A 144,179-nucleotide genomic window follows, 5' to 3' on the forward strand; every position below is an offset into this window, starting at 1 on the left:
GTCGTCTTTGTGGTCTAAAGGGAAGAGGTGCAACCCAGCTATTAGTCCCGTCTTTCTCCATACTCCTTTCCATAACTTCTAAGAAGAGCCTATCCTCAATGGACATTGCTACCTGGTTGTCTTCCTTTGTTCTCCTGAACACTGTGCTTCCTAAGTCGCTTTGGTCGTTGTCATAGGTATTGCTGTCACAGAGGGGACTTAGGAAGGTAAGAGGTACAGGGTTGTTGTGTGGTAGTTCATTTATGAGGATGTGATTTTGACAGGGTTGGAAAAGAGAAGGACGACCATTCTTGAGGGTACTAGTAAGCAGGTTATTAACAGATGCAGGTTGGTGTGTACCTCCTAGGCAAACATCACCTATAATGACCCACCTGAGATCCAGTTTTTGGGCATATGGGGCATTTTTAGGACCATTGATCAGTTTTCTTACTTTGTGGGCTTGCAAGATATCCCTCCCTAGCCTGATCATCAAGTTCTGGTATGAGATGTGCTATGTGATTCAAGTGAGTCTGGTGAGCTGCTGCGTCTGGTGTGGGAATCTCTGATCTGTTGTCTGGCATCTGGTTGCACTCTATTATGGTCGGTAAAGGTAGGCATGTCTTACCATCCATAGATTCAATTTGTAGGCCGTCAGCTCTTCTCCCCGCCGTTTTCACTGTACCTGCACAAGTCCTAAGGACTAAGGACTGCTGGGGCCTTTAAAGTTTAGAATGTCAAAAAACATAGATCTAGCTAGTGACTTGTTACTCTGATCATCCAAGATGACGTAGAGCTTAACTGCTTTGTCTCTGTGTCCTTTTGGATAAACTCTCACAAGACAGATTTTAGAGCAAGATCTGCCACCTGTACTTCCTTTGCAAACTTCAGTACACTGTGAAGTGATTGCTATGGCGTCTGTACTAGAGTCTTTGGTCTCCCCGCCTTGCTCCTTGTCCCTATGAACAGGTGGGAAAGTTGTTGGAGTAGGCCTTGGGTGTAGAGCTGTGTTGTGCTCTGTGCTGTCACATTCTGTACATTTGACACTGACCTTACAGTCCTTGGCGAAATGTGTGGATGAAGAGCAGCACTTGTAACAGATGTTGTTCTCTTTGAGGAAAGCTTTGTGATCTTGGATGGTCTTTTTCCTGAAGGCTCTGCATTCAAGAAGAGGATGTGGCATCTTATGTAGAGGGCAGAACTTAGTAGGGTCGCTGTCTTGATCCTCTGGCTTAGACTCTGTAAATCTGTGGGAAGAAATGTTAGTTTTGTGCACTGCTACTGGAGCTCTGAGTTGTTTAGGGCCAGAAGAAGTGGTATAAGATACTGGAAAAATGAAGCTGTGGGGTCATCTTTCATTCCTGCTTGTCTGTCTACAAAGTCCACAAACTCACTTAAGGGTGGAAAAGGCACATTGTGTTTTCGTTTGTAGTTACAGCCATGAGTAATCCATCTTTCGTGTAACTCATAAGGAAGTTTTTGTGCTAAGGAGTTAATACCTCTAGCAGAGTCAAGATACGAAAGGCCAGGTAAGTACCCTTCTGCTTTAGCCACTTATAACTCCATACACAGGTCACTGAATTCTCTGAGTCTTTGGTAACCTCTGCTAGGTACTTTTGGAAAGTCTTCTATCCTTTTAAACAGTGTACTTTCTATAGCTTCTGGTAAGCCATAACCCTCTATCCAGTCTGTTCCAGATGTTTGTAAGGCCTATCTCAGGGTGGTTTATATTAATGTCTCTGATCCTTTTGGCATGTTCAGCAGAATCATTGCCAAGCCACTTTATGAGGAGTTCTATCTGTTCCCTGCAGGATAGATCGAGACCTTGAATGACACTCTGAAAAGCGGATCGCAATGCCCTGTAGTGTTGAGGACGATCACTAAATTTGACAAGTCCTTGGGTAACTAACTCTCTTTTGGCCAGGAACTTGGCAAAGTCTACAGCAGCCTGATTGCCATTAGGGTAGGCTGCTGGTGTATTGTGGTGCGGTGTAAAGGCATACCTGATAAAAGTCTCTTCTTCAGGCGCGCTGGGTTCAAACTTGCATAAGGTAGGCAGTTCGTACCGACTTGTTGCATACACCTTTGGAGTGAAGACTGGTGTTTGATGTTTGTATGAAGGCTGGGTACCTTGTGGAGTAGAAGGTTTGGTTGGAACTGGAAAGTCTGGAACTCTGCCAGATTTTTCTTGCTTGTAGCACTGGGGTCCCAGGTCGTCTTGTTGCTGCTCTATTTGATGTGGCTCACTGACGCTATATTTAATTTCTTGTTGTGGGATGCTGCTTGGATCCTCGTGCTGGTAGACATAATCTGGCATGCGTTGTGAAGAATCTTGTTGGTCCTCTTCTAGACCCAGTATGCTGCTGCCTACTCTTGGCTCATCGTAGACGGCTGCTTCTAAAGCTTCTACTTCTGCAATGGCGGCGGCAGCGTCTCTTTCTACTGCTAGCTTCTCCATGTTAGCTTCTAAGAAAGCTTGCTGCAATTTCAGAGATGCTTCTTGCTGGGCTAGCTCTTCTTCCAGGCGTATTCTTTCCTTCTCTCTCTCTTGTTCCAAGCGTACTCTTTCCTTCTCTCTCTCTTGTTCCTGTCTCATCTTTTCTGCATCAAGGCGGCCCTTTTCTTTTTTCATCTGCAACTCTAGGTCTGCGAATGTAGCCCTGGCTTTTGCTGCTTCAGCTTTTGAACGGGCGATAGCTGCTGCATTTGTGACAGATGACTTAGATAAGCTTGCTCGTGAACGTGTTTTGTAAGAAGATGTTCCACTGTGAGACATGGCTGCGGGGAAGAAGCTGTCTTGCTGTATAGAGACCGTTCTAATGTTGTTGCTGCTTGACAGAGCACGTCTCTGTGTAGCGTGGCTACTTGCTTCACCTGCCGCAGGCCTGTATCTTTAAGGCTTCTGACTGTATGGGTACTGCGTAGCCCTGGGCTGTACAGACTTCCGAAGTCAGCTTATCTTCCCTTCAGAGGTCAGCTTAAAAATTTCACTGTTCTGTCTCAAGGAGCAGATAGCTAAACCATCTTATCCCAATAACTGTAGATACCATATTTGTTTGATCTCAGTTTTATTAGAACAAGCCAGGTGAAACTACAAAATAACAGAAATAGACCTCGATAAGTGTAATATTGCATAAAATACAGCATACCTTGCATAAACAAACGATATACAGTACAAGATGGAATAGTAAAAACTTACTTTTTAAGTTCTCTAAGGGGTGATGGCGATAGATAGAGAAATACATGTGTTGTTTCCTGAATGTCTTCTCACAAAATGGTGGCTGTTTCACTTCCTGTGAAGATTCTACCCATAATTCCCTGCTTGCTGACAACTTCCTTATTTACACATACAAAACAACAATAAAACAGAACTGCAGCAATACCAAAAAGGAACGCTAGATGAAGCTTGCACACCACATATGATTGTCTTAAGTAAATTACACATTTTGCATGTAAATTTAACAACACAGGTACAAAAAACCAGTATAAAACATCTGCAAGACATCTGGTGGACAGAACACATGTACAAAAACAAAACTCAAATAATCAATAATTAGTTAAACAATAATCAAATAAACATATATTTAACAGGAAAATCTAAAAGTCTGGACCGCTATATCATTCAGTGTTTACCACCTTAGTATATTAGGAATCAAATATTGAAAAAATATATAGTCAAGGCCCTTGGCTATAATAGCTTAGCCATCTATAAGCGAGCACCAGCCCTATATATAAAGTATGTGTATGTAGCAAGGTCCCAGGCCTCCTTCAGTCTAATGAGAACCTCCAGGGCCAGAGATAGCTGACATCCCTCTGTATATATATATGGTGGGTTGTGAGGCATGGTGGGTGTAATGCAAGTTAGATTCATTGGGCGTCAGACACTTCTTGAATGCAAAGAGATTTTATTTCTCTTAAACAGAACTTTGAGAGAGAGAGTTAGGGCCAGGACACCCTTAAGCAGTTGCAATTTTAATTGGTACACTCCGAGACTTCTACCGGAAGACAGCAATGCAGGGAAAAGCATCCAGCAAGACGCCACGTCTGCATGTGTAGGAATGCTGTCTCCTTTGGCAAGTGTCTTCAATAGTTTCTAACACAAAGTGTAACAGTTCCTTCACTTCAACTACAATCACTTCTTGTAGTTCTTCAACCCACTGAGCTCCCAGTCTCTCTCACCAGAATAGATGATTCATTGCCACTGAATACCTTGAGTTCCTCCAATCTTCACTGTAGTATCTTCCTCAAGCATCACCCCCGCTTCTCTGCTGGGTCCTTAGCTTGGCACTACAGATACCTCTCAAGCTTCACCCCACTGGCCTGCTCGGTCCCTGACTTGACACACAAGGCTGCTCTGCAAGCGTCACCTCTGCTGGCTGGGTCCCTGGCTTGATACCCGGCTGAAGTTTCCTGAAGTATCTGGGTCTCCCAAGGACCTTACAATCCAGCATGTACAACCCCAAAGCCAGCCTTCCCCTCTATATGGAATGAGGGGTGGTCAGCAGGGTGATGGGCGGGTCCTCTTTCTAATGGCAAAAAATGGCGCCAAGTTTTCAAAAAAGTGGGCCATATAATGGGCGCCTCCCACACTACATCCTGACCAATGACCAATCAATCAGGGGTCACCACTGAGACAGCGCGGACAGGATGAGAGAAGGAGGGCGAGGGACGCACACTGACATTGTCTGTCTCCAAAGTCAGACGTGACGCCGTGTCTCCCAACAGCCAAAATGGCCGCCAAACCGGAAGTGTGCTCCACCGTTGTGCGCATATCCGGAACAGGGGAGCCACATGGTGGAACGCATAATCAATGCTCAGTGCGTCCAACAGTGCACGCACAGGATCCGGGGCCAAACATCATTACCGCCCCCCCCCCCCGTGCATCCAAAACGGACAGGTCTGGCAGCTGGCCGTCAAAAAGTAAAACGGAAAACAAACAACAAAAAAGGGACCAAATAGCAGCCATTCCTCATCTAGCCAATCTAAAAGCCATCGCAAAAGAGAAACCATGCAAACAAATACTACCTATCACAAGACAGGAATAGGGGGAAACACAATCCCAATGTATAATCCTCTCTCCCTGTTGTCCTTAATCATAAGGGAGAGGGAGAGTTCATGATACAGTATATTGTGAACTAGCCAAAAGAAAACCTAATCCCAACAGTCCAAAGAATAAAAGGGGGGAGAAGGGGGAACCCTCCCATCTCCACTTTCAGGGGCGTACAATCTCTTATCATGTATCCTATCATATAGTGCTCATTGGAGAACAATATCTATACGTCCAATATATGCCGATTAGTAAAAATGAATTTATATGTTTCTATGTTCAACCAATAAAAATTTTGTGAAAAAAAAAAAAAAAGAATTTACTCAATAAGAAACGGGGCATAGCTGACAAAGCCATTTAAACCAGGAGGGTAGTTAGCTCTTAATGTGAAAATCCAGTGGGATTCGGAACGCAGGATAAGGTTATCAAAATCTCCCCTTCGAGGATTAGGGCGTATTCTGTCAATGGCTAAAAAATGGATGGTATCCAAGTCACCGGAACTACATTCATTCACATGCCTTGCAATGGGATTTTCTAGAACACCATCCCTAATATCACCTATGTGTTCCTTAATCCGCTACCAAAAAATGCGTTCAGTTTTGCCCACATAAAAGACATCACAGCCTCCTGTAAGTAAATAGACTAAACCGACATTAGTCGTAATGGCTACATCGATATGTAGCTCTCGGACGTGTCCCATATTGGTCATATCTATGATGCCTGTCAAAGTGGCTCTCTGTGAGAGCATCTCTAAGCGAGTGCACCCTTTAAACGTGATGTGTGGGCCAGGGTCCACAAAGTGTTTAATGGTAGTGTCCTGAGTGAGCAAATTCCAATGTTCACGCAGGAGAGCAAAGATAAGAGGGGGCACATGTAGTGCCCATAGCCACCCCTTCCACCTGGAGGTAGTTGGAGCCATCAAACAGAAATGCATTGTGCATCAGGGCCGGTCCTACCATGGGACCCAGTGGGCCCATGGTCCCAGGCGGCATTTTAAGAGGGGCGGCAGCCATCCCAGCTGTCTCCCGAGATCTGCCTGTGGGACTGCTGGGAAAGGCTGCATCTAATGAGTGTGCAGTCCGTGCTGCCTGTGATACAGTTTCACACTGAGCCAATATTGACGCTTGCCAGAGCCCTCTGTGTGAGACTGACATGTAATTTAACTGAATGCAGAGAGAGACCAGCTGTCAAAATTGAGCGTTGATGTCGGGGGTGGGTGGGACTCAGCAGCTATCAAACACCAGCCAATGGGATAGGGTCTGGGCATGCCGTTATGTGTATGTGGCCCCTGCCCCTTTTTTTAAGCAGCCCAATCATTGGCTGGTGTTAGCTGCTGGGTCACGCCCACCCTGTGTCCCATCCAACCCGACATCACCGCTGAATTTTGACAGCCGGTCTCTCTCTGCACTGCCTATGCTGACACTGAACTCCATGTTAGACCAGGCAGTCAGGGCAGACAGGGCAGAGGCTTGGGCGCTGCAATCTTGAACAGGGAGAGGAAGCACAGAAACACACTTGTTACAGTGTTTCTGACAGTCTAGATGCGGAATCCGGGCAGAGATGTAGAGAGGAGGGCAGACAGACCAGTGTCAGTCTGTTAGTTCACAGTCCCGTATGAATGTGCTTTGTTTTGTTGAGTAATGGTGTAATCAGACTCCTTGAGGCTGAAAACATCTGCGAGCCTCTGAAGCAATCAAAGGACAATGTCATACCTTCTAATCGGCTGCAGTTCCTGACCATCTGATTACACAAAACGAGGGGAGTGGGGAGAGAGGGGGGGCTGCTTCTAGTTCACAGGGTCTGCCCAGCCCCTTGTACCTGGCTGAAGTGCACTGATATGGTTTCTGGCTTTAGTAAAGGAAGGCTGTGAGAGCAGGAGCTCCTTCTACATTTTCTAGTTCTTTTTATTATGTCCCTATGCCCACCATGGTCCCTAATGGAAGGTCTGTACTGAGATGGGGCTGGAAGGGTGGTTTGTGCTGAGGGGATCTTAGGACTGTGGGGGGAGAACTGTACTGAGTGGGGATTTGGGGGGCAATAAGGCCTTGGAGGGGGGGTTTGTACTGAAAGGAAGGGGTTTGGTTGTCAGTGTTCTCATGCGGTACAATTTTGGAGCCCATTCCTTTTGAATGGGCTTTAATTCACACCAGAACACAAAAAAATGAATGCATGCACTACTTTTTGGTGGTGTTTTTGCAATCTGCTTTACAGGTGGCGTTAACAATACAATGGCACCCACAGAAGATCACAAAGGTAGTGCTTTCCAGCAGCATCAAAAATGCTCACAGAAGAATAAATACAATTCTAAAAAAATTTAAAAATTACATTTTAAAATATAATTAACAAAAAATGAAGGCCCTGTTCACATGTGCTTTGCTATCTGAAGAACTGTCAGCATTTGGATTTCTCTTCAGAGAGCTTTTAACAGGTGGTGAGGAGGCATATTAACCCCACACTAGCACGCTGCAATCATGCTCCAGCCACATAAACAAACCACTGAATCACATTGTACAGGTCACAGTACCCTTGTGAATGAGCCCCAATACCTCATTCACACATAAAGCTTTATTTCTCAATACACTTTCTTAGCTTTTATATATAGTAGGAATTCTGTTGTGTTTATGTCAGGTAGACTGTACTGGGCCCCTGTGATTTCTAACAACAGCCCTGACTATGACAGGGTCACACACAGTTTCACTAAGGTTCAATATCGGTTCAGTGTGAAACTCCCTCTCCTCTGTCAGTGCCAATCAGTGCCACCTGTCAGTGCCAGTGTTTCCAATCAGTGCCACCTGCCAGTGCCAAACAGTGTTTCCAATCAGTACCACCTGTCAGTGCCAACCAGTGCCGCCTAATATCAGTGCCAACCAATGACACCTATCGGTGCCAATCAGTGTTTCCAATCAGTGCCACCTTCCAGTACCAATCAGTGCCGCCAATCAGTGCCACCTATCAGTGCCCATAAGTGCTACCAATCAGTGCTGCCAATCAGTGTCCATCAGCGCTGCCAAGCAGTGCCACTAAATGCTGCCAATCAGTACCATTAATGCTGCCAATCAGGGCCCATCAGTGCCGCCTATCAGTGCCAATCATTGCTGACTGTCAGTACCAATCATTGCTGCCTGTCAGTGCTGCCAATAAGTGCCAATCTGCCAAACTGAGTGCAGGGATTGGGCGATGAACTCAGCAGCCAGGCACATTGTCCATGGGGGCCCGGCCTGGTGGGGCACAACTGAAATCTGTGGATGTTGATTAATTCCACATGCCAATCTTTAGTATAAATAGGTAAACAGCACACTATTATTTACAATAAACTACTGGAGGTAAAATTAAAAAAGTGTCAGTAAAAGGCCTGTCACTAAGCACTGTTATGTTTTCCTACACCACAAAAAAAACTGCAGTGCTAACCTACTGATCAATAACTTAACAATAATGGTGGAATCCGCTAATGTATGGAAATCTCAATAGGCTTCAATATTACAACAATACCGGTCTCTGATACGCAGCTTCACATATATTACACATCAAACTGAAAATAAGTCATACTGTATTAACCACTTGACCACTGGGCACAAACCCCCTTCCTAACCAGACAAATTTTCAGCTTTCTTTGCTCTCACATTTTGAATGACAATTACTCAGTCATACAACACTGTACCCATATGAAATTTTTGTCCTTTTTTCACACAGAGCTTTCTTTTGGTGGTATTTAATCACCGTTGGGTTTTTTTAATTTTTTGCGATATTAAAGAAAAAAGACTGACAATTCTGTAAAAAAAAAAAAAATTTTTCTTTGTTTCTGTTATAAAATTTAGCAAATTAGTAATTTTTCTTCATAAATTTTGGCCAAAATTTATACTGCTACATATCTTTGGTAAAAATAAGTACAAATTGGTGTATATTATTTGGTCTTTGTGAAAGTTATAGAGTCCACAATCTATGGTGCCAATATCTGAAAATTGATCACACCTGAAGTACTAACAGCCTATCTAATTTCTTGAGACCCTAACATGCCAGAAAAGTACAAATACCCCCCAAATGACCCCTTTTTGGAAAGAAGACATTCCAAGGTATTTAGAAAGATGCATGGTGAGTTTTTTGAAGTTGTCATTTTTTCCCACAATTCTTTGCAAAATCAAGATTTTTTTTTTTTTCACAAAATTGTCATATTAGCAGGTTATATCTCACACACAGCATATGCATACCACAAATTACACTCCAAAACACATTCTGCTATTACTCCCGAGTATGGCGATACCATATGTTTGAGACTTTTACACAGCGTGGCCACATACAGAGGCCCAACATGCAGGGAGCACCTTCAGGCGTTCTGGAGCACCCAGGCCAATTCTGACATTTCTCTCCTACATGTAAAAATCATAATTTATTTGCTAAAAAATTACATAGAACCCCAAAACATTATATGTATATATATATATATATATATATATATATATACATATATATATATATTTTAGCAAAGACCTTAGAGAATACAATGGCGGTTATTGCAACTTTTTATCTCGCACGGTATTTGTGCAGCAAATCGAACGTGTTTTTTTTTTTTTTAAAAACAGTTTTATGCTTTAAAAAAAACAAAACAGTAAAGTTAGCCCAATGTTTTTGCATAATGTGAATGATGAAGTTACACCGAGTAAATAGATACCTAACATGTCACCCTTCAAAATTGCACACGCTCGTAGAATGGAGCCAAACTTCGCTACTTAACCACCACAGCCCCGGAAGGATTTACCCCCTTCCTGACCAGAGCACTTTTTACAATTTGGCACTACGTCGCTTTAACTGCTAATTGTGCGGTCATGCAATGCTGTACCCAAACTAAATTTGCATCCTTTTTATTTGATCACCTCTGCGGTTTTTATTTTTTGCGCTATAAACGGAAAAAAATGAAAATTTTGAAAAAAAAATTAAATTTTCAACATTTTGTTCTAAAAAAAATCCAATAAACCCAGTTTTAGTCATACATGTAGGCCAAAATGTATTCGGCCACATGTCTTTGGTAAAAAAAGTTTCAATAATCATATATTTATTGGTTTGCGCAAAAGTTATAGCGTCTACAAACTAGGGTACATTTTCTGGAATTTACACAACTTTTAGTTTATGACTGCCTATCTCATTTCTTGAGGTGCTAAAATGGCAGGGCACTACAACCCCCCCAAATGACCCCATTTTGGAAAGTAAACACCCCAAGGAAATTGCTGAGAGGCATGTTGAGCCCATTGAATGTTAAATGTTTTTGCCCCAAGTGATTGAATAATAATAAAAAAAAAAAAATTACAAAAAGTTGTCACTAAATGATATATTGCTCACACGTGCCATGGGCATATGTGGAATTACACCCCAAAATACATTCAGCTGCTTCTCCTGAGTACGGGGATACAACATGTGTGGGACTTTTTGGGAGCCTAGCCGCATACGGGCCCCGAAAACCAATCACCGCCTTCAGGATTTCTAAGGGCGTAAATTTTTGATTCACTCCTCACTACCTATCACAGTTTTGAAGGCCATAAAATGCCCAGATGGCACAACCCCCCCCCCCCCAAATGACCCCATTTTGGAAAGTAGACTCCCCAAGCAATTTGCTGAGAGGCATGTTGAGTCCATGGAATATTTTATATTTTGCCACAAGTTGCGGGAACGTGACAAACTTTTTTTTTTTTTTTGCACAAAGTTGTCACTAAATGATATATTACTCAAACATGCCATGGGCATATGTGGAATTACACCCCAAAATACATTCTGCAGTTTCTCCTGAGTACGGGGATACCACATGTGTGGGACTTTTTGGGAGTATGCTGCATAAGGGGCCTAGGGTTGCCACATCATCCCTTTAATCCAGAACACATTAATTACACAGGTTCTGAGGCTGATTTAATGCAGATAAGGCACCAAGTGAGTTTAATTACCACCTTAATCAGCCACAGAACCTGTGTAATTAATGTGTGTCCTGGATTAAAGGGATGATGTGGCAACCCTAATGGGGCCCCGAAAACCAATCACCGCCTTCAGGATTTCTAAGGGCGTAAATTGTTTATTTCACTCCTCACTACCTATCACAGTTTTGAAGGCCATAAAATGCCAAGAGGGCATCACCCCCCCCCCCCCCAAATGACCCCATTTTGGAAAGTAGACACCCCATGCAATTTGCTGAGAGGCATGTTGAGTCCATGGAATATTTTATATTTTGCCACAAGTTACGGGAAAGTGACAAACTTTTTTTTTTTTGCACAAAGTTGTCACTACATGATACATTGCTCAAACATGCCATGGGCATATGTGGAATTACATCCCAAAATGCATTCTGCTGCTTCTACAGAGTACGAGGATACCACATGTGTGGGACTTTTTGGGAGCCTAGCTGCATACGGGGCCCCGAAAACCAATCACCGCCTTCAGGATTTCTAACAGCGTACATTTTTGATTTCACTCCTCACTACCTATCACAGTTTTTCCATCGTAAACCATAAAGCTACATGTATAGCCTGTGGCCCTGTCACAGAGCTTATACATCTTGACTCCTTATCTGGCACGCTTGCTGGGAAGGTACTGTTTGAATGACAAGCGGCCAGAAAACTTAATCAGGGACTCATCAACGCAGACAACTTGATGGGGAATAAACAAGTCTGCAAAACGTTGGTTGAAGTGGTTTACGAGGGGCCAAATTTTGTAGAGCTGATTGTATCCAGAGTCTCCACGAGGACGACAGAGTTCATTGTCATTGAAGTGCATGAACCGCAAGATCTGCTCGTATCGTGCCCTGGTCATGGAGGCAGAGAACAAGGGCATATGGTGAATTGGGTCAGTGGACCAATATGACCGCAACTCACTCTTTTCAGTTATGCCCCTGTTGAGGGAAAGGCCCAGAAAGAGCTTAAATTTGAAAACCGCAATTGGTCTCCAATCTCTGGCAAGGGAGGACTGGGGAATAGTGGCGATGTGTTGACCAGCGTACAAATTGCTTTGGTCCACAATAGATCTATAGAGATCTTCGATGAAAAACAGCGAATAAAAATCAAGTGACGTAAAATCAACTGTTTCCACCTGAATGCCGGGTTGGCCAGTGGTGGGTTCCCAATTAGGATTGGTGAATGCAGCAGGAAGGGCACTATGGGCACAATGGGCCTGTGTTTGTCTTCTTGGTGGCAGCGGGATAGAGATCTTCGGTGAAAAACAGCGAATAAAAATCAAGTGACGTAAAATCAACTGTTTCCACCTGAATGCCGGGTTGGCCAGTGGTGGGTTCCCAATTAGGATTGGCGAATGCAGCAGGAAGGACACTATGGGCACAACGGGCCTGTGTTTGTCTTCTTGGTGGCAGTGGGACACTACTTGTGCTTGTCACCTCACCAGCTTGAACTGCACTTATGGAACTCGCCACGTCACCACGTAATACTGCAGTGCTGGATTGACTAAGACCAGGGTGTACTAGGCCACTGGTGCTTGCCAGGTCACCAGAAGGAATAGCGGCGCTTCTACTGCTCTGCTCCATACGAGGGACCTGCGGTTCTTGCACATCAACGACAGAAGAAGAAGTTCGGGGTCTGGTACGCCTGACCTTGGCAGGAACCACAACTCCGTTGCTATCTGTTATGGAGCCACTGTCCTCTACAGGATCGTATTCTGAGCCTGAATCTGACAGATGAGTGACTTCCTCTTCACTATCTGTCATGCTCAGAAACGTGTAAGCCTCTTCACTAGTTTACCTTCGATTTGCCATTTTGGGGTCTAAATTTAGTGGTACACTAGTGAGACTTACAGGTAAAAAAGCTCCTAAATGTTAGCGACTGTATCAAAACGCTACTAAAAAAACTGTTAGCGATCGCAGGGATCAGGCCTGACTCTGCAAATGCTGCAGTTATGTGTGTTTAGTGTTTTGTAAGTGACAGTGATCAATTGATCGATACTGCACTTGGGTGGGATGGGCTGGGCGGAGGGGCAAAACGCAAGTGCTAGCAGGAATCTGGGCTGATCCCGCTAACACTGCCTTTTTGGAACCCTAAACTGCTGGGGACGCTAGTATAGATCAGATCAGATATTGATCCGTTCAGATACTATACCACTAAGGGAGGTGTACGCTGCGTGCGTGGGTGTTAGCGGTACTGGCACTAACCTGACCCTGCCTGGGGCGACGCAGACCCTATCTGACCCTAAAACCTAACTTATATCACCCGCCGGGTGATCAGAGGGTAGTAAGCGGCGGGTGCCCTGACACTATAAAAAATAAACTAACTAACCAGCGTCACCCGTAACAGTTATACGGTGATCGCTGGTGAAAGGGTTAACTAGGGGGCAATCAGGGGGTTAAAACCTTTACTAGGTAGTATATGGGGGTCCCTGACGCTATAAAACTCTGACGGCGTAAATACTTACCTTCCTAACTAGCGTCACCTGTGACACTAATACAGCAATCAGAAAAACAATCGCTTAGTGACACTAGCGACGGGGGGTAATCACGGGGTTAAACTTTTATTAGGGGGGTTAGGGGGGTACCCTAGACCTAAAGGGGCCTACCACTAACTGCCCTACCACTTATAACTGTCACAAATGACACCAATGCAGTAATCAGTAAAAAAAAACAAAAAAAACTGCTATTAGTGTCATTGTGACAGGGGGTGCAGGGGGGTGATCGGGGGTGATTGGGGGGTAAAAAGTGTGCCTAGAGTGTTCTACTGTACGTGTAGTGTTGGTGCACTTACTTGGATGTCTTCTCTCCTCGATGCCAGAACGAAAAGACCAACACGAGGAGAGATGACATCACTTCCTCTGCCACTGTTTACATTACAGCAGCAGAGGAAGATTTTCATTCGTTGGGAGCGATCGCGAGGGGGTGACCACAAATGAGTGGCCTCCCCCTCAGCATGGATCGCTCCCCTAATGATGCCGACCGCCTCGGCGACGGGGGGGGCACGATGTGCCCTCCGCCCGCGGGAGGCAAATCATGTATCAGATACGTGATTTTGCTTGCCTGTGCCATTTTGCCACAGTATATCTGCGTTAGGCGGTCGGCAAGTGGTTAAAGATCCCCATAGGCAATGCTATAAAATTTTTTACTGGTTACATGTTTTGAGTTACAGAGGAGGTCTAGGGCCAAGATTATTGCTCTCGCTCTAACATTCGCAGTGATACCTCACATGTGTGGTTTGAACACCATTTTCATATGTGGGCGGGACTTACATATGCGTTCACTTCTGCATGCGAGCACACAGGGACAGGGGTGCTTTAAATTTTTTTTTTTTTATTGTTCATTTTACTTTATTTATTTTAGTTTGACACTTTTTTCCAAAAAATTAATTTTTTGATCACTTTTATTCCTTTTACAATGAATGTAAACATCCCTTGTAATAGGAATATTGCATGTCAGGTCCTCTTTACAGTGAGATATGGGGTCAATAAGACCCCACATCTCACCTCTAGGCTGGGAAGCCTGAAATAAAAAATAAAAAAAAACGATCCTGGCTTTGATCATAGCGGTGAGTTGTTAGAAACACCAGAGAGCCGTGGGAGGGGGGATGTCCCCTCTCGCCTCCCGTAAGAGTGATCAAGCAGTGCAATAGCCGCTATGATCATACTTATGGTGTAGAGAATCGCCGGCTGAAAAAGCTGATATCTGAATGATGCCTGTAGCTGCAGGCATCATTCAGATATCCCCACACAAAGTCAAGGACGTCATATGACGGCGGGCAGGAAATGGTTAAAAAGCTTTTTTTTTTTTAACACAAAGTTGTCAATTTATACAATATTTCTAACACATAGCATGTACATACCAAAAATGACACCCCAAAATAGATCCTCCTACTCCTCCTGAGTATGGCGATACCACATGTGTGAGTCTTCCACAGCCTGGCCACATACAGAGGCCGAGTACAGCCGAGTATGGCTGAGCATGGCAGAGCATGGCCGAGCATGGCCAAGTATGGTTTAGCGTGGCTGAGCATGGCTGAGTATGGCTGAGTATGGCAGGGTATTTCAGGGTATTGCCGAGTATGACTGGTATGGCTGGGTATGGCAGAGTATGGCTGGGTATCACCAAGTATTGCAGAGTATGGCTGGGAATTGCAGAGTATGGCTGGGTATTGCAGAGTATGGCTGGGTATTGCAGAGTATGGCTGGGTATGGCTGGGTATTGCAGAGTATGGCTGGGTATTGCAGAGTATGGCTGGGTATGTCTGGGTATGGCTGGGTATTGCAGAGTGTGGCTGGGTATTGCAGAGTATGGCTGGGTATTGCAGAGTATCGCTGGGCATTGCAGAGTATGGCTGGGTATTGCAGAGTATGGCAGGGTATTGCGGGGTATTGCAAAGTATTGCAGGGTATTGCAGAGTATTTCAGGGTATTGCAGAATATTGCGGGATATTGCAGGGTATTGCAGAGTATTGCGGGGTATTGCAGAGTATTGCGGGGTATTGCAGAGTATTGCAGGGTATTGCAGGGTATTGCGGAGTATTGTGGGGTATTGCAGAGTATTGCAGGGCATTGCAGAGTATTGCAGGGTATTGCAGGGCATTGCAGAGCATTGCAGAGTATTGCAGAGTATTGCAGAGTATTACAGAGTATGGAGGGATGGCTGAGCATGGATAGCTGGATGTGACTGCAATTGTCACAGAGCAGCACTGTGGGCACTACAGATCTAGCCCACAGTGCTGCTGCCACCTGATCTCTCCCCCTCTCCTCTCACACTGTACCGATCGGTACACAGAGGGGAGAGAGGAACCGGTTTGTTAACAAGTGATCGTTCCGTCATTTGACGGAGCGATCACATGGTAAATGGCCGCGATCATTACCTTGATCCGTGATGACGCGCCGGTCACGGATGTTCTCGGGTGTGCACCCCAGGGGGCGCGCGAGAGTGGGATTCTGGGAGGACGTCACTGTACGCCCTCCCAGAGTTATGCAACTGCCCTGTAGCCGTCATTCGGCTATGGGCTGGTTGTTAAGTGGTTAAATTAAACTTAGCAGGGATGGTGGAAAACCCTCCTATAGATATTGGATTAAAAAAAAAAATGTCTTCATCAGTTTAGGCCAATATGTATTCTGCTACATATAATCGCAATATGGCATTATTAATCTGATTTTCTGATAAATTTAATGTTAGTTATAATATAAAATAATGAATGTGGGGGCCTTTTGGAGGGTGTGATTTTTTTTTTGGGGTGGGGGGGCAGCATTTCATTCTTGGGCCCAGGCAGCACAATGTCTTGGGCCGGCCCTGTTGTGCGTCGGGATAAACTGCAAAAGTACTGTAAACTGCAAAACTGCAATACGAACATGTTGTAATTATGATAATCATTACTTATTTTATCCAGGAATTGTTTAACTACCTTGAGCCCTAATTGATGCGGTATGCTGGAATAAAGGGCTTACACATCAATCGATACTAGTAGTGTGCCTATCTCAACAATTATACAATAATTCAAATCCTTAATGACTTCAAAATATTAGTATTTTAAATATTAGTATATTAGTTTCAGGGCAAAAATTGAGTCCCAGTCTTAGTAGTGAGAGTTCCTCGGATATGAAGTAATGGATTGTCAAATTAATTATCTCAAATGTATTGTCACCTATTGATCTGGTCTGGTCACGTACACATCCATTTTCTCCTCTATTGTGTTTGTCTGTAAAAGTTTGTCGGTAGAGGTTGGTTCTAAAAAATCGTCATCTGTATATTGAGGGGGAGGTGGTGGTGGGCCCCTGGCACCCTGTACTTCCTTTTTTCTAACTGAACCATCACTTCTATTTGCACTCATGTGTTTGTGAGCCTTTCAATATATCCTTCACCAAAGGGTGGGTCTTTACATTTCGTAGGAAGGGGAATGCAATTGTATTCACCACGAGACTCACCACCACCAGATCTACCCCGATTTCCTCGTGTGCGACGACTGGATCTAGTCCCTCTTACATCGGATTGTCCCTGTAACGAAAATGCTGAGGAGACAGATGAGTAATCAGAGAAATCGCTTTCAGAGTCTACATCAGTTCTTTGTATAAAAGTTCCACCACGTCAAACATTTTGCCATCTGTACACTCGACCCATCTGAAAGGCTATCTGTTCCTTAGTGAATTTTTTGTCCTTAATTGTTATGATCTGATGGTTATATCTTTCTAGGTTGTCTTTCAACTTACCATTTTCCCTCTTGTAGGTAGGAGATTCAGAATATCCGCCTAGTTTGTTTAAAATAGTTTGGACTTCCCTATCTATTCTGATGACTTCTTCCTCATAGAGATCATGCTTGAGGTTTTGCTCCCATTTCTCTTTAAGGTCCTGTGAGAGATTTTAAATTGTAGGAAAAATCTGAACATTTAATCCTAAGGGTATAACTTTGACCTCAACATATTGACAAAAGGATGAGACATGCCAGTAAACCCTGGACTTTTGTTCTAACAGTTGTTTGAGTTTTGCAATCCACAAGGAAAGGTTACATAGGCACTTTCGTGGAGTTCATCAGTAATGCCTGGGATCAGGCAAGATCAAGAACTCTCCTTGGACATTCACCGTAGTGACAAAAAGGCTGATGTCTATGTTGGGTTAAAATCATTTGAGTTAGCCCATCAGACATATGCAAAACAGGTAACAGTGGAGCCCTCAAACCCTGGCTACTAGGCCATATTCAACGGTAACAATTTATTCATGAAATACTTAAGGCGGCAGTATCTTAGCGACTCCGCCAACAGCAATAATACTTCCCCTTAAAGTTAGGAAGATGAACAGTACAACGGGGATAATTTTGCTACCCAGTACAGCTCAACAACTTCATGCAACAATCACTCTATTTGTCTCGTACATCTTCCTCTCCCTCTTTGCTTACCAGTCTCAGGCACCGCCGGGCTGAACACAAGATCGTCCACTTTCCTTGTTATGAGATGAACGAACATACTGGGCCAGAAGAGTGAGAACTGTAGGACTGCAATCCTCAGTCACAGTAACCCCCGGGAGTAGTTGAGGCAGGCACTTGAATTTCCTTCCTGCGTCCAACAAGAGTATCTGTGAGGGGTTACAGTGTTGTGGCACCGCCACCACCACCACAAAAGGCCCACTTTTTCTGTCCCTGTTTAACAGGGGCATGTATTTAAAATTTTTGATATAATATTTCAACGTAGGGCACATTCCTGCTCCCCAACAAGAGTAACTGTGAGGACTTACAGTGTTCTGGCACCACCAAAACCATAGGCCTAATTTTTCTAACCCTGTTTAACAGGGGCATGTAATTACAATTCTTGATATAATATTTCTACGCAGGGCCCGTTCCTGCGCCCAACAAGAGTAACTGTGAGGGCTTACAGTGGCACCACTAAAACCAAAGGCCCAATTTTTCTGACCCTGTTTAACAGGGGCATGTAATTACAATTTTTGATATAATATTTCACAGCAGGGCCCATTCCTGCACCCAACAAGAGTATCTGTGAAGGGTTACAGTGTTGTGGCACCACCACCACACAAAAGGCCCAATTTTTCTACCCCTGTTTAACAGGGGCATGTATTTAAAATTTTTGATATAATATTTCAAGGCAGGGCCTGTTCCTTTGCCCAACAAGAGTAACTGTGAGGGCTTACAGTGTTCTGGCACCACCAAAACCAAAGGCCCAATTTTTCTAACCCTGTTTAACAGGGGCATGTAATTACAATTTTTGATATAATATTTCACAGCAGGGCCCCTTCCTGCGCCCAACAAGAGTAACTGTGAGGGCTGTGAAGACCCAATTTTTCTAACCCTGTGTAAGGTAACCCGGACCTTCACCTCACCGCTAAAAGGCCAGTGCAGATGCCTGCTCATGCTCGTACACACTGCACTCGTGCTAATTTTCATAAGCAAAGGGCCAACATAATGCCCGCAATGCCAGTTCATCATGCATGGGCATGTGCGCACATCTGTGCGTGAACGCGCGTGCGCGTGCACACACCAATTAGCACTTGGTGCCCAGTGGCCTATTTAAACTGCTCTGTCACTGCAAACAAGTGCTGGATGATCTACAGCTCCTTCCTGACCCACCAAGACCTGATCTACAGTTCCTGTTTGTTCGTGTATCACCCGGCTCGCCTTTGTACTTCGCCTCTGCTCACTCCATTACTCTGTTACCTGGTATCCTGACTTTGGCTTGTTTATTGGACTTGATCTGCCTTCTGACTTGGTACCACGTTGCCCAGCTGTTACCCGACCTTGGCCTGCCTTCTGGACTTTCTTTGCCTGCTGATTCGGTACCCTGCTGCCTGGTTGTTGCTGACTACTGCTCTTCTTCTGGTTCCACTCTGTCCATGCTCTGGTGCCAAGCTACCTGGCACTCGTGCCACTCCTTGCCTTTACACTTTCTGTTCCCACCTTCAGTAGTGTAGGCGGGAGGAGCAAGGGAGGCCTCCATCACATTCCAGTCTCCACCAGGTACGTGATACCCTGTTTAACAGGGGCATGTAATTCAATTTTTTTATATAATATTTCAACATAGGGCCCGTTCCTGCACCCAACAAGAGTAACTGTGTGGGCTAACACTGTTCTGGCACCACTAAAACCAAAAGCCCAATTTTTCTAATCCTGTTTAACAGGGGCATGCAATTACAATTTTTATACTAATTAGGAAAACCGCTATAGGGAACCTGAATGAAAGAACAAGATAGTAGCTGCACCAATAAAACACCATTATCCGTGTAAAATATTCCAATAATTTCTAAAAGGTGCGCTTACAGTCTGTATGCACAAGTGATGTCATTAAGTGAAAAAATGTGTATGAATAAATTAAACTTGCATGAAACAAAATTTAAACAAATAAATAAAAAATAAAAAATTAATATATTGAAATATATATATGAAGTGTACACTATCGTGCCAAAACACACATGTGAAAAACTCAAATATCAATAATGGTCACAATGGTTAAACATCAATCAAGACAAGGTGTGACACTGATGAAAATATCTGTTAATAATAAAATAATCCAAAGGTAGTGAGCATAGTCCATAAAATAAAAACAGCAAGAAAAAGTTCATGAAAATAGGGAAACACATCCACTTTCCATCAGACCGTAATCCATGTGATTCAGGAAAGAAGAGAAGGATAAATAGATGTGACTTAAAATTGAAGTGAATCCAAGAAAAAGTGATAAAGGTGGACCCTTACCCTCGATGGTGGACCCCCCTATTAGCGAGGTCTTGCGAGCAAGCAGATTTAGCCCTCTGCAGGGAACGTATGATGATAGCGTCCACAGCAGCTGACACATCCAGCGTCTCCAATCTGGTCTGATCCAAGTGGTGTGCCTGGAGGGGGGAGAAGCGCCCACTGTTAGCAATATGTAATTGCTGGTGTTATTTGGGGTACCCCCACAGAGGGATATGTGGTTTCTACTTATGGCAAATACTCCCACACATGACTCCAGGCTTTTAGCTCATCTGTGAACCAGTAGCAATCTTACAATTTTTTATATAATATTTCACAGCAGGGCCCGTTTCTGCGGCCAACAACAGTATCTGTGAGGGGTTACAGTGTTGTCGCACCTCCACCACCCAAGGCCCAATTTTTCTGCCCCTGTTTAACAGGGGCATGTAATTAAAATTTTTGATAAAATATTTCAGTGCAGGACCCGTTCCTGCGCCCAACAAGAGTAACTGTGAGGGCTTACAGTGTTCTAGCACCACCAAAACCAAAGGCCCAATTTTTAATAACCCTTTTTAACAGTGGCATGTGATTCCAATTTTTTATATAATGTTTCAACGCAAGGCCTGTTCCTGCACCCAACAAGAGTAACTGTTAGGGCTTAGATTGTTCTGGCACCACCAAAACCAAAGGCCCAATTTTTCTAACCCTGTTTAACAGGGGCATGTAATTAAAATTTTTGATATAATATTTCAAAGCAGGGCCCGTTCCTGCGCCCAACAGGAGTAACTGTGAGGGGTTACAGTGTTCTGGCACCACCAACATCTAAGGCTCAATTTTTCTGCAGAGTATATAGGGCAGGCCGTATAGTATATATACTGCCATTTTTTTTTAATCTTGGTGAGGGGTTCCCCTTAATAACCATACCAGACCTGAAGGGCCTGGTATGGATTTTGATGGGGACACCCACGCCATTTTTTTTTGTATTTTTGGCGCGTTTTTTCAATGATTTTTACCTATATTGATGGAATTTGACAATACATTACAGCCGGGGGCAGTTTTTAATTACATTTTTTCCTTTAGAAATGTCATTTTGCTGTGGTACTGTTATAAACATGGGAAAGATGCGCTACTTTACAGGCAGACTGTCAGAAACCATGAACTCAGGCCGAGACAGAAGTACAGTTAAATCACACTTGTTGAATAATAAAGGTAAAAAGAACAAACGTAGTCAAAACATAGCCAAAATTCAGTAACCGGAATGGATAGTCAGCCAAGCCAGAAGTCAGGGACCAATGTAGTGGAACAGCAAGCAGGATCTTGAGCCAGAAGGGATGTCAACAAAGCAAGTCTTTAACAGGATTGCAGGAGTATCTGTGATGTTGACCAAGGTGAAGGCAGAGCTCCTCTGGACTGGACGGCTTAAGTAGGCAGGACTGCTGAGCAGGATATCATCAACAGCTGAGTAACTGTGGAGAGATAGGAGCTGGCAATTAGCCGACAGCTGAGCGGTCAGCTCAGGGAAGGAAGGGCTGAGCCCAGTCCTGACACAGACTAAGAAGACCCCCCAGGCACGATATTTAAAGTTTCACTTTAAGCATTATTAACTACTTAAGGACCAAGCCTCTTTCTGAGATTTGTTGTTTACAAGTTAAAAACAGTTTTTTTGCTAGAAAATGACTTAGAACCCCCAAACATTATACATTTTTTTTTCTATCACCCTAGAGAATAAAATGGTGGTCGTTGCAATACTTTCTGTCACACCGTATTTGCGCAGCGATCTTACAAGCACACTTTTTTTGGAAAAAATACACTTTTTTGAATTAAAAAATAAGACATCAGTAAACTTAGCCCAATTTTTTTTATATTGTGAAGATGTTACACTGAGTAAATTGAGTACCCAACATGTTACGCTTCAAAATTGCGCTCGCTCATGGAATGGCGACAAACTTTTACCCTTAAAAATCTCCATAGGCAAGGTTTAAAAAATTCTACAGGTTGCATGTTTTAAGTTACAAAGGAGGTCTAGGGCTAGAATTATTGCTCTCGCTCTACCAATCGCGGCAATACCTCACATATGTGGTTTGAACACAGTTTTCATATGTGGATTTGTTTTTGTTAAAAATTGCATTTGTCCTAAAATCCAAATTAATTAAGGTCGAATCTGTCATTGAAGGCTTATGGTGTCTGTCGAATGTTCAAAGAAGATTTGACGGAGCAGCTAAACTCTACGTGTACATTTACGGTCAAATTTTCCGCCTACAAGCTAGCTGTAGTAGAATTCTAATGTTGTATGACTAGTAATAATTATATTTATTAATTATTTTACTAGTCAACCGACATTAGAATTTTTCTATAGCCTATGGGCGGATGCATTTGACTGGAAATGTACGATTGCAGTGTCGTACAGTTTAGCTGCTCTGTCGAATCGTCTTAGGACTTTCGCAAAAAAACAGAAGAACACTGCGCTAAGCTAGCACATAGAGCAGTTACATACAATGTGACAAACAACAATAAATAATGTAGATATAAATGTAGCGCATAAACGTGGTAAATATTCTTCACAAGACACCTCTATGGTGAGAACCAAGTGTGGTAAATACCAAAGCAAAAAGAAGTGAGGGTGAAGGTAAAGTCCATCTGAATGAACTTGAAACACAAAAATGTCTCTAAACAAACGTGTAAAGTGAAAAATTCCTGGCTGTGAAAGTGTTTGTGATATAAACTGAAGACTGGGTTGGTCAACACAAGGACTTTCAACAGACACCATAAGCCAAAGATTCGACGTCTGTATGTTTTTCTTTGCTTTGTTGAATCTTCGTTGTTGATGTTGAATGGTCTACTCTACACCAACAGTCAGCCAACTTTCACATTCGTTTCTCAATCTCCAAGTGCAATGGCGGGCATCCGACGTTGTGTCAGATATTGGTATGGCATTATAATATAGAATCTATAATAATAAATCCCCCCCCCCCCCCCATTAACACGGGCAGCCTCTGAGGCTATCACAACACTAGCAACACTAGCAAGTTCACAACACTAACAAAATAGCAGCAGATTATTATGAAAAAGTTAAGTTGAACTGTAGCATGCTTCACAATGGTTCTGCTGCTGTGCTTATGCTTAATTGCTTAACAGCTAAGATTGACTGTCTTCTGAAATGATTCAGTGTGTGTGTCTCTCTCTGCTAGCAAATCGTAAGTGAAAGTAAGTTGGCTGTACATGTGTACTTAGTTCTAGCTATTTTACTGCCCCTCCTGTCTACTGCACGTCTATGCATTATACTTTTCCCCCTGCTGCCCAGGCCCCCCGTGTGCCCCCACCCCACAGTACTGCTGGCTTCACTCTTCTCCTTCCTGCTGGCAGCTACAAGCACACAATAGGAATTTTCAAGATTGTGGTCCAGTAAACATGTCATATTTACCAGCCCCTTCCTTTCCGGAATGAACACAATGAGTGATCCGTACTGATCACTCACTGCGTTCATTCATAACTGAAGCATTGGCTTTATGAGGCCCCATGTCAGGTTGTCTCTATGGGGCCCCTTGGTTTCTAACAGCAGCCCTGCCCAGCTGTATCTGCTATTTCTGCATATTGTGTGTGTGCTCTGGATGCTGTGTCTATCCTCTTTGTGAGATTTGTTCGATTGCTGTGACTGTGTGCTGTGTCTGTGTGTGACCTGACCTAATGTGCTTTTTTGACATGTTTTCAAATGTGTGCTGAAACATGTGCTTCCTGTGTGTGTGTGTGGTTTCAGTGTATGTTTATGTGAGTACCTGTTTAGTTATGCATGTATGTACTGAATGCTTGTTTTTGTGCTCATTTTGCCTTTTTTTCTGCTGTGATTGCATGTCTGACTACTTTAACTGAATGTTTGTCTAACTGCATGCGTGTCTGCTCTCACTGTGTGCGTCTGCGTCTGCTCTCACTACACATATGTCTGCTCCTATTGCCTGTGTGTCTGCTCTCACTGTGTGTGTGTGTCTGCTCCTTCTGATTGTATCTGCTCACACTGCATGCTTGTCCACTTTCAGTACATGTCTGTCTGTTCTCACTGCCTGTGTGTCTGCTGTATGTGTTTAGGCTTTAAATGAATGTGTGTTCGCTATTACTGTGCATGTCTCTCCTGACTGCATATGTGTAATTTGGATGTGTGTCCGTTCTGATTGTGTCTATTTCTGGTCTGGCTGTGTACAATATGTCTGATCTGTGTTTAAGTCCTTACTGCAAGTTTATGTGCTGTGACATCATGCACGAAAACCACTGTGGACAGCAAGGATGTGTTGCAGTCCCACAAAATGGCCATGATGATGTCATGTGATGTAAATGGGTGTGGTTAGATGTTTTGGGGCATAGCCTTTTGTCAGCAGTGGTTCTGATCCATGTGATATATACACACAGTCTGCTTCTTCTGCTGGCTCTTCTTGGTGTTTTCCTGGTTTAGTTCCTGGTTCCAAGAACCTTACACATCCACCCGAAGGGGCTGAACACCTAGAAGGTTGCCACCTGCTGGAGACTTCCTGGTTCCCTGCTGCGCATGCGCGAGTCGCACTGCGCAGTCCGAATGGTCCCTGCTGTCTCTGGGACCTGTGTGTCTCCCAGCAGACAGCGCAGGAGGACGGGAAGAGGCGTAGACTACTGTGGGAGTCTATGCCCAGAAGTGGGTGCAAATACCTGTCTTATACAGGTATCTGCACCCCCCTCCCCCCTGAAAGGTGCCAAATGTGCACCAGAAGGGGGGAGGGTTCCGAAAAGCGAAAGTTCCATTTTTGTGTGGAACTCTGCTTTAACCAGCTGCCTACCTTGGGCGTCTTACAAACGTCCATAAAACCCCCTCCTCTGTACACAGGATGTGTCTTGTACACCTTGCACTATCTTATCTTTTCTTATCTCCTGCTCAGCTACTGTGCACAGCCCATGAAATCCTATGACTGGGAGCTAGTCTGAAGTCTTCCTTACTGAATCATCACTTTGACAAACAATCTCAGTGAAAATTCAGTGTAACATTTTAAGCCAAAACAACCGCAAACAAGTAGCATAGTATTATTATTATTATTATTATTATTATTATTATTATTATTATTATACAGGATTTATATAGAGCCAACAATTTGCACAAGGCTTAACAAAATGAAGGCAGACATTACAGTTACATTACGTACAATTTGGTACAAGAGGAATCAGAGGACCCTGCTCGCTAGAGCTTACAATCTAGTAGCTATCTTATCTCCTGCATTCCCTGCCAGATAGATTTGTGAGTGAGAGAGCCTCAGCTGACAGAGGAAAGTTTTTATTGTGTGCACAGGGAGTTTACTCTTACTAATACTAATTAGTAAAAGTAAACTCAATTAACCAGGACATGCTCTTTTTTAAACTTTAACCCCTTCCATTTCAGTCTGTATAATTACTATTTAACAGTTCCATCTTTTGTTCCATGTTTCTATTTTAAATTATTTTCTGGAAACACTTTTTTATAAAGCACATATATACACTAGAAAAGGTACAATTTCTGGGGAAATTGTGAAAGTGTTCTTGCCTCTACAACTGGAGTGGGCGGAGTAACTGGGTGGGGTGGAGTGGCTTGAGTAACTGTGAAAAGTGTTAAAAAGCTTAATATTTTAAAAAGTATAAATAGTAGTAAAAAAGTTCCATCATTAGCTGAAAGAGCTGAACATTTTTTTCAAAAATAATTTTTTTTTCGAAATTATTTTTTTTTTTAAAGTAATTTTTTTTTTCAAAAATAATTTTTTTTTTCAAAAATATTTATTTTTTTTTCAAAAATATATATATTTTTTTTTCAAAAATATTTTTTTTTTTTTCATGGGGCGGTCATAATGTTTCAGCTGATCATGGGGTTGTCAGCTTTTGTCACCTCCAGCTCTAGTTTTGAACATTTCACCATTCATTCCTATGGGACCAATTTCACCGCAAAAACGACGATATTTCGTGAACCATTCGGCGAAACGTTCCACAAAGTAATAGCACACCAATTAAATGACATTGAGGCCGGATTCACACTGGTATTTTTCAGCTTTTCACAAAGTTCCACAAGGTAATAATAACATTTCGCAATGCATTCCTATGGGACCAATATTGCCGCAAAAAACTACGATATTTCGTGGACCATTCGGCGAAATATTCCACAAAGTAATAACACACCAATCGGGAACAATCCACACGTTTCGGTATATTACTTGTCTCTGTAGTGTAAAAACTGTGGGAGGAGTCTACAAGCATTATCAAGTCTAGCAGATGAAGTCACATGCATTTGGGGTGTCTCAGCATCTTGTGTTTACAACCACTGTTTCCTAGCAACGCTCATGCCCTGTTTATGCTTCCCAAATACTACTTCATCAAAACTGCCCCATCAGAATTACCCCATCAAAACTGCCCCATCATATTCCTCTATTATAAATCAGTACATGGTGTGTCTGTCCCCTCCCCCGGGCTCTGTAATCAGAGCTGAGATGCTCCAGCCACCTCCCCCCCTGTGTATAACAGAAGCTTTGGTAACCATGGCAACAAAACAAACACAGTACACGTTGATTAATGGCTAAAATTTCCTGAAATGACCTCTAAACAAATGGCCGTATTTTAAAAACTATACATCCTACAGCGAAGATCTTTATATTGTGAGAATCACAAGACCCAGACCTAGATTTTGATACATAGTATGTCTCTGAAATATTAAAATTGAAGGCACGGTCGCAGTTTAGATATTGCCCTTCAAATTTGGAGGGGGCTAGAGTGTAGTTTCAATGAATGTCAATGGACGGCGTGAGTTGCAAACAAATGGTCATATTGTGAAAACTATCAGGACTATGGCTTAGCCGTGGACATGTTTAGTGGCAGCAGGGATAGCTGAACGTTTTGATATAAGATTTGTGTAGGTGGGCTTGAAAATGAGGGAGTGGCGGCAGTTTAGAAATCATGTTCTGATTTTCCAGCTTTTGTCATCTCCCACTCTAGTTTCCCCATTCATTCCTATGGGACCAATTTCGCCGCAAAAACGACGATATTTCGTGAACCATTCGGCGAAACGTTCCACAAAGTAATAGCACACCATTCGGGAACAATCCGCACGTTTCGGTATATTACTTGTCTATGTAGTGTAAAAACTGTGGAAGGAGTTAGGGTGGTAAATTTGGCTATAATAATAAGAATAATATATATGTGAGATAACAGTAAGTGGTCTTGCTATGCAAGAACACTTAATTATTATCCTTTAAGGATTTACTGTTAAAAATACATGGTTTAGGGTATATCTGTTTTATTTTAAACTTCACCCCCTTCTGAGGTCTAAGGCATCCACAGTATATGCCACTGTGTAGCAATTTAGGGTTTATCTCGTGCTTGTTGTTGATTACGAAGAGATCCCATCATATACCATATATGTTGCTGACACCAGTACCTGTACAGGCACTGGTGTCAGCAACATATGCTTGTTTTATTCCAATTGAATGTGAGTACCTTTCCACATGTTTGTGCAATAAATAGTTTGCTACAGTATTACGCTATTGGGCTCCCTCTCTCTTTTTATGATGTTTGGTATATGATGGGATCTCTTCGTAATCAACGAGAAGGACGAGATAAACCCTAAATTGCTACACAGTGGCATATACTGTGGATGCCTTAGACCCCAGGATGGGGAGAAGTATCTGGTGAGTGCAGCCATAATAGGAGCACGAATAAGGCACGCATGGTTTGATCACCCATTGGGAAGTGAATTATTATTATTATTATTATACAGGATTTATATAGCGCCAACAATTTGCGCAGCGCTTTACAACATGGGGCAGACAGTACAATTACAATACAAATCAATACAGGAGGGATCAGAGGGCCCTGCTCGTTAGAGCTTACAATCTAGAAGGGAGGGTCAAGACAAAAGGTAATAACTGTGGGGGATGAGCTGATGGAAAAAAAAAATGAAAGTACAGTTGTTAGGTGTGGGTAGGATAGGCTTCTCTGAAGAGAAGGGTTTTCAGGGATCTACTGAAAGCTAATAAAGTAGGAGATAAGCGGACAGATTGAGGTAAGGAGTTCCATAGGATTGGAGAGGCTTTGGAAAAGGCCTGGAGGCGAGCATGGGAGGAGGTGACAAGGGAGCTAGAGAGCAGGAGGTCTTGAGAGGAACGAAGAGAGCAAGTAGGTTGGTATTTAGAGACCAAGCTAGTGATGTAGCTGGGGGCAAAATTGTGGATGCCTTTGTACGTAGTTGTTAGAATTTTGAATTTAATTCTTTGGCCGAGCGGAAGCCAGTGGAGGGATTGACAGAGAGGAGTGGCAGACACAGAGCGATTGGTAAGGTGGATGAGTCTGGCAGCGGCATTCATAATGGATTGAAGAGGTGATAGACTATGTAGCGGTAAGCCAATGAGAAGGGAGTTGCAGTAGTCAAGGCGAGAGATGACCAGCGAGTGAATTAAGAGCTTTGTTGTGTCATTGGTTAGAAAGGGGCGTATTTTTGAGATGTTGCGGAGGTTGAGGCGGCAGGATTTGGACAGTGATTGGATGTGTTGCTTGAAGGAGAGTTCAGAGTCTAGGACTACACCTAGAACCTTGGCATGTGGGGATGGGCTTATAGTTGTGCCATCGATTTTGACAGAGAGATCAGGGGAAGAGGCATAGGGGGAAGGAAAAATTAGAAGTTCGGTTTTGGCTAGATTGAGTTTAAGGAAGTGGTGAGACATCCAGACTGATATATCTGAGAGTAAATTACTGATATGTGAGGAGACAGAGGGAGTGAGCTGAGGGGTAGAGAAATAGATTTGGGTGTCATCAGCGTAGAGGTGGTATTGGAAGCCATGGGAGGCTATCAGTTGACCCAGGAAGGCAGTGTAGATTGAAAATAGTAGAGGTCCAAGAACAGAACCCTGAGGGACCCCAACAGAGAAAGGAAGAGGAGAGGAGGAAGTAGAGTTATAAGAAACGCTAAAGGTGCGGTTGGATAAGTAGGAAGAGAACCAGCGAAGTGTACAGTCACGGAGACCAAAGGCGTGTTGTTTGTGAGGAGGAGAGGGTGGTCAACCATATCAAAGGCAGCAGAGAGGTCCAGGAGTAGGAGTACAGAATAGTGTCGATTGGTTTTGGCCGTTAGTAGATCGTTTGTTAGTTTTAGGAGAGCAGTTTCTGTGGAGTGTTGAGGACGAAATCTAGACTGAAGGGGATCGAGAAGGCCATTATCAGCGAGGTGGACGCTCAGTCGGTTGTAGACCAGACGTTCGAGGAGTTTGGATAAGAAGGGGAGCAAGGAGATGGGGCATAGGTTGTTAAGATTGGATGGGTCCAGTGAGGACTTTTTAAGTATGGGTCTGACAAGTGCATGTTTTAGAGAGTTAGGGAAGATGCCAGAAGAGAGGGAGAGATTGAAGATGTGGGTTAGAGAGTGTAGTATAGGGCCAGAGGGTGAACGTAGCATTTGTGAGGGAACAGGATCCAGAGGGCAGGTGGTAAGGTGGACATTAGCAAGTAGTTTAGCAACTTCATCTGTAGCGGTGGGGTTGAAAGAGGGAAATAATGATTGTGCCTGTGGGCATGAAGTGTAAAGCGTGGAGGGTGTCGGCACAGTAGAGATCTCAACGCGAATAGTATCAATCTTCTGTTTGAAGTGATTGGCGATCTCCTGTGCAGTGAGTGAGTTGGCGGGTGGAGGCGGTGGAGGACGAAGTAGAGAGTTGAAGGTGGAGAAGAGTTGACGGGGACAGGATGATAAGTTGCTAATGAGAGTGGTAAAATAGGCCTGCTTGGCAGAGAGGAGGCTGGAGTTGTATTTTTGGAGGGCAGATTTATATTGGTAGAAATCTCTCTGGGACTTAGTCTTACGCCACAGGCGCTCCAGAGCACAACTACGTTTTTTCAGACTTCTAGTATTATCTGTTTGCCAAGGTTGAAGGGGTCTGGGCTTGATTCTGTGTGTAGTGAGGGGGGCAAGTGAGTTCAGTGAGGCTAGAAGTGAAGCGTTGTACACAGAAGTGGCTAGGTTGGTGCAGGATAGGGGTGAGATTTTGTTGTAGAGGTTGTTGATAGCAGAGTAGAGAAGAGAAGGGTTGAGATGACGTAGGTTTCTGCGGGTAATTAATGAATTAGATCAAAAATGGATTTCCTTACTGGCACAAGAGCACTTTATTGATTTTAAATGCCTTTGGACTATTGGTTTTTATTAATTAATATTGGTATAAGATTAACAGTTGGTTTTTCACTGGGACAATTAGCACTTTTTTGATCTTATATAATTTTGCACTATTGTGATAGATTAGCTATTATTGGTAATTTGGAAGTTTACATGCTGGGGGATTTATTCAGCTTTATATAAGTTTTTCACATAACTATTTGCTTCAGACTGTTTTTTACTCTTTATTTTTATTATTTTTTATTTTATTTTATGTTGACAAACAGAGAATGGTGAATTGTGTTCACAGTATATAACAGGGATATGCAATTAGCGGACTTCCAGCTGTTGCAGAACTACAAGTCCCATGAAGCATAGCAAGACTCAAGCATGACACCCAGAGGCAGAGGCATGATGGGACTTGTAGTTTTGCAACAGCTGAAGGTCCGCTAATTGCATATCCCTGGTATATAAAGTATCTAAACATACATAAACGCCACTTTTTTAGTTCATGGATTTGTATTATATACACTTAGATTTTTTATTTAACATATCAGAATCATCATATCGGTTTGATTTATTTATAGTGTATATATTTTTCACAATCACGTTTACAGGACAAATTGGGATATCAAGCTGTTTTTAAGCAGGCACTTTTGTTTACCCTTAATTGGGGTTTAACTAACAGCACTTACCAGCAGGTACTTAGTAGAGTAGCATCATTTGTATTCTTTTTTTCTCTCGCTGACTTATTCCACTAATTGGTAGTGGCAGTGGTTTTATTAGCATCTCTTTTGAAATTAATCCTCCAAACAAAAACACCTGATATTAGAACAGCGCCATATCTACTTTGGTTTCTTTTATGTTTTAATAAATGCTACACTTAGGTAGTGGCACTTTTCTCTTCTTTTTGTTTTTGCACATCTGGAAAGGCACCATTAACACTGAGCCCTGGTTTACACTGACTGCGGGAATGAAATTGTGCAAGTTCAGCTGAACCCGCACAATTTCATTCCCGCATGTCAGTCCCGATTTCGGGGGGAGCGATTTCAGAGACGACTAAGGCTATTGCCAAAACGCGTCAGCTTTATTGTTTTATTGTCACTCTGATGTACCAATAAACGTCACTTCAAGGATTACAGTTTTGCCGGCTCTCCTTGTTACTGTTGCGATTTCAGAGACATCTGTGCAGGTTTCTGCACAGATGTCAATGGAAATTGCACCCTGAAATCGCCAAAAGTAGTACAGAAACTACTTTTGGGAATCGGTGTGTAATAGAAATTTGTAAGTTCTGTATATAATTGTATTGTATTTTGTATGTATTGCACATTGCCCTCACTGTGCACACAGCACTAATAATGTTTTCAGTAAATGTTCACATTCTTTTGAGTCCTGATTAGAATTAGTCTGCCTATGTAACGCCCCTTGTTACCATAAACGTACAACTGTAATATTAATGTGATACCTACGTAATCATGTGCATAAAAACCTTCAATTGCATAATAATAATAATAAAGCAGAACAGTAATTTGGAAAGATGCTGAGCGTATCTTTTGTGTCTGTTCCCTACTCCAGTAGATATTATTAATTTGGAACCACTAATCAATATTAGGATAGGAGTTGCCTATCATCAATTTACTCGAGTCAGCATGGCGAGCTTTGCCTTAGGAGGGGATTCCAGGTGACCCTGAGTATCCGAAACAAGGAGCTTGAGACGATCCGGGAATTTCTGATAATCAGCCGGCTGAGGTAAGCCTTTTGCTTACATTTGAGTTATCAAACCTCCTTGATGGGTAAGGCATTTTCGGGACAAAGGGTACCTATTTTACTCCCCTTAATCAAACTGTATTGATTGGTGGTTATATGTTATGTTGTCCCTGTCTATTGTCCATTGGAGTGTTATAGATAAGAAAGGGAAGAATAGTGCTGTTCACAGGTATATGTAGTAAATCTGCTAGATAAAGTAGTTTAGAGGCAAGAGGGTATAGGCACACGTAGAGAAGAGAGAAGACTGGCCAGTCATTATCGGCATTGAATTAAGTAAGGGAATGAAGGGTAAAAGACCCTCAAAAATGCCCAGCGCAAGCAAAGTCATATTTTGTCTTTTGTACGTTTTCCATTTTATGTAAAATTGTCTGTGTTTACATATGCTGATAAGTCAGCATGCCCACAATTCAGCTAGAAGGCCATTCTGGTCACAGGAGTGTACAGCCAGTACTCTGTAAATATGTCTTATCAATCATTTGTTTTTCACAATGAAAAGTCATTTGGTAATGAAAAAAGTTGCTCAGCTATTATTTTCTCTACAATGGAGTTTTTTTGCCTCTTTGGCAAAAAAGTGTGTGGAGGTTCCAGGTTAAAGGTTATAGCAGGTATGGTTAGTGATCAAAATATTGATCAAAAGAGGGGAGACTGTAATGGAAATTTGTAAGTTCTGTATATAATTGTATTGTATTTTGTATGTATTGCACATTGCCCTCACTGTGCACACAGCACTAATAATGTTTTCAGTAAATGTTTACATTCTTTTGAGTCCTGATTAGAATTAGTCTGCCTATGTAATGCCCCTTGTTACCATAACCGTACAATTGTAATATTAATGTGATACCTACGTAATCATGTGCATAAAAACCTTCAATTGCGTCATAATAAAGCAGAACAGTAATTTGGAAAGATGCTGAGCATATCTTTTGTGTCTGTTCCCTACTGCAGTAGTTATTATTAATTTGGAACCACTAATCAATATGAGGATAGGAGTTGCCTATCATCAATTTAACCGAGTCAGGTGCGACGCCGCAAATGTGGCGTCGCACCAATTCGGACACTGCCTCTGCCAGCAATTGCCACTGATTTGGCATGCAATTTGACATGTCAAATCGCATGCCAAATCTCATCAATGTGAACCAGGGCTGTAAGATAGAGCAGAATATGCCCCCATCCAGATGATAGCGTTTTCAACCGCATACTGCATTTATGAGGACAACATTCCTCACCCAAATCTTCAACAACTGGTCTCCTCAGTTCCCAGACATTTATAGAGTGTTGTTAAAAGAAGAGGGGATGGTACACCAATGCTAAACATGACCCTGTCCTAACTTTTTTGAGGCATGTTGCTGCCATCAATTTAAAAAAGAACTTATTTTTTTTATTAAAATGGTACATTTTCTCAGTTCAAACATTTATTATGTTTTCTATTTTCTATTGTGAATAAAATATGGGTTTATGAGATTGGCAAATCACTGCATTCTGTTTATATATAGATTTTACACAGCTGGGTACACACTGGGTACAGTACTTATTATTCTTTTGTGTCCTTTTGTTTCTAGATCTACACTCATGGCCAAGTTCATCTATAAAGTAGGTTTTGCTTCCTTATTGCTGCTTTGTGGTTTTTGGTTCCTCTTTCTGGATCTACATTGGAATACCACTAATTTTGACACCAAATTACAGAGTGGTTATAAGGTTATCATACCCAGGCAATATAAGGTTCACACAGCAAGGAATACAACTGAGAGGACTACAGATTTACTCGATACAAATATTACAGAGAAATTGACAACTGTGAAGAGTACTACTTGGGTACCACCTGTTTTTGACATTCTTAAAAATAAGAATGAGAGGTTAATGGGAATGAAGTCTGGGTCCAAGTTTTGGCCTAAAGAGATGACATCCAAGGACCTTGTATTGAGATTGAAGCATGTGAGGAAGAATTACCAAAATATGAACAAGTATAAAGTTAAATTCAAAGGACAGATTAAGCAGAATAACAGTGCAGCAGAAATCCTATGCCATCTTAAGAACAGGGTAAATATGTCACTGCTTATGGCCTCTGATTTCCCTCCTACTGCCACTCCCTGGAGCCAATACTTGCCTAAGAAGAGTATTCAAGAAGAAGTTGGAAAGCTTGAGCGTTGTGCTGTCGTAATATCAGCAGGATCTATGAAATTCTCAAGACTCGGGCAGGAGATTGGTGAGCTATGCCAAGGCGCAGTATTTTTCAGCTTTCTGAAACAAGAAAGTATTCTGGCTTTAAAAAAACAGCAAAGCAGGCATGCCATAAATACTTTGATCTCAAATTTTTTTTGACTATATAGGAACAAATACAACACTCCAAAAAGCAAAATAAAAATGATACTACCAAATAAACAAACTATATTAGTATTAGAGTGGTATTCAAATAATATAGTTGTATTGCCATAGCATGTTTTCAAAGTTATAAAATGAAAACAAATATTTATTAGGTTGCTGAGTAGAACATCGTTACCTCTTATACTGTTTACGAATAACCAACACAAACATTTATGTCCAAAACACTTTTTACCTTTGTTAAAGTGGATCTCCAGCCTGTCCAGCATCATTTTCTTTTTTTTTTTTAGCCCAGTGTAAAGTTTTTTTGCGAGTTGTAACCTTTTAAGATATCTACGAACAAGCCACACTATGGAGTCCTACAAGGTTCAAAAACACTTAAACCTGTAATTAGATGGGGGAGCTATTCCACTATTGAACACCAAAAACTACTCAAAAATACAAAATGGATAATGCTTAACTCCTGTCTATATATGTGAATATGGAAACTAAAAAATTCTAGTACTTACTTACACTGAGCAAAATTATAAACACAACACTTTTGTGTTTGCCCCTATATATCATGAGCTGAAGGCAAATATCTACGACTTTTTCTATGTACACAAAAGGCCTATTTCTCTCAAATATTGTTCACATATCTGTCTAAATCTGTGTTAGTAAGCACTTTTCCTTTACCAAGATAATCCATCCTCCTCACAGGTGTGGCATATCAAGATGCTGATTAGACAGCATGATTATTGCACAGGTGTGCCTTAGGCTGGCCACAATAAAATGTGCAGTTTTATCACACAGCGCAACGCCACAGATGTCGCAAGTTTTGAGGGAGCGTGCAATTGGCATGCTGACTGCAGGAATGTCCACCAGAGCTGTTGCCCTTGAATGTTCATTTCTCTACCATAAGCCGTCTCCAAAGGCGTTTCAGAGAATTTGGCAGTACATCCAACCGGCTTCACAACCGCAGACCATGTGTAACCACACCAGCCCAGGACCTCCACATCCAGCATCTTCACCTCCAAGATCGTCTGAGACCAGCCACCCAGACAGCTGCTGCAACAATCGGTTTGCATAACCAAAGAATTTCTGCACAAACTGTCAGAAACCGTCTCAGGGAAGCTCATCTGCATGCTCGTCGTCCTCACCTGACTACAGTTCTACGTCGTAACCGACTTGAGTGGGCAAATGCTTACATTCGATAGCGTCTGACACTTTGGAGAGATGTTCTCTTCACGGATGAATCTCGGTGTTCACTGTATAGAGCAGATGGCAGACAGCGTGTATGGCGTTGTGTGGGTGAGCAGTTTGCTGAAGTCAAAGTTGTGGATCGAGTGGCCCATGGTGGAGATGGGGTTATGGTATGGGCAGGCGTATACTATGGACAACGAATGCAGGTGCATTTTAGTGATGGCATTTTGAATGCACAGAGATACCGTGACGAGATTCTGAGGCCCATTGTTGTGCCATTCATCCATGACTATTACCTTATGTTGCAGCACGATAATGCACGGCCGCATGTTGCAAGGATCTGTACACAATTCCTGGAAGCTGAAAATATCCCAGTTCTTGCATGGCCAGCATACTCACTGGATATGTCACCCATTGAGCATGTTTGGGATGCTCTGGATCAGCATATAAAGTGCGTTCCAGTTCCTGCCAATATCCAGGAACTTTGCACATCCATTGAAGAGGAATGGACCTAAATTCCACAGGCCACAATCAACAACCTGATCAACTCTATGTGAAGGAGATGTGCTGCACTGTGTGAGGCAAATGGTGGTCACACCAGATTAGACATGTGCACACTGAAATATTTCGTTTCGGAATTTCGTTTTCGTCCGAAAAATAAATTTATTTAGTTACTCCCGAAATTAGTTTTTATTTATTTCGTTTTTCGTTAAAAATTGCATTTGTCCGAAAATCCAAATTAAGGTTGAATCTGTCATTGAAGGCTTATGGTGTCTGTCGAATGCTCAAAGAAGATTCGACGGAGCAGCTAAACTGTACAACGCCGTATAGTTTACCTGCTCTGTCGAATCTTCTTAGAACTTTCAACAGACACCATAAGCCAAAGTACGTGTGTACTTAGTTCTAGCTATTTTACTGCGCCTCCTCTTAGATTACAATCAGCCAATAACATTCATCATCATCATTATTTTTATCTATCTTTTCTCCCCTACGTCTAATCTTTTCTCCCCTACGTCGAATCTTTCCTCTCTATGTCGAATCTTTTCTCTCTATGTAGAATAATCTTGGACTAATAGAGCTAAGGTTAGGCACATTCGACCACAGGTTTGATGGACACAGATTGTTATTGTCATCATCATGTCGAATCTCCTATCTCCTAACGATAACGAAAATACCTGAAATTCGGACGAAAATGCATTTGGACGAAAACGAATGCACATGTCTATACCAGATACTGACTGGTTTTTAGACCCCCCAATACAGTAAAACTGCACATTTTAGAGTGGCCTTTTATTGTGGCCAGCCTAGTCTGTGCAATAATCATGCTGTCTAATCAGCATCTTGATATGCCACACCTGTGAGGTGGATGGATTATCTTGGCAAATGAGAAGTGCTCACTAACACAGATTTAGACAGATTTGAGAACAATATTTGAGAGAAATAGGCCTTTTGTGTACATAGAAAAAGTTGTAGATCTTTGCGTTCAGCTCATGATAAATAGGGGCAAACACAAAAGTGTTGCGCTTGTAATTTTGCTCAGTGTATAAATCCTGAAATCATGACATCCCCGCAACGGAGGGGAATAGGATAGAAAAGGAAAGAGATGAACATGGGCGCGGAATTACATCCATTCAACATACAAAAATGGACCCTTATTGCAAAATTATAAAATACACATGTATCACAAGATACATTTTGATGTGACAATGAGACTTCTAAATTCTAAGGGCCTGTTAAACCAACATTAATGTCATCACATATCATTTAAATTATAATGGGTGTCCACCCATCTGGCATATATTGATTGTATTGAAATCCGGCGATCAAATAGCTACAGTATAGATTGTGATCACCCACATAATGTAGTGAAAAACTAGTTTCCATGATGAGTTCATTCATAATATATATACAGTGTCACAGTGAATTGTGCTTAGCAATCAAGCCTTCCCACAGGCTTCGATATAGAAAAAATTCAGATGGGATTGCTGCACAAAATATCTTTTATTGGAAAAAATTATCAAAAAGACATCAACATGACTTATATTCAGGCAAACATGATATATATCGTTTCGGGCTATTGTTTATCACGCCCTTCCTCAGAGAATCATGCCTATACAATAATCATGTTTAGCCAAAGGCATAGTCACTGATGCAGTGCTAAACACAATGGGTCTGCCCGGAGCATTAATGGGATCTTTATGTATCTTAGGGAGCGCATGCATGATCGATGTTCCGAAACTAAAAATTTGAAACTGATACAGTATGTCCTTGTTCAACAAAATGTCTAGATAAGGGAAGTTTAACCAGTTTGTCTCTAATTGAATATATGAAACAAGGACATACTGTATCACAACTAAGATTCATGGTGATAGACGGTATTTCTGAAAATAGACGTGGGGGTGATAGAGAATTGGCTCTAATACCGCGTACACACAGTCGGACTTTTCGACCGGACTTGTCCGACGGATGCCGACGGACCAAATCCGGAGGACAATCCGATCGTGTGTGGGCTTCACCGGACCTTCAGTGGACTTTTCCAGTTGCAAATCTGACGGACTTTAGATTTGGGACATGCATCAAATCTTTACGTCGTAACTCCGCCGGACCCAGAAATCCGCTCGTCTGTATGCTAGTCCAACGGACAAAAACCCATGCTAGGGCAGCTATTGGCTACTGGCTATCAACTTCCTTATTTTAGTCCGGTGTATGTCATCACGTATGAATCCGTTGGACTTTGGTGTGATCGTGTGTAGGCAAGTCCGGTCGTTAGAAAATCTGTTGAAAGTCCGTCGAAAGTCTGTCGAAAGTCTGTCGGACGGGCTGTCGGACTTTTGTAGCTGAAAAGTCCAACCGTGTGTTCGCGGCATAAGGAAGAGAGAAGGGCTGAATTCTGATTCGATCTGTACTTATCTTCTTTGAACTTTTAATGATTTCATGAATTATTACGTCTAATGAACTATTGTATTTCTCAGATGGTCTATCATACTTGTAGTGATTTATATTTAGTATTGTTCACACTGCTTACTTATTTGTGTGTTATTGGTCGCACATGGGATTTTATGCATATTGCATGCATGGGATTGCATAGGCATACTGATGCACGCGGATGATTTTACAAGAGGTGGGTGGTTATTTTGTTGTGTTTATTTTCATTTTTATCTATTTTTGTTTTGCATAATTTTAACAGGTGTGAGAATTACTTGCGTCTCAGTATGTGACCTATTGATTCCAAGATCATAGTAAATTCTAGCTTGATGACACACATGAATACTTTAATTAATTGATTGATTGGTTCCAGATAAATCGCTTGTTCACTCTGAATGATTGTTAGTGAACTATATATCTTACTATGTTCATGAATATTGTATAGGCATGATTCTCTGAGAAAGGGCGTGATCTACAATAGCCCGAAACGTTATATATCATGTTTGCCTGAATATAAGCATGTCGTGTTGATGCCTTTTTGATAATTTTTTCCAATAAAAGATATTTTGTGCAGCAATCCCATCTGAATTTTATATATATATATATCTAGCGCCACCCCCAAAGGAGCCACTGGTTAAATTTTGGGTTCTCTGTTCTGCGCCTCAACTTCAAGAACATCCTCAGCCCCCTGGTTTACCTGGTTGAATAAAATTACTGCAAGCACAATTTACAACACAAGTGAGAAATACCTTTCGCCTGGCTGTGGGATGTGGCAATAAATACACACACACACACACACACCTGTTTAGTAATAAATACGCTTAATCTATTGATTGATTATTATAGTGTAAGTAACAGTTAAACCAAATTGAACACACTCAGCAGGCAGGTTAGCAATAAACAATGCATATAAACTTTAAATGCAACAAGGGTACTTATAAATCCACACTAGGTTTTGAGTGCACTCAAACTAATAGACAAAGGTATAGTACCCCTTTAAACTGGCCAGCAGATAGAGCTTCAAGGTAGTTACAACTAGGGGTAGTCCTTAGTCCTAAGTTTCGTTGGAGCCAGTTGGCGCATGTTGTGGCCGTCAGTAAGGCCTGCAGGCAGTATTAGAGCTATGGTGTCACTGGTTAAGTAGCTCCCAGTGAATTTATTCCCTAGCAGTCATAACAAGTATTGGCCGCAAGGCCCACTCACCAGTCCTGGTAACACTGATTTGGTTGCCATTCCAATCAGGCGTCAACTCGCTTAGGTTGCTTAGGGTGACTCTGGAAGGCAGCACGGCAGAGACAGCATCCCGGGAGTGGCTCTATCTCTCCACGATCCGGTCCCAGAACTGCTTCCCCACACTGTAGTAGCTTCCAATCGCACCTCCACACTGGCCCAGATAACTAGCTGGAGACCTAGGAGATTCCACAAATGGCTGTGGATTTCTGCCAACTCAGGCTGTCTTTCTCTGGCTGACAATCTTGGGCACAGTTGTTCTCTCCTCGCTGTCTCTGCACTGTCATGTCAGAGCCTTTTCTTTTCCTGGGCTCCTAGACTCCCTCTCTTCCTCTGACAACACCTTAGCCTACTCAGCTCTCCCTGAAACTCCCCTTTTTCCCAGTGTCCTCTCTGTCGGAGCTTTCTGGAAGAACAAGTCAGTATCTCCCTATCTCCATCTTATGCCCAAAAGGAAAAGTTGCATAACAATATTCTTTCATTGGTCCATGACAACATGCCTGCTACACACTTCCCCCACCAAAGAACCTTTGGTCCCCAAAGGAATGACAGAGTCCATCAACATATAATGTCCACAACCTGTTACATGCTTTCAAGATACAACGGAAGGCAAAAACAGGTTAGTACATGTAAGAAAACAAGCAATTGATATGCACGTATGAACCTGGCAAGGGAGCCTCCCACCATTTGTCAGAGGTGAGATTGTCTTTACCACAAGTCACCGATATTGGGATGGCCCACCTAAATGTGCCAGGGTGTGAGTTGGAGTCACCCTCCACTAAACTTACAGTGGGAAGGGTCAGGGTGTTGTGAGTTCTTTGAGAGGTATAGATAGCTTCCTCAGAACTTTCGCCTAGAGTATCGTAAGTCAGTCTTTTTGGCGGGTGAAGATCTTCCTTACCTGTCAGTGATTTGCTCTGTGGTATGCACATGGCACCAGCACTGCAGTCAGTGGCACATAGAGTGTAATAATGCCGCTGCAGCAAGTGTAATAGATCATTAGGCATTGTGAAGATATGAAATATGAGCCATATCTTTCTATGTATCCAGAGTTCCTCTTCAACATGAATTTGTATTTCTTATATTTCTTATTGTTTTTCTCTAAAATGTTTCTGAATTCTTTTGGTATTGCAACACATGTGGCTGTCTTGGTTGGCCTCCAGTTGACATTAAATGTTCTGCCAATGACATGACACAATTCTCGGAAAAGATGTTGATATGGAAAAATGTTCATACAGAAAGTCCCTGTCTAAAAGTCAAATTAAATCCTTTTAAATAATTATTTTTCCCTTTTAGTCAAAATAACTCAAGATGACCCAGAAAGCCAGCCAAAAGTTATGTTGAAATCTTTAGTGAAATGCGTACTTGTGATGTGTAACTTTGGGCTTTTGCCCTACATAGACTCTAATGTTATGATTTTCTATAAAAAGCTGTATCAACTTCTATTCTGTATCACATCCGCTGTATGTACAGTGCATATTCTGAAGTAAAGATACATGAGACTAATGCATCTCTATTGGCGTTGATGTCCTTTATTTCAAGGCTCTACTTAACATTTGGTGACCCCGATTCGTGTCTTCTTGTCTGCATCTCCACCACCGGCACTCCACCCGCACCAGGACGGATAGCAGCAAGGAGGCCTCAGGTGAGAAAACTTTTATTTTCTCATATTAAATACTGTCTTTTCTGTGCGGTGTTGAGGTGCCAGGTGGGGAGTGCAGCCACAGAAGGTAAACATGTTTCCTATTTGATTTTGCCTGCATTCTGTCTCTGCATGATTACTGAGAATGTTAAAGGTACCTATTACGATTTAAAGCATGCTAAAGAATGATCATTTTAAGCGCTTGCCTTTTTTCCTTGTCTCCAGAAATGACAATGTATATATATATTTTGTGAAGGGATGTATAAATGCAGGTACCACAATTTCTAAAGAGTGAATAGAAGTTGGTGGTGTTGAATTTTTTGTATGTATGTTTTTTTTGAACGTTTGTGGTCCTAAGGCGGATAGGTTTGCCTTCAGCGGATAGCCACAAATGGGTGAATGACCTGCTGTATGTTCTCTGGAGTAGGGAGTCTAGATAGGGACTAGCCTATTGCCACTCAGAAAGGAGACGTCCTTCTGAGAGTAGAACGAGTGAGATATCTCAGCTTATGTACTGGGCTGCTGGTACACAGCCATAACGATAAACGATGGAGCTCTCGGTCCCGGAGTTCCAAATTATTGTCATTTCTGAAGAGATTAATGAGAAATTGTGATAAATATGGGAAATTTGCTTGAAAAAAATGTTTTGCCTGTCATGAATACATTTGGGTTAACAAAAGATAGGGCAAAAAAGTTATTAAAAATAGCAAAAGCAACAGAGCTAAGTATTGCCAAATTACAACCAAGTGCTCCTATCATCAGAATGATGGTGAGTGGAGACCCAGATGCCCTGAAACATCATGTGAAATGGTGTAAACTAACGGAGTATAAGAAAAACCCATCTAAATGGTGGCCGCCAGAGGGTCCCCTTAATACACCTACAATTGATGCATTGTTTAACCTGCTTTTTAAAATGTCTGATTGTGGGGAGATTGAATGTTTAGCAGCCTGGGAAGAAGTATCCAGGAAGGATGTAAAACCGCCCCCCTATAAAATGTGCTCAGAGAAAGCTGCTTTACATGTAGGAGATGAGGATTAGATGCCCAATGCATGGGCTTCCCCTTATGACTCAATAAGAAGGGAATTGTCAGGAGCGTCTGCACCTATGATACAGCAAGTGGAAACTACAGGAGGGTTGGAGTCAGCTAGTGACGATATATGAGAGGCATCTGGTTATCAACAGGCCAATCCAAGTATTATGACAGAAACCCTACAGCGTAGACACATAGGTAAACTTGTTTCTAAACAGTATGCCCCACATTACCGTAGAGAGGAACCATTCTATGATGTGGATGGTACAATGACGTTTGAAAAAGATGGGGAACTGTGGCAGTACACTCCAGCAAGAGCAGATGCCTTGGCAAGATTTAATAAATTAAGTAAATCTGATACTAGTACTCCTCCAGCAGGGGGATCTAGGGATCATGCCTCACCTGTGTTAACTAGGCAACAGGTGAAACGGTTGGGATTACTACCTCAGCGTACCCCAGAAGATAGACAGAGGACAAAAGAATATTTTAGATCCCAATTAGAACCATTTGGACAAATGCCCTTGAGAGAGGTAGCTTTGCCAGGGGAGGAAGATGCCCAGGGGAATTATACAGCAAGGATAGGAAAAGTTTATGTCCCTTGGAAACCCAATGAAATTAGGGAAATTGTTGCTGATCTGCCCAACTTAGAGAAATGTCCAAAAAAATGGTATAAAAAGTTGATGTGGATAGAGAAAATGCAACAAGCTACATATATTGATATGTGGATCTTGATTGATTGTGCTGTGCCAGAAAAGTATGTGGATGTATGGAATGTATTTGCAAGATATGCGAGCATTGATGGATGTTGTTCAGAAGAAAGGTGAGGATGTGTTAGATTACTGGAATAGATTTAAAGATGCTATTCAAAAGCATATGGATTGGATCCCAGTAGATGAAACTGCTTTGTCTAAGACAGGGTCTGGTTGACAGTTTCATGGGAGGATTGTTACAGGAAGTTAGAGAATGGAGAAAGAAGCTATCGCTAGAACTAATGAATATTGAATTTTACAGAATCTGAGAGATTAATAAGGATAGAGATAAAAATAAACAATAATGAATGTATAACAAGTTCCCGTACCGGGAAAAGCAGCACTGCATATGGAAAGTATTGAGGTATAGGTCTTGGCTGTTCAAATTGGAAGGGAAAGACAAGCTAAGTCTAGCAGAACTAAGATGTATGTTAGAAATGCCCCAAGAGTGGGGGCTCGAGTTCAGCAGATAGTGGAGTGTGGTGATTTGATTAATGAAAATTTCATTCCTTCCCTGAGCTTGCTGTCTTGAATTTGGGACAAAATACAGAACCAATGATTGATGTGTCAGTTAATGGTTTATCTATCCTGTGTTTAATAGATAGAGGCGATTCAAAGAGTTAAATATATGTGATGCCGATTTTTCCACTTCGAATCAGCAGGTAATTTTGGTCGGGGTAAGTAATGATATAATGACTGCCAAAGTCACTGAGCCTCTATAGGTAAGAATGGGAGGTCAGTGTCATAAATGTTCTTTTGTTTTATCGCCATACTCCCCTGGCAGTCTGCTAGATGGAGGTATACTAATAAATATAGGAGTAAATATAGTTTTAACCACTGAAGGAATGGGAGTAAAACATACTTGAAGTAAAGGGAGACTTTAGATTTGCTCCTTATGCCAGCAATTTATTAACCCCAAGCAGAAGGGGCTATTATAAATATTTATAGTGACTCAGCCTATGCTGTAGGCATAGTGCATAGTTTTGCACAACTCTGGCAAGAGAGGGGTGATTTGACAGCAGCAGGAACTCCTATACAGCATAAAGACTTAATTATCAGATTATTGGCAGCAGTCCAGCTGCCTCTTAAAGTTGCAGTAATTAAATGTAATTAAATGTAAAGCACATACCAGAGCAGATGATAGTATATCACTTGGGAATGCTTTGGCTGATAGGTATCCAACATTCCTGCTCACAGATCTTCAGGTGGATCTGGACATTCTATCAGCCCTGCAGGCAAGCTCGCCTCATACATCCTGTTGGACCACAAAGGGAGCTGTTTGTGGGGCAGATGGTCTATGGAGATTAAAAAAACAGACTGGTTGCTCCTCCGACATGGCCCTGGGATATGGTGGTAGCCAGAGATTGGTGGGCTCCAGGTTTTCCTGCATATGCTGCTAAAAAGGTTACTGAATGTTCTATATGTCAAATGCATAACATTGGAAAGTCAGTAGTACCAACAAAAAAGAAATTCCCCTGGTGGTGGACTTTAAAGGCACATGTAAAAAAACGTATAGGGAGTATGTAAAGTATATATAACAAATTTTATTGATTAGAAAACATAGTAAAAACATCAAACAGAAAAATATCAAAAAAAAAATTCTTAGTAGGGAATGTGAATCATGTACTAGTACACAGATATGATGTTAGTACCAATATTTTTGCACCCGACGCGTTTCGGAGTTACTTGACCTCCTTCCTCGGGGGTGGATATCGGTTTACAAACAGTTCTATATTGGAGACAATGTATTAACAACAAATAATAAGCAAATAAGTCTATATATCCATAAAGGTATACATACAGGCTATATTCTTCCATTCAATTCCTATTTACATTGACACTGTGTAAGTTGACTTGGCAACATTGGAAAGTCAGTGCCCACTCCCATGAGGCATATTCCACATACTGAGGAGCCATTTCAAATTGTGCAAATTGACTTCTCGGATATGCTCCCTTGTGGTCGATTTAAGTATTTTTTGGTTTGCATTGATCAATTTTCGAACTGGCCAGAGGCATGGCCCACGTCCAAAAATGATGCCAGAACTGTGGTAAAATGTCTTGACGAGGGAATTGATCCCAAGGTTTGGTATGGGGTCAATAATTTCCTCAGATAGAGGTACACATTTTGATAACAAACTCAAGGCAGAAGTAGTAAATATTTTGGGTATGAAACAGCAATTGCATACTCCTTACAGGCCTCAGGCTAGTGGGATGGTGGAACACGGCAATCAAACCCTGAAGAAGTATTTAGCCAAAATAACTGCTAATGGACAAAGCACATGGGTGGAAGCGTTACCTATAGCCTTGGCGACCATTAGGACTATCCCTAAGGAGAAACATGGACTGTCACTTTTTGACATATTGTTTGGGCGACCGCCTAAAAGACTACATTCATCTCTTGTGCAGCCAGAGACAGTGACTTTAATAAATGGTCAAGATTCCATGATAGAATATGTTCGCAAATTGGCAAATGTGTTTTCTGATACTTTTTCCAGAGCTAAAGCAGGACAACCTGTGGATACGAGTGAAGGAACTCACGGACTAAAGTCAGGAGATTGGGTGTATATCAAGAATCACACACTCCGGACTACTTTGTCCTCTAAGTGGAAAGGACCATTTCAGGTCATTCTTGTGTCTCCTACTGCAGTGAAGCTGAAAGACTATAAGTATTGGGTGCATGGTTCACACTGTAAGAAGTCTGTGGTTCCAAAAGAGAATATAAGCCGGTCTGCTGCTGGCAAGAATTGTTCTGTACCTTTACCTTCCAGGTCTCCTCCACTGACTCGTGCTTAAGCAAGAAGACTGCAGAATGAATCTCCTAGGGCCTAAAATGAATGTGAAGCTCTGGAGTGTTATCCTCTGCGGTGGAGCAGTGGTATGGATTACAGTCATGGCATATGAATGGACATACAAGAAAGAAAAGGGTAAGATACAAGACACTTTTCTTTTTAATGCTACTGTAATGGAAGAGATGTCACAACTTGAACAGAGCCTTTCCATAACTCTTTTGTATCTATGCACCTGCAAGCCACCAAGAAACTGAATATCACTAATTGCTGGATATGCACACATGCACCTATTTCTCATAAAACTAACTGAAATAGAGGACAGTGCACACTTTGGTAAAGTCAGTAGAACAATGATTGACAGAGCTATTTCACTTCTACTGTTCACAAATGCTCCATTGAGAAAACCAGCAGTCTGCATTAACTTTACTCGAACCTATACACCTGAGTTACTTTCCCAGGGTTACCAGAGTACTACCCGAACTCCATTGCATGGATAATGTCGATATCAGGTACTGGTTTGATGGTAAGGATACTGTGTGGAGTACTGACAGATATCAGGAATCAACATGACTACACACATCGTCAACATTCCCGGCAGAACAATATGAAGCTATTGATGTGCCTGCAAGGATATAATTTCAATAAAGCTTGTGCTGCCCCACCAGGTTATTACTTCATATGTGGAAAGAAAGCATATACTTGGGTTCCTTTGAATTCTAAGGGGGTTTGTTACTTTGGTAGAGTCATACCTGCTACTTGGTATATGGAGGATAATGACTTTCAAGAAACACAGCTCCACAAAATACCTATACACTTTCTTAAAAAAGACTTTGTGCGTCTTAGCAAAAGAGACCTCACTGGTCAGTCAGTTCCAGGAGAAGATGAACCCCCAGGACAAGAAGAAGAAGACTCTGAAGTTAATGTAAAAAAATGACAATTATCCTGATAGGCCCACATCTTATCCTAAGTCGAATGATAACTTTACAAATATTGAATCACATGATAGAGAGATTAAACTATTGTTTTCTATTCCTTGGGTAAATAGATGTTGTATTAAAAAGGCTTTCAGTTTCAACATTGATTTGGCAGACCTGATGGATAACATTACTGCCTTGTATGATAGAAACTTTATAGCTCTTGCTACGGAATTAAAGATGATCAAAAAAAAAGGTTTTGCAGCACCAGCTGGTGCTGGATTATCTCATGGCCAGTCAAGGAGGAATATGCACCATAGTGGGAACTACTTGTTGTAACTACATTGGAAATGATACTAAGCCTGAAGATGCCATCATTTCGCATGTAGAAAAGGTACAACAAATGAAGGTTAAATTAAGGTATCGTAAGTCAGTCTTTTTGGCGGGTGAAGATCTTCCTTGCCTGTCAGTGATTTTCTCTGTGGTATAAACTCTGGTGCCTCAGGCCTGAGGGTTCCAGTCAGGGGAGTAGATAAGGGGGGAGGGTCAGGGGTGTTCAAACCCCCCCCAGGGCCAAAATGAAATGCATGGTGTCCCTGCTCTGCAGCCGCACATGGCACCAGCACTGCAGTCAGTGGCACACAGAGTGTAATAATGCCGCTGCAGCAAGTGTAATAGATCATTAGGCATACCCACACGCATGTTGTGGTACACCTCCAGGCCGGTCTATCGAGCTCAGGCTGAAGGCTGACAGATGTATCACCTGGTAGCACAGCGGGAGTCAGCAATGCGTGTAGTCCTGCCCACTGCACACCATGTATTCTCTTTGGCTTTCAGTGCCACTCCCACCTTGGGCTTGGGAGAGAAGCTTTGCCTGGGCTCTGGAGTGCAGAGTGCTTGTAAAGTGCTGTGTAGCCGCTGGCCCCCCACATGGATGAACTGCTGCTGTTCTGTCCAGGTATGTCCCTCCTTCTCTTCTGGCCCCGTCTCAGAGAGTCTCAGAGAGTGTCCTCAGACTTACCACTGCTCAGACTGCTGTGCTGCTGCTGACATCCTGCTGTTCATACTAGGTAATCGTGAGTCAGTGAGAGACTGTCTGTGATTCTGTGTGGCAACTGGCAAAGTATGTGATTGAGGCTGGCTGGGCTAAATTTTGCATTGCTTGTGTTACTGACAGTTGACTGAGGCTAAGCTGAGTTTTCTATTGCTTGTGTTACTGACAGTCCAGCTTGGCACTGGCAAGCTTGTTGTGGTGCTCACCGGCTTACTGATTCAACAGTTGACACCACAACATGTCTGCCAATGCCAGAGCCCAGCTGGACTTTCTTCTGCCCTCAGTGGCATGCCTTGGCCCTGTTTTACCCCTGGTTCATACATATGTGGTACAGGAAACGCTGTGATCCCTGTGCGTTTCCCGCACCGCATTGCAATTACACTGTGTTTTTGATCTGCTGCAGGTGTCACTTCAAAGTTAACAACTCCCCAAAAGAAGGTAAGAAATGCAGTGTTTGTCTGAACCAGATCTCATGGTTGGTTTTCAAAAAAAGGTGCCTACACTTTCTTGGTGCGATGTGGTGCGATTCAGCCCATTCAAAATGGGCTCAAATCACACCACACAGAATCGCATTTGAATTGCACAGGAATGTGGTGTAGTTCCTGTGCGATTTACATGCAAACTATTGTGCGAAACCAGGCTTACATTGTTGATTGTGGCGCAATCAAGGCCCATTCAGTTTGAATGGGCTCAAATCGCACCAAAGTCATGCATGCACCAATTTTGGAACCGCACTGCAACCGGTTTGGATGGTCGTTTTGTGAATGCGATCTGGTGCAGGCAAACACACTGTGTTTTGCAACCTTTGTTTGGGGTGTCGTAAGATAGCACTGACACCCACTGCAGATTGCAAGGGGCTGCAATTTGAACGAAGTGCATGAAACGTGCGTGGGTTAAGGGTTTCCCGCATTGTAGTGTACCTCTGCGTATCTCCTAAGCAGTAGTGTGTTTTTTTCCTCTGCCAGTGTAGAAAGGTGTGCAATTACACACCTCACACCCGCTTAGATGTGAACCTAGCCTAAAGAAAAGTCAGTGTATTCAAGGCTGGTAATTTTTCAGTTGATTGTTTTTTTTTCTTTCTTTTATTCTGTGATTGATTGAAAATTAAGCTAATGTGAACATAGTGATTATTCCGCCTTCCACAAGATGGTGCCCTTTGTACCTGCCCAGTGAGACTGGCTATTACAATGCACCATCCTGTGGTAGGCAGTGCATTCCCCTTTTTTTTTAAATCTGTAAAAGTTAAAGTCAGTGAGTGCTCTGTCTGACACAACATGCTGCACTTTGCACCATAATAGCCAACCTTACTGAGGGGGTGCAAAGGGCACCATCTCCTTGTAGGCAGACAGCACACTCACTTTGCTCCTATTCAGTTTGGACACTAATACTGTACAATAGCCAACAGCGTTCATAAAAACTGGAAGAAGGAAAAAACTAAAATCAGGTTTGATTTTCTAAAGGACCTGATAAAATAAGGATAAGGATGCGATTGCTTACTAGGGGCAACACATATAGTTTTTTCTTTTTCCAGTCTTTATAATTTTGGCACAATTTATTTTGTTTAAAAAGACTTTTACTTAGTACCTGCTGCTGAACACCCCCAAAATAAAAATTTATGTACGGCCCTGGTTCCAGTATCCATTTCTCTAGAAGGAAGAGTGACAGTTTCTGATAGCATAGACTGCCACAGCCTGTCCATGCCCAGTTCTTCATCCTCACTGGCCTCTTCATCTGTGTTTAGTGGCACAAACTGAGACCTGGTTATTGGACATGATCTCTGAGTAGTTTGAGTAGGCTGTGGATCTGGTTGTTGAGGCATACAAACTGGTTCTGATAAAGGTAGCAGATGATTCCGGTGCCTGGTCTTTAGCAGGCATGTGCTACCTTCTGGGCGAATCTGGTATACTGGCAATCCTGGTAACTGCTTACAGATGATGTAGGGCTGCAACTTCCAGCGATCAGCCAGTTTGTGCTACCCAGGGATGCACAAGTTTCTCAGTAACACTCTGTCGCCAGGCTGCAAATTGTGTACTCTCACCTTCAAGTCGAAATTTTGCTTGTTTCGCTGCCCCCAGGTGTCTGAGGCAGCCTGGGCTTTCTCATATGCTGTTTTCAGACTCATCCTCAGGCGTTCCACATACCCTCTATGGGACACCATTGAGGTATGATTTAAAGAGGTGTCGAATGTTAAGTCAACTGGCAGTCAAGCTTCCCTTCTGAACATCTGCCTGTGCGGTGAATAACCTGTGGCATCATTTTCAGTGCCATTATAGGCGTGTATGATAGCTGCAATGTGCCTGCTCCAATGTTGCTTCTTTTCAACCGTAAGAGTCTCAAGCATGTCCAGGAAGGTGCGATTAAATCGCTCTGGCTGGGTATCCCCTTGAGGGTGGTAGGGAGTGGTTCTTGACTTCTGAACATCTAACAGGCCTAACAATCTTTTAATGAGTCTACTCTCAAAGTCTCCCCCCTGATCAGAGTGAATAAGCTGAGGTAGGCTGTAGTGGACAAAGAACTTCTCTACCAGTATTTTGGCCACCGTAGGTGCTTGTTGGTCTTTAGTTGGGAATGCCTGGGCATAATGGGTGAAGTGGTCGGTCACCAACAGAACATTTCCCTCTCCACTCGAGTTAGGCTTCAGACACAGAAAATCAATACATACTAACTCCAGTGGTCCTTGACTTTGAAGCTGGCCCATTGGGGCAGCTCTGTGGGGCAAAGTCTTCCTCTGTATACACCATATGCTAGCGTAACAGTATCCCTCAACTTCAGGCCGCATACAGCCAATAGAACTGGTCTCACACCAGTTTAAATGTCCTCTGAGACCCTAGGTGGCCATGATTATCATGTAAGGCAGTCAGCACAGTTTCCTTATGCTTTCTCTGTAAGAATAAAAAGCCAAACATATACAGCGCTGGTAAAAAATATGTGACCACACCATAAATAAACTGTATATAAAGTGCTTAGTGCGATATTGCTACAAATAAATCCATAAATAACATAGGTAGTGGATATTGATATACAGTGAGTGCAATACACAAATCAGCTGCTGCTTGCCAATATAACACATATATAAAGTGCAAATTACAAAAAATATGCAATCGGTGCTACCCAATTGCTGAAAAAAGGTGAGAGGTATATTGTGTACTAACAAAGTTACAATAATAAATGCTGATAAATAGTCCTAAATAAATACCATCAGCTGGGCTGCTACACAGAATTCTTAACAACAGCCTCACTGGAAAGCAAACCGCAGCTCTTCACCCTGTGCTGTCAGTCAATCCCCATGGATGTTATAAAGTGATGCCTCTGATGTAGATATAGATATGAAATGGCTGATGTTCGTAATAAATAGATAATATACTTGCAGATGTTGACCCAAAAAACAAAGAGAGAAGCAATATGGTGAAGTATTGCGGAGCTAGAAAGGTCACTTGCGCATCACAGCGCTACTCACAGAATCCTCGGTTGCAATCAGGCATGTCAGAAAACTTCCGCGATCGCCGCTTACAGCGTGCGTTCCACGGAAACAGGAATAACCGTCACTGGTTAGACGTGAGCCGGATGTTTCGTTGACGCGTTTCGCCCCTCCCCCAGGGCGTCATCAAAGGACTAGTCCTTTGATGACGCCCTGAAGAATATATGTGAGCGGGTTGTTATCGGTCTTGACTACAACGTCTGCAATCGTACAAGTAGTCTTTCAACTTGTCCACCACTGCCCACTTCAGAGCCAAGAATTCCAAATTGAGAGTAGAGTAGTTCTTCTCAGCAGGTGTAAGACTTCAGCTCACATAAGCAACAGGCCGCGGGAGTGCATCCTGCTCCTGATACAGTACCCCGCCTAGCCCGTCTCGACTGGCATCAACATGCAGTTCATACAGCTTAGTTGGATCAGCATAAGCCAGAACAGGAACAGTCGCTAGACTCCACTTCAACTGTCGAAAGGCTTGCTCACACTGGTTGGTCCACTGGTCTTGGATTGACTCCCAAAGCTCCCTGGGCCCTCCAGGTTGTCTAACTGGCTTTGTTGGGTTGGGATCCTCGTCAACATCCTCATTCTTCAATAATTCATTAAGGGGCTGAGCTACTTTAGCAAATCCTTTGACGAACCTTCTATAGTATTAGCAAAATCCCAGGAACGACCTAAGCTCAGTTACATTGGTAGGCCTTGGCCAAGAGGTGACAGCTTCCAACTTTTGGAGGTCAGTAGCTATTCCTTCAGTGGAGACAACATGGCCGAGGTAATTAACTGAAGGCTGGTAAAACTGACATTTCTCTAACTTTCTCCAAACGCCCTTCATGTTCTTCAAGAGTTTTGCCGAAGATGATGATATCGTCCAGGTATACCAGCACTTTGATCAGGTTCATGTCTCCTACTGTCTTCCCCATCAGTCTCTGCAATGTTGTCATCAATCTTGCGACAGGGCCTGGGAATTCCGCCACTGTGGGGGGGCCCAGCGGGGTTGCTTTTCACAGGACCCTGAGCGGAGAGCGTGTCTCTCATCTACCAGTTTTATTTCTCTCTCCGATGCATGGGATGACAGAGGACACACAGCTGATCTCTCCCCCTTCTCCCCCCTCCCATCTCCTGTGTACTTTGTGGGAAATGTAAGCTCGTTAGCTTCACACTTGACTGCCCGCAGAGCACAAAGGAGAGGGGAAGGGGGAGAAGGGGGAGAGATCAACTGTGTGTCCTCTGTCATCCCGTGCGTCGGAGAGGGAAATAAAACTGTCAATGCCGGTGTCTCTGCGCTGCTGTTACATGAGAGACAAGCTCTCCACTCAGAGCCGTGCTGTCCTGAGAAGGCAGAGGACTTTGATGGGCACTGATAGACACCGATGGACACTGATAGAGGACACTGATGGGCACTGATAAAGGACACTGATGGGCACTGATGGACACTGATAGAGGACACTGATGGGCACTGATAGAGGACACTGATGGGCACTGATAGAGGACACTGATGGGCACTGATAGAGGACACTGATGGGCACTGATAGACACCGATGGACACTGCTAGAGGGCACTGATGGACACTGATAGAGGACTCTGATGGGCACTGATAGAGGGCACTGATGAACACTGATAGAGGACTCTGATGGGCACTGATAGAGGGCACTGATGGACACTGATTGTGGACTCTGATGGGCACTGATGGACACTGATAGAGGACTCTGATGGACACTGATAGAGGACTCTGATGGGCACTGATGGACGCTGATAGAGGACTCTGATGGACACTGATAGAGGACTCTGATGGGCACTGATAGACACCGATGGACACTGATAGAGGACTCTGATGGACACTGATAGAGGACTCTGATGGGCACTGATAGACACCGATGGACACTGATAGAGGACACTGATGGGCACTGATGGACACTGATAGTGTACTCTGATGGGCACTAATAGAGGGCACTGATGGACACTGATAGAGAACTCTGATGGGCACTGATAGAGGGCACTGATGGACACTGATAGAGGACTCTGATGGACTCTGATGGGCACTGATGGACACTGATAGAGGACTCTGATGGACACTGATAGAGGACTCTGATGGGCATTGATAGGGGGCACTGATAGGATTTACTGATAAGCACTGAAGGGGAGGCACTGATAGGGCACACCGATGGGAGGCAGTGATAGGGGACACCGATGGGAGGCAGTGATAGGGGTCACCGATGGGAGGCACTGATAGGATTTACTGATGGGCACTGATAGGAGGCACTGATAGGGGGCACTGAGAAGGCACTAGGGGGCACTGATAGGATTTACTGATGAGCACTGATAGGAGGCACCAATGGGATTTACTGATGAGCACTGAAGGAAGGCACTGATAGGGGGCACTGAGGAGGCACTAGGGGACACTGATAGGGGGCACTAAGAAGGCACTGATATGAGGCACTGATGAGCACTGAAGGGGGGCACTGATAGGCTGCACTGATAGGAGGCATTGATGGGCATTGATGAGCACTGATAGGCAGAACTCATAGGCTGCATAGATGGGCACTGAGGAACACTGATAGGCAGAACTAAGGCAGTATTGATGGGCAGCATTGAAGAGTACCGATAGGTGGCACGGATGGACGCTGCAATAATGAGCGCTGATAGGTGGTGCTGATAGGCAGATTTGATGGGCACTAATAGGCGACATTAATGAGCACTGATAGGGAACACTTGTAGGCGACATTGATGGGCACTGATAGGCGGCATTGATGGGCACTGATACATGGCACTGATGATTGGGGCACTGATTATCAGTGTAAACCATTTATTGACATTCTTGACAGTTAATGGCAGTCCTTTCCTAACACAGACACAGCGTGGGAGGAAAGGGCTGCGGATAACCGGCAAGTTTGTTAACATATGATCAGCGGATATCACATGGTAAAGGGCCACTGTGATTGCGCTGGCTGCACGTCCCAGGGGGCATGCGGGAAGCATATTTTTGGAAGGATATCCATGAACACCCTCCCAAAATTGGAAGCCCGGAGCTCGGATGGAAGGGGGGGCCCATCATGGTTTCTTGCACCGGGGCCCTGAAGGTTCTAGTTACGCCTCTGATAGGGATCATCAATTCTAGGCCTATGGAGCCATAGTTGTCACAGGGGCAGGTAGCTGGACACAAACAGAGCTTGACCGGTTTAACTGGTTGTCCTGGCTGCTTCAGAGGCTGCTACTGAAGCAGCTAGGACACCCCGCGAAACCGGTCAACAAGTTTGCACAACGTATAGTCTTTGCCTTTATTCAATTGAACTAACACTGGAATGTGGAACTTTGATCCAATAACTGGGTTGTTACAAAATAATATGTACAATGAAATATATAATATGCTAAATCTTTGAAGAGCCGATATGATGTGGAGATCGTGTGTTAATGGGCTGCTATATATCATATTCTATACAAGTTCCTGCGAGGGAAGGACAATATTCTAATGTGAGAGTCTTGCTTTCATATATTCTATGACCTCCTCTGGACCAGGAACCACTTTTTATTGCCATTGATATACACCCATGTGAGGGAGGTGAAGAGTTATAAATCCCTGGGGGACATTTTCTTATATTTGTCAATTATCTCCTCACGGGTGTTCAAATAATTGTCTTTACGCCCCGAACTTGATTTCCCGGCTCGTTTGACCATATCATCCATAAGGTTGCACTGTGTACACCTTTTAGAATATGATTGATTTATTTCTCTTGCTTTCAAGTCCAATATGACTTTTTGTGGATAAAGATTATTCTTGTAAAACAAGGACTATATACAGTGTGTGTATGTATGCGTATATATATTTATTATGAATGAACGTATCAAGAAAACTGTTTTTTTCTCTACATTATGTGGGTGATCACAATCCTATAGCTATTTGATCAGTGGTTTTCAATACAATCAATATATGTCAGATGGGTGGCCGCCCATTACAATTTAAATGATATGTGATTACATTAATGTTGGTTTAACAGGCCTTTAGAATTTAGAATTCTTATTGTGACATCAAAAAGCCCAACAATAGAAGCAGGTTAGCTGGCATAAGCTTTAATGTGTCTTGTGATATATGTATATTTTATAATTTTGCAATAAATATAGATTTTTGTATGTTGAATGGGAGAACCTCTCCATTGTGGGAATGTCATGGTTTCAGGATTTATAAGAAAGCATTAGAATTTTTTAGTATCCTTATTCACATATACAGGCAGGGGTTGAGCATTATCCATGTTATATTTTTGAGTAGTTTTTGGTAACCTTTTAAGATACTCACCAGTTCAGTGGATCCAGTGTTGTGCTGCAGAATCCTCTTCTGCCTCCGCTCGGTCCAGTTCTGCCATCTTAAGTGACATAATCGAGAGGCCTGCTGGCTCTTTCGGGTTAAGGTGCTAGGCCCGCCTTCTTTCTTAATGAAGGACTATGCCTCCTGGCATAAGTGACATGCATATACCAGGAGGCACAATGGGCATAATGCAAATCAGTTGCCTAGGTGAATGATATGCATTGGGGGGCGGGCCCAAAGTCCCCCCCCCCCCCAAAAAAAAAAGTAAAAAAAAAAAAAAAAGTGCTCTGCATGAAGAGGAGAGGAAGGAGGGGTGTAGAGGAGGCAAGTTGTGTTGGAGGCTGAAGATTTTCTTTAACGCATTGCTGTACCATTCATTTTCAATGGCATCCCAACACACTAATGCCACATAGCTTGGATGCACATGTGTTGTGGTCTGCACTACGGGAAAAATGCTGCCTGTCCTTTATTTAGTCAATTCTTATTGACGCATAACACAAAGGCAAATATGTTATGTGTGAATAGGCCCTTAAGGGGAAAGATTATAACAAAACATTAAAAGCATTTAATAGCTAAATATTACATTTAGTAATACAGCTCTATACAGTAATAAACTTCAGTTGTTAATAAATGAAGCATAAAAGGGTTTGGACCATAAAATTAAGGACAAAGATTACTTAGCCTAAAAAAATGATAGTAATCTTAACTCAATAACGCAAATAAAAATAATATAGCATGTACAATTGCTACATAAAGCCATATTGTAGTTTAATATTAATATAAATTACCATTTTTTTCCAGAGTCCATGTACACTGGTCTTAAAAAAAGTCAGTTCTTTTGGCAGAAAAAAAGACTCATATAGAACGTTTTTGTACAGGCATTTAGGAGCATTTAGCGCTTTTTCTCTGCCAGAAAACTCCTCCCAAAAATGCAATCCAGAAGAGTTTTTTGCTCTAAACTCTAACCTTAAAATATGCCTCTAAACTTCCTAATGTGCATGGACACACAGGATAAGATTGAGCTGCTTCTACAGGCAGAACTCAAAACTCCTGTAGAAGCAGCAATTTTTTTAAGCCCAGTGTGCATATACCTTCAACCTGCAGCACTGTAATTTTCTGAAAAAGTCAATGCAATATTTCAGCCTTGAGGTGTTCGGTTTACATTTTGTGTACACAAAATGTAATTTCCTGCTTGTGTGATTGGCTTACTGATTTTCCCAGAAGTCTGCATTAAGATACAAGTCAGATTTTGGTTATTCTCTGCAACAAAAAAAAATTGTTTTGGTGAGATCACTTCTAAAGGGATGTCCCCATTGTAACATTAGAACACTGTAAGTGCACCAGCAAATTATTATTGAAAAGGTTGTTCTTTCATGAACTGATTAAAGTGGTGTAAATTGATCTGTAATTGACATCAGTGAGAGAAAAAAAATCCAAACCCGCATGCTCAGATAGGTCTAGTATGGAATTTGAGGGGAAATTGTGTCTTTCCTTTTTTTGCTTTGTGTTTTTTTTTTTAAGTGGAATTTATCCCAAAATCTTTACCAGACCTAATAACCCTGGTAAGATTTTTTTTTTTTTCATGAATCAATGGTTATTATAGGCTCATGCCAGCTCCCTACCATCCAGGAGCACTGAACTTTGCAGTCTCATTGGGCAGTGATAGTAATACCACTGATAAATGTTTCACTTTACGCTGCAGCTGGAGATTCTCTTGGCCAAACACCCGTTTGTTCAGCCGTCCACACAGGAATCTCCATAGACTACACAGTGCAGAGGTCTCCCTTATGTAATTTCCTCTTCTGGTCAAATGTTCTTAGCATTGTTCTTAGTGTTTATAGTATATGTATTACTACTATGTCATAAATAAATACATAAGCCCATATCAACAGTCCCCTATACAAGTGAGATAGCTGAAGAAGGCAAAAAAGATTTTGGTTCAGGTAGAGCAAGGTTCCCTCACCTAGTTTTCGCTGCTGTTTGGGACCTTACTAGTTCAATAATATTCTAATACCACCAATGAAAGTACTTGTGTCACCAGCCAGAGAGGTCTTTATATGTCCAATATAGGGTGCATGATATAGTATTTCTTTGCCTTTCACCCCCTAGTAATTTATTTGTAATATGTGTTCTTCTTAATAAAGATGCACTGTGATCCAGAACAGCAGTGAAGATGAGTATGGTACCTTACCTCTCTCCACCCAGAACAGACAATTCAGTTTTTTCTGGTTGCTATTTAAATGTCTAATATAGAGCTGTTACATAGATGTACTAATCTTGTTTTTTGTGGTGTGTGTAGATTCCCATGATGCTGTTCTAAGATTCAACAAAGCTCCCACAAATGGATTTGAGATTGATGTTGGATCAAAAACTACAATTCGTCTGATAAATTCACAGGTAGATAGAAGAAAAAAACCTTTATTAACATTTGAACATTTTTATCTGTCAAGGCAGGTACCTTCCTATTGATAGAGATGGATTATGTAATGTACATGCCCACTTACAAAGAAATGAAGGATCTATAATTTCTAACATAGGTGTATTTTAAATGATATAGAGACATAATATAAACCAAGAATCCAGAAAAAACACATAAAAACACATGCTATAAATTAAGTTGCAGTTCAGTGAGTAAAATAAGTATTCAATCCCCAAGCAAAACATGACTTAGTACTTCGTGGAGAAACCCTTGTTGGCAAGCACAGAGGTTAGACGTTTCTTCTAGATGATGACCAGGTTTGCACACATCTCAGGAGGGATTTTGGTCCACTCTTCTTTAAAGATCTTTTCTAAATCCTTAAGGTTTCTTGGCTGTCGCTTGGCAACTCAAAGTTTCAGCTCCCTCCATACATTTTCTATAGGATTAGGCTAGGCCACTCCATGACCTTAATGTGCTTCTTTTTGAGCCACTCCTTTGTTGCCTTGGCAGTATGTTTTGAGTTATTGTCATGCTGGAAGACCCAGCCACTATCCACGGGGTCACTAGTGGACCAAAATCCCTCCTGAGATGTGTGCAAACCTGACTAACTACAAGAAATGTCTTACCTCTGTACTTGCCGATCAAGGGGTTAATATGGCGCACAATGGAGGTAGCCGAGTACATATAACTAAAAATGGTGGGGGGAAGGGGGTGGGTTGGGAGTTCCTGAGAGGGGGAACTTGGTGGTGGTAGTTAATGTTTCACAACAAGTTCAGGTATTAGTCCATGTAAGGATAAAATGATGCTGAATAAATGGAAGGCAGCCAGTCTATAAAAGCTAGAAGAAGCTCTGGAACAACAAAAAAAAAAGAAGGACGGCGCCCTCTAAGTGCAGCATGTATGTTAAAAATATTTATTACAATAGATAAAAACACTCACAATTGAGTTGCTAAAAACCAGCATGTAAAGTAGTTTCATCCACGTGCTCTCGGGGGATGTGGGTGTCACGGGCCAGTGGGGGGGTTCCTGGGATGTAAGTCCTGTGACCTGGGTCCTGGTAGCTGTTCCAGTGGTGCCGAGGGTTCTCAGAGCCTCCGGGTGGCCAGGATGTCGGTCATGGATCCTCCGTGGAGCGCCGTGCTGACCTGCGTCTTCACTTCCGGGAGCGGGGTGAGGCGGGTGGTGCTTCGCGTTTGGAGCATGCGTGCTCCTTCATCAGGCTCTGAGGACCCTCGGCACCACTGGAACAGCTACCAGGACCCAGGTCACAGGACTCACATCCCAGGAACCCCCCCACTGGCCCGTGACACCCACATCCCCCGAGAGCACGCGGATGAAACTACTTTACATGCTGTTTTTTAGCAACTCAAACGTGAGTGTTTTTATCTATTGTAATAAATATTTTTAACATACATGCTGCACTTAGAGGGCGCCGTCCTTCTTTCTTTTTTATTATTCCTCTGTACTTGCCAACAAGGGTTTTTCCACCAAGTACTAAGTCATGTTTTGCTTGGGGATCAAATATTTATTTTATTTACTGCAACTCAATTTATAACATTTGTATCATGTGTTTTTTCATGCATTTTTGATTGATATTCTGTCTCTATCATTTAAAATACAGCTATGATAAAAACTATAGACCGTTTATTTCTTGCAAGTGGGTGAACTTACAAAATCTGCAGGGGATCAAATAATTACTTTCCACACTGTATATATATATATATATATATATATATATATATATATATATATATACATATATATATATATATACAGTATCTCACAAAAGTGAGTATACCCCTCACACTTTTGTAAATATTTTATTCTATCTTTTCTTGTGACAACACTGAAGAAATTACACTTTGCTACAATGTAAAGTAGTGAGTGTACAGCTTGTATAACAGTGTAAATTTGCTGTCCCCTCAAAATAACTCAACACACAGCCATTAATGTCTAAACCGCTGGCAACAAAAGTCAGTACACCCCTAAGTGAAAATGTCCAAATTGGGCCCAATTAGCCATTTTCCCTCCCCGGCGTCATGTGACTCGTTAGTGTTACAAGGGCTCAGGTGTGAATGGGGAGCAGGTGTGTTAAATTTGGTGTTATCGCTCTCACTCTCTCATACTGGTCACTGGAAGTTCAACATGGCACCTCATAGCCAAGAACTCTCTGAGGATCTGAAAAAAAGAATTGTTGCTCTACATAAAGATGGCATAGGATATAAGAAGATTGCCAAAACCTTGAAACTGAGCTGCAGCATGGTGGCCAAGACCATACAGTGGTTTAACAGGACAGGTTCCACTCAGAACAGGCCTCGTCATGGTCGACCAAAGAAGTAGAGTGCACGTGCTCAGGGTCATATCCTGGGAAATAGATGTATGAGTGCTGCCAGCATTGCTGCAGAGGTTGAAGGGGTGGGGGGTCAGCCTGTCAGTGCCTCTTTAGAAGCCTCTTCTAGAGATGATGCACAAGAAAGCCCGCAAACAGTTTGCTGAAGACAAGCAGACTAAGGACATGGATTACTAGAACCATGTCCTGTGGTCTGAAGAGACCAAGATAAACTTATTTGGTTCAGATGGTGTCAAGCGTGTGTGGCGGCAAAGAGGTGAAGAGTACAAAGACAAGTGTGTCTTGCCTACAGTCAAGCATGGTGGTGGGAGTGTCATGGTCTGGGGCTGCATGAGTGCTGCCGGCACTGAAGTTCATTGAGGGAACCATGAATGCCAACATGTACTGTGACATACTGAAGCAGAGCATGATCCCCTCCCTTTAGAGACTGGGCCGCAGGGCAGTATTCCAACATGATAACGACACCAAACACACCTCCAGGACGACCATTGCCTTGCTAAAGAAGCTGAGGATAAAGTTGATGGACTGGCCAAGCATGTTTCCAGACTTAAACCCTATTGAGCATCTGTGGGGCATCCTCAAAACGGAAGGTGGAGGAGTGCAAGATCTCTAACATCCACCAGCTCCCTGATGTCATCATGGAGGAGTGCAAGAGGACTCCAGTGGCAACCTGTGAAGCTCTGGTGAACTCCATGCCCAAGCGGGTTAACCACTTGACAACTGGGCACTTAAACCCCCTTCCTAACCAGACCAATTTTCAGCTTTCGGTGCTCTCACATTTTGAATGACAATTACTCAGTCATGCAACACTGTACCCATATGAAATTTTCGTCCTTTTGTTCACACAAATAGAGATTTCTTTTGGTGGTATTTGATCACCTCTGGGTTTTTATTTTCTGTGCTATAAATGAAAAAAGACCGAAAATTTTGTAAAAAAAAAAATGCATTTTTCTTCATTTGTATTATAAAATTTTGCAAATAAGTAATTTTCCTTCATAAATTTGGGCCAAAATGTATACTGCTACATATTTTTGGTAAAAATAACCCAAATTAGTGGATATTATTTAGTCTGTGTGAAAGTTATAGCGTCTACAAGCTATGGTGCCAATCACTGAAAATTGATCACACCTGATATACTGAGGCCTATCTCATTTCTTGAGACCCTTACAAGCCAGGAAATACAAATACCAACAAAATGACCCCTTTTTGGAAAGTAGACATTCCAAGGTATTTAGTAAGAGGCATGGTGAGTTTTTTGAAGTTGTCATTTTTTCCCACAATTCTTTGCAAAATTAAGATTTATTTTATTTTTATTTTTTTTCACACCAAATTGTCATCATAACAGGTTATTTCTCTCACATGGTATGTACATTCCACAAATGACACCCCAAAATATATTCTGCTACTCCTCCTGAGCATGGAAATACCACATGTGTGAGACTTTTACACAGCCTGGCCACATACAGATGCCCAACATTGAAGTAGCACATTCAGGCGTTCTAGGAGCATAAATTGCATATCTAATCTCTCAACCACCTATTACACTTTTGAAGGCCCTGGAGCACCAGGACAATGGAAACGCCCACAAAGTGACCCCATTTTGGAAAGCAAACATCCCAATGTATAATCTATGAGGCATAATGAGTCTTTTGAACGGTTCATTTTTTTCCAGAAGTTTTTGGAAAATGTGGAAAAAAAATGAAAACGCATTTTTTTTACACAAAGTTGTCAATTCCTAAGACATTTCCAACACATAGCATGCACATAGCAAAAATGACACCCCAAAATATATTCTGCTACTCCTCCTGAGTATGGCGATACCACATGTGTGAGACTTTTACACAGCCTGGCCACATACAGATGCCCAACATTGAAGTAGCGCATTCAGGCGTTCTAGGAGCAAATTACACATCTAATTTCCTTACAATCTATCACATTTTTGAAGGCCCTTCATATTTCTAACACATAGTATGAACCAAGAATTACACCCTAAAATACATTCTGTTGAGCAAAGGGTAAACAAAAGATTACCTGTGGTTTTAGTAGTGCAGTTGTCCACAGGAGGAGAGCCCTGATCCAGGCAGCAGGCAGGGATGTGGTCAGCGACAGTGAATGGAATAGTCCAGGCAGCAGGCAAGAATATTGTCCATAGTACAGGCAGGGATACTGTCCTTATACAGTCCAGGGTCAGTGCAAGTAGAGACATTGCCAGCAGTGCCAAAATATTGGTCCTGGTAGTAAGCAGGAACATGGTCCAAGTAGCAGGCCAGGAAAGAATGGGGACAGGGGTAGAGGCTTCTCCCACCCAAATCTCTTTGAAGCCACCGGGTCTCCAGACCCTAATCTGGGAATGAGAAAACTAAAAAATTAGTTTTCTTCATCCAGAAAAACAATTCTGGAGCCCCTCACATATGTGAGACCCCTGTGTTATGAAGCCCACTACTCCAGTAGCAGAGTAAAAGACCAGTCCAAGAGGCAGGCAAAAAACATGGTCAAACAGTCCAGGGTCAGTTCCAGAGCAGGCAGAGGTAGGTACAGTTTAGCGTTAGGCAGAAGCGTGGTCAAATAACAGGCCAGGGTCAGTTCCAGAGCAGGCAGAGGTAGGTACAGTTTAGCGTTAGGCAGAAGCGTGGTCGTTTAGCAAGCCAGGGTCAGTTCCCGGAGAAGGCAGAGGTAGGTACAATTTAGCATTAGGCAGAAGCGTGGTTGTTTAGCAGGCCAGGGTCAGTTCCGGAGAAGGCAGCGGTATGTACAGTGGCATAAAGGGGTGTGGCGGTAAATGACAATTACGTTTACCATACTTCCCTAATAATGTAGAAAATTATGGTAACGGCGGAAACATTCATCAATACAAAGGCCTGGTTCGGAAGGACAATCAGGACAATAATACATGGTGTCTCTTCTAGTTCCTCCTCTTGAGCACACCCGGCATCTCTTCTGACGTTTCTGGCCTGTTTCATGGGGGGGGAGTCTTTTAGGAAAGTGGCGTTCATGGAGTCTGCTCACTGAATCCGAGCGAATACTTTCTGGTGCGCCTTCAGGGTACAAAAGGGTGGAGATAATTTGTTCTTGGTACTGAAGATAAGATACGGGGCTCTGTGTAGATTTACGGTAAATAACAAAACTATTGTAAATGGCCAAACTGAAAAGATATATGGAGACTTTTTTATACCAAAAGTGGCTTTTTCTTGTGGGAAGGTAGGGTTCGATCATCTGATCATTGAAGTCGACTCCCCCCATAAACAAATTATAGTCATGGACACATTTGGGTTTCTGGATTGGGCCATTTCTTCAGGGGATTTCCACGTAGGTGTCGTCGTGGATCGTTGTGAGCATGTGGACGTTTCGTTTGTTCCTCCACCTGAGAGCCAATATCTCTTCATTCCTCAAAGACGCCGTCTCCCCTTATCTTAGCCTTAAGTAACGAGCCTTTGCGGGAATCCCTTCCTATTGGCTCGCACTGTACCACATGCTGGAGTGTCCTTGCGGTAAAGATTGCGGAAGAGGGGCAAGCTTGTATAATAATTATCCACATAAAGGTGGTAACCCTTTCCAAGAAGTGCATATACAAGCTCCCAAACAACCTTTCCGCTGACTCCGATGTACTCCGGACATTCAGGGGGATGCAGTTGGGTATCCTTCCCTTCATACACCCGGAATGCGTAGATGTACCCCGTTTCTCGGTCACATAGCTTGTAGAGCTTAACCCCATATCGAGCCCTCTTACTGGGATAAACTGCTTGAAGCCAAGCCTGCCTGTGAAGTGGACCAATGACTCATCCACGGAGATATTTTGGTCGGGGATAAATAACTGGGGGAATTTCTCAGAGAAAAAATTTAGAAGTGGCCGAATTTTAAATAATTTGTCATGTGATGGGTCATTTCGGGGAGGGCACTGGGTGTTGTCATTGTAATGGAGGAAACGCATTATCATGAGGTATCTTGATCTTCGCATAATGGATGAATACATTGGCATGTGGTGGATGGGGTTGGTGGACCAATAGGAGTATAATTCATTTTTTTTGTGAGTCCCATATTAAATGTTAGGCCTAAAAATAATTTAAATTCCTCCACTGTCAATGGTCTCCACTCATAGGGACGGGCATAACTTGAACCAGGGTTGCTTGTTATAAATTGTTGTGCATAGAGGTTGCACTGGGCCACGATGGAGGATAATAGGTCTTGGTTAAAAATTAAATTAAAAAAATCAATAGGGGCAAAATTCTCTGTGTTCACCTGAACACCTGGCTGGGCGGTAAAAGGAGGGATGTTTGCTGCTCTTGAATTAGAGGGAAGCCACAGAGGGTTTTCAAGGGCATAGGGAAGGCCGGCATGGGTCCTAACGCTTTGGGGCCGAGATGGCACTGTGCTACTGGTGGATGGCACTGAGCTGCTAGTTGATGCCACTGCATTTCTGGTGGATGGCACTGAGCTGCTGGTTGATGCCACAGCACTACTTGTGGTAGCCTGCTCCTCCATGCCAGAGCGCCTTCATTTCATGGGCACACTTTGCTCTTCCTCCAATTCTGTATCAGAACCACTGCTTACAACGGGTTCATATTCTGAACCAGAATCAGACACAGACTCAGAGAGCTCCCCGCTGCTCTCGTCAGTCAAGCTAAGTTGTTGGTATGCCTCCTGAGCGGAAAAATTTTTTTTTGCCATACTGGTGACTGTGGGCTGCGGTGACAAACTGCTGTGGTAGGGACACTTGGACAGATATGGCTGCACTGATGGGTGCTGATGAGGCTGGTCTAATGAGGCTGCACTGCTGGGTTCTAATGAGGGTGCACTGCTGGGTTCTGATGAGGGTGCACTGCTGGGTACTGATGAGGGTGCACTGCTGGGAACTGATGAGGGTGCACTGATGGGTACTGATAAGGTTGCACTAAGGTTGCACTGATGTACACTAATGCACCACACTGATATGCACTGATAAGGTAGCACTGATGGGTACTAATGAGGATCCACTGATACGGTGGCAGTAATGAGCACTAACTTATGGGCACTGATGTGCACTATTGGGTACTGTAGTGGCGCCGATGAGCGCTGTAGTGGCACTGATGAGCGATGTAGTGGTGCAGATGAGCACTCTAGTGACGCTGATGTGGTACTGACGGCACAAATGAGCACTGAATTGGCACTAATGTGGCACTGATGAGCACTGTAGTGGCACGTGGCACTGATGGAGCACTGGCGTGGCACTGATGGAACACTGGCGCGGCACTGATGGAGTACTAACGTGGCACTGGTGGCACAGATGGGTACTGAAGTGGCAGAAGTGGCACTGATGAGCACTGTAGGGCACTGATGTGGCACTGATGAGCACTATAGTGGCACTGATGGCACAGATGAGCACTGTAGTGGCACTGATGGACACTTTAGTGGCACTGATGGGTACTGTAGTGGCACTGGTGGCACAGATGGGTACTGTAGTGGCACTGATGGGTAGTGTAGTGGCACTGATGGCACAGATGGGTACTGTAGTGGCACTGATGGGTAGTGTAGTGGCACTGATGGCACTGTAGGGCACAGATTAGCGCAGTAGTGGCACTTGTGTGGCACTTCTGGGCACTGTAGTGCTTTCAAAAAGCTTATCACTCACTGTTTTGCATTTGATCTCTCTTCTCTCCTTTCACGCTGTATCGGTGTGAGGAGAGAAGAGAGCTGGGATCTTTGCATGACCCCAGTTTGTTTACATAGTGATAGCTCCCTCATTGGAGGGAGCGATCACATGGTAAAGGGCCGCTGTCATTGGTCCTTTACCGCAATCCGTGCTGCGCCGGGTCCCGTGAACCCGGCGAGCATGGACACTTCAGTGCGTGCGCCCCACCGGGCGCGCAGAGAGCGATAGTTCCGGATGACGTCCACCCAGAACTAGCCGTTGCCTTCTTTCGGCAATGGCCCGGTCGGCAAGTGGTTAAGGCAGTGCTGGAAAATAATGGTGGTCACACAAAATATTGACACTTTGGGGCCAATTTGGACATTTTCACTCAGGGGTGTACTCACTTTTGTTGCCGGCAGTTTAGACATTAATGGCTGTGTGTTGAGTTATTTTTAGAGGACAAATTTACACTGTTATACAAGCTGTACACTCACTACTTTACATTGTAGCAAAGTATCATTTCTTCAGTGTTGTCTCATGAAAAAATTTACAAAAATGTGAAGGGTGTACTCACTTTTGTGAGATACTGTATATGTACATATACTGTATATACACATACACTGTATACGTACACTACTGTGAAAAAGTTTTAGGCAGTTGCGAAGAAATGCTGCAAAATAAGAATGCTTTCAGAAATAGAAGTATTAATAGTTTATTTTGTTTATTTTTTTATCAATGAACAAAATTGAAAGTATATGAACAGAAGAGAAATCCAAATCAAATCAATATTTTTGTGACCACCCCTATTCCTCTGGGGACACTTGCACACAGTTTTTGAAGGAACTTGGCAGGTAGGTTGTTCCAAACATCTTGGAGAACTAACCACAGATCTTTTGTGGATGTTGGCTGCCTCAAACCCTCTGTCTCTTCATATAATCCCAGACAGACTCTGACAGACAAAGATGTTGAAATCAGGGCTCTGTGGGGGCCAAACCATCACTTCCAGAACTTGTTCTTCTTTACATTGAAGATAATTCTTAATGACATTGGTTGTATGATTGGGGTCGTTGTCCTGCTGCAGAATAAATTTGGGGCCAATCACATGCCTCCTTGATGGTATGGCACGATGGATAAGTATCTGCCTGTATTTCTCAGCATTAAGGACACCATTGATCCTGACCAAATCTCCAATTCCGTTTGCAGAAATGCAGCCCCAAACTGCAGCCCCAAACTTGCAAAGAACCTCCACCATGCTTTACTGTTGCCTGCAGACGCTCTCCAGCCCTTTGGTGAACAAACTGCCTCCTGCTACAGCCAAATATTTCAAAATGGCACATTTCATATTTTTCCAAATATATGGAAGCTAATATTGTTTCTTTTGGCTTAAGGATTCTGATTTTCTCAATTGTCCCTGAAATAGAAATAGATTTGAAAACAAAATGGTAAATTAATTTGAATCTATGTTTATTCAATATGTTGAAGATTTTACAAGAACATCATCTCCAAGAAATTGCTAAACTGGACATGGAAATCCACAAAATTCAAAATAAATTTGACAGGTTAAAAAATACATAGAAGGTAAAAAGGGCAAGGAAGTGGATTTGATATTTTACTTGGCTCTTTCTATAAAAAGATTACACAGTAAAGGACACAAAGGCTCAATGGATAAGGAGGGGGAACAACATGGATATATAGTTTATTTTTATTAATTTACAAAATGGAAAGTAAATAAAAAGAAGAGAAATCCAAAGATTGTAAGCTCACAGGCCCTCCTAACCCTCTTGTATTGAATTGTATTGTTGCTGTATTGTCTTCCTTTATATTGTAAAGAGCTGCACAAACTGTTGGTGCTGTATAAATCCTGTATAATAATACTAATAATAAATCAAATCAGTATTTGCTGCGACCACCCTTTGCCATCAAAACAGCATCAGTTCTTCTAGGTACACTTGCATACAGTTTTTGAAGGAACTCAGCAGGTAGGTTGTTCAAAACAAGAGAACTAACCTCCTGCTAAATAATTCAAATTTTGACACATCAGTCCAGAGCACCTGCTGACATTTTTCTGCACCCCAGTTCCTATGTTTTCTTATATAGTTGAGTCGATTAGCCTTGTTTCCATGTCATAAGTATGGCTTTTTGGCTGAAATTCTTCCATGAAGATCACTTCTGGCCAGACTTCTCTGAACAGTGGATGGGTGTACATGGGTCCTACTGGTTTCCACCAGTTCTGTGCTGATGGCACTGCTGGACATGTTCTGATGTGGAAGGGAAGTAAGCATGATGTGTCTTTTCATCTGCTGCATTAAGTTTCCTTGGCCGATCGCTGTGTCTATGGTCCTCAACGTTGCCTGTTTCAACCTTGGTGATGCAGTATAACTACTTTGTGTCTCATTGCTGTGCTCAGTCTTGTCATGGCATATGACCTTTGACGTGAAACCTCCTTCATCAAGCTCACCTTAGTGGCTGAGTTTGTCTTTTCTTCACCCAGTTTTCCTATACAGCTGTTTCAGTTAATGACTATGTTTCAACCTACATATGAAATTCATGAGCATTAGCACTTGCTTAGTATAATTGGTTAATAGTACACTTGACTCTTAGGTAGTGTAGACAGGGTGCAAATGTATGAATTGATGCTGGTTTGAAGCCAGAGGATAGTCGCACCAAATATATTGATTTGATTTGGACTTTTCTCCTGTTCGCTTGCTTTGCATTTTGTAAATTTATATAAATAAATAAATAAAAATATTTATTTTTGAAATCATTCTCACTTTACAGCATTTCTTCACACCTGCAAAACTTGTAAACAGTACTGTGATATATATATATATATATATATATATATATATATATATAAATATATATATATATATATATATATATACAGTATCTCACAAAAGTGAGTTTACCCCTAAGTGAAAATGTCCAAATTTGGCCCAATTAGCCATTTTCCCTCTCCGGTGTCATGTGACTCGTTAGTGTTACAAGGTCTCAGGTGTGCTTGGGGTGCAGGTGTGTTAAATTTGGTGTTATCGCTCTCATTCTCTCATACTGGTCACTGGAAGTTCAACATGGCACTTCATGGCAAAGAACTCTCTGAGGATCTGAAAAAAAGAATTGTTGCTCTACATAAAGATGGCTTAGGCTATAAGAAGATTGCCAAGACCCTGAAACTGAGTTGCAGCATGGTAGCCAAGACCATACAGTGGTTTAACAGGACAGGTTTCACTCAGAACAGACTTTGCCATGGTCGACCAAAGAAGTTAAGTGCACGTGCTCAGTGTCATATCCAGGGGTTGTCTTTGGGATATAGACGTAAGAGTGCTGCCAGCATTGCTGCAGAGGTTGAAGGGGTGGGGGGTCAGCCTGTCTGGTGCTCAGACCATATGCCGCACACTGCATCAAATTGCTCTGCATGGCTGTCATCCCAGAAGGAAGCCTCTTCTAAATATGATGCACAAGAAAGCCTGCAAACAGTTTGCTGAAGACAAGCAGACTAAGGACATGAATTACTGAACCATGTCCTGTGGTCTGATGAGACCAAGATAAACTTATTTGGTTCAGATGGTGTCAAAGTTGTGTGGCGGCAACTAGGTGAGGAGTATAGAGACAACTGTGTCTAGCCTACAGTCAAGCATGGTGGTGGGAGTGTCATGCTCTGGGGCTGCATGAGTGCTGCCGGCACAGGGGAGCTACAGTTCATTGAGGGAATCATGAATGCCAACATGTACTGTGACATACTGAAGCAGAGCATAATTCCCTCCCTTCAGAGACTGGGCCGCAGGGCAGTATTCCAACATGTAAACAACACCAAACACACCTCCAAGATGACCACTGCCTTGCTAAAGAAGCTGAGGGTAAAGGTGATGGACTGGTCAAGCATGTCTCCATACCTAAACCTTTTTGAGCATCTGTGGGGCATCCTCAAAAGGAAGCTGAAGGAGCGCAAGGTCTCTAACATCCACCAACTCTGTGATGTCATCATGGAGGAGTGGAAGAGGACTCCAGTGGAAACATGTGAAGCTCTGGTGAACTCCATGCCCAAGAGGGTTAAGGCAGTGCTGGGAAATAGTGGTGGCCACACAAAATATTGACACTTTGGGCCCAATTTGGACATTTTAACTTAGGGGTGTACTCACTTTTGTTGCCAGCGGATTAGACATAAATTGCTGTGTGTTTAGTTATTTTGAGGGGACAGCAACAGTACACTGTTATACAAGCTGTATACTCATTACTTTACATTGTAGCAAAGTGTAATTTCTTGAGTGTTGTCAAATGAAAAGATATAACAAAATATTTACAAAAATGTGAGGGGTGTGCTCACTTTTGTGAGATATGTTTATATATATATATATATATATATATATATATATATATACACACACACACACACACACACACACACACACACACACACACACACACATACTGTATCATATGTATGTTTGTACATGGATACTGACGCATTGGTATTGTCCCTAGTAATCATGAGGAATGCATTTGGATTGTTTGTTTTGTTTTTTAATGCCCAGATTTACTGTATACTGTGAAGCATAAAGCAAACAAAGAATTTTCTAAATCTGTTTAACCACTTCAGCCCCGGAAGGATTTACCCCCTTCCTGACCAGACACTTTTTACAATTTGGCACTGCGTCGCTTTAACTGCTAATTGAGTGGTCATGCAATGCTGTACCCAAACAAAATTTGCGTCCTTTTCTTCCCACAAATAGAGCTTTCTTTTGATGGGATTTGATCACCTCTGCGGTTTTTATTTTTTGCGCTATAAACGGAAAAAGAACGAAAATTTTGAAAAAAAAATGATATTTTCAACTTTTTGTTATAAACAATCCAATAAACTCAATTTTAGTCATAAATTTAGGCCAAAATGTATTCGGCCACATGTCCTTGGTAAAAAAAATGTCAACACGCGTATATTTATTGGTTTGCGCAAAAGTTATAGTGTTTACAAACTAGGGTACATTTTCTGGAATTTACACAGCTTTTAGTTTATGACTGCCTATGTCATTTCTTGAGGTGCTAAAATGGCAGGGCAGTACAAAACCCTCCCAAATTACCCCATTTTGGAAAGTAGACACCCCAAGGAAATTGCTGAGAGGCATGTTAAGCCCATTGAATATTACATTTTTTTGTCCCAAGTGATTGAATAATGATAAAAAAATAAAAATAAATTTTTTTTTACAAAAAGTTGTCACTAAATGATATATTGCTCACACATGCCATGGTTATATGTGGAATTGCGCCCCAAAATGCATTTAGCTGCTTCTCCTGAGCATGGGGATAGCACATGTGTGGGACTTTTTGGGAGCCTAGCCGCATACGGGGCCCCGAAAACCAAGCACCGCCTTCAGGATTTCGAAGGGCGTAAATTTTTCATTTCACTCCTCACTACCTATCACAGTTTTGAAGGCCATACAATGCCAAGATGACACAAACCCCCCCAAATGACCACATTTTGGAAAGTAGACACCCCAAGCTATTTACTGAGAGGCATTTAGAGTCCATGGAATATTTTATATTTTGACATAAGTTGCGGGAAAATGACAAACTTTTTTTTTTGTTGCACAAAGTTGTCACTAAATGATATATTGCTCAAACATGCCATGGGCATATGTGGAATTACACCCCAAAATACATTCTGCTGCTTCTCCTGAGTATGGGGATACCACATGTGTGGGACTTTTTGGGGGGCTAGCTGCATAAGGGGCCCCGAAAACCACTGCCTTCAGGATTTTTAAGGGCGTAAATTTTTAAATTCACTCCTCACTACCTATCACAGTTTCGTAGGCCATAAAATGCCAAGTTAGCACAAAACCCCCCAAATGACCCCATTTTGGAAAGTAGACACCCCAGGCTATTTGCTGAGAGGCATGGTGAGTATTTTGCAGCTCTCATTTGTTTTCTTTTTTCAATTTTCAAAACTTTGTGACAAAAAGTGAGGTCTGCAAAATACTCGCCATACCTCTCAGCAAATAGCTTGGGGTGTCTACTTTCCAAAATGGGGTCATTTGGGGGGGGGGTTGTGCCATCTGGGCATTCCATGGCCTCCGAAACTGTGATAGGCAGTGAAGAGTGAAATCAGAAATTTACACCCTTAGAAAGCCTGAAGGCGGTGCTTGGGTTTCTGGGTCCCGTACGCAGCTAGGCTCCCAAAAAGTCTCACACATGTGGTATCCCCGAAATCAGGAGAAGCAACAGAATGTATTTTTGGGTGTAATTTCACATATTCCCATGGCATGTTTGAGCAATATATCATTTAGTGACAACTTTGTGCAAAAAAAAAAAAAAAAATATTTTGTCTTTTTCCCGCAACTTGTATCACATAATAAATATTCCATGGACTCGACATGCCTCTCAGCAAATAGCTTGGGGTGTCTACTTTCCAAAATGGGGTCATTTGGGGGGGGTTTGAACTGTACTAGCATTTTATGCACAACATTTAGAAGCTTATGTCACACATCACCCACTCTTCTAACCACTTGAAGACAAAGCCCTTTCTGACAGTTTTTGTTTACATGAAAAAATATTTTTTTTTTTGCAAGAAAATTACTTTGAACCCCCAAACATTATATATATTTTTTAAAGCAAAGGCCCTACAGATTAAAATGGTGGGTGTTTCATTTTTTTTTTTTTACACAGTATTTGCGCACCGATTTTTCAAACGCATTTTTTTGAGAAAAAACACACTTTTTTAAATTTTAATGCCCTAAAACACACTATGTTTCCCAAATGTTTGATGAAATAAAAAAGATGATCTTAGGCCGAGTACATGGATACCAAACACGACATGCTTTAAAATTGTGCACAAACGTGCAGTGGCGACAAACTAAATACATTTTTAAAAGCCTTTAAAAGCCTTTACAGGTTACCACTTTAGATTTACAGAGGAGGTCTACTGCTAAAAGTACTGCCCTCGATCAGACCTTCGTGGTGATACCTCACATGCATGGTGCAATTGCTGTTTACATTTGACGCCAGACCGACGCTTGCGTTCACCTTTGCGCGAGAGCGGGGGGGACAGGGGTGCTTTTTTTTTTTTTTCTTTCTTATTTCTTTTGCTTTTTTATCTTATTTTTAAACTGTTCCTTTCATTTTTTTTTTTTTTTTTTTAGCATTTTTATTGTTTTCTCAGGGAATGTAAATATCCCCTATGGTAGCAATAGGTAGTGACAGGTACTCTTTTTTGAAAAAATTGGGGTCTATTAGACCCTAGATCTCTCCTCTGCCCTCAAAGCATCTGACCACACCAAGATCGGTGTGATAAAATGCTTTCCCAATTTCCCAATGGCGCTGTTTACATCCGGCGAAATCTACGTCATGAAATGCTCATAGCTTCCGGTTTCTTAGGCCATAGAGATGATTGGAGCTATTCTGGTCTCTGATCAGCTCTATGGTCAGCTGGCCGAATCAACGGCTGCATTCTCAGGTTCCCTGTTGGAACAGGAGAGCCAGAGAAAAACATGGAAGATGGGGGGGGGGGGGGGCATTACCTCCTACTGCTTGTAAAAGCAGTCTAGAGGCTAATTAGCTGCTAGGATTGCTTTTACATGAAAGCCGACCGCTGGCTGAAAGATAAATAAATCCGCGCTGCAACTGAATGGCGTACCTGCTAAGCAAATGATGGTTAACAATAAAACAAAATAACATTACAGTATAACAGTAAAACTTACCATTACTGCAAAGCAAATACAAAAAAAACATAGTAAAAAATTAAACATTTTACGCAACCTGTGCCTAAAATATATATATGCCGAAGCATGGGGGCATCCTCCCGCAAAAGGCAGGAGCAAATCGCTCCTCCACCCACTGCTGCCCCCGCGCTTCGGCATATATGCTGAAGTATGTAACTGTGGTGGTGAAATCACCTCCGACAGCGCTGGAGTCACGGCTTTATGTATCGTGGGAGCAAACGCTGTTGCTGTCAAGATAAATAAATCGGCGCTGCAGCTGAATGGTGTACCTGAAAACAAAAAAATGGTTAAAACACAGTAAACTATAAAAAAATTACATACCTGAAAAGCAAACATGATAAAACATAACAACAATAAAACATTGCAAAATAGAATACAGTAAAATAGAGCAGAACAATAGAGAGAGAATAGAGAGAGAACAATAAAACGACAACTATTTTTGTTTTTTTTATTTTATATATTTTTTGTGTATTTTTTTTTTTTTTACTTTTTTTTTTATAACTGTAACTTTTAAAACTGTAACGGTTCCAGGTTTGGGTCTCTCAAAATGCGATGGCATCTTGGGAGACCCTGTGAAAGTGTGTCCTAGTCTGTGCAGTGCTGTGCCCTTTACTAAAACTCAACTGGTGTATGGTAGCGCTCAAAACATTCACCAATGCAAAGACCAGGATTGCCAGGACAGGAGGGACAATAATACCGGGTGTCACGCCTATATCCGCGCTTTCTGCAGACACGACATTTTCTTTGGGGGGCTCGTTGGGTAGGGGTACTCGAGAGGACATAAGGAAAATGCCTCTCATGCAGCCGGCTTACTGCATCTGGTTGGGGAAGGTGAGGTGGAGCACCGTCTGGATACCGAAGGGCTCTGGCGATCTCTTCCTGGAATTTAAGGAAGGATCCAGTCTGTCCTGAAGCTCTGTATAGCACATGAGCGTTCAGCAAAGCCAATTGAAATAAGTATACAGACTCTATTTTGTACCAGCGTCTGGCCTTACGTGCAACTAGGTACGGCGCCAACAACTGGTCGTTGAGGTCCACCCCTCCCATATTTTGGTTATATTCATGGACACAGAGGGGTTTCTCCACAACACCAGTCGCCGTAGAAATTTGGACCGTCGTGTATGCATGAAGGGAGGTAAGAATGAAAACATTAAAACATTCTTATTGTCCCTCCACTTCATAGTGAGCAAATTATTACACCACAAGCAGGCTCTCTCCCCAAGCCTAAGACGGGAATCTGCAAGCCGCTGGGGAAAGCCCCGGCGATTAGGTCGCACGGTGCCACATGCTCCAATTTGATAGTCAAAAAGGTGACTAAAAAGTGGCACGCTCGTGTAATAATTGTCCACATATAAATGGTACCCCTTTCTGAATAAGGGTGACACCAAGTCCCACACAATCTTGCCAGTGCTTCCTATGTAGTCAGGGCAGTTTGTCGGCTCTACGTGACTATCTTTGCCCTCGTAAACAATAAAACTACATGTATAGCCTGTGGCCCTGTCACAGAGCTTATACATCTTGACCCCATATCTGGCACGCTTGCTGGGAAGGTACTGTTTGAATGACAAGCGGCTAGAAAATTTAATCAGGGACTCATCAACGCAGACAACTTGATGGGGAGTAAACAAATCTGCAAAACGCTGGTTGAAGTGGTTTACGAGGGGCCAAATTTTGTAGAGCCGATCGTATTCAGGGACTCCACGAGGACGACAGAGTTCATTGTCATTGAAGTGCATGAACCGCAAAATCTGCTCGTATCGTGCCCTGGTCATGGAGGCAGAGAACAAGGGCATATGGTGAATTGGGTCAGTGGACCAATATGACCGCAACTCACTCTTTTTAGTTATGCCCATGTTGAGGGAAAGGCCCAGAAAGATCTTAAATTCGGAGACCGTAATTGGTCTCCAATCTCTGGAAAGGAAGGACTGGGGAATAGTGGCGATGTGTTGACCAGCGTATAAATTGCTTTGGTCCACAATAGATCTATAGAGATCTTCGGTGAAAAACAGTGAATAAAAATCCAGTGGCGTAAAATCAACTGTTTCCACCTGAATTCCGGGTTGGCCAGTGAATGGGGGAAGTACGGGTGCTGCAGAAGTGGTGGGTTCCCAATGTGGATTGGCGAATGCAGCAGGAAGGGCACTATGGGCATGACGGGCCTGTGTTCGTCTTCTTGGTGGCAGCGGGACACTACTAGTGCTTGCCATCTCGCCAGCTTGAACTGCACTTATGGGACTCACCACGTGATACTGCATTGCTAGATGTACGACCAGGGTGTACTAGGCCGCTGGTGCTTGCCAGTTCACCAGAAGGAATAGCGGTGCTAGTTCTGCTCTGCTCCATATGAGGGACCTGCGGTTCTTGCACTTCAAGGACAGAAGAAGTTCGGGGTCTGGTACGCCTGACCCTGGCAGGGACCACAACTCCGTCGTCAGAGCTATCTATCATGGAGCCGCTGTCGTCTACAGGATCGTATTCTGAGCCTGAATCTGACAGATGAGTGACTTCCTCTTCACTATCTGTCATGCTCAGAAACGTGTAGGCCTCTTCACTAGTGTACCTTCGATTTGCCATTTTGGGCTCTAAACTTAGGGGTGCACTAGTGAGACTCACAGGCAAAAAAGCTCCTGACTGTCAGCGACTGTATCAAAACGATACCAAAAAACTGTTAGCAATCGCAGGGATCAGGCCTGACTCTGCGAACGCTACAGTTATGTGTGCTTAGTGTTTTGTAAGTGTCAGTTATCGATCGATACTGCACTTGGGTGGGCTGGGCTGGGCCGAGGGGCAAAACGCAGGTGCTAGCAGGTATCTGGGCTGATCCCGCTACCACTGTGTTTTTGGGGACCCTAAACTGCTGGGGATAGTAGTATAGATCTGATCTCATTCAGATACTATAGCACTAAGGGAGGTGTATGCTGCGTGCGTGGGTTTTAGTGGTACTGGCGCTAACCTGACGCTGCCTGGGGCGACGCAGACCCTATCTGACCCTAAAAAATTAACTTATATCACTGCCGGGCGATCAGGCGGTTAAACCTTTATAAGGTAATAAACGGCGGGTGCCCTAAAACTATAATAAACTATAAAAAACAAACTAACTAACCAGCGTCACCCGTAACAAATATATGGTGATCACTGGTGAAAGGGTTAACTAGGGGGCAATCAGGGGGTTAAAACCTTTATTAGGTAGTATATAGTGGTCCCTGTCGCTATAAAACACTGACGGCGAACCTATTTATTTACCTCCCTAACTAGCGTCACCTGTGTCACTAATACAGCGATCAGAAAAACGATCGCTTAGTGACACTGGCGATGGGGGGTGATCACGGGGTTAAAACTTTATTAGGGGGGTTAGGGGGTACCCTAGACCTAAAGGGGGCTAACCCTAACTGCCCTACCACTTATAACTGTCACAAACTGACACCAATGCAATAATCAGAAAAAAAAAAAACTGCTTTTGGTGTCAGTGTAACAGGGGGTACAGGGGGTGACTGGGGGGTGATGGGGGGTGAAAAGTGTTCCTGTGTGTTCTACTGGAAGTGTAGTGTTGTGCAAACTTACTTGGATGTCTTCTCTCCTCGGCGCCGGAACGAAAAGCCTGGCTCGAGGAGAGATGACATCACTTCCTCCGCTTCTGTTTACATTACAGAAGCTGAGGAAGCCTGTCATTCGCCAGGAGCGATCGCGAGGGGGGAGCCACGAATGAGTGGCCTCCCCCTCACCTTTGATCGCCCCTGACCTGAATCCGACCGCCGCAGGCACCGGGGGGTCCGATCGGACCCCCCGCCCGCGGGAAGGCAAGGACGTACCTGTAAGTCCTTTTGCCTGCCCGTGCCATTCTGCCAACGTACATCGTCGTGCGGCGGTTGGCAACTGGTTAATGTATATAGTCCAAAATGTTCACAACTAAATACCCCCAGTGAAATTCCCATTATGTCCCCATTCCGCCTTTGCAAGACTGTCAAATTCATCATCACCGTGTCTATTAGTTACCAGTGTGATGTCCAAAGATGTCAAAAACGTTGTTTTACAACATCGTCGTTTACATATGGATAGCTAGGAACTGAATAAGTAAAATACAAATGTTATCATATTTTTATATACAAACAGCAAATAACAAATACACAAGCTAACTACAACTAACAAGATTTTTGGAATTAAATCAACTAGCAGCTGGGAATTAAAAAAAATGTCTGTGTTAAGTGATCTGATTGCTGGTTGGTTAGTAGTCTTGCCACCTCAAACTATACTGATAAGGGTGACAGCCAATAATCCAATCTATAACAATTTATCTAGCAATCCAGTCCCATAGTCCCATTATTTAGATCCCATTACCCCATGTTATAGATAACCCTAGTTAAAGAGGGTCTGCTCACATAATTTATAATAAAAATATCTTTGCCATTCTGAAGCTTCCCTCCAACCACTTTGCATATTATTTTATATATACTGTGATTCTGTACTTGCAAAAATATGCTGCAGAAATCTCCCTCCACTATGTCTGGCTGTGAGCAGCTGAAGCTGCTGCCTGTTCACTTCCTGGATTTACACAGACACACAGGGGCACACCTCCAGCTCTGCAGCTCTCATTGGCCCTCTTATGACTCATCCCCCCTCCCTTCCTGGCAAACTCTCACGAGAGTGAGAGAGAGAGCTGTGCATGATGTCATAAGCCTAGGTTAATGACCAGACAAGAAACAGGAAGTGGGCTGTATAAGGTATTTACTGGCAGAAAAAAAAAATATTTTGCTATCCAAAGTTAAAAAAACAAGGGCAGAAGCTTTAATAGATGGAAAGATTAAAAAAATGACTGAAGGTCCTCTTAAAGGACACCTGAGCTAGGGTATGGACCATGAATGACTTCTTTATCTGTTTTGCGGTTAAACCAAGTTTTTTTTCATCATAGTTAAGATTAGTGGCAGCCTGTAATGCAGGGTGCTGGCGCGCTGCCCCCCTAATCCATTTGTCCGGACCCTTAATCTACATGCGGGGCGCCGGATGCATGGATTCCTATTGGTTTATTTTTTATTTTTTTTAAGTATCACGTGTTTAGAGCCAGAGGCTCTAATAGGCTTCACTGCACCTATGACCCGCCACTGGTTAAGAGGGTCATTCATTTTTTTCTGACTTTAAGGTTTGGCATTCATGGGTTGTTTTTTTTGATTAGCCAGCAGGCTGATAAAAAAAAAGAAACAATTCCCCCACACAAACAAGTTGGATGGAGGAAGCCATTATATTCTGACACTGGAGACTCCTCTACTGTCAGCCTACGCTGATCAGTGCTGTAGCCCATTGGCTGCAGCTGCTGAACAAATGAACATTTTACAGCATTCACATTTCTGTTGAGTGGGAAGGGTCGTAGATTAATCGATATTCCCTGCAAAGCTGGGTAAATTTCGATCCATCTATGGCCAACTTTAGGAATCAAGTGGTGTAATGTTCCTGCCCTAGCCTGCTGATTGAACAACAAAAGAGCTCATTTCTGTTCTCCCCTTCTGTACACATGCCCCCTGTGTTAGACTGAGAGCCTGGTGCAGTGTAATGGTTGGCTGCCACTGCTGGCCCTGCTTCTCTCTAAGTGCTGGTGTACATGGGAATAAAGGAAGCTGATATAGATGCAAATGTAGTTATTACACTAGCTGAATATTAACATAACTTTAACTATGTTTTAGTGAAAACATAATTGAGTGAGCAGTTTTTCTTAAAGCAGAATTTCAGTCATTTTTTCATCTTTCCATCTATTAAATCTTCTGCCCTTGTTTTAACTTTGGATAGTAAAACATATTTTTTTCTGCCAGTAAATACCTTATACAGTCCACTTCCTGTTCCTTGTCTGGTAAAAAGCCTAGGCTTATGACCTCATGCACAGCTCTCTCTCTCACTCTCGTGAGAGTTTGCCAGGAAGGGAGGGGGATGAGTCATAAGAGGGGCAATGAGAGCTGCAGAGCAGGAGGTGTTGCAGCCAGACTCAGTGGAGGGAGATTTCTGCAGCATATTTGGCAAGTACAGAATCACAGTATATATAAAATAATATGCAAAGTGGTTGGAGGGAAGCTTCAGAATGGCAAAGATGTTTTTATTACAAATTATGTGAGCAGACTACAGTTCCTCTTCCTTCCACAGCTAATCCCACCGGGAGGCCCAACAAGCGACCAGCCGGCACATCCGCCAGCTGGCCGGAGACCCAAACAAAGCCGCAATCGGCTTCAATCCAGTCTCGGATCTAGTAACCCGGAAGTGATGTCATGACATTACTTCAGGTTTACAGAAGACTTAAAGGCGCCAAATTTTAAAAAAGACAGCATTCAAAAAGACCCCAGATCCCTTCATAAAGAGTACCTGTTACTGCCTATTACTGTCACAAGGGATGTTTCCTTCTGACAGCAATAAAAGTGATCAGAATTTTTTTTAAAGGGACAGTATAAAAATAAATAAATAAATAAGAAAAAAAAAATGAACAATTTAAAGCGCCCCTTCCCTCCATGCTCGCACGCAGAATCAAACGCATACGTAAGTCGTGATCGCAAATGTAAACAGTGTTCAAATCACACATGTGAGGTATCGCCACGATCGTTAGAGCAAGAGCAATTATTCTAGCACAAGACCTCCTCTGTAACTCTAAACTGGTAACCTGTACAAAATGTAAAAGTGTTGCCTATGGAACTTTTTAAGTACCGTATATACTCGAGTATAAGCCGTCCCGAGTATAAGCCGAGGCACCTAATTTACCACAAAAAACTGGGAAAACTTATTGACTCGAGTATAAGCCGGGGGTGAGAAATGCAGCAGCTACTGTAAGTGGAAAAGAGGGGCCAACAATGCCCATCTGCAGCTGCATACCTCCCTGTGTCCATTGCATACCTGCCTGTGTCCATTGTATGCCTCCCTGTGTCCATTGTATGCCTCCCTGTGTCCATTGTATGCCTCCCTGTGTCCATTGCATACCTCCCTGTGTCCATTGCATGCCTCCCTGTGTCCATTGCATACCTCCCTGTGTCCATTGCATGCCTCCCTGTGTCCATTGCATACCTCACTGTGTACATTGCATGCCTCCCTGTGTCCATTGCATACCTCACTGTGTCCATTGCATGCCTCCCTGTGTCCATTGCATACCTCACTGTGTCCATTGCATGCCTCCCTGTGTCCATTGCATACCTCACTGTGTACATTGCATGCCTCCCTGTGTCCATTGCAGCCTCCCTGTGCAGATCTGCATACCTCACTGTGTCCATTGCAGCCTCCCTGTGCAGATCTGCATACCTCACTGTGTCCATTGCAGCCTCCCTGTGCAGATCTGCATACCTCACTGTGTCAATTGCAGCCTCCCTGTGCAGATCTGCAACCTCTCTGTTTCCATTGCAGCCTTCCTGTGCTGATCTGCAACCTCTCTGTGTCCATTGCAGCCTTCCTGTGCTGATCTGCATACCTGATCAGCGTGTCATGCAGTCAGACGGCGGCCATTCCAGTGTACAAAAGCCGCGCCCCCTCCTCGTCCTCGTCTGTGATAGGCGGAACACTCAGTTTCCCAGCAGTCAGTGTTCAGCCTATCACGGACATCTTCTCATCCTCGTCCGTGGGATAGGCGGAACACTGACTCACTGCTGGGAAACTGAGTGTTCCCCTATCACAGACGAGGACGAGGAGGAGGCTCTGCTTTTGTACACTGGAATGGCCGCCGTCTGACTGCATATATATATATGCGGCCCTCTATGCATTCACATACATTGAATCCAACCCTTAAGTGGAAAAAGGATGCTGAGCCCTGGTCTAGTCTGTGGTTACAAATTATAAATAAGAATGGAAGGTTTTAATATTTTTACGTTCTAAAATACATACCTCACAACTTTTTAAGATGGAAACGAGGGACACCTATTAGCAAAAGTATGTAGACATGGGACACACACCCCTGCCACGCACTCTTAAAGGAAAATTACACACAAAAAATTATTAGTTGAACCCACAAATGCTTTTTTTACCATTACTATCCATTTTGCGATTTAGAAATCGGATGAAAGGTTTAGCACTGGGAAACACTTTCTGAAAGATACATTTTGCATTTTATATAGACTATATAGATCAGATCAAAAAGAGGGACATATAAGGAGGGACAGAGGGACTTTGTTGGAAATCAGGGACAGTTGGGAGCTATGATTATATTAAACTCACACATGCTATTTTGAGAAAAATCACAAAAATAGTCTTGTTGGATAGAACAAGGCATAACCATTAGAACAACTGATTTTTTAATGGCAAAAATGTAGATAATTCCACTTTGCTAACTCTTCATCCTATTTGCAGATTATCACTCTTCCCAGTTATAAATTCCTGAATGATCCCCTTTATAAAAAAGGAATATTGGTTATGTGGGATCCAGCACCATATAAAGCAGATGTACATCAGGTGAGAAAATGTTGGCGTGAGATCATTAAGGTTAAAGATTAAAGAGCCAGTGTTTACACACAGATATACATCTGGATATACACTATATTGACCTTGCTTTGTGCACTGGTCCAAATCATTTGGTGGAGGGGGGATTATGGTGTGGGGTTGTTTTTCAGGGGTTGGGCTTGGCCCCTTAGTTCCAGTGAAGGGAACTCTTAAAGCGTCAGCTTGCCAAGACATTTTGGACAATTTCATGCTCCTAACTTTGTGGGAACAGTTTGGGGATGGCCCCTTCCTGTTCCAACATGACTGCGCACCAGTGCACAAAGCAAGGTCCATAAAGACATTGATAAGCGAGTTTGGGGTGTAGGAACTTGACTGGCATGCACAGAGTCTTGACCTCAACCCCATAGAACACCTTTGGGATGAATTAGAGCGGAGACTGCGAGCCAGTCCTTCTTGTCCAACATCAGTGCCTGACCTCATGAATGCGCTTCTGGAAGAATGGTCAAACATTGCTATAGACACACTCCTAAACCTTGTGGACAGCCTTCCCAGAAGAGTTGAAGCTGGTATAGCTGCAAAGGGTGGGCCAACGCAATATTGAACCCTACAGACTGGGATGCCATTAAAGTTCATGTGTGTGTAAAGGCAGGCATCCCAATACTTTTGACAATATAGTGTATGTAGAGATCTACTGCTATACAGGGATTTGTTCTTCAAAGAGGAATCAAGAGTATGTACCCTCAATAATATGTGTCCAGCAATTAGATTTACCTTGGAGTTCCATCCCAAATATATACCTTTCTTGTATGTACAGCTGAAATTTAGTAAAGGTTCCATAATGATGAAATTAAGTATAACTAAAGGCAAAACTTTTTTTATGTTTTCAATAGATTGCAGAGAACACCTGCCAAGCATATATTGCTGTCTGTGCCCTTGTTAGGGAGATTCACCCTCCCTATAGTTATTCTGTTAACCGTAATCATCAAAAGTTATAGTGAAAAAAAATCCCAAATTTTGGGTTGTCACAAGAACAGGAAGAGAGGGTAAATATTCCAATGGAGATAACAGTTCAAGTGGCCCTGATGTCAACCTCACTTTGGAGAGGGATTTCCTCTCACTTCCTATTTTGTCTTTGGGGCAAAGGTGGCAAAAAGCCTGACAGGGGTTATAACCCTCCTTCTTTCAAAATCTACTCTTCGCCTTCTATGTATGTTGTAAAAAATAAAAGTTTATGTTATCTTAATTACCTCAGACAAAAAAAAAAAACAACAAATATATCCATAGGCTCCACTTTGCACCTTGTGCAGCTAGGTCTATAACATTCTCATCAAAGGTCACTTTATTTTTGAAATGAGAATGTGATCTACATGAGCAAATCTCCATGCGGTGTTGTGCAAAGGTGTACCTTCCAAAGATGTACCTTCTAACACACAATCTAAAGCTTGCCATACATGGAACAAAATTAATCTGGTTCAGCAGGGACCAATCCATGCATGGCCATTGCAGTTGAACAGAAGTTGAAAAGTTGAGGTGACTAGTGATGTATGGTCTTTTATGAGTTATTAGTATCAGGGATTAGGTTAAGTGTTAGGTTTAGTGTAAGGAAAACAAATTAGATGGTTAAGGTCAGAGCTGCATAATATGGAGGTATCAAGAGGCAATGCTTCCACAAGAAGAACGCTAGGACCGCAAAAATCTATATTGCATATCATATACATTTGAATAGCAAAGGTGGCCACTAGGGATGAGCCCGATGTTACGTTCGACTTAAACATTGGGTGTTCGCCCATTCGGTAAATACCGAACATCCAAATTCAAACGCAGCGGCATGCCCCATAATGCACTGCGAGATTGCAGTGCATTGGCGTCTTATGATTGGAGGTCAGGTGCATGCTATCTATCTATCTATCTATCTATCTATCTATCTATCTATCTATCTATCTATCTATCTGTGCTTAGTAGACTAGATATTCAGTGAAGACTCTATATTCAGTCAGTGCAGGCAGTGTAGTTTATATAACACAGTGTATTGAAGTGGTTAAGGGGAACCCTGTGCCAAAATTAGAAAGGAAAATGATGTGGGGGTCCCCCCAAAATCCATACCAGGCCCTTCAGGTCTGGTATGGATTTAAGGGGAACCCCACGTTAATTTTTTTAAAAAAAAGGGCGTGGGGGTCCCCCCGAAATCCATACCAGACACTTATCCGAGCATGCAACCTGGTAGGCCGCAGGAAAAGGGGGGGGTGAGAGAACACCCTCCTCCTGAACCGTACCAGGCCACATGCTCTCAACATGGGGAGGATGTTTTCGAGTCCCCCCCAAAGAACCTTGTCCCCATGTTAATGGGGACAAGGGCCTCATCCCCACAACCCTTGCCTGGTGGTTGTGGTGGTCTGCGAGCAGGGGGGGCTTATCGGAATCTGGTAGCCCCCTATGTGAATAGGTAGGTACATTGTACCCCTACCCATTCACCAAAAAAGGTGTCAAAAAAGTAAAAACAACAGAAGACAGTTTTTGACAATTCCTTTATTAAAGAAAAAAAGTGTCCCGCGATGTCCATCCATCTTCAATCACGGAGCTGACAGACCCAAAAAAAAAAAAACTAGGAAAAACTCCACCCTGATGGGAGGTGTTCCCGTGACTGCTGTCATTTCGCTTTGACAGCTGTTATATAGGCAAGGGCGGGGCCACCCGATGACGTAAATGGGTGATCCTGCCCCCCTCTGATGTCACATGACGTCAAAAGTGGACGGGTGACTCGCTTACATCATCGGGTGGCCCCGCCCTTCAGGTCCGTCGTCGCTGTGATTGACGATGGATTTACATCGCAGGACACTTTTTTTTATTGAATAAAGGAATTGTCAAAGACTGTCTGCTGTCATTTTTACATTTTTGACACTTTTTTTGGTGAATGGTTAGGGGTACAATGTACCCGATACCCATTCACATAGGGTGGGGGGCCGGGATCTGGGGGACCCCTTGTTAAATGGGGCTTCCAGATTCCAATAAGCCATCTGCCCGCAGATCCCCACAACCACCAGGCAAGGGTTGTGGGGATAAGTCCCTTGTCCCCATCAACATAGGGACAAGGTGCTTTGGGGGGGAACTCAAAAGCACCCTCCCCATGTTAAGGGCATGTAGCCTGGTATGGTTCAGGAGGGGGGCGCTCCTCCCCCATTTCCTGCGGCCTGCCAGGTTGCATGCTCGGATAAGGCTCTGGTATGGATTTTGGGAGGGATCCCCACACCATTTTTTTTTTCATTTTGGCGCGGGGTTCCCCTTAAAATCCATACCAAACCTGAAGGGCCTGGCATGGACTGAGGGGGTGGGGACCCACTCCGTTTTTTTCAATAATTTTTTATGTAGATTGGGATCTGGCAATACATTACAGCCGCGAGCAATTTTGAATTTAAATTTTTCCTTTAGAAATGTCATTTTGCTGCGGTACTGTTATAAACATGGGAAAGATGCACTACATTACAGGCAGACTAAGGGAACCCCCCAGGCATGATATTTAAAGGAATATTTCATTTTTATTGTTTCACTTTAAGCATTATTAAAACCACTGCTCCTGAAAAAAAACGGCCGTTTTTAAAACTTTTTTTTGCATTGATACATGTCCCCAGGAGCAGGACCCGGGTCCCCAAACACTTTTTAAGGCAATAACTTGCATATAAGCCTTTAAAATTAGCACTTTTGATTTCTCATGTTCGTGTCCCATAGACTTTAAAAGTGTTCGCACAAAGTTTTTTGCCTGTTCGCATGTTCTGGTGTGAACCGAACCGGGAGGTGGTTGGCTCATCCCTAGTGGCCACCCATTATTAAAATGCAATTGAGCTTTATTGGTGCAGCATGTATAATTTTACAGTCTCAGCTTGATTCTAGCTATGCAGAGGACTGTGGAAATACAAAGCTAAATTTCAACCAGAAATACTAATAATACTTTGAAAAGTATATTTTTAATAAATGCATATCTGGATTACAGATATTGTTATTCATTCACTTTCTTAGAGTCCTTCTCTAACACATGATATGAGCAACGTCAGGCTAGGTATAAAATCTGGAATATCTTGGGGGGGCAGGAGGCGGAGCCTAACAGAGCAGACATGCATTGTTAGAGCTCCACACCGCTGAGGAGAGAAGAGAAGGACAAAGCGGAGCCTGCAGGCTCAAAAGGTATCCATTTGAACCTTTTTGCCCCAGGGAACAAACTGTGAAAGTTTGGGCAGGAAATATGGTACTGGGAGGAAACCGTGGCAGAAATAAAAATCACCTCACAAAGAGCTCACAGGCACTCACTGCAGCTGAAGCAGCTCCAGTCACCTCACAAGATACAGCACCAGGGCGCTCTCACAGACAGAAAATGTCACAGCAAGACTCTCCATTTGAGTCAGATACAGAACAAATCCTCTCACAAACTTCTCCACAAGCCTCCTCAGCATCCCCAGTAATATTATTACAATTTGAAAAGATGCTTCATAAGGCTTTAAAACAAACCTCAGACCAAATAACAAAAAGCCTAACCAAAGAAATAAGAGAGCTGGGAAACCGCACCGCAGCCTTAGAAATAAAAATGGATGAAATTGAAATTAAAACCCAAGAAAATATAACAGAATTGGAACAATTAAAAAAAGAGAATTTAATACTTCAAACTAAGCTCGAAGATTACGAAAATAGAGCCAGACGTTCAAACTTGCGCATAAGGGGAATACCTGAAACTGTGACAGACCTGCAATCTACTATTACTGCTCTATTACAAGAACTAAAGCCAGATATCCCTATTGAACGTTTAGAACTGGACAGAGTACACAGAGCCCTCACAGCCAAAAAGAAAGATGGACCCCCACGTGATATAATCACAAAATTTCATTATTACAGAACGAAAGAACAAATACTAATTTCTGCAAGAGAAAAAAAGGAACTTAATTTTCAAGGACACAATTATCAAATTTTTGCTGACCTATCCCAACTTACTATTACTAAAAGACGATCCATGAAACCCCAACTAATGGAACTGCAACGCCACAACATTATGTATCAATGGGGCTTCCCCTTTTCAGTCAGATTTAACTACCAAGGTACAATTTACAGAAGCAGATCAGCAGATGAACTACAACAAACCCTTTTAAAATGAAATCTGACAGACCCCACAAGCAGCAACACTCCCACACGCAGAAGAATGGCGTCATCTTCACCTTCAGGCAGCACCCAGAAAATTTCAGAACAAAATGGGAATCATCATTCTCACAAAAGAGGCCGTTATGCCACATCATCCATGGACCAAGAAGATTCAATGGACTGACATCCTAATTCCTGATATCTCTTCATTTATTATACTAAGAGATGGTTCTCTATAAAAAACCTATATTTATAACAGAATGTAACTGCATTCTGATAGTCACACACTGTGTGGGATCATGTTACATTCCAGTTATATTTCTTATTACTTCTGATTCATATAGCCTTAGAATATATAAGTGAAATAAGGAAATTCCTGTTCAGTTATATATTATCAGGTAATAACAATAGATTTATTACTTTTTAGGACAAATATGTTCAATAATCCAGAAGTAATGGAAGCTTTTTCTTTCTTTTCTTAAAACAAATATATTATTACCTAACTAGTTCCTAGAATTATGTTTTTGTTTATTCTAATCTGAAGCAATACAACCTCAATTTTATGAGTTAACATATCTAAACAGTTACATATGAATAAAATATGTAATTGTTTACTCTAAAAGGGTTAAAATCCCAAAATAATTCAAATCATCTTCATCAATACCAAAGTTATTAACAGTACCTTTCTAACTGAATTATTTAGCCTAGGGCAAGACTAACCATATACAACCACCCTGGAATAAATAATTTCAACAAAAACTATATTCTGAACTCCAATTAATGAAACATAATTTTGATGTCTTTTGACATAGCACTTCTCTCCTGTAAGCGGAAGATCCGCGTACCCCCATTAGCCCTCCTCATTCTCCCAACCATATTATGTGGGAGTGTGACGAAGGCACTTATTCCCCTGAGAGAGATATTTATTCTCTTTCACGGGTAAATTGTGATTACTTGCAAAAAATAATTTATACAATGTATCATCTAATCTCATATGTTTTTTGTTTACTCTTTACTCCAGAATTCACTGGTTTCTTTTCTATCTATTCATCTCTTCAGTCCACACAGGTTGATCTGCGCAGTCAGCTCTGCATAACAAAAAGTAAGTCAAAACTATTTGATCTGTTGCCATGGCACCACTGAATATACTTTCCCTGAATGTTCAGGGAATAAATGTCCCTCAAAAAAGGACCAAAGCCTTCCGTACTTTCCATAACAAGAAGGCTCACATAGTATGCCTCCAAGAAACACACTTCACCAAAGATTCTACTCCAAAATATATTTCTCCTTTTTATCAACAAATTTACACGGCTTCTGCCTGTACCAAGCAAAGGGGAACTCTAATTGCATTTCACCGATCCACACCATTCACCTTATCATCAGAAATTAAAGACCCAGAAGGTAGATACCTGATACTCATGGGTTATATAATGGATACAGCAATCACGGTGACTTCCTACTACGCTCCTAACAAACAACCTACACCATTCCTCTCACATATATTACAAGTGATTAATACACACAAAATAGGAACAGTGATAATGTGTGGGGATTCGAACCAGGTACTCCTCCCATTTCTAGATAAATCACCTTTTACACCATCCAAAATAACCTCTAGATTACCTTTTTCTCAACTTCTTTCCAAATACAATCTGGTAGATTCATGGAGAGAAAGTAACCCAATGAAAAAGAAATTCACTTATTTCTCGCACCCTCATCAAACCTTCACCAGAATAGATCATATTTTTCTAACAATAGGAATGATACCAGAAATTATTGCATCAGATATAATTCCGATTCCGTGGTCTGACCATAATGCAGTATACACTACTATAGCCTCAGCCATACCAAAAGCGCATGACCCAACGTGGTACTTACCGGACATAATGCTCAAACACCCACTACATCAGATGGCCATTGAACAAGCTTTAAAGGAATACATATCAATTAATAATACAACAGACATCTCCCCAATAACACTGTGGGAAGCTCATAAGCCTGTCTTGCGTGGTACAATACAAAGACAAATGGCACTATTTAAACGGGAACGCAAAAATCTAGCAAAAAAACTAGAACTCAATTTTAATGCAGCCTACATATCATTTCAAGATAATCCATCTCAGAGTACAAAATCTCATCTGGAAAAATCTAGATTGGAATACGATCTATTTCTCACTGAGTCAGTTGATAAATCCTTCAAACGCTCCAAACACAATTTCTACATGAATACAAACAAACCAGGTACATATTTGGCTCGGGCATTAAATTCAACTAACAAATCTTTCAAACCAATACGTTTGAAATTATCAAAAAATGTTTACACTTGTAATCCAGTTAAAATAGTCCATAAATTTCACTCACATCTCGCAACTTTATACAAGACAAACAATGAATTTAATCCTACAGAAGCTGAATCCTTCTTCTCAAAAATAACCTTACCTGAGTTATCTCAGAATCAAAAAAGCAGTTTGGATGAGCCTATAACTATAGATGAAGTTGCTAACGCCATAAAAGACCTAAAACTTAACAAAAGACCAGGCCCAGACGGCTACTCGGCTTTATACTATAAAACATTCTCAGAAATACTCTCTCCCATTCTCACTGAAACTTTTAACAAACTTCTAGATGGACATTCTTTTCGGCAAGAAACACTAATGGCAATTGTTTGTATGATCCCAAAACCCCTTTCTGATGATACTTCCTGTGTGAATTATCGGCCTATCTCTCTGTTAAACCTCGATATTAAATTATTAGCAAAAATAATAGCAAAACGCATCAATAGCATTATAGGAAAATTAATACATAGAGATCAAGTAGGCTTCATGCCAAATAGACAGGCAGGCGATAATATACGCAGGGCAGTGTTATTGGCACATATTGCTAAAAAACGGAAAATCCCTTTATGTTTTCTATCTCTCGATATTAAGAGGGCATTTGACACAGTATCCTGGCAATATATGCAATATTCATTACAAAAATGGGGTTTTGGACCCCACTTTTTAACATGGATCAAAGCATTATATAATAAACCCAAAGCCTATATAAAATATGCTGGATACAAATCTGAAGCCTTTAATATCGAAAGAGGTACCCGACAGGGTTGCCCATTATCTCCCTTATTATTTGCCCTTATACTCGAACCCATGGCCCAATACATCAGAACAAACCAAACTATAACTGGCATTGAAGTAGGAGGTATTACACACAAATTATGTATATTTGCAGACGATATATTACTTTTTCTATCATCACCACAGGTCTCTGGTCCTAACTTAATACCAGCTCTTGATGGATTTGCAGCCCTATCCGGCCTTATGATTAATCCTAAGAAATGCCTAGTGCTTAATATTTCACTCACAAACATGGAATTGATCCCGGCTAGGGCTGCACTCCCATTCACATGGGCAGAAAAATCAATCCCATATCTTGGAATTCATTTAACAGCATCTCATTCTGACTTATTCTCAACCAATTATCCTCCTGTATTAAGACAGATCACAAATCTAATAAAACAATGGTCGCAACTTCCTTTATCCTGGATAGGGAAGATTAATGCAATCAAAATGACTATTCTACCCAAATTGCTTTATCTATTCAGAGTCCTCCCTATTCCAATTCCTTCCTATTTTTTGAGAATAGTACAAAAAAGAGCAACTTTGTTTATATGGGGCTCTTCTAAACCACGTATACCTATACACACACTACATCTTCCCAAAAATAAAGGAGGCCTGGGATACCCTAATTTTACTAACTACTACAGAGCAGCACATTTGGCCAGTCTGTCCAAATACCATGCAAAACAGGAAATCCCATTATGGGTATTGATAGAGGCTTCAGAAAATGACCCTCTATTAATATCAAATTTATTATGGCTTGATCCTAAAGACCGCTTTAAAATTCATAATCCCATAACTAAACACTTCTTATCTCTCTGGGATAAACTAAAAACCAAATATCAGTTACAATCTCCACACAATCCTCTCCTTTCTTTTATCAGAAATCCGGCCTTTTATCCGGCATGGATCTACCCAAATTCTTTTAAAGCTTGGACAACATCAGGCATTCAGACACTAAATGACTTCATAGCATCTAAATCATTCCTTTCATTCCCATCGCTTAGAGAAAAATATGATCTACCAAACTCTGAGATATTTAGATATCTCCAAATCAAAAATTTCTATACACCATTCCTAAAGGGGGATACACCATTATCCCAATTATCCATTTTTGAATCAATCTGTACAAAAGATCCATTTGCTAAAGGTACAATTTCATCACTTTATAATCAATTATATGGAGTAGCAAATCTTAATAGACCCTCTTACGTTCAGAGGTGGGAGGAGGACCTGGGACGAACTTTAGAAGACACGGACTGGTCTAATATATGGCTCACATCTAAGTCATCTTCATCCAACATCTTGGCACTGGAGACAAATTATAAAGTCCTAACTCGCTGGTACCTTGTACCCGCTAGAGTGGCAAAATATTCACCTAATACCTCAACTCTTTGTTTTCGAGGATGCCCAGAAATAGGCACATATTTACACATATGGTGGACGTGCCCAGTAATCCAAACCTTCTGGAAGGAAGTCTTCGTGATTGCATCTAAAATATTTAAAAAAATAATACAACCAGATCCATATTTAACTTTACTTAATCTAAAACCGGAATGGTTAACACTCTCTCAATTCAAACTTATGATCCAACTAATAACGGCTGCAAAACAAACAGTGGCCAAGGCATGGAAATCTCCTACATTGGTACTAGCAGAAACAATTCACAGAATGAATAATACAATGTCCCATGCTAAGATGGTAGCCATCGATCAAAATCAAATTCCAAAATTTGAAAAACTTTGGCATCCTTGGATAAAACAACAGTTCCTGTCAAATTTCAATGACTCTGTCCTGTTGCCATGGTAACAGATTAAATGACTTACAGAGACACCCATTCTAAGGCTTCAAAGAGAACTAAAAAGAATAATAAACTGACGAGCCGGACAACCTTGTGGACCATACCTCTACCTTTCAACCCTTTTTCTTCTTTCTCTTTACTTTTCTCCACCTTACGATTAAAGCTCATTATCAGAATTTATTTGACCTATATACACTCTACTTGTAAACAATATGTATAGTAGGTATAAATCATTTAAATACCTACAAAAGTAACTAAGGAAATGATATATATCTTTAATTTAGGTTTACGTGAACCCAATGTTTAATATTTGAAATTTCATGATATTTACCTATATAAACCCTACTGTAAAACAATGAGCTTACTTTATAGATCCTTGTAAACTTACTTTATGTATCTTTATGTATCTTTATAACATTGTATACTCAATAAACTTCTTTTGACAAGGAAAATCTGGAATATCTCTATTACTGCTTACTAATTTATGAAGCTATTGTGCAATCAAACCAGGTGTAAATGTAACTTTATATTTGGTTTTCTGTTGATTTAAAACTGTCTTATCTTTTGTCTCTATAATTTCTTTACTCAGTGGTATGCAAAACCAGAATATCAATTCTTTGACCGCTACAGTCAATACTGCAAGCAGAACCCTAATCAGACATTTTACATCCTGAATCCAATGACCAGCTGGCAACTGTGGGATATAGTACAGGAGAACGCACCGGAGAACATTCAACCAGATCCACCCTCTTCAGGGTCATTGGGTAGGTACACTGCATGAGCACGAGGCTACCGGTCTCTCTTAGATAGCTACCAATTCACATTACATTACAACCCAGGTCAGTTCTCAGTATTACAGTGGAGCAGCACTGAATACCTCATTGTACTTGATCGCTGTCCATGACTGTTAAAGATTTGTTCAGCTTAGCTTCCTAGCACAATGACTCATCAACTGTCTAACTGACTTCTTCGTGTGCTCTTAAGCAGAATGCACTAGTGCAGGATGCTGAAATGCTCTCTATATTTAAGTGTTCTTGCATAGCAAGACCACTTACTGTTATCTCACATATATATTATTATTATTATAGCCAAATTTACCACCCTAACGCCTCCCACAGTTTTTACACTACATAGACAAGTAATATACCGAAACGTGCGGATTGTTCCCGATTGGTGTGCTGTTACTTTGTGGAATGTTTCACCAAATGGTTCACGAAATATCGTTGTTTTTGTGGCGAAATTGGTCCCATAGGAATGAATGGGGAAATGTTCAAAACTAGAGTGGGAGGTGACAAAAGCTGAAAAATCAGGACATGATTTCTAAACTGCCACCATTCCCTCATTTTTAAGCCCACCTACACAAATCTTATATCAAAATGTTCATCTATCCCTGCTGCCACTAAACATGTCCACCACTAAGCCATAGTCCTGATAGTTTTCACAACATGACCATTTGTTTGTAACTCACGCCGTCCATTGACATTCATTGAAACTCTACTCTAGCCCCCTCCAGATTTGAAGGGCAATATCTAAACTGTGACTGTGCCTTCATTTTTAATATTTCATATATATATATATATATATATATATATATATATATATATATATATATATTATGCATCAAAATCTAGGTCTGGGTCTTGTGATTCTCACAATATAAAGATCTTCACTGTAGGATTTATAGTTTTTAAATACGACCTTTTGAAGTACTGCACAGTTATTACAGCTATCATGATCCTGTGTATTGTGTATTGAGCAGTATTTGTGAAGCATAAACAGGGCATGAGCGTTGCCAGGAAACAGTGAATGTAAACACTGATTATCATCAAACAGATAGCACACCTTCACCTCCATTCTACATCAAGATGCTAAGACCCCCCAAATGCATGTCGTCATACCTTCATCTGCTAGGCTTGATAATGCTTGTAGACTACTGGTGGAGGCAAGAACACTTCACACAATTTCCCCAGAAATTGTAGCTTTTCTAGTATTAATTAAATGCAATAATATTCATGGAATGAAATTAAAAATAACCTGTGAAAAAAAAAAAATCGCAGGGTTCCCTCACACTAGTGGCTAATGCAGAGCTGCCCTTTAGATTTGTGGAAAAGTGCCTCCTTACTTTGCTGGTCCTTGTAGACGTGACCCTTGTAGATTGTCTCCTTATCTTGATGATCAGTGTAGGTGGGAGATCAATATTTATGGTTGCTCACTGCTTAAAGTGGATGTAAACCCAATTTTTTTTTTTTTTTTTTTATATCATACTGTAGAGTAAGATTGCCTATCATTTGAACCCAGTCTTGCCACACAGAGTTAATCCATCTCTGATCCATCTCTGAACAATCCTCTTTTATTGTTCAGTGAGAAAAATCTTGACAACTGAGAAAAACTTTGTCAAATCCTCCCCCTTGCCGTGAGTGACAGGTGATTTACATCTCGTGCAGTAGCCTAAGACTTCAGCAGCTCTGCAAGGATTGGCTGTTCCACACCTCAGCATGATTTGGCATGCTGAAGTCATGTGGTTACTTTCCTGTCTTTTCAAGGGATGTTAGAGATCATAGCAGAAGTTCAGCAGAAGTTCAGTGTTAGAAATACACAGGAGAAATGCATATTGACAAGGACCAACAACAGACCCACCCACACAATATGCAGTTTTTCGGGTCTAATAACAGACAGAGGGGAGACATTTGACAGGTAAAGATACATGCAGGAGGCATGTATATCCTTATAGATAACCCCTATGGCAGTAGTTTAGAAAGGATGACATTGGGTTTACATCCACTTTAGGGGATCTTTAGGAAATTTTGTAATAGCCATAGTCAAAAAATACTATAGCAAATTGTAGCAAAAACACTAAGGGTCCAGATCAGATCCATTGCACCCTCTGTAAGAAAATAGTTCCATTTAATTTACTGAATTGTGATAGCTCCAGAAAACACACAACTTTTATGTGAGAATTGTTAGCAGTTGCACACAATGGGGTTGATTTACTAAAGGTAAAATAGGCCATTCATTTTGCAAACAATTTTTCCCTTAGAGTTTTACTCATTCACTAAGCTAAGGGAAAAATCCTTTGCAAAAAATACCCAGGTACTCAGGTGCAAGGCAAATTTAAAAAAAATTCTATATTTTTGCCTGCACGATTAAATGATAGAAGTTAGAGTTTTACCTCATTCACTAAGCTAACTTCTATCATTTAATCATGCGCAGGCAAAAATATAGATTTTTTTAATTTGCCTTGCACCTGAGTACCTGGGTATTTTTTGCAAAGTGATTTTTTTTTCACCACAATTGCTAAGCTAAGGCAAAATTCTCTTGGAAAGTAAACAACCTAACAATGTAATGTGATGCTACAGAGGTGCTCCAACATGCAGGGGATTGCTCATTTAGTGATGTACCCTTTTTATAGCTATGGTTGGAACTCATTTAGAAAATAAGGATTTCCCAACTGTATATAACATCATTATTTTATTTATTTATATAAAAGTGATAAACTCCACAGCACTTTCCAGGGAACATACAATGATTCAAGTCAAGCACCCTCCCTAGAGTAGCTTATAGTGTAAATTCCTTACCACATTTATAATACTTAAAGATGCATAGGCGGATCACTGTCTGCATAACTGAAGAGCAAACTGCCTGAAGCAGGGACTTCATATCGAGAGTCCCGGAGCAGAAGGAGAGAAAGGGATTAGCATAGGGACGGCATGACAGGTGTGGACAGCACAGTCATGCTTTGGGAAAGAAAAATGTGTCCCCTTTAAGAAAGGGGGAGTGGCCGGAGCGGGGGAGGCAATCAGGTCAGTAAGCTTGGAGGAAGGAAGGGATTGACGTCACTAGTGAGCGGCGGAGGAGAAGATTATACACTCTCACCGCTCTCTCTCCCCACTTTCTGCATACTAGTGACGGCGGCGTTGGAGGCATTTCTGCATAGCTACGAGTGGCGGCAGCGGCACATGGGGGACGGACTGTCTGCAGACATGGGTAGGGGGCCAGTATAAGAGATAGAGAGAGCAGTGCCGAAGGGGGGGGGGGACCAGTGACTTCACGTGTTTGGCGGTCACGGCCGCCGGAACACTTCAGCCGGAACACTTCAGCCTGAGAACTCACCTGGGGATCAGTTGCTGCAACTGCAGCTAGAGAGAGAAACCTCCACCCCCCCCCCCAGCGAATAGCAGCCCCAGGGATCCAGGAAGGGTGACCTAGGATGACACAGCGCAGAGACAGGAGAGCAGGGATGGGGAGAGCCCAGCACAGCACATGGCTCCGCTCCATCCCCCCCTGCCTGTTGCAGAGGCCAGGAACAGGCAGCCAGGGTTGCAGGAGAGGGTTAGAGCAGCCAGTTGGCCCAGCAAGGGAGAGCCGTGACGCGGGATGCGGGTCAGGCGGTAAGTGAGGCCTGCAGTCCCATGTGACCAGAGGGAGGACAGGAGGAGCGCTGTGATGGTGGGAGCGAGGTCAGAAGGCGAGCAACGGCTGCATAGATCAGGAGAAGGAACAGGAGTCCATCATTGCGGGCAGCGAGCAGGTCTGGCGTGACAGGACAGAGAGAAGGATGGGAACAACGACACAGACCCTGACAACCACAGCAGGGCCCTCTGGGGTGCAGACGGTGTTTGGTTGGCCAGAGGAGACAGATCGGGGGGAGAACTGTCCGTGTCGGAAAGGGATGAGGACCTGGGACATCCGTCAACAGGGGATTCCGGAGTGGCGGCAGGTGGGCCCAGTCCTGGGCAGCCAGGTGAGTGTGTGTATCTCTTTCTTCTCTTCTCTTCTTTATTAAAAAATTAGTTTGATCAGGGTAGAAAGTGAGGGTTCCCAGGGGGGGTAGTTCATCAGGGGCAAGGGTTAGGCCCCACACACAGAACAGCATAGAGACGCAGGACCCATTGCGAGTAGGGCGGGCCTGCAGAAGTTATTGTTGGGTTTGAGGGAATTGGTACAGCGCTTTGAGCTGAGCACAATGGGCATTCCGTCGCAGGCGTAGGCACCGCCACAAGGTATGGATCGGGCGGCGACGGCCCCACCACATTTAGCAGTCACTACCAGGGTTGCAGGCGATTCGCCTGCAATGGCAGTGGGAACAGAGACGGCGGTAGTCGATTCTCCCGACGTACCAGCCAGCATTTCGACTCCAGACAGCCAGGGAAAGGCAGGGGGAGGGAGGATGCAGGTGCGGGTGGTAAGGAGGCTTCCTTTCCTCGGTAGTTACCCCGAATGGACAGCGGCTCAGTTGCGGGAATCGGGTTTCTCGAGCGATTTTCAAAAAATACCATGCTCAGTGGTGACCCTCCCACCCATAGTGAAGAATTTACGTTCGACCCTGCTGCATCTGGCAGCGGTTTCAAACAAACTTGTGGAGAAAGCCAGGGAGAATGTCTGCCACCCCCCCTGTCTAATACGGTTCCTCTTCCAGACCTGGTGGTCTCTCCATTGGGAGTAGTTCCCAAACAGAGTCGGTTAAGGATTCGAATGCGCCTGAGGAAGGTGTGGTGACATTCATTTCTTTTGCTTTCAAAATCTTTTATTGGTTTTGTACAAAAACAAGAAAATATATAAAATAAAATACAATACAGGATTTGAAATCACATATCATGTAACATCCTCTGATACATAAGATATGCCTGCTGGGGCTAGAGCATTAGCATTTATAAGGCACATTGAATATGATTAACTATGGTGAATAGGAATCAATGCTTGAAACCTTGCAACTGATGTAAACATAGAACGTGTTCCCTAGGGGGATTATCTGACGTCTAGAGAGGCACTAGGGGATCCCACCGGCACCCCTAACGGGATCATGCTGTGCACAGTGTGAGCCCCCCTCCTCTCCTGACCAGGGATTGACCAAGGGCCCTAGGGTCTCAAAGATCTATATAATAAAGCAGTGGAGATTACCACCTATCCGAGAGAAACGAGCTACGAGATGAGTAATGATTGTCTCAAAATGAAGGCAAACTGGTCAGAAAACACAATACGGTCATTACCCGCTGAACTATCCTAGTTTCCCCCAGCAGAGGGACTGGATCAATCAAAAATACATTAGGAAGGACAGAAAAGAGGAAAAGGAGAAAGGAAAAGAGTGAGAGGAATGTTAGCCGTCCGTCTGGAGGGGCCCCCGCCTCATAAGTTGACCCCTGTTAGTTTTGGGGTGGGACTCCTGGTATGAGAGAGATGCCGACGAATTTTGCCCAGGGCTCCCATATGGCTTCAAATTGCTTAGTTTTGTCATCTAAGATGCTAGCCAGTTTCTCTTGGGCCATGATCCATGAGATTTTGTGGATAGCCGCTTTCACCGAGACTTTGGGCTGTTTCCAGGCCTTAGCAATGGTGAGTTTTGCACCTAAGAGTATGAAGTGTGTCAGTTTGCGTGAGCTCTTCGGCATCCTGGGAAAGTTGTCATTAAGAAGAGCTATGGTCGGGGATTTCGGGATTTGGATCTGAGTCGTTTTCCTTATCAGGGAAAAAATCTTGTTCCAGTAGGGCCTTAGTCTGGGGCATTCCCACCATACATGGGCCATTGTGCCCACTAGCTGACATCCTCGAAAGCACCTGGGGTCAGCTGTTGGGTACATTCTGGAGAGCTTGACAGGTGTGAGGTACCACCTTGTTAAAACCTTAACACCTCCTTCGATTAAGGAAATGTTTTTGATGCCTTTAAAGGCTTTGTCGAAGGAGCATCTCCATTTAGAGATCTCCCATTCAAAGGCTAGATCCCTCTCCCAGTCCAGCATAAAGGGGGTTTTTTGGGGGTGCAAGGCTAGTGACTGGTAGATGACGGAGATCCCCCCTCTCTGTTCAGAGGAGCGACCACACCATAATTCGTATGGCGTAAAGGCGTTGTGTGAGGGGATTCCCCCTCTCCAACGTTGACAGAGGAAGTGTCTAATTTGGTGGAATCTGAAGTGTTCAGAATGCGGAATTTCCAGTTGCCTTATACCTTGCTCCAAGGAGATAGGACCCTCATTCGTGTAAAAATGTCCGATTCGATACAGTCCCTTGTCCAGCCACCAACGAAAAGCCTTAATATCCAACCCAGGGGGAAAGTCAGGATTATTGAAGATGTGTGCTAGAGGAAGACATCTAGAGATTAATGCCGAATTTTTTCTTAGATTATCCCATATATGGAATGATTGAGATAAGGATGGGGAGAGAATTGGGGGTCTCTGTTTGGGAGGGGTCCAGAGGAGATAGTCCAGGGTGTATGTGGGGACAGCCTGTCGCTCTATTTGAATCCAGTCTGGTTTCTCTGCCCTGGAGTAAACTGTGGACAGTTGGGCCAGCCTGGCCGCTTGAAAGTACCAGTGAAGCTGAGAAGCCCCCATGCCACCCTGGTCTCTTGGAAGGAATAGGGTTTTTTGTTGAAATCTATGTCCTCTCCCCCCCCAGATAAATTTGGTGATCTTCTTTTGGAAATTGGAAAGGTGTTCTTTGGTTATATTTATCGGGATGGCCCTGAAGAGGTATAGCAGTCTGGGAAGAAGAGTCATCTTCACAGCATGAACTCTGCCCAGCCAGGAAATTTCATCCTTGGACCAAGCTCCCAGATCAGCTGTTAATTTCCGGTACATTGGCGGGAAATTTAGGGGGTACAGTTGTTCTGTTCTAGCTGGAAGTTTGATTCCTAAATAATCTATCCATTGGTCATTCCATTTGAAATCAAAGGAGCTTTTAAGAGCGGCAACCGTACCCGACTGCAGGGAGATGTTTAAGGCAGAAGATTTAGAGTAGTTCACCTTGAGGCCTGAGGTGCTAGAGAAATCTTTCAATAATTTACATAAATTAGGGAGTGAAGTGATAGGGGACGTTATGAACAGGAGCATGTCATCGGCGAAGAGCCCACACTTGTGGACTTGTTCCCCACAGGATACGCCGTGAATGTTGGGGTTTGATCTAATCGCTATTGCCAGTGTTTCGATGGCCATAGCGAAAATGAGAGGGGAGAGAGGGCAACCCTGTCTCGTCTCTCTCATTATTTGAAGGGGTTTGGAGTATTGTCCCTGCAGTCGGATTATTGCCGCCGGGTTGGAATAGAGGGATCTTAGTACCCCTAGGAAGCTAGCCCCGAAACCCCATCTCTCCAGGATGGAGAAAAGGTAAGGCCATTCGATCGAGTCGAAGACCTTATGTAAATCTAATGACAACAACATACCTGCTTGTTTTGGGCCCCCATCCCAATTTGATTGGAGAATGGAGACAATGTCCACCGCTCTCCTAATTTGATCTGGACCCTGCCTTCCTGGGATGAAGCCTACCTGGTCTTTGTGAACGTACTGCTTGATAAAGGAGGCTAGTCGGTTGGCTAAGATTTTAGTGAGTATCTTGAGATCGTTATTAATAAGGGAAATGGGCCTATAGTTCTCTACTTCTTCGTGGTTCTTATTCGGTTTGGGGATTACTGTTATGAAAGCCGTATTCAAGTGGGGGTCCAATGGGGATCCCGTTCTCTTAGAGTTGAAAAATTTGGCCATGTGTGGGGCCAGTATGTCCCCGAACTTTTTGTAATAAGGGACTGACAAGCCGTCCGGCCCGGGGGCCGAGCCTGTCTTGAGGTTTTTGATAACTTCCTTAATTTCGTCTGAGGAGAAGGGCTCCTCCATCAGGTCTCTGTGGTCTTTGGAAAGAGATGGCAGTTTGACATTCTCGAGGAAGGAGGCGGTCGAACTGTCGCTCTGTGTTTGCGTGGCTTTGTATAATCCTGAGTAGAAGTCATGGAAAGCTGTCATGATTTTGGATGGATTGGCCGTGGGGGGTTGACCCGCTATGCGCACTTTGGGGAAAGTGCGAGATTGGAACTTGGGGGAGAGTTTCGCGGCTAGCATTGTCCCGACTCTGTCTTTGTGGCAGTAGAATTTAGCACCGCTCCATCTAATGTGTTTTTCAGCTTTTGCCGTTAAAGCTAGGTTGAGTTCCAGTCTAATTGTGTCTAATTTGTCATTGAGGTCTTTAGATGGGGATTTTTTATGTTCGGTTTTTAAAGCTATATATTTTTGTTCCAGCCTGAGAATGTCTATCATCCTCTCCTTTTTAACTTTAGTGGCTAATCTGATAAGCTCGCCACGGACCGAGGCCTTGTGGGCTGCCCATAGTGTTTCGGGGGGGATGTTACCCACATCATTTAACCGAAAATATTCCTTAATCGCGTCCGCTACTAATTTGGCTTGAACTGGATCCCCCAGGAGAGACTCGTTCAGTTTCCAGTGAGAGCCACCACTACGCGATAGCACATTTTTCAAAGTCAGGAGGACCATTGAGTGGTCCGACCAGACTATGTCTAGGATTTTGGCTTTGGTGGCAAGAGGGATGAGATTAGTCTGGATAAGAATGTGATCTATCCTTGCGTAGGTCTGGTGGGGCGAGGAGAAGTGAGTAAAGTCCCTGGAGGTGGGATTCAGTTCCCTCCAAATATCTGCTAACCCCTGGGAGTGAATCATTTTAGCTATTCTGGTGCTTAGTTTGGTGGGGCGTGTAAGTTTTCCTTTGAGAGGGTTGGTTTTGTCTAGGCCCTGGTCAAATGCTACATTTGAGTCCCCACCCCAAATGACTTTCCCCTCCAGGAGTGGGCCAAGAGTTGCAAAGAGGTTCTGGAAGAAGGATGCTTGACCCTTATTAGGGGCGTAGTAAGAGATTATGGAGTATAGTACTCCCTCCAGAGTGCCCTTTACAAGGATGAACCTACCCTCTGGGTCTTTAAGGTCAGAGATATGGTTAAATTTGCTATTTTTAGAGAAAAGTACTGCTACCCCTTTGGTTTTGTTTGGTGCGTTGGCCATGAAGAAAGATGGGTAGAAGGCGTGTAAGAACTTGGGACTGTATCGAATCGGAAAGTGCATCTCCTAAAGGAGCACTACATCCAGTTTGAGGGATTTATAATGATCTAAGGCAACCCTTCTTTTCCTGGGAGGGTTGAGCCCCTGCACGTTGTGAGAGGCGACCCTAAGGTCCAGGCCCTTAGACACTTGGTCAGTCATGGGAACAGAGAGGGGAGTGATCACCGGCCCAGCAGCCGCCTACCTTGTGATGGGGAGAGTTCCTTGAGTACGAGAAGGTGGACGGGTCCGTGCTATAGTAGCGTGCGGGAGGGACCGGGGGATCTCCAGACGGCCAGCTAGGAGAAAAAGAGAAGGTGAGAGGAAGAGGAGGGAAGAAGGAGGAGAGACAAGTAAATAAAAAAAACAACAATAATGACAAAAACTGTAGCGACAAGGGTCTTCTAGAAGGACCCGTGGAGGATAGCGGTATGTCAGGCCGCTTAAACTCCAATTTAAGTCTTCCCTCGTCCATATTGGCCGAGAGAAGTCTCACTCTTCGGGGGCCCAGTGGATGTCCTCGAGGTGAGAGGAGGCGCATGGGTACCACCCCGGACCCATGCTTCTAAGGAACCGTAACTATATACTATTTGCATAACATGGAGTAAGATCTTCATCTCAATAAGTGCAATTTGTTACTGCTATTTCAGTACAGTAAAAACTTTCGTGGAGACTGTAAAAGGGATTCAAGCAGAGCTAAGAACCCAAATAAACCTGATAATAAAAAGTAACAACGGGGAGAAGATAATTAAATGTCATGGGAGGAGCATGACCATCTACCTTAGGTGACCTGCAACCTGGTACCTGGATCTGAAAAGGAAATTAGTTATTGAGGGCTATGAGGAACTGAGGTCTCAGTGTTATAAGTCTCAGATTGGGATGGGAAGAGAACTCTCTTCCGCCTCGAAAAGGCCAAGGGATCACAAGAACTGTTCTCCGTAGGATGGACACTTCAGGGGATTTCATCCGTAGACGTAGTCCCATCTGTAAAAGAAAATTAAGTTCAATGACCTGTGTCCGAGGCCTCATTGGGGTCTTGGGATTGAAAAGAGGAGCGTTAGCTCATTCAAAGAAGGGGGAACGTCCCCCACAGGAAAGACCAAGGAAGGCCTGGGTGCGTAAGAAGGGGGTCTTCTTGCTCCGTTAAGGGGGCTTGCCATCTTTGCTCCTCTTAGAGGGGCCCTTGATCCAGAGAGGTGATGCTGGGCTGCCTGGGGGGGGGCGTTTGGATGAGCCCGTGGCAGATGAGGAGGGCTCCATGGGGGCTTCCTGGGAGATCAGCTTGAGGGAGAGGAAAAGTTTTTCACCTTCCGGGAGATTGGAGAAAGTGTGGGTCTTGCCTTGTATGGAGAACTTTACCGCGAAGGGGAATGTCCAGCGGTATTTGATGTCTCGTTCCATCAACACTGACAGGAGGGGTTTGAGGGTGCGTCTTCTTTGGATGGTGGATTGAGCGAGGTCCGCAAAGACCTGAATTTGGTGACCCTGGTGTTGGAGCTTGGGCTTCAGGCGAGATTGTCTCATTACCTCCTCTTTTACCGCGTAGAAGTGCGGTTTAACTATTATGTCCCTTGGGGACCCGTCTTTCCTCGGGGGGCCCAGGGCTCTGTGCGCCCTATCCAGCTCCAGCCTATGCGGCGGGATGTTGGGGATGAGGTCCGAGATAAAGTCCTGCACCGTGAGGGGGATATCCGTGAAGGATTCAGGAAGGCCTCTAATTCGGAAGTTGTACCTCCTAGACCTGTTCTCAAGTTCGTCAATTCTTGATAGGGCCGTTTCTAGCTGTTCTTGGACTGACTGGAGGTGTGCGGCGTTCTGGTTGGTTCTGGCGACTGTATGGTCAATTTTGTCTTCCATCGCCTCCATCCTAGAGCCCAGGTTAGAGAGGTCTGATTTAATAGCATTTGTGATCTGGGAGGCAGTCTTGGCTAGGCCCTTTTCTAAAAGGGTAGAGAATTTGGAGAAGAGCTCCTCTTGCATGACAGATATGTCCTGAAATGTGTATCCAGGTGGGGAGCCTGCATAGGAGGAGAGGTGAGGGGGTATGCCTGAGGGAGAAGCGCCATCTTCCCCCTGCTCACTGCTGTGAGAGTCTCTGAGAGCAGCCTGTGGAGCTTGGTGCTGGTGCATGCCCTGGTGCGCGGTCTGGAGCGTGTTGTGGCCTCCCTGTGTTGCCTGGGCATAGGTCAGGGTCGGAGGGGTGAGGATGGGACGCTGCTCTGACCCCTTGTAAAGTGAGGCTGTGTGAGGCCTAGCAGTGTCCCCGTCGGTGGCCATCTTGGTGGACCCGTCCGCCGCCACCGCTGCAAATTGCGGGCCCAGATCTCGGCGGGCTTGTGTGCCGGCCATCTCACCGTGTTCCCCCGCTGTTCTGCGAGCGGGGGCAGTGCTTGAGAGCGTCCTCCTCCTGCTGGGGCCGGGGTTATGCCGCTCGTCGGTCCGGGGTGGTGCGGAGCTCCGGGCTTAGGCGGCCATTACGGAGCTCTCGCGCATGCGCTCCCCGACATTCATTTCTTTTGATGCTGTGATTTAATGGGTTCGTCGTTATGGGCAGGGGGCACTGTTGGCAGGAGCAGATATTGAATTAGCTTTCCGGTTTTGCCGGTTCATCCAGACAGTTCCGTCTGCTTAGCTGTATAGGGAATGGGGGCATACTATGTGGATCGTTTTCTCCTGATGGGGACGCTCCATCTTATGGGCTTTCTTCAAAACTTTCAGCTCCTTTTGGGGGGAAAGCAGTAGTTTGGGACGTCGCTGGGATCAACTAGGTCATTCACTATCTGAAGGACTCCTTAGCCGTGGGCCCACCAGGTTCCAACATTTGTGCCGTCCGGTTGGAGACGTTGCAACATATAGTTGAACGTTCAGGGTCCCGTAGCTTCGGGGAAAAACAGAAGGCCCCACATCAACCATTGTTGTTCCTGGGAGTTGAAGTGGATTCGATTGGTAGGGAATGCCGTTTGCCGACGGATAAGCTGAAAATTCTCGAGGCAGAAGTGCATGGACCACTGTAAGGTGCCAGTTACAGTTGCGTCAGTTACAAGCGTTGTAGGGGAAGCAAAATTTTGTTTGTCGAACAATCACCATGGGCAGGGTTTTTGTCGCTGGCTGTCGGCAGCAACCACCGGAGTCACGGCCCCGACGCACATCGTGAGGCTCAACAGGGAACACAGAAAGGACTCGCGGGTGTAGCAGGACTTCCTGGAGTCGTTCCATGGGTGCGATCTAGGACATTGGGTCCCAGCAGCAATTGCGATTGGGACTGATCCATGGATGCTGCAGGCTCCACGGGCTAGGGGGCCTTTTTTCGGAAAACAGGGAGCGCTGTTGGCCCCCAGCATGGGGTTACACTGGGTTCTTGATGTACCTAGTCCTCCTGGAATGTTTTTCCGATTGTAGTAACAATGGACATTTGGGAGGAATCCTCCTGGAACTGGAAGGTGCGTCTCAATTGTGACCTCCTTGGGGTTGTCTAGGTGGTTAATCACTTGCCGGCGACATCCATGTGGGCAGTCAGGTTACTGGGACATTTGGTACAGCGCTGCGCACTTAACAGGGGTGTAGAATACCTTGGCTGACACTTTGTCTCGTTTTCCGTGGGACAGGCCCGGGAGTTTGGCACCAGACGCGGAACAACACGGGGTCACCTATCCCGACGGGAGGTGGAACAGTGCCTTGGGACGTAACACAGTGGATTCACCGCTCCATGAGTACGGCTACTCGGTATGCCTACTCCAAGGTGGGAAGTATGGGTAGCATGCTTGCACAGTTCTATATTGTATTGATTAGGGATTAGAGAGGGGTATCTTGGCAGCTGCCATCAATCGTTAATTGGCAAGTTTGGCCTTTTCTTTTAAAAAATGATAAGGGCAATGGGAATATACTAAGGATTTCTGGGTGAATAAAGCAGTACTGGGGTACAGCAGGGCGCATAGGAAGAGGGATGGGCGGTGCCCAGTTTCCTTTGACATGCTACGCGTCTTATTTAAACATCTGAGTAGTTTGCAGCTCAGAGGATGAATGTGCGATATTCCGTTCGGCCTTTGCACTGGCTTTCTTTGGGACGTTACAGATAAGCGAGTTAGTCAGCCCCTCAAACGGTCTCGAAAAGGGGGGCTGCTGGTGGGGTATGTGGATTATTTGCAGGATTCAGTCTGTATGTGGGTAAGACGGTCATAAAACTGATCGGCCCAGGAAGGGCAGGCGATTTGAAGTGTCCCGGATTGCTGAGTCACACATTTGTCCGGTAAGAACGGCAGAATCCTTCAAGGACATGCGTCCTGGGCTCACAGGCTCGCTTCTGATACATAGCGATGGGTCGTCCTTGTCAAGGTTCCAATTCATAGCTGTATTTCAAAAAAGGTTTGACAGTGGCCAGCTACGGTTCAAGAAGTTACGCCTCCCTTTCTTTTGAATAAGGGGAGCCACAGAGACTTCCTGGGTTGGTATCAGTTAAGAAGCAATTAAGCGCATTGGTAGTGGGGACTTGGACAGATTTAAGCTTTGTATTCACCCACATTTGTTACAAAATCAGGACACATAGGGTTTTTCGGGCTTTCATTTTAGTGTTTTAGTGATGGGAGAGCTTACTGTTTTGGGCGGTCATTTTCTTTTTAACAGGTGGAGAGGTTGGCCTAGTTTGGATCCTGGGTCACTCCTACTTTTTCTGGGGGGCCAGACAAATTGCGGTTTGGCCTAACGGTAGGCAGTTTGCAATCCCCAGACAGTCAGCTTAATGGATCGGGGTACCAGGCATGCTTTGGAACAACCTTCGGAAGTACACAGGTTCTCTCATTGGGACAGGTCACCAGATGTTTGGTGCGGCATTTGGGAGGGAACGATATAGGAGACAGGTTTATGCGGGATCTCATACAGGACTTAAAAGGTGAATATTTACGCCTACAGGCGGCTTTCCCCGGGATGGTCATTGTTTGGTCGGATATGATGGGCAGGATGTCTTAAAGGTAGGGCTTGATCAGCTAAAAAGGTTGACAGGGCCAGAGTAAAGTAAACAAGGAAGTGAACAGGTTTGTGATCAGGAACGGGGGTGTGGCCATACGTCATAGAGAGTCAGAGGTGGATACATGGAGGTATCTTAGGAGCGACGGAGTGCACCTTAATGAAGTGGGAGCAGATCTTTGAGCTCTAGGTTTGCAGGAAGGCGTACAGTGAGCACTGAGGGTGTATAGGCACACACAAGGGTAGGGTTTTACTCCTTTCGTGCTGTGGCAGTGATGGGGTCTGTGGAGGAGGAGAAGATGGATGATATATGTATATAACATGGTTGGTACCCATCTGTGGTATGGGGCTAACATGGTTGGTACCCATCTGTGGTATGGGATTAACATGGTTGGTACCTTCCGGTTAATGAGGGGTTAACCAGGAAGGGGTAAATGGTAGGTCACTGCGAAGGTTGAGTACCGTCTCGGAGTCCGGGGGCTTCCAACTGGAGGCCTAAAGTTAAAAGAAGTTTGTTGCAGTGACCAGTGGTGGGTACATAAAAAGTTGGTTTAGAGTTATTTAAAATATTATTTATTTAATTTATGGTAATTATTAATAAAAAGGCCGTCAAGGCCATTTACTCCATAATCTTGTCACGTCATTTGTGGGGGGATTTGGAGGGGTTAGATTCTATGTATAACGGGTGGAGTAAGTGACTGTGGGTTAGGTCCTTCACATGTCATGATAAGTGAACTGCCAGCAGAATTGTACTGGACACTGGACTGATAGCAGAATAGACAGGTGCAGGTTGTACTGTAGCAGACTGAATATTAGTGGACTAAAAATGTAGCATACAGGACAGCGGTCAGGCGGAATGTTGTAATCTGTACTGTGGCGGACTGGTTTGCTGTAGACTGTACTGTTGCAGACTGGACTGTGGCAGACTGGTTTGTAGCAGACTGGACTGTGGTGGACTGGACTGTGGCGGACTGGTTTGTAGCAGACTGGACTGTGGCAGACTGGTTTGTAGCAGACTGGACTGTGGCAGACTGGACTGTGGCAGACTGGACTGTGGCAGACTGGACAGTGGCAGATTGGATTGTGGCAGACTGGATTGTGGCAGACTGTACCTGGGTTGACTGGTTTGTAGCAATCTGGACTGTAAGTACTGCGTGAAGCAGATAATAACGTAAGAATGAATGGATGGACATTACCGGGATCAGGAAATTAGCCACAACAGAGAGGGAACTGAGGCAGTAAAGACTGCGGTAGCACATTAGGGTACTGTCACCGATGCAATGCTCAAGTAGTAGACTTCCTGACCACGTGACATGGCTGTGACTTGACTACAACCTTTCTGGGAATACATAGAAGTGTCTGCAGCTGCCAGAGACAGAGGAGGCACGTGCGCTGGAGTGAGGCATTTCATTTTTTTACAACATGTTATTTGCCTTGGGATTACATTTGAATGCTACATAATTTGCTCTCAGCCATGGATTACTGGTATCAATTCCTGGCTGAACATTTACTGGCAAAACACAGAAATTAAATAAGTGTACACTTATGTAACAACAAAAATGAAGGTATTCTTTAGCCAAACCTTTTACAGTATAACTCTGTGTGTGACTTAATTGGGAAGATTCACTGTTGATCTCTCCTGGTAAACATTTTGATGGAGTTAAACTAAAGGGAATAGTAACATTCTGAAGCTGTCACTAAAATAGAAAGTAAGGAGAAAACTACAAAACATTCTGGGACTTGACTTTGGAGAGATTTGCTCTCACTTGCTTTTGCTCAGGTTTCTTTTTTTGTTGTAGTTAAGTAAAACCTTGGGTAAGTAGAGCACAGCGACAGATTTGCTTTATGCCCCGCTCCGCAGTAGTCATATCCACCTTTTCATTGCTCTCCTACAGTTTTGTTCAGCCACCAGGAACAAAAATATCTGATACCTCCGGGTATTGTGGAGCATGTAACTCACTCCCCTTTCTCTCATGTGATATTGCCATTGCCACATTGGAGCAGGGAGATAATCTTCATCCAAGTGTAAGCTTTAAATAGAATTTACACAGGACTTCTATTCCTTAATTCCGGAGACTGAATAAGCAGCAATTTCTTGCAAAAGGAGAGAATATTTTTGCTTTGCACAAGCAAACCATTTGTTTTCAGCCACTGGTTTCTTAGTATTGTAAACAAAAGAAAAGGTTCCTGTTCATTTTATGTTACTTAGCTGACAAATGCTATAGGAAGATAAGGAATATTACAGTACATTTGTGTTATTTGGTGAGCTATAAGTGCTGTTACTATGTCCCTTTTCTCAGGAATATTGCTGATGATGAACCTCTGCGATGAAGTCAATGTTTATGAGTTTCTCCCATCCACTCGGCAAAGTGACCTGTGCTACTATTATGAAAGATACTATGACCGTGCTTGCACAGTTGGGGGATACCATCCTCTAATGTACGAGAAGAATTTAGTGATGAAGCTTAACCAGGGAGATATGAACACCATTCACAGGTATGGGAAGGCGACATTACCAGGTATCAAGCACTTGAAGTGCTAACCACTACATAAGGTTTTCACAGGTGAAGATAAAGACACTTATACAATTAAAGTATGTGAAGTTCTCCTCCATAAATATGGTGAACATTGGAGATATAAGGAAGTGCACCACGGTTGTTTAACAGGACAAAGAAACTGAAACCTTGCTTAGGAGGACAAAGAAACTGAAACTTTGATAACCAAAAAATCAATTGATTTATATGTTACTGTAGATTTTGTAGAAGCAACGATGAATAGTCAGATGAACCTTGTGAAGAAGCTTGTTTATTCCAGCCAGCAGAGCCGCATGTGAAACCTTTTTCTTCTAGTTTCACTCCATAACTTCATACTTCCCACCCCCATGTCCTCACACATCTATGTAAATACAACACATACAGTACATATTCTACAGTTACATTGCTAACAACTGAAAAAGAGGCATCTGCAGCTAAATTGGTAGAGATGCTTTTAGGATTAGGCATAGCTCCCAACTGTCCCTGATTTTGAAGGACTGTCCCTGATTTTGAAGGACTGTCCCTGATTTGGAACAAAGTCCCTCTGTCCCTCTTTCCTCCTCATTTGACCCTCATTTTGGTCTCATCTATATAGTTGTATATAAAATGCACTTTTTATCTATCAAAAAGTGTTTCCCAGTGCTAAACCTTTCATCCAAATTCTAAATTGCTGCATTTGTAAATGTTAAAAGCCAATATAAAGGAATAGTAGTGGTAAAAAAAGCACTTGTGGATTTAATTAACCTTTCTTTTGGTTATTTCTCCTTTAAGGGGGTGTGACAGGGGGCATGTCCTATGCCTACATACGTTTGCTAGTAGGTGTCCCTCATTCCCATCTCAAAATGTTGGGAGGTATGGATTAGGTGGTAATTTTACATGATATGTTACATTTCTTGGTAGAATTTCAAATTTCAGATCACCCTTGTTGAGTCATTAAGCCATGTGTATTCATTTCAATTGGAACTTTTAAGCTGTATAAACAACAAGATTTTTTAGGACTGCAATAAACTTACTAATAAAAGGAGCCTAGAGTTCTACCTGCTGGCTGGAAATAAAGCTCAGAAGTATTCATATGCAATAAATTCATGTTGAAAATGTATACAGTGTATATATTTAATTGGGTTTTTAGTTCTGCACATCATAAATAGAATCATAAAACACATCATATACATTCCTATAAATAAGTACACCCATTTTAATTGTGAATGTATCTGATTATTTTTAAAGAGATGAATAATCCACAGTATTACAGCCACACCCAAAGCATTGATCAGGAGAAAGATTCCACTACCCTAAAGTATGCTCTGGGTGTAGGAAATGCTATAGAACTGAAACTACAACCCAATTCCATCTTCCTAACAGAATGTAAAAAAAAATTTCCCAACTCTAGATAAAATAAAAAATCAGCTCTTGCTACAATATTCCCCTTCCCTCCGATAGGGTCCCCAACAGACTCACTGCTCTGCGATCCTGAATAGTGTCATTGAATCCACTTCATGTGAGTTTAGGGCATCAATGACACAATCTCTGGGGGAACATCATCAGGTGCCCTTGGCTCACAGGAGAACGCTGCAGAACTCATTATGTGCTGCTGTACTCTACAGCATTCAAAAGACTGCCTACTGCTGGAGGAAAAGGACCAATGACCTTATGCAACTGGATGAGAAACACAGGGGCAAAATTAAGTATTCAAATGTTTTTAGGTGTGCAGGGAGTGCTCCAAAGGGAAGTCAGGGGCAGAATACAAGGAAGGGGTAACTGGAGTTCAGCATTAAGGTAAACAAAGTGGATGTTCTGACTTTAGCAGATTCACATTTCTTGGAATGCATTAACAGGTCAACGTGTGTCACAACTTGTGGCCCAGAATTGCTCAATTCAAGCCTTTGATATTATTTTATCCTAGGACTGAATCAATAACATAGCCAATATAAAAAATACGTAGTTTATTGGATATTTATTTGTATACAATTTTGTAAATAGTGACAGAGAGAAAGCGTTCCAATTTATTTGTGATTCATGTTGACATAATGTAAATTGTGTACAGCAGGGAAGGTGTACAAGGTTACAAGATGCCTATTTTTTAAAATGTACTTTGTATATGCATGTAAAAAGGTCTATAAGTTCATAGTGTGTTTAAAGCGTTTGTTACCCCGACATTTCATATTCCTGATATGTGCCTGCTGTACCATGTACTTGTATTAAAAAATATCCTGTTCCCTTTGTATTGCTTCCTTTATATGAAATTCCTGGTGTTCTTGCCAGTCCCGTTGCTTGCTGACCACACTAAGCAGGAGAACCCACCATGGTCAGTTCTCTAGCTATGCTGGGAGTTCAGCCCACTCTCCTCCAATGATCAGACTTGTCCTTACAATCCCTCCCCTCACAGCCTTTCACTGTGAAGATCAGTGTGCTGTTTATTCTCCTCCCCCCAGCTCTTATGCAGCTGAAAACAGAGGGAACAAAGGCTATGAAAAAGGGGGAAAAGGGTATTTATGTTCTTTGGTTTTTTTTTTTGGTTTTTTTTTATATCTATACACAAATGTTTTGCCTTTTGTTTCTATTTTAAACTGAATGGGTTGTTTTAAAAGGTGATAGTTTACAATAGCTTTAATACAAAACAGTGATATCCTATAGTATGACAACCCTCATATACTAATTTTCTTTAAGAATACTAACTGGAAACGAGTTAAAGTGATTGTAAACGGCCACCTTGTAAAACAACCCAATCCGTTTAAAATAGAAATGAAAGGCAAAACATTTTTGTATAGATATAAAAAAATTATAAATATCCTTTTCCCATTTTTTTTATAAGGGATCACATATAAATATATAAATATATATAATTTTTTTTTTTTTAATAAGGGATTCACATTTTTACAAAGAAAAAAAAAACAAAAAAAACCCATTGAAAAAAAAGAAGTATTATGGGACTATTATCAACTACCTATGTATCTGCTAGCTAAACATCTTTTGGGCTGTATGTTGGAAAATACATAAAAAGTAAAAAAAAAAAGAAAAAAAAATGTAGGCAGACAAAATGAGTGCTACCGTGTCGTGAAACTTGGTGTATATGTGTACTTGTGTGTGTATAGGTGTGTGTTTTTAAACTGTGTATACTGTAGTAGATACCATAAAGAAGAAAGATTGACTGAGAAATGACCTTCTACCACCCAGACAATTCTTTTATTGTACATTTACCTGCTTGAAACTACCATCAGAGTAAGTTCCACTGTACATAATAATTATAATATCATTAATAAAATATACACATTAAAGCTCTCAACTGTCTTTTTTTTTAGAGGGACTGCCCCTCCTTTTGGAACCAAATCCCTCTTTCCTCTTCATTTGAACCTATTTTATGTCTGATGCATAGACTTCTATTAAAATGCACTATTTAGCTACTTAAAATGTTATGCTACACTAAACTTTTTGTCCAAACTCTATACTATTGCATTTGTTATTTAGCGTTGATATAAGGAAGGGTGCTTCTATATAGAATTTTGTGATAACAGGCTGTACTTCTGCTCAAATACGAAGTGCAAAGCTTGGTGATTCTGGCTACAAATGGATTCATAAGACTGAACTTCTTGGCCTCCAGTGGACTTCCTTCTGAAGTGTTCTTTGGACATTGGACAGCAGTTCATTGAATAACTATAATTCTCGTGTGGCATTTTTTAAAAATCAATAAAAAATATGTTGGTGCGCTTATCAAACTATCCCCATCTGTTGGAGTGGTGCTTATATATAAAATCCTAAACTATAAAAATACCCTGATATCATAACCAGTAAAGTGAATACGTGCAAATAAATACCGTATTTATCGGCGTATAACACGCACCCCAAGTTTAGGAGGGAAGTTTAAGGAAAAAAGCTTACATTTAAATGCTCATCAATGCAGCCTCATCAGTGTCCATCTGCAGCCTTGTCAGTGTCCATCTGTAGCCTTGTCCCCCATTGCAGCCTTGTCAGTGTCCATCAGTAGTCTGCAGCCCATTCCAGCCTTGCCCTGTGTCGTTTGCAGTACATCTGGCTTTTAAAAAGGGCGCCGCCGTTCTCAGCCTCTCTCGGCGGCTTTCGGCTATTCTCGGTGGCTCTAGGCCCCTTTCGGCCATTCTCTGTGGCTCTCAGCCGTTCTCGGCGGCTTTCGGATGCACTCGGCTTTCGTCGGCACACGCGGGACTGCGAGAGCCGCCGAGAATGGCTGAAAGCGCTCGAAAGCCGCCGAGAACTGCCAGGAGCCGCCGAGAATGGCCGAAAGCCGCCGAGAGCGGCCAAGAATGGCCGAAAGCTGCCAAGAAGGTCCGAAACACGCCGAGATCTGCCAAAAGGCTCACAATCGGCGGGGGATCAGCGTATAACACGCACACGCGATTTTCCCCTGATTTTAAGGGGAAAAAAGTGCATGTTATACGCCGATAAATACGGTAATCAATCAATAAAGTGAATAAATGCAAAAAAATGCATCAAAAAACATATACCCTGATATCACCATAAGTAAAGTGAATAGGTGCAAATAAATATATCAATCAATAAAGTCAATAAATGCAAATAGATGCATCAAAAAACATATAAGGGAACACTCATCCCTAGATATATGTAGAGGAGAAAAAAAAAAAAAGACAATAAATAGTGTCTGTTTGTGTTAATCCAGCTGAGGTCTAAATGTCCAATCAATTGCCTTTGATGAACTTGCTTGTATTTCAATTCTAACAGATCACAGTTGCATGATGCATTACATTTGCAAGGTGATGATTCACATAAAGATAAAAGAAAAACCATCCTTGCGCAGTGTTTTTAAATGCTACAAGACTGGGCAAACGATGTAATCCACTCACACATTTGCAGTAGCTGAATCGCTTTTGTTATAATGGTCAGACAGTTTCACCGCTCATACAGCTATCGCTGTGTTTGCTGAACACTATGCGAAGACATCACTGACTCCTTCTCCCGACACGTATCATCACATGTCACGTGACTTTCTCAAGGGTCACATTTTTCACATTTTTTAAAAATATTTTCACATTAACTTTGGAAAATATAACATACCATAGTAGCAGAGGTGCATCTCATACTAGCACATTATGTGAAACTTACCTGCAAACGAAGCCCTCATTGTCATCGCTGGAGTCCGCATCCATCTTTGTCCTTCTGGGTCCACGGACTCCGGCTCTATGACTGGCAAGAGCTGCATGACGTCTTTCCCAAGCATGCATGCGGGAGCTGCCAGTCATAGCACAAGGTTCTGAAGAAACGGCATGGGTGACCATTCCCTCAGAGCGCATGCGCCGATGACGTCTTCGGCGGTGTATATAGTAAATATCTCCTAAACGGTGCAAGTTTAGGAGATATTTACAGTACCTATAGGTAAGCTTTATTATAGGCTTACCTATAGGTACAAACAAACCAGGGAAGTTTACTTCCTCTTTAAGCACAGTCTATAGATCATTTTTTTTTGTCAGGGGAAGTGGAGGGGGGTTCAGCTCTCCCAAACTTTAAGTTGATCTAGCTGACATCCCAAGGTTTGAAAACATTTACAGACCAAATTCTTTCTGAACTAATTCTTTTTTTACACTATCAGGTTGAAAATAAACTTTTACTTTTAGAAGTCAGTGACCCTTAATAAGATAGTGAAGAGACAGAGGCACTGAAACTGGAGCATTAGTTGCACTGCAATCGCAATGCACAAATAGAGACAATGGTTGTGACGTGCACATACACAGAACAATTGTAGTATTAGCAGTCACCCCTCCTCTATCCTTTACACAGCACTGTTCACTCAGATTCCAATACTCACAAAATAATGGTAATACCACCTATAGCTTTAGCAATCACCTCTCTTATGTTGCGCAAAGCATTGTGTATACTGATTGTCCAGACACTATCCCCACAAAAAACATGTAGATTTAACAATCATTTCTTCTGCTTTCTGATTTCTGTGGCCACAGAACCTGTGTGATTAATATGTGTTCGGTTTTAAAGGGATGAGATGGCAACCCTCTCTCCAACATTCCTCCAGGCTCTCTCAAAAGGCTCAGAAGAAAATAAAAAAGGACACTTCTTCCTTGTGCAATATGTAAAAAAACACATCAATTTTTATTTAAAATTGTACTCACAGGATGCTTTTTCTTTCATTCACATATCAACCTTTATCGACTTTATCCATTCAGATGCACTGCTGCTGCTGGTTACCACAATGTCAACTTGGTTAATTCCCAGAGATTTTTACAGAGTGATATGGTTTTCTAAAAAGTCCATCCAGGTGGTTGCGACAGGCTTAGTTTGCCACAGCGAACTGAAGGGTTTACTAGCTGAGCACATACAATAAGGAGAAAAATTGGGAAAAAGGGGGAGAAAGAGAGCATTTTTCTTTGTTGTGGGGCGGTAAACCCCCCTTCCCTGTAAACAAGATTTAGGGCTTGTCCACACCTATGTGTTGTGGAACTACATGTGTTCATACACACTTTACTGCAATGCTCATAAATCACCATACAGGCATTAAGAAAAGTTTGGGTTTTATACTTTTATACTTACCTAGGTAGATGCAGCATGGGTCCAATGTTACATCTGTCCCCCGGCACCTCTGCACTGAGAACCGAACGATCGCTCTGTTCTGACAGCTCCGTGGGCAGAAAGCTGCAGACTGTCAGTTACAGCTTCCCTACTGCCTCTCTCCTCCTGGAGGTCATCAGTACTCACTCAGAGGATCCTGGTTTGCCTTAGGTTATCTGTGTCCAGCTCACTGCTCCTTGCAGGTGATATTTCTGAGACAGGATCTGACTTGGATACACTTCTCCCAGGTCCTCCAGGGGGATAGCCTCACTCCAGGGAACAGAGTCATCTATTAGCACACTACAGTGGCTATCTGCACCTGCTTACAAGCTTTATCTATGCGATGATTCATTTTCTTTTTCTTTTCTGACTGATTGCAGGAGTGCAATCAACCAGACCAGCACCCATGGAGCCTGTGATGAGCCCCTCATCTTGAGCGGTACACATCTCTTTTTGTTAACTCTGTAGTGTACACTTAAACCTCTCTCCAGCTGAACTTTCAAAATGAATGCTTAACATTTACCTCCACCTTGAACACTTAATCTAACTTTGAAGATTAACCAGTAATGCTAAACATGACTTAAAATTATATTAAACCCTATATACTGTATTTTTTATTTCACTTCAGACTTACCTTCAGTCTTACACAGTTGTATAGGCTCTTCTCCTGTCCTAAAATTGCTTTCTCTGATTTCACTTCACACTGTAAGCTTCTCTCTGTCTACATCAGAAGCTGCAGCAAGTTGGATAGTGCTTGCATCATTTCTTGGCTGGAGGACACCCAGTATCATCTAATAATTGGTGGCTATACCCTAGCTGTACAAGGGCTTTTGCACATGAGTGCATCTGACATAAATGGGTGTACATCCACACTGGTAAAGACAACTGCAGCTTACATCTTCCCATAGTAATCAAATCTCTAAGCAAGCTGTACGTGGTGTAAAAAACAGCCCCTCTCAGTCCAGGGAAAAGTTGTGAATGTGGTGTACCTGCCACATAGGCTTTGGCATTCAATAAGGTAAACTGGTGGCAATGAAGGGTCTATAGCAGGAAACCGGGGGTTAAGCACTGGCCACACGGTGTTCCCACACGGGGTATAATTTGTTTTTTCCTGGGAAAATTCATGTTGTGTGAAAAAGATGTCTATGGGCTGTGGTGGAACATGTTTGCAGTTCTGAGTGCATCTAATGTGGTTTAAATACTAGCTAGGTGGCTAAAAAACTTTGCTAGATTCTTGGACTGTGTTTTTTACCCCTGAGAAGGAATCCCTTGTTTTGGACTTGTTTTTCTGCAACACTGATGAATAAGCATGGCAGAAAGCCATTAGACACACTTTGGCATTTGAATTACCTCTCTGAAAACTTCTTGCTTGAAGCTGAACCATGCAGTGGGTATACACTGCAAAAGCACAGCTAGGATACAACCATTCATTATGGCTAGCTGTATGCTGCAGTTACACCCGCAATTTACATCACATGCTCAAAAGGGTCTGTGTGCATGAGGCCTAGAAAGACCTGGCATGGTATGAGACCCTCCCTTACTCTATCCAAAAATAAAATAAGCTATGTGGGTCATTATCAAAAATTTATATTTCTCTTTTTTAATTAGAGAAAAGTTTTTTTTTACATTGTCTGTCTATTTTAATTCCAGACCACTAGTTGAGTTTCTTCCTGCTGTAGCTATTCCTGGTATGGTCATATGTTGGAAACGGTTATTGGTTTCAGAGAACTGAAAAACATTCTATGTGCTCACTTCCCTAATAGGTTTTCAAATTTTGACTTTTGAGTACAATGAGACCACAGCCAGGTCTGGATTAACAATTAAACAAAATAAGAGTGTGCTTAGGGCATCAAGGGAAGGGGACACCACACAGATTTTTCCCTTGGCTATCATGTGCTTAAGGCCTCGTTCACACAGGTGTACTTAAGCGTACGCCTAATAAAGGGGCCGTTGTTGCATGCAGAAGTGTTGCACAGTGTTCTGTGCATCCCTGTGCAGGTAGTTCTATCCATGTCACCTGCACATACCTGTGCATTTTTGGCAACAAAATATCCCAATAAGTGTATATTGATTGGTTTGCTCAAAAGTTATAGCATCTACAAACTTTGGGATATTTGTATTTTTTTACATTTTTTAAATTTATTTTTTACTAGTATTGGCCACGATCAGCGACTTATAGCAGGACTGTGATATTCCGGCCGACATTTTGACACTAACTGACACTTTTTGGGGATCAATGACACTAATACAGTGATCAGTGCTAAAAAAATATGCACTGTCACTGTACCAATGACACTGGCTGGGAAGGGGTTAACATCAGGGGCGATCAAAGGGTTAAATGTGTGCCTAATAAGTGTTTGCGATCTGTGTGAGGTGCTTTTACCAGGGGAAGAGATGGAATTTATTCCCAAAAAGTGTCAGTTAGTGTCAAAATGTCGGCCGCAATATCGCAGTCCCGCTATAAGTCGCTGATCGTGGCCAATACTAGTAAAAATACTAGTAAAAAATAAAGCCATGACAGCTCTCCCCCCACTGCCATTCTGGTAATGGGCTCCTGCAGAGGAGGACTCATCATTCTGTATCAGGCTAGAATGATGGCTGATGTGGGGCGACAGAACAAAAACACAATAAAGCACACACACACACAAAAAAAAAAAAGACTATAATTTCGCATGGTTGGAGGCATAGGTATGGACCTAAACTTAATTTGCAGAGAGAAGTTCCACTTTAATGACTCATCAGTTAGGCAATGGAGGGGCTGAGGGAAGCATTGTTGTCAAGCTATGCGTACAGCATCAGTTGCCCGTAATCTGGCCATAGATACAGCTAGTCTGCCTAGTCACTGAGAGATATAAAATTCTAACATTTGACTGAATTTATAATCTGTGTGGTTTATTGCATTTTGTATATTTCTCATTTATACTTATTAAAGGCTGGGAAAGCCCCCTTCAGCATGTCTGTCTTCAATCTAAGCCATTAATTCAGTTTTTTTCTCTTCTAGCTTTTCCTGGTATGGTCAGTCAACCTATGATGTGAACTCTTATTACTTTCTGAGAACTGATATTTTGTTAATATAAAAATAACACAAAAGCAAAAACATTCTAAATTCTCACTTCCCTAAAAGATTATAGTCGTTCACATTTGTGTGGCTAGTTGAGAGACTCATCACATGGGACATGATGTGCTCATTAAAAAGACCCTGTGAACTTGCAGGTAAAATCACAGAAAAAAAGTTTTTTTAAAATGCTTACTTGCAAGAAGTTCCCATTCACAAAAAATGTTTCTTTACCTCTCTGCCACTGCTAGTATAGTGGCCACACTCACCGATTTATGTGGTACCTTATGCATTAAGCTTCTGGATGCAGTGCCCAGGGGTGCCTCAGGTCTTTCACAGTCCTAGCAAAGTACATCGTGGTGGCAGTGCCCAGGGGTGCACCATGTCTTTTCCATTCCTAGCAATGTAACTTCTTAGATGCAGTGTCCAGGGGTGCCTCAGGTCTTTCACAGTCCCAGCAATGTACCTTCTGGTGGCAATGCCCAGGGGTGCCTCAGGTCTTTCACAGTCCTAGCAAAGTACATTGTGGTGGCAGTGCCCAGGGGTGCACCATGTCTTTCACGGTCCTAGCAATATACCTTCTAGTGGCAGTGCCCAGGGGTGCCCCAGGTCTTTCACAGTCCTAGCAATGTACTTTCTGGTGGAAGTGCCCAGAGATGCCCCAGATCTTCCACAGTCAAAGCACTGTACCTTCTGTTTGCTGTACCCAGGGGTGCCCCAGGTCCTTTACAGTCCTGGAAATGCCCCAACTTCTTGCTACTACATCCAGGCAATCTGCAAGGTTTGCTTTCCTCAGAAAGAATTGCTGATTACACAGTAGTGTAATGATTGCATAGAGCAATGTAGTGCTGCCATGGCAGGAGGTGTGTTTGATCACTGTATGGACAAAGTGGGTTTTCCTTGTAGCCTGTTGCCTAATCCTTTGATATTTCAACTTGCCCTGGAGAGAAATAACAGTTGTGTAAGCAACAAGGCTTGTGCTCATCCTTTGTACCGTAATCTGCGTAGGCAGCCTCCTCTCACGGCAGCAGTAGCTATGCTTATATTACTATGCATTTTCACAACCGCAGTCCAGCACGATTCAACTTGCAGGAAACCTTGCAAAAATGCAATGTCAGTTTAATGAACTATTCATATCAGACCCTGTCCAAGTGGAAACAAAAATTTCATATCTTAACCACGGTCAAAAAACAGACCTGATCTTAGGACCCCATTCCTAAAAGGCACCAAGTTGACAAGTTTTCAGTAGCCTCAAGCTTTATGGTAAATTACAGTCTGAGGGAATGTGTATGTTTACTGAGATCATTCACCTCTACTGAGATCATTCACATCAACATTCTAGTCTACGAGAAAGGAAAATGCAACCTGTTTAAGCCTACACATGGTGTGTAACCGGTGACAGTTATGGAAGCTGTTACAAAAATAGTTTGAAATATACTTTTATTGTTTTTGTGTAACTGATAGCAGAAATTGAAACCTGCAGGTTCTATCGTGCATACAACCACAAGCCACATCTGTTAGGCTGACTCCCACACCTTCCTGTGTTTGGTTGCAGCATATCTTTTACACACATACTCTGCCCTATTGAACAACTGTAGTAGGAGCAAACTGCAATAACCTATAGCAACTTGAACTCATTTTACTGAAGTTAATCCAGTACAATATTACTTTTGGCTGATGGATGCTACACTATGGAATAGTGCTTTCTTTTTGGTCTTCATACTAAATAAGCCCAACTTTGTTCTTCAGTACAATTTCTTTGTAGTTGATATGTTGTGTGTTTGTCTTAAACTTACCATATATTTTTTGGGCCAGGTTCAGGGCCGTCTTTAATATGGTTTGGGCCCTGGGCAAACATTTTTTTGCCCCCCCAATGCAATTTTCCTCTTTACCCCAACATCTCAAAAAACCTACACACACATAGAATTATCTAAAAAAAAAAAAAAAAAAAAAAAACTTCGCAGACCCACAGTGTCCTCAGTTCCCTTTCATGTCACAGCACTCCATTACATTGCAGCCTCTTCACATCACAGCGCCCCATTACATTGCAGACATTTTCACATTATACTGCCCCTTTACACATCACAGCGCCCCCATTACATTAGAGTTCCCTTCATGTCATAGTGCCCATTTACATATCACAGCACCCCAATTACATTGCAGCCATTGTCACATCACACATTCACATGTAGGTGTTTTGGCGGCCCACATTTGCGCAGGCACAGCAGCCCAGTCATTCGATGGGCTGCCATGCCTTTGTTTCCTGCAGAAAAAAAGGTGCATGAAGCATTTTAAAAACGTAGTGGCCTTGAAATCCATTCTGCTTTTGCACCAGGTGACTTACCTGCAGTTCCTGTGCACACAAACACACTGTTTTTAAAAGTGTGGCCTAAACATCTAAAAACGCAGCAAGTTTTGCTGGTGCAGGAACTTCAGGCAAGTCACATGGTGCAAAAGCAGAATGGACAGACAGTGCTGTATTTCACTGCTTGATGGGCATAGGTGTGCGCAGCGTATTACACGATGCATAAACATTTTTTTTTTGCAGGAAACGCAGGCATGGCAGCCCATTCGAATAAATGGGCTGCTGTGCCTGCACAAATGTGGGCCACCAAAACACATACATATGAACCAGCCAGGCCCAAAATGAGCCCATCAAGCAGTTAAATACACTAATGCTATCTATTTCCTGTAATGCTGTGTGCTCTGTAATAAAAAAATACAGCCACAGCCTCACTCAGCCTCAGTGGTGGCTGGTGCTCAAAATTTTTGGGGGGGCGCAAAAGATTTTGGAAAAAAAATCATCAATTGCAGCCACAGTGCCCATCAAACGCTGCCACAGTGCCCATCAAACGCTGCCACTGTGCTCAAACGCTGCCACTGTGCCCATCAAATGCTGCCAGTGTGCCCTTGAATGCCCCCAGTGTGACCCCCGCCCGATCGCCGTTTGCCCGGCCCTTACCCTGTCTTGGTGGGGTAGCAGGTGACAGGAAAGAGCGGGGTCCTTTGTGCGTCTCCTGCCGTCCTCATCTCCCATCCTCTCCTCCTGATAGGCGTCCAATAGCGGCGCCTGCTGTTCAGGTGACAGCTAACAGACCTGAGCATCTGATTGGTGGAGAGGCAGTTTAGTGTTAGGAAAGCGAATATTCATTCGCTTTTCTAACACAGCTGAGTGACTTGCGAGCGCCCAGCATGTCGCTCGCAGGTTACTTTTTTTGACACCTATTAGAGCCTATGGCTCTAATCAGGTGCTACAAAACACCCCCCCCGTCGCTGTAATTCAGGCACCCAAAAAGGGGCCGGGCACCTGAATAGGGGGTGGCAGCAGCGACCATAGATAGATTCATGCAATGCAAGAATCTATCTATTGGTGCTAGAGGGGGGTGCAGGTTTTTAACCACTTGCCTACTGGGCACTTAAACCCCCCTCCTGCCCAGACCAATTTTCAGCTTTCAGCGCTCTCACACTTTGAATGACAATTACTCAGTCGTGTAATACTGTACCCAAATGAATTTTTTTGCCCTTTTTTTCATACTAATAGAGCTTTCTTTTGGTGGTGATCACCTCTGGGTTTTCTATTCTTTTGCGCTATAAATGAAAAAAGACCGACAATTTTGAATAAAAACGCATTTTTCTTAGTTTCTGTGATAACATTTTGCAAATTTTTAATTTTTCTTCATAAATTTTGGCCACAATTTATACTGCTACATATTTTTGGTACAAATAACCCAAATTAGTGGATATTATTTTGGTTTTTGTGAAAGTTACAAGCTATGGTGCAAATCGTAAAAATTGATCACACCTGATGTACTGGTGGTCTCATTTCTTGTGACCCGAACAAGCCAGGAAAGTACAAATACCCCCCAAATGACCCCTTTTTTGAAAGTAGACATTCAAAGGTATTTAGTAAGATGCATGGTGAGCTTTTTGATGTAATTTTTTCCCACAATTCTTTGCAAAATGAAGATTTTTTTTCCCCACAAAATTTTCATTGTAATAGATTATTTCTCTCACATGGCATGTGTATACCACAAATGACACCCCAAAATACATTCTGCTATTCCTCCTGAGTATTACGATACCACATGTGTGGGACTTTTCCACAGACTAGCCACATACAGAGGCCCAACATGCAGGGAGCACCATTAGGTGTTCTAGGAGCATAAATTACACATCTAACTTATTGACTACCTATTACACTTTTGAAGGCCCTAGAGCACCAGGACAATGACACATGATACTGATGTGGCACTGATGACACTGATGTGGCACTGATGACAGATGGCACTAATACGTGGCACTGATGACACTAATATGTGGCACTGATGACAGATGGCACTAAAATGTGGCACTGATGACACGTGGCACTGATGACATGTGGCACTGATGACACTAATATGTGGCACTGAAGACAGATGGCACTGATGACACGTGACACTGATAACAGATGGCACGTGACACTGACAGGTGGCACTGACAGATGGCACTGATACGTGGCACTGATGACAGATGGCACTAATATGCGGCACTGATGACAGATGGCACTGATATGTGGCACTGATGACAGATCGAACTTTGGACAGATGGCAGTGGGGAAAGATGGCAGTGACATATTTTCCTTTTTTTCCCTTTTTTCCTGACACTCACGCTGCAGCCATTAGCTCTCCCTCCTCACATGCTGTCTCTGTGTGAGGAGGGAGAGCCGGCGATGAGATTATCTCATATGTTTACATATGAGATCATCTCTCATTGGAAGCTCCGATGGTGCTGTAAACCGCCGCTGTGATTGGCCATTTACAGCGATCTGTGAATGGCTGTGTCCAAGGGACATGACCAGCACAGAATTTCCCCGATGCGCGCCCGCGGGAGCGAGCATCGCAGAAGTAAACAGAAGGACTTCCAGGGACGCCCTCCCGGCAATTGGCGTCCGCGCTGTAACCGTCTTTCGGCTATAGCGCGGGCGCGAAGTGGTTAAAATTTCTACTGTTATACACATGGGGTGCGGGAACCAGGGAAGGAGAAAGGAGACCTACCCCGTCCTCCTGGCCAGCTCAACTCCGACCCAATCAATTCCTCCACACTGCTGGTCTGCTGCTATTGTTAGTTTCACTCCAGGCACCAGCACTCTCTCTGACAGCACTCCACAGTCTTCACTCCGCGCCTCCGCAGCCACTCCTCCAAGTCCGATCACATACACACTAGCTTGCAGGCAGCATAGCAAGGGGCGGGGCCAGAGTGTCAGGGCAGCTTAAGGCCCCGCTCACCTGCTGCCCGCTCCTTGATCGAAACTAATGCAGCACTGGCACTACTGCACAGTACTGTGTGCGTGCCTGCTGATGCCGGCTGATAACTGTCTGTGACAGATAGACACAGGGCCATCTTTACCGCAGACAGTGGGGATTTCCAGCGCCGATTTGCAGCCACTGCATGGGCTTAAGGGGCAACTCTGCTTTGGGCCCTAAACAGTGAAAGGGCCCTGGGCAGCTGCCCCGTTTGCCTTGCGGTAAAGACGGCCCTGGCTGGGTTCACACATGTAAATTTGATACGGGTTTCCCCGCATCCATTTTGCACTTCTGAACAAAACAGAAACTTCTGACACTGGAATTTTAAGATTCACTCTACTATAAGCTGTGCGTACAAGGCAACAAATGACACCATGAAATTACATGATCAATGCACATCTTATGCAAGTAAAAATACAAGGTACAGGTAGAAAGGTTTATCCCTTTCATGACTAAGCCTATTTCTGACATTGGGTGTTTACAAGTTAATATCTGTATTTTTTGCTAGAAAATTACTTAGAACCCCCAAACGTTATGTATATTTTTTAGCAGAGAATCTAGAGAATAAAATGGCGATTGTTGCAATATTTTATGTCACACGGTATTTATGCAGCGGTCTTTTAAACGCAACTTTTTGGGGGAAAAGACACACTTTCATTAATTAAAGAAAAAAACTAAACAGTAAAGTTAGCCCAATTTTTTTGTATAATGTGAAAGATGATGTTACGTTGAGTAAATAGATACCAAACATGTCACGCTTTAAAATTGCATGCACTCGTGGAATGGCGACAAACTACGGTACGTAAAAATCTACATAGGTGACATTTAAAGAAAGAATAACGGTTACAAGGTTAGAGTTACAGAGGAGGTCTAGTGCTAGAATTATTGCTCTCACTCTGCCGATCGTGGCGATACCTCACATGTGTGATTTGAACACTGTTTACATATGTGGGCGCGGCTTCCGTATGTGTTTTCTTTGCAGCGTGAGCTCGCGGGGACGGGGGCGCTTTAAAAGATTTTATTTTTTTTTATTTCATTTATTTAAAAAAAAAAAGTTTTTGATCACTTTTATTGCTGTCACAAGGAATGTAAACATCCTTTGTGACTGTAATAGGTGGTGACAGGTACTCTTTATGGAGGGATCGGGGGTCCGATCCCTCCTTTGCACATCAAAGTATTCAGATTGCCAAAAACGGCGATTCTGAATACTGTATATTTTTTAAAAACTGCCGCCATTGGCAGCCGAGTAAACAGGAAGTGACGTTGCAACGTCACTTCCGTGTTTACAGAGAGAAGACTGGAGGGACGGGAAGCCCGGTAAGAGCGGCGGAAGGCGGCGGGGGGGATATCCCTTCCCGCTCCTCCGGGATAACAACCTATCGGCTTTTAGCCACATCGGTTGTTATCCCTGGATAGCCAATCGCCCGCTCTAAAAAACGGTACCGGGATGATGCCTGCAGCTGCGGGCATCATCCCGATATAACCCCCTAAAGCCGAGGCCGCATATCTGCGTACGCTCGGCGGGAAGGGGTTTTAATGCCTATATTACTGTGTGACAGACAAAAGTCAAGACAAAGTCTGTCACACAATACATAGCAATATAGTACATTAAAGAGTAACTCCACTTTCAAGGGGAAAAACGTAGCAAATAATATAGCATATACAATTGCAACACAAGTCATATTGTAGTTGAATGTTATTAACCCTTTCATGACTAAGCCTATTTTTGAAATGTGGTGTTTACAAGTTAAAATCCGTATTTTTTGCTAGAAAATTACTTAGAGTTCCCAAACATTTTATATATATATATATAATTTTTAGCAGAGAATCTAGAGAATAAAATGGCGATTGTTGCAATATTTTATATCACACGGTATTTGTGCAGCGGTGTTTTAAATGCAAATTTTTGGAAAAGGGACACGTTCATGAATTTTAAAAAATCCAAACAGTAAAGTTACCCCAATTTTTTTGTATAATGTGAAAGATGTTACGTCGAGTAAATAGATACCAAACATGTCACCCTTTATAATTGCACGCACTCGTGGAATGGCGACAAACTACGGTACCTATGAATTTCCATAGGTGACGCTTTAAATTTTTTTACGGTTACCAGGTTTGAGTTACAGAGGAGGTCTAGGGCTAGAATTATGTAAACACCGTTTACATATGCGGGCGCGACTTCCGTATGCGTTTTCTTCGTTGCGCGAGCTCGCGGGGATGGGGGCGCTTTAAAATTTATTTATTTTTTTTTTTATACTTGCAAATTGTGTTTAAAAAAAACATTTTTTTTTTTTTAATTTTATTGCTGTCACAAGGAATGTAAACATCCCTTGTGAAAGTAATAGGTGGTGACAGGTACTCTTTACACTTCACAGTATTCAGATTGCTGAAAACGGCGATTCTGAATACTGTATATTTTTTTAAAACCGGCGCCATTGGCAGCCGAGTAAACGGGAAATGACGTCATGACGTCGCTTCCGCGTTTACATTGAGAAGGCTGGAACGAAGCCACCCACAGCTTCGTTCCAGCCCACCCCCAGCCGGCGAGGCCCGGTAAGAGCAGCGGGAGGCGGCGGGAGGGGGGGGGGAGTCCCCTCCCGCTCCTCCGGTATAACAGCCGAGCGGCTTTTAGCCGCATCGGTTGTTATATACGGTTAGCCGATCGCCGGCTCGAAACAACGGTACTGGGATGATGCCTGCAGCTGCGGGCATCATCCCGGTATAACCCCGGAAAGCCGAGTACGCAGATGTGCGTACGGTCGGCGGAATAACCTTTCCTTTTTAATCCGCAGCGCTGTCATTTTCTATAAAATGCAATATTGCCACCGGGAGGCATTCCTAACACAGATGGTGCACAGAATGCCCCTCAGAAATGCAATTTCCTGCTTGTGTGATTGGCCTACTGATTTTCCCAGAAGTCTGCACTAAGAGACAAGTCAGATTTTGGGCACCCCCTGCAACAAAAATGTCATTTTTGGTGAGATACTCTCAAAGGGAAATCACGTCTAAAGGGATGCAGACCCTGCAAATTTCCTCATTAGAGCCCTGCAGATGCAGCAGCTGATTGATAATTATAAAATCACTCCCATACAGATTCATGGGCACAGACACAAACAGCTATTCCTTCAGAATAACAAAAGGTAGGAATCTGCAGCAAAGTTTGTTAAAATCCTTGCAATGTACATAGATCACCCAGAGGGTAATGTTTTTTTTCTCCACAAAAATGGAGTTACTCATTAAATTGGGTTTAGCATTAGAATAGTACAGTCATAGCATGACAATGAAAACAAGCATTGCACTAGACTAGGGCAACAAGCACATTTAGCTTATATTATATGTTACAAAACAGGGACTCATGACTAACACCAAAGGTGAAGAGACAAACGACGATTGAGATTTATGCAGTGGCGGGACAGAGTCAACCAGCGCTCAGGGCGAAGATGCCATATTGCATCCCTCCTCAGGCGCAAGAATAACCCCCAGCATTGAAGTCAGTGGATGCATTAATAACCTCCAAAACAGGTGTCAGTGGAAGCATCAATGCCTCCCAGCACAGATGTCATTACACACAATAGTAAACCCAGCACAGGTGTCAGTGGATGCATTAACAACCCCCAGCATTGATGTCAGTGGACGCAGTAAAACCCCCAGCACAGGTGTCAGTGGATGCAGTAACACCCCCAGCATTGATGTCAGTGGACGCAGTAACACCTCCCAGCATTGATGTCAGTGGACGCAGTAACACCCCCAGCATTGATGTCAGTGGATGCAGTAACACCTCCCAGCATTGATGTCAGTGGACGCAGTAACACCCCCAGCATTGATGTCAGTGGACGCAGTAACACCTCCCAGCATTGATGTCAGTGGACGCAGTAACACCCCCAGCATTGATGTCAGTGGACGCAGTAACACCTCCCAGCATTGATGTCAGTGGACGCAGTAACACCTCCCAGCATTGATGTCAGTGGACGCAGTAACACTCCCAGCACAGGTGTCAGTGGATGCAGTAACACCCCCAGCATTGATGTCAGTGGATGCAGTAACACCTCCCAGCATTGATGTCAGTGGACGCAGTAACACCCCCAGCATTGATGTCAGTGGATGCAGTAACACCTCCCAGCATTGATGTCAGTGGACGCAGTAACACCCCCAGCATTGATGTCAGTGGATGCAGTAACACCTCCCAGCATTGATGTCAGTGGACGCAGTAACACCCCCAGCATTGATGTCAGTGGACGCAGTAACACCCCCAGCATTGATGTCAGTGGATGCAGTAACACCTCCCAGCATTGATGTCAGTGGACGCAGTAACACCCCCAGCATTGATGTCAGTGGACGCAGTAACACCTCCCAGCATTGATGTCAGTGGACGCAGTAACACCCCCAGCACAGGTGTCAGTGGACGCAGTAACACCCCCAGCACAAGTGTCAGTGCACGCATTAAAAACCCCCAGTATCTGTGTCAGTATTATTAACCTCCTCCCCCACATTGGTGGTTAGTGGCATTGAAATTTAACCTTTCCCATGACCAATGTGGGGGAGAGGTTAACTAACTGCCATGACCACAAATGCATAAAAGGGGGTGCTAGGTTAAAAAAATTTTGCCATGAGGACCAATGCAAGGTGGGGGGGATGGGAGGGGGTTAACATTCACTGTCACTGACCACCAATGCAGGTGGAGGATGGAGGGTTAACATTCACTGCCACTGACCAACAATGCAGGGGTGTGTGTCAATAAAAATTAACTCTCCATCCCCCACCTGCATTGGTGGTCAGTGGCAGTGAATCTTAACCCTTCATCCCTCCCACCTTCATTGGTGGTCGGTGGCAATAAATGTTAACCCCCCACCCTACCTTGCATTGGTGGTCACGGCAATGTTAACCCCTTCCTCGAGCCTGCTCCAGTCCCATTTTCTTACTTCCTGTGCTCTGGTGTTGAACAGGCAGCAGCAGCGATACTAATCCATGCTGCCAAATACCACCAGCTGAGTTTACCTCAGCACAAACTCGCCCCATCTGCTGATCTCACACCTCTCTCCAGGTGGGCTGGATCTCCAAGGCCAGCCGCATGCCCATCTCACCCACACAGCAACCACCAAAGAGGAGGTTCTGCCTCCAGGTTGTTTTTGCAGTCCTGCTCCAGACAGAAACTGATTCTAGTCCAGCAACTGGAGGAAGGACAGAGCAGAATCCTCCCTCCAGAAGCCGTCGCAGAACTGCACTGTGCTCTGTTCTGAATAACAGGAGTGACAGCAGTGGAACGCTCATTGGCTGGCAGCGCCCCGGGCATGTAACCCTTCTGCCCATCCCTTGTCCCAGCCCTGGATTTATGCACCCAACTATTCCAAATAGAAAAGAAGAGCAAGAGATGCTGTTTGGCATAGGCGTGCACATGGGGTGTGCCAATTGTGCCTGGGCACACTCTAATCACCCCGTGTGCATACCTTTAAACTTCCCTGGATTGGGTGGGACCATCCGGAGATTGGATTGAATCCTGGTGTCCCATCAATCATGGCTGAATCCCAGAGCCCAGTGCCTGAAGAGGAAAACTGCTGCTCCATTTCCCCTCTCTGTGTCTCCCCTGCAGCTGCGCTTGTCACAAGTAGCTACGAAAAAACACTGTTTATTCTGTGGAGGGGGCAGGTAGTAAAAACCGACACAGGGGGTAGGAAGGCAGGGCTATGATTGACTGCGATTGGCTTTATAGGGGGATGTGGTGGCACTAACACTTGCCAACATGCTGACTCAGAGTTCCATCCAGGCATTCATCTTGGAAAGCCTTGATTGCTAATCTATATAGCTGGCTAAATGCTTACTTTGTAAAATGCCCAGATTCTAAATGTGCTAAATGGTAAGCAATTTAAGACAACTGATTAATACTGTGATTTGCTGTTGTTGACGAGGTAGGTTCATAGCACTTTCTACTAGAATTCAGTATATAAAACATCTAGGGCAGCTTGGTGGTGTGTAGCTCTGGTTACCTGATTCAGATTGAACCTATGGCACTATCTCCATGAAGTTTGTATGTTCTCCCCATGTTTACATGGTGCTCTAGTGTTTTGCCACATCCCCAATATATATTGGTTAGCAGTGGGCTCGGGGCGCAGAGCACTGGATTGTTTGCCCGCCCCCCCAAAAAAATACACCACCAGCCGCCAATGCTGGTTAGGATGATTGGCTTTCTTTGAAAGTGGCGTTAGAAATGTGGTAGAGACATTAAGCTGTAGGAATTTTTGGAGAATAGGAACTGATGTAAATGCTTAGAGCCGGTTCACACGGGGGCGACTTGTCAGGCGACCTAGCTGCCTGACAAGTCGCCTCCCTTTCTGTACAATGGAACCGTTCTAATCGGAGCAACGCAAGTCGCTCCGACTTAGAAGAAAGGTTCCTGTACTACTTTGGGGGGCGACTTGCATAGACTTCTATACAGAAGTCGTCTTGCAAGTCGCCGCGGCAGTCGTGTGCAGGTCGCCTCGGTGAGGCGACCTGCAAGTCGTGCCGCTTCTAATGTGAACCAGCGCTAATAGTGTTCTCTTCATGATGCAGGGTAATATGTTAGCATCTAAATAAGGGAAATTCTAAACTATATATTGAGGAAGCCTGCATTACACCAGGGCTAGTTCATGTGATAAAGATTGCCATGCAAAATACTGCCTTGTGAGAGAGTGCCATGTGTGGGACAGAATTCTACAACAGACTACCTGGAAAGACAACATTCTGTAATAGACTGCCTAGTGAGAAGAATGTGCCCTGTGTGAGACAACATTCTGTAACAGACCATCCCGTCAGAGGTTGCCCTGTGTGAGACAACATTCTGTAACAGACCATCCCGTCAGAGGGTGCCCTGTGAGTGAGACAACATTCTGTAACAGACCATCCCGTCAGAGGGTGCCCTGTGAGTGAGACAACATTCTGTAACAGACCATGCAGTCAGAGGGTGCCCTGTGTGAGACAACATTCTGTAACAGACCATCCCGTCAGAGGGTGCCCTGTGTGAGACCACATTCTGTAACAGACCATCCCGTCAGAGGGTGCCCTGTGTGAGACAACATTCTGTAACAGACCATCCCGTCAGAGGGTGCCCTGTGAGTGAGACAACATTCTGTAACAGACCATCCCGTCAGAGGGTGCCCTGTGTGAGACAACATTCTGTAACAGACCATCCCGTCAGAGGGTGCCCTGTGTGAGACAACATTCTGTAACAGACCATGCAGTCAGAGGGTGCCCTGTGTGAGACAACATTCTGTAACAGACCATCCCGTCAGAGGGTGCCCTGTGTGAGACAACATTCTGTAACAGACCATCCCGTCAGAGGGTGCCCTGTGTGAGACAACATTCTGTAACAGACCATCCCGTCAGAGGGTGCCCTGTGTGAGACAACATTCTGTAACAGACCATGCAGTCAGAGGGTGCCCTGTGTGAGACAACATTCTGTAACAGACCATCCGATCAGAGGGTGCCCTGTGTGAGACAACATTCTTTAACAGACCATCCAGTCAGAGGGTGCCCTGTGTGAGACAACATTCTGTAACAGACCATGCAGTCAGAGGGTGCCCTGTGTGAGACAACATTCCGTAACAGACCATCCGATCAGAGGGTGCCCTGTGTGAGACAACATTCTGTAACAGACCATGCAGTCAGAGGGTGCCCTGTGTGAGACAACATTCTGTAACAGACCATCCAGTCAGAGGGTACCCTGTGTGAGACAACATTCCGTAACAGACCATCCCGTCAGAGGGTGCCCTGTGTGAGACAACATTCTGTAACAGACCATCCCGTCAGAGGGTGCCCTGTGTGAGACAACATTCTGTAACAGACCATGCAGTCAGAGGGTACCCTGTGTGAGACAACATTCTGTAACAGACCATCCGATCAGAGGGTGCCCTGTGTGAGACAACATTCCGTAACAGACCATCCGATCAGAGGGTGCCCTGTGTGAGACAACACTTTGTAACAGACTATCTGGGTGCCCAGTGTGAGATATTATTCTTTAATGATTACCCGGTCAGAGAGTGCCTCATGTGATACATTCTATAACAGACTGCTCAGGAGAGTCTGTAACAGTCTGCCTGGTAACGTAAAGGACCCTAGGAAAGCAAATGTCCGTAGTGTTAGAGACTTCCATGTTTAACTGCTTGCCGACCATATACTGTAGATATACGGCGGCAAGGTGGCTCTCCTTTGCAGGATCATGACCCTAAAACTTCCAGCCTGCTTCGGCTCTAATTAGACAAAGCGGAAGCTGAGTGGCGGGTAGAGTGGACTCGATGTCCGCTGGCACCCACTGATGCTTCAGTACATAGGCAGAACAGCGGTCTTCCTATGTAAACAAGGCAGATTTCCGTTCTGTCACTACAGAAGACATGGATCCTGTGTCTCTGCTAAGCAGAGGCACCGACCCATGCCTTCTCCTAGTACAAACACCTCCCCCACAGTAGTAAAGCATTGGTCAGGCACACAGTTAACCCTGTGATCACCCCTGATGTTAACCCCTTCCCTGCCAGTGTCATTAGTACAGTGACAGTGCATATTTGTTAGCACTAATCACTGTATTAGTGTCACTGGTCCCCAAAAAGTGTTAAAAGTGTCAGTTAGTGTCCCGTCTGTCCACTGCAATATTGCAGTCATGCTATAAGTCGCTAATTGCCGCCATTACTAGTAAAAAAATAAAAAAATAAATAGATAAAAATATAGTTTGTAGACGCTATAACTTTTGCACAAACCAATCAATATACGCTTATTGGGATTTGTTTTACAAAAATATGTAGCAGCATACATATTGGCCTAAATTGATGAAGCAATTTAATTTTTTACATTTTTTTATTGGATAGGTTTTTTTAGCAGACAGTAAAAAAATATGTTTTTTTTTTTTTTCAAAATTTTTGGCCTTTCGTTGTTTATAGCGCATAAATTAATAACCGCAGAGGTGATCAAATACCACCTAAAGAAAGCTCTATTTGTGGGGAAAAAAAAATGAAATAAATGTTTGTTTGGATACAGCACCACATGACTGCGCAATTGTCAGTTAAAGTAATGCAGTGCCGTATCGCAAAAAATGGCCTGGGCATGAAGGGGGGGGGGTAAATCTTCCAGAGCTAAAGTGGTTACACAGTGCCCTGTAAGAGTGTCCTGTGAGAAGGTGTGCACTGTGGGATACTCAACTACATTGGTAGTGAGTAAAATCTCAAACACTTGCACTGCATAGGTGTTTGTGATTTTACTCACTACCACTGTGGTTCATTTTGGGTATGTTAATACAGCAGAGAAATTATTACTTGAATACACATTTTTGTATATTTGTATTTATTTAATTCTAATAGTGCGGGGTAGAGGTATTTCTATTCTTGCGTGCAACTAGTTAAACTTCAGTTGATTCACTGTCATTCCGACTTCTGAAAAGTCTCTCCATATTTGCAAAAATCATGATAAAGCTTTCAATGGCTTTAGTACACATACTGTATTGTGGAGGTAGTCTTTCAAACACAAGAAACCATATCATACCCCCAGTCAGACACAAGATGGCAGTGCAGCTGCTTGATCCTGAGCCTTGAAGTACTTCAAATGAGTTGTGGTCTGGAGCAGACAATGTCAATGACAAAATAATTTGTTGCAATTATATTTAATGTAATAGTCAAATACAATGTACAATACCTCCCACTTGCTTTTTCAGCTCAAGTAAAGGACACAGACAGCTCCTTCGCACAGCTGATCACTCTAAGACACGAATAACAGACATCTTTTGTGCTGAGAGCGAGAACAGAGGATTGCAATTTGTTTGCCCTCCATGCTTATTTTACCCATTTTTAAGTAAAGCAGAAGAACCCCAGGCGAAACACAAAAACAAAATGTAAGATTTTCTTTAAGAAGAAAACTTTTTCTGCCCCCGGGCCCTACCTCTGCAGCAGATGCTGCTAAATGATGGCTTTTCACTGCACATACAGTAAAAAAAAAAAAAAAAAACCTCAGATTGCGAGAAACGCAGTTTACGAGCATTTCGCAATACAAGCTGTTTTTTTTAAAAATCCTGACTCGATTTGCGAGCGTTGTCTCGCAAGACAAGCAGGATTCAAGCCTCTGGGATGTGCAGTACCACTTGTAGTCAGAGGTGCGGGGGTGCCAGTGACGCTCGGAGACACTCGGAAACGCTCGGGGACACTTGAAAACACTCCGTTCCCAAGTGTCTCTGAGCATCTCCGGCGCCCCCCCACCTCTGGCCACATGCGGTACTGCATACACTAACAGTGACACTGGAACACATTATCTGAGTTTTCATTGATTCCTATGGGTAAACTCACTTTGATATACAAGTGCTTTGGATTACAAGCATGCTTCTGGAACGGATGATGCTCATAATCCAAGGTACTACTGTAGTCTGTAATCTGCTTCTTCTTCAACCAGCAGTCTGGGGTGTGTTTTTGACAAAGATGTGTAGAGAAGGTCAAAGCTCTGGATATGCTGCCTGGCAGAGGTGTCTAGTTCATGAACATGGCAACACACTATAGAATTGCAAACCTATTCCTTTGCAGCGATACACTGTCCGAGAGCTCCCACACAAATCCCTAGCATACGCAGATGCATTTATTCATTCCGGCATTAAGGTATACCAAGAATGTACGCTTTTAAAGAAAATTGCAAGCAGGCATTTTAGTTTGATTTATTGCAGAACATATCATGTCTCATCTGCAATAAAGAGCCTGCCTGCTCACAACAATCTCTTTTGTTTTTTCACCTCAAGCTTCATGTCTGAAATTTGGCTTAATGCTGACTATAATTTTTCTATAATCACTTTAAGACTTTGGGTTTGTGAGGTTTACCCCAAAAAGTTCTTTGTCAAACAACTTATTAACCTTTAGTTACCCACAATTAAACTATTAGGCCTCATGCACACAGGACGTTTGAAAAAAAGCCAGCGCTGCTGCCAGGAAAAAGCAGTGTTAAAAATGCTGCGTTTTTAAATAGCGTTTATGGGTGTTTTTTGACATTTGCGTTTCTTGGCATTTGTTCAGTAAAAACACTCCCTATAATGTAAATATGCCTAGAAATGCCAAACGCGGCTAAACGCTTGTTACAGCGTTAAGCAGATTTTTTTGGCGTTTTTTGTTTTTGCAGCCTAATAGCCTCTGCTCCTGGATGCACAGGCTGTCATTTTTTTCTACTGCCCCTAAAGGCTTATGCCTCTGAAAGTTTATGTGTGCATGGATACATAGGCTAACATGGAGGGGCATTTAGAGGCAGTTAAAGGGGTTGTAAAGTCTCCTTTAAAAAAAATAAATAAAAAATAACAAACATGTCATACTTACCTCCACTGTGCAAGGGTTTTGCACAGAGTGGCCCCGATCCTTCTCTTCTAGGGTCCCTCCGCAGGGCTCCTGGCTCCTTCCTGCATTGAGTGCCCAGACAGAGAAGCGCTTTCCTTAGGGGCACTCGTGCGGGCGAGCTCCCTTGTCCTGTTGCTGTGTCCATTGACACAGACAGCAGGATTCTGCCCCGCCCCCTGGCTCCCATGTCATTGGATTTGATAGACAGCCACAGGAGCCAATGGCTGGTGCTGATATCAATCTATCCAATCAGGACCTGGAGCTGGTGTGCTCATCCCTGTCACTGGAAAGCTCGGGCTCAGGTAAATAAAAAGGGGGGCTCTGGGGGCTGCTGCAGCACAGGAGGTTTCTCACCTTAATGCATAGAATAGATTAAGGTGAAAAACCTCAAGGGTTTACACCCCCTTTAAAAGAAAAACAACGCCCCTAACAGCAGCTGTAACAACGTCCTGTATGCATGAGCCCTTAGTAAAACAGCAACTGCCACATATCATATCATTTTATAATCCTTTGATAATACTTTTTAATCCCTTAACCTCTTCCTGCCTGCAAACTGCATAATATTGTTTTTCAGTGTAATGCTTCTAGCTTTGTAATGGACAGTTCCCAGTATCTAATAATAACCAGAAAGCCATTTTAAGAAAAAACAAACAAACACCCCTTACTCTCCCTCTCTCGGGGGGATCAGGAAAGATTTTTTTCCCCCGCTGGAGCAAATCGGATCATGCTTTGCTGGGGTTTTCTGCCTTCCTCTGAATCAACTGTGGGTATAGGATCGAGTATATAGGATTTTAAGAATTTTTTTTAGGATTTTTTATTCCTTTTCACTAGATTAACTTGTGTCTTTTTTCAACCAGACTAACTATGTAACTTTGTAAATTAATCAGTATACTGGCAATTCTTAACACTAAAAAGTACATTATACAGCCGGTGCATTATTCCTTCCCCACTCAAGTGCTTGCTGCATGAGGATTTTAACTTAATAGTTCAAATGCTGTAAAATTTTCCAAACAGTGTAGCCTATGTATTATTTATGTAGCACCCTGGTGTTTAGGCTGGGTTGCTCCTAAATTTACCTGCCTTTTCTGCCAGGTATAGCTGCCTTGGCTAAATGTTGAGGATCAATTAATTTCACTCTAATGCCCTGTACACACGATAGGATTTTCCGACAACAAAATCCATGGGATTTTTTCCGACGGATGTTGGCTCAAACTTGTCTTGTATACACACGATCACCCAAAGTTGGTCGGAAATTCAGAACGTCAAGAACGCGGTGACGTACAACACGTATGAGGAGCCGAGAAAAATTCAATTCAATAGCCAGTGCTGCTCTTCTGCTTGATTCCGAGCATGCGTGGCACTTTGTGTGTTGGAATTGTGTACACACGATTGGAATTTTCGACAAAGGATTTTGTTGTCGGAAAATTTGAGAACCAGATCTCAAATTTTGTGTGACCGAAATTCCTATGGAAAATGTGTGATGGAGCCTACACACGGTCGGAATTTCTGACAACAAGGTCCTATCACACATTTTCCATCGGAAAATCCTATCGTGTGTACATGGCATAAGTCTGTAATTGCTGCGCTTCTCTCTTTTGCCGCTAGGTGGCCGGGTATTTGGTGGCATTAGATACGAGAAGGGCAGTGCAAGGTCAGATTATCTGTATGAGGGGTATCCCAGCCAATGGGCAGGGGTTTTCGTAAATCCGTTGTCCCGCTGGGAGAACCTTTATATTTGGGTGGAGTCAGGTGATCGGTGTTCTGTGCCACCTGGACGGCTGTCTGGGTGGATGTGTGTTGTATTTCCCGGGCTGCTAGGCTGGAGTTTGGGCCTATCCCGGGCACACCTGGCTGCTAGTCTGTCTAAAGGGCCTATCCAGAAGCAATAGAGCAGCGCAGGGTTGAGATTGCGGCTTGCAGTCCAACCAGTAGTGAAGGTTCCGCCGGCCGGAGAACCTGTTGTGGTCAGAGGTAGAGGGGAAGCTGTCGCCAGTAAGGTACCAACCACCTTATTACCATGGACCACAGTGAGTAGCGGAAGCACGTACCAGAGCAGTATTCTCACCAACCGGGGATGGTGAAGAATCGGGAAACTTCAGTGGGTATGAAGCCAGGGACCCACCCAGTGGAGGTGACGCTTGCAGAGCAGCCTTGTTTGTCAAGCCAGGGACCCAGCAGGCCAGTGGGGTGAAGCTTGAGAAGTATATTGAGTGCCAAGCTAGGGACCCAGCAAAGAGACGGGGGTGACACTTGAGGAAGATGCTACTGTGAAGATTGGAGGAGCTCAAGGGATTCAGTGGGAGTGAATCATCTAGTCTGGTAAGAGACTGGGAGCACAGTGGGCTGGAGAACTACAAGAAGTGATTGTAGTGCAATTGAAAGAACTGTAATACTTTGTGTTAGGAACTGTTAAAGACTGTTGCCATAGGAGACAGCAATCCTACACATGCAGATGGGGCGTCTTGCTGGATGTTTTTCCCTGCATGGCTGTCCTCCTGTTGAAGTCTCGGAATCTGCAAATTAATCTTGCAACTACTTAAGGGTGTCCTGGCCCTAAACCTCTTTCCCAAAGTTCTGTTAAGAGAAATGAAATCTCTTTTGCATTCAAGAAGTGTCTGGCGTCCAATCAATCCACCTTGCATTACACCCACTATGCCATGCAACCCACCATATACAGAAGGATGTCAGCTATCTCTGGCCCTGGAGGTTCTCATTACACCGAAGGAGGCCTGGGACCTTGCTACATTTATGTTATTTCTTTCTCACTCCAGTGCTTCTTGCTCAGGGGTTCATTCTTCAGTAAGATAAAAAGCTGTATTCAATTTTAAATTTGTTCTTACCACAATTATATTTAAGCAGATCTAAAATATTTGTCTCCAAGATGAATCTCTCCATTTTCAGTGCTAACGTGTGGATGAGCACAAGATTAACACAAATATACAAATTTCCAGTACATCAATAATTCAATAATTCCTGTATCTAAAGCTGGCCATAGATGGATTACAAGGTTTGGGCAAATTTCCATTAGTGAATGGCTGTCCCAGTTTGACAGAAGTCAATTATTTGATCAACTTCTGTCGAACAAAGAAGTTGGAAACTTTTCTTGATCAGCATCTTCAGTCAGTCAATCGACAGAGGGAGTTGCTGTCAGAATACTATAGGGGGGATTTACTAAAACTGGAGCACACATAATCTGGTGCAGCTGTGCAGGTCTCAGGTGTAAATGGGGAGCAGGTGAGTTAAATTTGGTGTTTTCGCTCTCACTCTCTCATACTGGTCACTGGAAGTTCAACATGGCACCTCATGGCAAAGAACTCTCTGAGGATCTAAAAAAAAGAATTGTTGCTCTACATAAAGATGGCCTAGGCTATAAGAAGATTGCCAAGACCCTGAAACTAAGCTGCAGCACGGTGGCCAAGACCATACAGCAGTTTAACAGGACAGGTTCCACTCAGAACAGACCTCGCCATGGTCGACCAAAGAAGTTGAGTGCACGTGCTCAGCGTCAAATCCAGAGGTTGCCTTTGGGAAATAGATGTATGAGTGCTGCCAGCATTGCTGCAGAGGTTGAAGGGGTGGGGGTCAGCCTGTCAGTGCTCAGACCATACGCCGCACACTGCATCAAATTGGTCTGCATGGCTGTTGTCCCAGAAGGAAGCTTCCTCTGAAGATGATGCGCAAGAAAGTCCACAGTTTGCTGAAGACAAACAGACTAAGGACATGGATTACTGGAACCATATCCTGTGGTCTGATGAGACCAAGATGGTTCAGATGGTCAAGCGTGTGTGGCAGCAACCAGATGAAGAGTACAAAGATAAGTGTGTCTTGCCTACAGTCAAGCATGGTGGTGGGAGAGTCATGGTCTGTGGCTGAATGAGTGCTGCACTGGGGAGCTACAGTTCATCAAGGGAACCATGTATGCCAACATGTACTGTGACATACTGAAGCAGAGCATGATTCCCTCCCTTCGGAGATTGGGCTGCAGGCATCGCTGTATTTTGGCCTAGGCCGGCAAGGACCAGGTCTAGGGCAGCACTTTGCGGGACGGGGGGCGGCAAAAAAGCTGCCCCCGGACCAAAAAAAGCCCCCTCCCCCAAGCCCCTACTGTGCTGCTGATCAGCGCAGTGCGAGTATCATTGGGGCAGGCAGACGGAGCCGCTCCGCCAGTGAGCCGGGTCCTGCACCAATCCAGAGGCAGCATAAGGTCACTTGCAGCAGCGGAGGAGGGGTCTGTATGAGCGGGAAGTACGGGCACGGTGGGCAGATGAGGACGCTGTACGAGTAGGCAGGCAATGGGAGGCGGAGTTTCTGGCTGCCTGTGCGGGGGTCAGGGGAGATCTACTGGAGGAGAGGAAGATGCTGAGAGGAGTGGTTGGGAAGATGTCAGCACCAACACAGATGGCACCAGGTGAGGCTGACAAGACTGCACAGCACAGAGGTGACAGGCAGGGACAGCTTGCTCTGTATCCTGTTGTATCCTGTTACAAACAGGCTATCATTGCTTGATAATGAATAGATGTCTCTGGGTCTAACAGGTGAAATACTGGTGCTCAAGTGTTGCTGGCCGCATGGTGGTGCCCGGGTGTTGCTGGTAGCATGGCGGTGCCCGGGTGTTGCTGGCGGCATGGCGATGCCCGGTGTTGCTGGCAGCATGGCGGTGCCCGGATGTTGCTTGCAGCATCTAGCACCTTGAGGCAATTCAGTTCGCATTTGCAGCGCTTTACAAATCATTCATTCATTCATTCATTCAGCATGGTGGTGCCTGGGTGTTGCTGGTGACGTGTGTGTATGTACGTTACTCTTGCCAATCTTGCTAATCCTGCACAATCCAACTGCTTTTTTATGCTTGTTCACAATGTCGGTAAGGACTGACACTCCTCTGAAAAGCAATCCATGCTCGGATCTCTTTTCAGAGGAATTTGACATGCAGTGAAAAGGCAATATGTTTCCTCGGCAATGCCTGTTTTAACCCCTTAAATACAGTATCACAGTGCTGCAACCGCGTGCAATGCACATGGTTGCAGGTTGCTTGGCCCCTTTTACCAGGGGGTACACCTCCTGCCGTGCCATGTATGTAGTCTCTGACCATCCCTTGTACCATGCCAACAGTCTCTGACCGTCCCTTGTGCCATGTGCGCAGTCTCCGACCATCCCTTGGGCAATGCCCGCAGTCTCTGACCATCCCTTGTGCCATGCCCGCAGTCTCTGACCGTCCCTTGCGCCATGCCCGCCATCTCTGACCATCCCTTGTGCCATGCCCACAGTCTCTGTGGACCGCGATGTAAGGGGAAGCTCTGTAGACTCTTTTGTAAAGAAAGGGCTATGGTTACCAGAGACCCCCTTACATCAGAATTTCCTATTACACCAGAGTCTGCAGCAGTGCCTTTTACATCAGAGTTCTCCTTTACATTGGGGTGTGGCCTTGACAGAAAGGGGTGGGTCATATTTAAATTAGGGGGTGCACAAGTTTAGTCAGGCCTAGGGCAGCACAAAACCTAAATACACCACTGGCAGCAGGGCAGTATTCCAACATAAAAACGACCCCAAACACACCTCCAAGACGACCACTGCCTAGCTAAAGAAGCTGAGGGTAAAAGTGATGGACTGGCCAAGCATTTCTCCAGACCTAAACCCTATTGAGCTTCTGTGGGGCATCCTTAAACAGAAAGTGGAGGAGCGCAAGGTCTCTAACATCCCCCAGCTCCGGGATGTCATCATGGAGGAGTGGAAGAGGACTCCAGTGGAAACCTGTGAAGCTCTGGTGACCTCCATGCAGAAGAGGGTTAAGGCAGTGCTGGAAAATAATGGTGGCCACAAAATATTGACACTTAGGGCCCAATTTGGACATTTTCACTTAGGGGGTGTACTCACTTTTGTTGCCAACGGTTTAGACATTAATGGCTGTGTGTTGAGTTATTTTGAGGGGACAGCAAATTTACACTGTTATACAAGCTGTACACTCACTACTTTACATTGTAGCAACGTGTCATTTCTTCAGTGTTGTCACATGAAAAGATATAATAAAATATTTACAAAAATGTGAAGGGTGTACTCACTTTTGTGAGATACTGTACATTGTATTACTTGTTGCAACATTAGCTGTGAATTTTTAAACAAATTATATACGCTGGTTCATTTTTTAAATTGTACTTAATTTCACACAGTTTGTGCTTAATTGTTTGTTGTCACTGTTTTTTGGGCATTCGTTGCATTTAATTTGCACAGCATCTGTGGGTACAGGCGTTTTTGTTTGTTTAAGACACGAAAACATTTGTTTTTTTTATACGGAAAAAGTGCATAACAATGAATTTGCAGGATTGCAGATATATTATTAAGTATTAATTAAATATACTAATGCGCAAACCAAGTGATTATAAATGTAAACAAAACTAAGTAGCTGCCAACATGAATATGTGCTCCCACACACACAGTGACAATTTGAATATAAATGAATCTAGCGCTCACTCAATGAATCATCATAATAAAGTAAAATAAATCTTAAGCTAATTATGTGCAAAATACAGGAATGACAGTGCTTCAAATACGTAATTAGACACGCATCATAAGGTGCCAAAGTATGAACACTTCCATTGCTATATACCATTTGTATTATTCAACAGGTGGTGCTGTGTTATACCTTATTTAGTATCTAAGTGTATATAAAACAAATGTATATTTTATTATATATTTGAGGTTTTTAGTTGGATGCTAGTATATGTGATGCCTTTTTTGGAAATTTTGAAAGGATTTTTAAACAAATATGAATTGTTCGAATGACCGCTGATGTTGCTTTGGAGCTGTCAGACTGACATTGTTCACCTGACTCCATACCCTTGATGAAGTCACCTGATCAGTGATGCAACATGTTGGGAGGAGCCAGGTTACGTCACTTTCGGTCGCGGCCGAGACCGGAAGTACTATATGTGAAGCTCTTCGTTCTGATTTGAAACTGTAAATCTACTGCATTTTTATTAAACACATTTTTTTGGACCACTACACTATGGAATTTCCTTTATGTTGCATGTGAACATTATATTGAGGGACCTGCTAAGAGATATTGGCGGTATTTGTGGAAATTGGGTCCCATCTGATTGGAGGCCCCAGGAATAGGAGTCTGCTGTCTGGATCTTGGAGACACTTATTGTGTAACCAACTCGACTAGACCTGTAGGGGTCTTTGCCTGAGGTGAGCGGCTGGGTTAAACCACAAGCGCACTACGGATGGTGGAAACCTTGTTGTTGATCTGGATTTATTGGATTCTATTTTTCCTCACACAAGCACTTTACTTATGAACTTTCCTCATTTTCATATTGCACTATTACTTTGAAGATTGTAGAACTTTATGGACTCTGTGTTTAAGCACTTTATACATTGTATTGTCACTTTGAATACTGTGGCACCTTATGGTGTGTGTCTAATTACGTATTTGAAGCACTGTCATTCCTGTATTTTGCACATAATTAGCTTAAGATTTATTTTACTTTAGTATGATGATTCACTGAGTGAGCGCTACATTCATTTATCTTCAGATTTATTATTAAACAGTTTGTTAAGGCCAAGCTGGCCCAAATGAATTAGTTCCATATCAGAACGGTCTGGCCACCGAGGATACTGTAATAAACTGTAGTAGCATTTGCTACGTACAGTAAGCAGTACCTTGTATTTTTATCAATACATACATTTATTGTAAAATACTTTGCTGATTAACACAATTCAGCATTCTTTTCCATATAATAATTTCTAATAAATTTCAATTCATTCATTTAGAATGAAAGGCGCCACCCCGTGCGTCTCACAAAAGAGCAGTGCGATTTGGCTGCGGGTGCCTGCAGGTGCGAGACTCAATGCAATTCCTGCACCCCCAACCAGAACGCACAGTGTGGGATAGTGTGAACCCAACCTAAATCCATCTTTCTATTGTAAAAAAAAAAAAAAATTCAGCAACTACAAATAATCTACTAGAGGTGTGTCCAGAAAGTAATGAGAATGATATTTAAAAAAAAAAATTAGTGAAAAGTTTGAACATTGTCTCCTTCAAATTATGCACCTTGTGAGTGGACACAATGCTCCCAGCAATTTTTCCATTCTTCATAGCATCCCTGGAAATCTTCAAGTGGGATGGTGTTCAGAGCCTGCAAAGTGGCTCTTTGGACATTATCCACACTACTAACTTGGTGTCCTTTCTCGTGTTCAAATCCTGAGTCGCGATTTTATGAACAATTAACTCGGTAATTCCCGTTTCCTCTGCAATTATTCTGATAGTGGCTAATCACAGCACAGATCTGTGTGTACTAGTAAACACAACACAGATCTGGCTATTTTTATCTCCCTGATTTCACATACTGTCCAGAGTTGAAATCAGGAAGAAAAGCCAGCCAGTCTGTAATGCCTGGTACATGTGATGAGATTATCAGACGAATGACCATCCGTTCTTTTTTGTATGCTAGTTTCCATATCAAAAATGAAGAGGTTACTAAAGTTATGAAAATTCTCGTACAACAGAATAATAATTCAGAAGTGATGTCATGTATTCTATTTGTATTTTATTTTCCGACAAAGACTGTACTGAT

Source organism: Aquarana catesbeiana, linkage group LG04 (genome assembly GCF_042186555.1).
Source record: "Aquarana catesbeiana isolate 2022-GZ linkage group LG04, ASM4218655v1, whole genome shotgun sequence".
Classification (NCBI taxonomy): domain Eukaryota; kingdom Metazoa; phylum Chordata; class Amphibia; order Anura; family Ranidae; genus Aquarana; species Aquarana catesbeiana.